Below are 139,106 nucleotides of genomic sequence, written 5' to 3'. Positions count from 1 at the left end.
ATTAGGAACAGCTTTTATGGCATATTAGGCAAGAAACCTTGCCTGGAATGATTTCCTGGGGGACTGGATCAGTTGCACTGATGGCAGAAAATATTCTGCTTAACTGTGTGAGTGCTGTTGGTGGTGAGGGGTGAGCCCATAAAACAGCTGAGCTCCCAGCAAGGACCTGGAGCTGGGCTGGGCTCCCCCTGGGCCAGGAGCAGCTCCCCAGGGCACGGGCACAGCCCAGAGCTCCAGCAGGGTCTCCACACTGCTCCAGGGATGCCAGGCTGGGCTTCTTGGCTCTGTGCAGGGCCAGAGCTGGGCTGGATGGTGCTGGTGGTCTCTCCCCTCTGAGGATAGCCCAGGATTGTGAGTGAGACCCCAGGGCTGGCTGGTGCTGTTCCATGGAGCCCTGCAGAGCCAGGATTCCTCCCAGTGGCTGTGCCCTGATGATCCCACAGCCCCAGCAGGGAATCCCCAGCAGGGCTGCTGCTCCTTCAGGCCCAGTTCAGAATTTATTCAATGTTCATTCCTGATTTCTGTGCCTGGGCAGTGCAGAGGGTGGGGTTCACCCCCTCCTGCTCCCTGAGCCCCTTGGCCAGGCAGAGCCTTTGGCTGCAGAGCCCTTTGCACAAAATGCCCTCAGATTCCCCTGCCCTGGCATTCCTTCAGCTGCTCCTTGTCAGATTTGAGGGAAGAAGCAAGCTATTGAGACTGAAGCTTAAAACTCCCTTCTTGAAAACCTGTTAAAGAAATCCTGACAGCTATAATTTTACACTTTTCAAATATTCATCATAAATCTCTAAATTTCATAATGAAACCCCCCAAGTTTCAGCTGTTGACTCCACATACCTGGTTACATCTCTGACCTGGAGGAGGCTGAGGAGCCTTGCTCTGCTGTCAGGTAAAAGTGTCTCTGCCCTGCAGGAATATCACAGGATCTTTTCCCCCTCACTGGCAATGAAAATGATGCCTCAAGAAAATCTGCAAATGGGTTTCATTCACAGTTAGAGCAAATCTTCCTCCTCCCTGCCCACAGGAATGATCTCACATTGCTCTAGGGAATGTCATGACCCTGTTAAATGACAGATTAAAATATGAAATGCACAATAGTTCTTTGATTCCTGATTTGGTACCTGCTCCAATACTCGAGCACTGTTTGTATTTCAGGAGTGCAGAGCTGGGGTTCTGATTGCAATCCTCAGTTACTTTTGACTTTTTCAATGCCAGACTAAGCAGTTTGGATTACCATGTTTGTGCTCAAATCACCCCTATTGCTGCTTTCCCAGAAAGTTTCATTCCATGGAAGCAGTGGTTAGGGTTGGGTTTTCACAGGTGTGTAAGTGATGGGAGAATTTCAGCCTCCACACAGTTTTTGAGGGATTTTAGGGCAGATGAAGAGATTTCCCAGAAGCATCTGTAGTTTGGGCTGAGTATCACAGACACCAGATAAAAATGGGTGTCCATAAGGCATTCCTGGAGTGGGAGGTGCTGAGGCTCTGCATGAGCAGTGTTCTGGAGCTGCACACCAGGATTTGTGTCTGTCACTGCTGCTGGCCAAAATGGGAGCATTAGTGAAAGCAGGGATCTGATTCCAGTTTTCCTCTCTCTCCACAGAGATTACCACAGCAAATTGAGGAGAGGAATGAAAAATTAAAGAAAGAAATGTTGGGTGAGTAGCATGTACTTTGATAAAAAACCTTCATAATCTACTAGGAAAAAATGCATTAATGGAATCTCTTGCATAAAATTTAGAAGAGGTAAATCTGAAAGGAAATATTTGTTCAGTGTTAAACAAAACTCCTGATTTCTTTGTAGTTCTCAATTGCTTGGTTTCACCTTCAGTAAACTGGAGACAAGGAATTCTCCCATGCAGAAAAGGCCATTATTCCATTTAAAAAAAGAAAACTTAAAACCTTCTAAAACAATTTCATATTGGTGTATGTAAGAGCTGGGGAAGGTGGTTTGACACAGCCCAACTGCTCAGCCCTTTCTCCCTGCAAATAAACCCTCAAAGCAAACATTCCCATGAAAGGGATAAACCAGGGCTTGCACTAAACCTGTGCCTAAAGGAACTCCCCCAGCTGGAATAACTGGGCATGTTTGATCTGGGGGCTGAAGAAATAAATGTGATTCTTTCTGTAGCACTTCCAGCCCAGAGACCTCCAAGTGTTCGTGTTTGCCTTGATTTATTCAGCATTTCATTGCCTTGATTTATTCAGCATTTCATTGCTGTTTGGTTGGAGGCTGAATTGGACCCAGCCAGGGTGAGCACCAGGAGTGGAATTACCATTCCTAAGGCAGTGTTTGGCTGCTCTGCAGAAAATCAGGTTAAACAACTCAGCCTGTCTTTTACACTGATTCTTGGTGTATTTGGGAAGAAGAGACTGTTTCAGCTTATGCTGATGTTTTTCTGTAATTTCTTTTCTGCAGCCTCTGATTTGCTCTGGCTTTGTTCTGCCCTGACCTAGCAGAGTGTCAGTGAGGCTTTGCAGAGCTTTACAGGATCAGAGCCTGCTTCCCCCATTGTGCTGGGAACAAGCCCCAAATAAAGCAGGTTAAGGGTGGTGGGGCTATAAATAAATGATAAATGCAGAAATCTCCGGAAGGATCAGGCCCATGGGTAGGACATGGGGTGGGTTCCAGCACAAAGTAATATGAAAATAATTCCTGATCTTTGCTGAACTCCAAAGGGCCTCACTAATCACAAGGGATTTGACTGGAACAGTAAATCCAGCCCCTGCACTGCTGCTTTTTTCCTGGGTGTCAGACTAGGTGGGATTTCTGTTAACAGTGTTAATACTTCAAAAGTGGCAGTTGAGATTTCAAAACTGGGCTGGGCTTTTGGGAACCACTCAGACTGTTTCTGTTGGGATTCTGGAGAGAGAAATCCCTTCTCAGTGATGTCACACAAGGATTCAAGGAGCCAGACTGAGAGCAGGGTAGGACAACACAGAACCTGTGTTCATGCCCAGCCTCGTGTGTGTTGGGTTGTCACAGCTCTGGTTAAGTGACAATGATGGTGGCATGGTGGCTGTGGCTGTCACACAAACTGAGGGTTTTTACAAAACATTCTCCTGAAATGAAGTCAGGAATGTGGGCAGCTCGTGCTCCTGAGTGTTCCAGGGTTCCCTGTGTGCTGTTGTTAGGGGAGGCAGTGGGGATGCCATGGAGCAAGGAAACACTCCCAAGGTTTGCAAAGGAAGGCCTGAAGGGGGGCCTGGATGGGAGTTCTGGAAGGAGTGGGAGAAGAAAAACTCGCTGGAATGTGGTGGTTCTGAGATTCCTTTGGACTGTTTTGTTGTACATGAATTTGTTTGAAGCGGTTTCCCCTTTCCCACCCTTCCTGATGGCATTTCCCACTGCCAGGATGGAGCTGGCTCGTGGCACTGTGGCTGGAGCTGGGTGACTGGGCTTGGGCAGTGCCAGGGGGACATTCCTGCCTTCCCAGGGGGCAGCTCAGGTGCCTGGGTTGAATTCCAGACTTTTGGGCTCCAGCACAGCAAGTCTGAGGCATCCTGATAGTTCAGGCCAGGCCTGCAGCAGGAGCACTGACTCCAAACTGAAATTTTGTGTGTCCCAGTCTGTGCTTTGGCTCCTTTGGATCTTGAGCTGATCCTCAGGCAGTGAATTGGCCTCTCCTGGTTTTGCTGAGCTTTTATTCTTTCAGCTCAAGCAAGGCCTGGGTTGCCCAGCCATCGCCACTGTCATGGAACTGGAGCTGTGATAAATGGAGCGCATCCTCCTCCTTCCCAAGTGCGCTTCCTGTTTCCCAGGGCTGCAGCTCCTTTCTGTCAGAGGCTGAACCCCCTGTGCAGTGCTTGTGTGTAAATAACCCAGAGCTCACATTCCTGGCTGGATTTTGCTCCTGGCCCATCTGACTGTGAGGTTGATGTACCAGAAGAATCCTGGTTTGTGGCCAGGCCAAGCCCTCTGCTGCTGTGTGTCCCTTCTGCAGGGCTGACTTTTGTGTTTCAGTTCTTGCCATGTCTGATCAGCCCCTTGGCACTGAAGCTTGCTCAGGATGAAGGGAGCCCTGAGCTCACATCAGAGAGCTGGGCTCGGGGCAGGAGATGTGAAATCCAAGAGGCTTTTCCTTCTTCTGAGCATCCTCTGGCCCAGTGACTGAGGGTGTGAACAGTGACCATTCTCTGGGGTGTTTTGTGTTTCTCTCCTTAAGGCCAACGATTTGCAGCCTTGTTCAGAGACTTCTATAATTATTGTGATATCAGAAGCCACTCCTTTAGGGAGAGGGTGTGAGGAGAGGGGAGCTTTGGAATGGTTTTAGCAGTCTGGGGGCCAGAGCTCCTCACCTGGGCCTTCCTGCCCAAAAGAGATTTTTCCAGCTACCTGAGATCAGCAAAGACATTTATCAGGCTTTGTGCCTAAAGAATTATGGGGTTTGTTTGGGTTTTTTTTCTATTGACAGTTATGTTGTGTTTGCAGCAGAGCTGCTAAAGCCCAACCCTGCACAAGGTGATTTTAAGTAGTTAAATCAGAGCCAAATTACAGTTACAGTTCAGTCCTCATTTACCATTTAGGGAAGGGAGAAGGATTTGCCCTTGCTCTTTTAATTGCTTAAAAATGTTGGTAATACAAGAAGTTACACAGAGAAGAGACCTCATCAGGAAATTTGTCTTTTCTCCAAAAGAATTCTTTACACAAGCAAGATGGAGCTTTTCAACTTCCAAACCTCACATTAGCACCAGCAACTAAGCCAGAATTATTGCCAGAAAGACTGAATAGCAATTAATTTTGGCTGTTACATCTTAATGTAAATTGTGAGTAATCTTTTCCTGCATCTGCCTCTTTCAATAGGGTGTTGAATTGCAGTTTAGGTGAGTAATGAATCACAGACTTCTGAGCCCGAAATTGATTTTTACAGTTCTGTTTTCTTGTTAACCTCTGAATATTTGCTTTGGTGAAAAACCTGAATGTGCTGGAGTCGCAGGTGGAAAATAAACAGGGTGTGTTTGAAAGAAAAAGAGCAAAACGTGTGAGAATAAGGGCAGAGGGAGGAGAGGGTGACCCTGCCTGGGGACAGGGAGTGGTGGAGGCTGGGCAGCCTGTGCAGCTGAGTCCCAGCTCCACGTGGTGCCTTTTCCTTCCTCCCAGCACAGGCTGTGAGGGAGCTTTTCTTTAGCAGGGGGTTGCAGTTCACTGCAGCCCTTAATTTAGGGCTGAAAGGAGCTGTGGGAGGAGGAGACAGAGCTCCCCTACAATGCTGGCTCTGTGTGTGCCAGGACAGCAGCAGCGGCTCCGGCCTGGAGTGCCCGGAAAAGCCAAGGCTTTCTTTGCCTCATTAACAATTAATTCAGTGTGGCTGCCCCGAGCCTGCCTGGGGAGGGACAGAGCAGGAAGGTGAGCAGGGATGTGCTGCTGGAATTATCATAAAGCCCCAAGCCCTGCTGTGCTGGGGAGCTGCTCCAGCTGCAGGGGCTGTTTATGGGTTTGGAAAACAGCATCCAGCTCCCTGCAATTGGAAGAAACCTCTCCAGTGTCCTGCCAGGCAGGCTCTGCTCTCCTGCCCAGCTGCAGGGCTGGGGGCCCAGCCATGCCAGATTCTGCAGGATTCTCCACTGAGACACTGCTCACCCCAGACCTGAAGCTCAGCCCTGGCCAAATGTTTGTCCAGAAGTTCAAAAAAACCTCTTCATGTTACTCAGACAGATGCTACCAAAATGCTCTTATAGCCAAAATACTTTCAGGGTGCTGCATAAAGGGATGAATGTCATCTTCAACAGGTGTACCTTAAAAAAATAATAAAGATGTACAAAGAGTTTAATCCTACCTGAGCTGCTGCTGGACTGACTTTGGCCACATCCCTGAACCACCTCATCTGTGAATTCCCATTTAAAAAGTCAAGTTAAGGAAATTTGTGTCTACCCACCAATTTGCTTTGGTGGGCTCAGGGTTTTCTTTTTCCAGATACTGGGAAGAAATCCTTCCCTGGGAGGTGTCAGGCCCTGGCACAGGTGCCCAGAGCAGCTGGGGCTGCCCCTGCATCCCTGGCAGTGCCCAAGGCCAGGTTGGACACAGGGGCTGGGAGACCTGGGACAGTGGGAGGTGTCCCTGCCATGGCAGGGGTGGAATAGATGATTTTTAAGGTCCCTTCCATCCCAAATTCCAGGATTTCACTTGCCCCAGAGGCCCAGGGGAGGTGAGCACAGTGCCAGGGGGTTCTCAGGACTCCAAGCCCCTCCAGGCAGGAATAGCTGTGGCATTCCCAGGTGTTCCAGGCCCTTGGCTGCTGCAGCTGCTCAGTGGATTTTCCATGGCAGCAATTTCTGTTGTCACACTCAGCTCTCAGCAAAACAAAACCCATTCCCTGAGGATCAGTGCAGGTGGGAGCTTTTGGAGAGATGGGGTTTGCCTGGGGAGGCAAACCTTGAGAAGGCTTCAACTTGTCCAAACTTCTGCTTTTCCTTTGGGAAATCTACAGTTCTACATTGAAACCAGGAGGAAAAGAATGTTTTTCTTTGAAAACTGGCCATCTTCTTCCTTTGTGTTGTCATGCCAGGGGTTTGTGTTCAGCCAGCAGTGAAGTTGTTACCTCTGCTTCCTGTTTCACTTTATCTATTCTGTAATTTCTATATAGGATTTTTTAGAGGATATCCTTTGGTTGTCCTTCCCCTCTTACAGCTGTAGCAAGATCCATTTTCCAGAGTGATCCTTATACTGACAGGACTTTATTAACTCTCATACTCTATGGATATTTAACAATGGTTTTTAATTCCTGCTAAGAGCCTAAATATTAACAAAGTGCAGAGATTTCCTCAGCATTTACCTGTGCTGGATAAATCAGCAGGGCTGGGCTGTAGCTGGGTGGAATTCCATGGGATTTTCCTCTGCTCAGCTCTCACTGTGTTCTCTTGGAATGTCACTGCAGGCAAACTGAAGGATCTGGGCAATTTGGTGCTGCGTCCCTTTGGCCTGTCAACAGAGAACTTCCAGGTCAAACAGGATTCATCAACTGGCTCCTACTCCATCAACTTTGTTCAAAACCCCAACAACAACAGATAACATGGATTCAGTGTGGCTCTGACATCCCGTGCCAGGATCCAGCAAACCAACACCCTCCACCCCCAGGGCAACAGGAGACTCAGCAAACTCATTTCCCAGCTTGTGAAATTATTTGCAATGTGGATGTAAAGCAACTCATTCAACGTCTCATAGTGATAACTGTGTCCAGTGTGTGATTTATTCTTTTTTTTATTTATTTTTCCCCTTCCCTTGCGGTGTTTGGCTTTTCCAAGAGGCAGTTCCTTGGTTTGGCCCACTCGGTGCTGGCAGCAGCAGCTCAGGGGAGCCCAAAGGCTGGGACAGAGGCTGGTGGTGTCCTGGGGATGGGGAGATGCAGCAGCAGCACTGGCCCACCCTCAGCTGGGTGGGACTGGCCCCTGGACACAGCTCTGCCCTGGAACCACGGATCTTCCAATAAAGGCTTGGTACTTCTGCTCTGGGCCTTGTGAGGTTCTTGCCTGGGCTGAGCCCTCCCCCAGGGGGGTTTGGTGATGAAGGTCCCACAAACAACACCTGGCAGGACACTCATAGGAAGCAGGGGGGTTTTTGGCCCTGCTTGCAGCAGTGCTGTCATTTAACTTCATGCCACCCTTCCAGCAGTTTGCTTACTGGGTATTAATTTTTCTGAAGGCAGCAATGACATTTTGTGCCTCCCTCTCCATCTGCACACCTTGTAAAGGTACCTCCAAATGAAATGTGCTTGTCTGGGATCCATTCATGTTGCAGGGATGCACAGGAGTTGATTGCAGAAGGTCTCCACAGTAACTGGACCTTGAGGACTTGGAAGTGTTTCTAGAACGAGATGACCTCTGAGGTCCCTTCCAGCCCAAACCAGGGCATGATATAAATATAAATAATATAAATATAAGTACATATGTATATATAATTATATATTCTGTTGTGGTGGTTCATTCAGATTTTGGAGAAGGTGCCTTTTGTAATTCCTGCTTTCCTGGGGTTTGTCAGTGCTCAAGTGCTTACATTGGAGGCAGATTCTGCAGTTATCTCCATGCAGATTTCAGTACATGATTTAATTAAATAATTAGCAGTGGCTGCCTTGGCTATTGGGTGTCATCTCCAATTCATTTCAGGAAGTCTCTGTGTGTCTGAAATTCAGGAGCTGCAGCCTTTCACTGAAAGGAAAAGCCTTTCCAAGCACAGCAGGTTTGGTGCTTTAATGTCATTTTTGTCTCTGCAGCTGTGCAGAGTTGTTTTGATTGTTAAAATCTGTCCCGCTGCATTTTTAGTTTAGTTTAGAGCTGGGCCTGGGGTTGGATCAGCTGTGAAACCTCTGTTGCTCTGCAGGGAAGGCTCAGTGGCTTGGGAATAGTAGAAATGATAATAATCTTCCCTAAAACCTGGAGCAGTGCAGAGCAGAGGTGCCCAGGCTGCTGCAGGGAGCCCTGGGCAGGGCTGGGTTCAGGGGCACCTGCTGGCCCTGGTTCCACTCACCTGCAGCATCCCAGCACAGCCCTGGCATGGACAAAAATGGAGCCACTTTGGAACTACCCTGGATGCTTTAAATTTTAATTTTTTAATAATTCTTTAACATTTCATTGCTCTGACCAGTGGGTTTCTGTCCCTGCCCCCACTGTGTGCAGTGTCACTCACCTGTGGCTGGCTCTTGTGCCCAGTTACCAGTGGCCTTTTCCAACCTGCTGCTCCAGGGACAGGATTTCTGTTCCTTCCACTCTGTTCCTGCTTCACCCCTTTGAAAGCCTGGGGAGCTGCAAATATTCATCCTCAGCTGGAGACTGGGGAATTTCTGGGAAATAGAAGCACAACAAAGCTTTTGAATTTCCTACCTGCTGTGCAAACACATCATCAAATCATTGTGCAACTCCCCTGCAGGATGCCTGATGTGCACCTGGAGTTTCCAATGAAGGGAAGGGCAAAGGAAGCAGGGCTGCAGCTGATTAGTGTTTGTAATTTAATTGGATTGTGTGAAAGTCACTGGGAGTTGGGCATGCTGGTACTGAGAACTCAAACCTCCAGGTCATCCCTGCCTCCTCAGGGCCACTCTCCAGCTGGACCTCTGGCAGGTGTTATCTGCCAGCACAGCAAGTTCTGCTCCAGGCAAAATTCCAATTAATTGTCTGAAAGTCCTTTTGCATTGTCCAAATCCTGAACAAGTGCATGTGTCTTGCTTTTGATTTTTAAGTGGTTTTTTTAATGTCTAAACTAGTCCTCACAGCTGCCACCAGTAAAATCACTGGTGCCTCCTCCTGGTGCCACTGGCCACAACTCAGGGAGTGCCAGGGAGTTTTGAGTCACACTTGTTGGATTTACAACCTCTGCTAGGAAAAAACTGTTTTATGAAACACCATATTTTAAATACAAGTGCTCCTAAACCAAACAGTTCCTTGCTCAAGTGTTCCAACAGTTACTCACCCTCCTGGTAACCAGCATGTGCCTCCTTTCCAGCTGGAGTTGTCCATCCTCAGCTCCTGCCTTTGTTCCTCCTTCCTTTGCCTGCCAAACACAAAACCTTTCAGTAGCTGGCCTTTCCCCTGAGGTGTTTGCACAGAAATAAAGGCAATGTTGGTCTTGTCCATGAGCTGGGTTAGTCTCTCCCCACAAAGAACTTTCTCCAGGATTTCCATAACATTTGTGGCTCACACCTTCCAGTATTTGACACCAGAACTGACAGTGGGATTTGTCTCTGTTTTATGCAGAGGTTCTCACTCACTTCTCTGTTTGTCCCCTCAGAGACTTTAATCCTTCTGGCTGCACATGGGCTGAGGTTCAGAATCACAGATTGCCAGGATGGTTTGGGCTGGAAGAGACATTGAAGCTCATCCAGTCCCATTCCTGTCATGGGCAGAGACACCTTCCATAGGCCAGGGACACCTTCCAGAGACCAGTTTGCTCCAAGCCCCATCCAACCTGGCCTCACTCCAGATCCTGCTCATGAGTCCCAAGTCCTGACCCTCAGAGGAGCTGAGCACCTGCAGTTCCCTCCATCCCACCGAAGCTTTGGAGCATTTAACATCTCTTAAAAGGTAACAAAAGCACCTCCCCAGTTCACATCTTCAGCTCTGTCCCCCAAAACCCCAGCCCCAAGGGAGGCAGCCACACTCCAGGCACAGCCAATCCCGCCTGCCCAGCAGGATCCAAACTCTCCCCCAGCCCAGCCCTTGGGACATTCAGGATTTGACAAAGCCCCGAGCTTTGAAGCCCAGTCCTTCCCTTCTTGATTAACACAAAACTTGCTGGGATCTACCTGCCCCTGATTAGCACAGCCCCAGCCTGGGAGAGAGGAGAAGCTGCTGGTCACCAGCTCCCAGGCTTTAATTAGCTGTGTTATTCCCAAGGGATTACTGCTGCAGCCAAGAACCAATTACAGCCCAGTGCCTCCCTCCAACAGGGCAAGGATGCACTGGGGCACATTTAATGTGCAGCATTCATACGTTGCTCATTCACAAGCCTTCCCTGTTTGGATGAATCCCAACATTTTCTTGCTCAGCAACTTTTTCCCACCCCGGGCAGGGCTGTGACTGCTGGGGGGGCTCTGGGCAGCGCCTGGCACAGGAATTGTGGCACTAAGCCAGAGGCATCACTGCCTACCCTGACAAAGATTAAAGGCTCTAAATCAACTGAAAATTAAAATAAACCCCTTTTTTCCTGATTCTGCACGTTCAGTGGGAATCTCCCAATTGGACACCATCTGCAGCTGCAGCCTGGAGTCCCCAAAACTGCATATTTCTCCCCCTTTGTTTCTCAAGGAGACAATTCACAAATCCTGCATTCCCTAAATGGATGCAGCAGGATTAGGTTTGCCTTTCCCGGCCTGCCTGGGCCCAGTGCTCTGCTCCTGCTTCCCAGGACTCCCTCCTGCTGTCCATGGGCTCTGGGCAGTGTCTGGGAGGGCGTGGGGCTCCAGGAGGAGCCGTGCCTGCTCTGGGATAAGCACACGCTGGCCAGGGGAGCCTCCGTTGCTGTCTCTGGGCAGTGAAGGGCAGCACCCCCTCCCTGCAGACACTCCAGGGAACAGGGATGGCAGCAAGAGGGGAAATGCTGCTATCTCATCTGGGCGGTGCCTGCTGGCAGAGCTCCCTAAGAGGATTCCTGAGTGGTGCTGGGAGTGCCCAGCAGGTCCCTGGGGAGGCAGCGGGGCCAGGCCTTGTCTAATTGCATTTCTCCTGTTTCCATGAGCTCCTTTGGCTGTGACCCTCCATCCTGGGGCACTTCCCTGTCTGAGGGAGGGAGAATTGCAGTATTTGGAACTTAGGGAAAGGAGGAGGCTGGGAGCTCACAGATTCCCTGCCCTTGAAGCATCAGCTCTCGCTGTGCCCCAACACATTTGTGTCCCTGCTCCCAGCTGGAATGCAGCTGAGGCCTTGGAGCCTGGAGCCAGCAGCAGGTTTTCCAAGGCAAGATGCAGCTGACGGCTCCTGACAGGATCCTGCAGTGTTAATGCAGAGAGTGTGAAGTCCAACCCCCCAGTTCTGCTCTCACAGCTCATGCCCAATGCTTTTTAAAGGCAACCACAGCCAAGTGAGTGAATCACAGATGCCTCATCCCCATCCATCTGAGCAGTGTCAGTATTCCTGGGGTCTTATCCTTAGCACGGCCCAGTATCCATCCCTGCACACTCTGGGGCTCCCAGCCCCTTCCCCTGACAGCTCAGAGCCTTCAGTGTTTGGATGAACCCTCCAGCAGGAGCAGCCTCACTTAATATTTAATGACCAAGACAACCACAGGCAGAAATTCCAGTCCCCAAGCTCTTAAGATGTGGAGCTCAGCTGAAAATCTGGATTTCAAAATCAGAACTACCCCTCCTGGGCTTGGAATATTTACCCCAAATCCAGAACATGCCAAAAACCTCTGCAGAGATGCCCAGTCCGCATGGAGCACCCACGGCTTGTGCTGCAAACCCAGCAAGGAAGGCAAAACAAAGAGCACAGAGACACTCAAGGGAAAAGCAGGAGCAGAACCATAAAAGCCGGATATGGAATGTGAATAAAGCCCGCAGTACGACCCAGCAAACAACAGCAGCCTTTTCCTGGCTCCCTGCTCTGCCTGCAGAACACAAGAGAGAGATGAAATCCCAAAACAACTGGAGCAGGGACAGGGGAGGAGGACACAAAACCACGGCAGTGAGGGGGATTTAGGTCTGAAGAACTCAGGCCTGGGTTCTGCCTGAGGAGCTCAGTGCTGGCGCTGCTTCCCCTGGAGCAGAGGAACGAGCTCCAAGGGCCCAGGCTCAGCACCCAGCACACCTCCCTGCCACAGAATCCTCCCAGCCTGAGCCATTCCCAGCTTCCCACAAAGCCCTCAAGCACAGAAGGGCCTCTCCATGCAAACCTGGCACTCTCCATGAGGCAGATGAGGCAGGGACCCTGAGGGAATCGGGAGCCCTGAGGGAATCGGAAGCCATGAGGGAATCAGGAGCCCCTCAAGCCCAGCCGGGCCTCACCCGAAATGCTCCCCAATACCCAAGTGTGACAGTGTGAGTTCCCAGTGCCACTGTCACCGAGCCACCATTCCCTTCAGCAGTGGCCCTGTTGGCGTCACCCTGCAAGATCTAAACTCTGACCCCTCACACTTTGGACGGGAATCTCTCCAAAGCCCTCGTGCCAGAGCTGCACTTTCGCCCGCATTAAGCGTCGCCCTTTTGATGCCCGGGGCAGCAGCAAACGCCATTAGAGGGGCCTTGTGTGGGCTTTGTGTGGGCCGCGGGTCACCTTTATCCCTTTGCCAGCCACTGGAGTGAGGATTAATCCACGGAGTAATTGCAGAGCTCTGCAATCTGCCCGGCCAACCTCTCTCGTGGCTCCATCCCCACAGCGCTGCTGCCAACTCGGTGTCACAAAGGAGAAGCCATTAGCGAGCAATTACACTTCAGCAGGATTTCCCCGCCTAATGAGGATCGCCGGCTCGGAGGGAACTGCTGCAAGGCTGAGGGAATAATGAGAGAAAGGGGATGGGAGTTCCTGTAATCCCGACAGAATGAGAAACAACCATGAAGGAAAAGAAAACCATCTGCTGGAGCTGTGCTCGGCCACAGCCAGATGTGGGTGTTTGTCACAGCGCTCCCAAAGCACCCCAGGCTGAGCCAACAGCAGCACTTCACACTAAAATCGATTTTGGGAAAAACTCCTCATTATCCACAGCAGGTCACTGCAACAGCCCCTTCCCAGCAGGGTTAGTACCTCTGGGTACCCACCAGCTCCTGGCATCCTCTGTGCCATAAAAACACCCTGTGCCATAAAGCCACCAATGCTTCCTGGAAATCAGAACTTTCTGGAAATTAAGTTAACTCAAGCAGCTTTTTTTTTGTTTAGCTCAGGAGCTCAACTCAACTTAGGGAATCTTTCTTTACCAAAAGAAAGTACCAAAATGCAAGTGAAAAAATGTGTGTAAATACTGCCTTCTATTTGATGGGAAAGAGCAGTTCCAGAGTCTGCCACTCACTCCATAGAATCATGGAACCACGAAGGTTGAAAAACAACCTTTCACATCATCAAGTCCAAACACCAACCCAACACCACCAGATATTTTGGAAAAACACTTGCTGGCATGGCCCTCCTTTGAGCACAGTGGGATGGAGCTCTGAAACAGAAATTACCTCCCCAGCACCACCTGATCCCTGCACCAGGGCAAGGAAACACAGCTGAGGACAAGGCAACTCCTCCCTGGATGGAGAAATTCCTTGTACACTTACCTGTGAGGGCAAGCCTTGTCTGAAACTGTGAGAACTCCATAAAAACCAGCCCAAGGACTGCGTGTGCCAGGGCAGGAGCCCCTTCCCATGGCATGCCCTCCTCCTCCTGGGACTGCGGCAGAGCCACCAGGGCTTCCTTGGATCTGTCTCTACCATATCATCTTTTCTTACTAATTACAATTTTTCCTACTGCTTTGGAAAGCATTCCGCTGGCTGAGCATAGCTTGGGATCCTCCAGCCACTGTGGTGAATGGTGAGGTTAGGTAGAGACTTGTCCACGTGATGGAATTCCAGCAGTGGACCAGCAAGCTGAGTTTAATCTTTGTTTAATCCAGAAAAACCACTTCTGACATAAATCAAAGGCTTTGGGGTCAAGGACTAATAAAGCAAGAAAGTTAAAGACATCAAAACATTATTTCCCTTTAAAAGAGCACTGAAAAAAATCAAGGCTTTATTTGAATAAATGTTACACAACATTCTTTATCATTTTTACTTCTCAGCAAACCTTAAAGGGTGAATCAGATTTTCCTCATTCAAGTCTACAAAATGAAAGAGGCATAGTGACCATTCAATATACAGACAAGAAGGTAGCACGGAGCAAAGCTTAAATATTAAGCAACTAAAGCAAAAAAGTGAAAAGCAATACATTACTGTCACTCTCTCTCATTAGAATATCCCTGACAATTTCATTTCCAAATGAAAATGTGGTTTCCAACGCAATGCTGGGAAAAGCAAGGCAGACATGAGCTCCCTTGGATGCTATTTGCTCTATACCCATATTCTCCAGTGCACACCTGCATCCCTTGGGTTAATCCCTCCTGGTTCAGCTGCTGTGCTCAGGGAGGGAGGGGAGGAGAGCCCTGGGATCCGGGGGCACAGCCAGGCACTACCGGCTTCCAAAACAACAGCAGGCACTCCTCAACGCCATGTGCAACAACCCTGCCACCACAGTCCCGGGCCTTTTTCCTGAGCAGAAACTGGTTTGTGCCATGTGGTTTGGTGGCTTTTCTGTTTGGTTTCTGGGGAGGTGGGGGACAATGCACCTGATTAGGCCGAGCCCCCATCCATTGTCAATCCAAGCGGAGGTGAAAGGCTGGCACGGAGCCGGCACCAAGGCACCCCTTTCCTCATTCACCTGTCTCAAGCTTTCAGTTCTAGTCACATCCCAGGCCCTGAGCAGGACCAGACTGCTGGGCCTCTTCCACTGGTGAAAAGGAAAAGCACTGTAGAACAAATATTCATCCAAATTTAAAAAAAAATGTTTGTACTTCATGGTGAAATCGTTATGGCAAACGGTACAATTTGAACGCACTGCACAGCATTGTACAGCCTGATTTTAAAAAGTAGGTAGTGAATATTCAATTTCTGCATTTATAAATAAAGAATTTAGCTCTGAAAAGCAGACACTGAAGCAGCACAAAGCACGAGCTGCCACACACTCAGTGTGTGAATCCCTGATGGGCCTGGCTGGGCTTTGGGGGCCTGTCCCAGCCTGTCACTTCCCCCTCTCCGATTGTTTAACAAGTATAAACCTGTTGCCAATGACAGAGTTGTCCTAACTTCAAATTTTATGTGGTTCATTCAGGCTCCAGACACGAAGAAATTGTCTTTGTGCTGACCCAGAGGCCCCTCGGAAAAGAGTCTCTGGTTTTAAACGATCCAGACAAAGACATTCTATTTTCTCCAATTCGATCAGGATATCAGTAAGGAGGAAAAGAGTTTCCTACAAGTCCTTTCATCTCTATAGAAACAGAAATTTGACTTTTAGTAGATTATGTGCACATTTTCATATCTTCAAAACAAATATTTATTTTCCCAGGTTACACAATAAATCCCCTGCTAAGAACTTTAAAGAAATGGTTCTGCCGAGACAGTGTGCACACAACGGAAATAATTAGTGACAAATAAATTAATATTTAATAACTCAAGATTTCAGCAGCGTGTCCAGCATTCCCAAGCTCCACTGAAGTCAGTCTTACCCAAGACCTTTCTGGGAGGGGAATAAAATGGATAAAACCCAGTGGGTTTCTTTTTTTTGATTTACAGCTTTTCAAAGAAGTCAACCCAACTCAGATCAACAACCATCAGAAACTCTAATAAAACCTTTGCTCTCTACTAGTTATCTATCTGAAAAATATTCATGTCAAAAGGAAAAAATAAGCCATGATTTGAAATAGAAATGCCATCCCATTGAATCACTCTCCATCCATGATTCCCATCCTGTTATAGGATTATAAGCAAAATGCTGCTCTCTGCCTTGTAGCCCCTCTCAAGGTTATTCCACAACCCTCAATTCCCTAAGTGTTACAATAGCATAAATAAAATGCAACCATATTCACACAGAAGGAGCTTTCCCATAAAACAGAGATCCATGGAGTTTGTGGTCACTGTCCTTTCCATCACCTCTATGGGAAATGTTGGTCTCAATAGCAGGACTGTTCAAATTTCACAATACAACTGGGTTTGGACATGCTTTGATCACAGATCACAGCTCTGCTAACACCTGCACTAAATACTAACTAAGCCTCAGAGAATGGAAAATTGCAATGCTAAAGTCAAGAATAAAAAGAAAAGTTCAAAAGTTACAGTCAACTTCCCAGGCAAATTGGCTCCGTCACTGGCACCTCTCAAAACATACAAACGTGACTGTCACATTACAAAAACCCCAGTTATCTGCAGTGAGTCTTCATCCTAATATTTCAAGTGGTTCCTTGCATGTAAGTGTCATAGAGTCTTTCGTCATTTCATGCGTCATTTATTGCAAAAAAGTTTTATAAAATATTTCCTAACATCTTTTGAAATTTTAAGGAAAATGTACATTAGGTACAGATGCCCTAACGGTGCGAGGGGGAGCTTTGACATCTTTTACCCCCTTTCCCCTTCAAAAAAATGTTTACTACTTGGTGAAGATTTCAGAGGAAAAATAGGACAAGTCAGTCTCAGATTTCTCTCAGTCCTGATGAGCTGGTGCTCTTCGTGGCAGTGTAGTGAGGTTCCATAAAAACAGCGGGTCATTAGTGTCTCTGAGCTGAAAAGGGGAGAGAAAGGGAACATGGTTAAATGTCTTCCAGTACATATTGCAAAGTAGGTAAAGCAAAAGCTGAGGTGGCCAGGAAAGTTACTGGCTCACCTGCTTTGTGCATCGTGTGCAGAAGACAAAAAATAGATTGACATTATCACAAGACAGACACAAGTGAGCAAACTCCTCCAGGGCTGGGGTTTGAGGAGCAGCCACAGAACCAATCTGTTACATCTCACCCCATTTCAGCATCCAGAGAGAATTCCAATTGTAAAGACATTTAAAGACAGCTCAGGAAGCAGGGAGATTAATTCACAAAATCTATACATTGATGGCAGCTCCCAACACAAAGCTAATGTGACCCTGCAGAGCCCTTCCACAGAGGAGCCCAGTGCCTGAGGGAGCAGGAACTGTAAACCTGCTAATGGTGCTTCCTTCCCATGGCTGCCTGTGCTTGCCCATGTACTCCAGAGAACAGGAATAAATGATGATAAAGCAGACAGGAACAGCCCAAGTACTGAGCCCTGCAAGAACCAACACCAGTCAGCCACCAGCTCTTACTGGGAGGAGGGGGAGGCCCCGGCACAGGGTGTCCAGAGCAGCTGTGGCTGCCCCAAGGCCAGGCTGGACGGGGCTGGAGCAGCCTGGGACAGTGGGAGGTGGCCCTGCCATGGCAGGGGTGCCACTGGATGAGCTTTAAGGTCCCTCCCAACCCAAACCAGTCTGGGATTCTATGGAGATTGTGACTGAATCACCTCAGATACAGTGACTGAAAACCTGATCACCTGGGTCAGCTCAGTGCCTGTGCCACTGAATTCCCTGAGTGCAGCCCATTGTCTGTTTATCGCCCATTCCATGGGGTCACTCACTCCAGGTGGGATCTGTGGTTTGTGGGACAGTGACAGCTCAGGCTGGCTAAGGGCACAGCTCCCCCGCACAGATCCCACATTGGGAAAGCACTCCTAGAGCACTGAGTCCCAGCTGTGCCCTGTCCCCACCTAGTCCACAGCCTGGAGCCCTGAGTGCCACCTCCAGCCCTTCCCTGGGCACTCCAGGGATGGGGATCCAACCCTCCCTGGGCAGCTCCAGTGCCTGAGCCCCCTTTCCATGGGGAAATTCCTGCTGTGCCCACCCTGAGCCTGCCCTGAGCCCCCTTTCCATGGGGAAATTCCTGCTGTGCCCACCCTGAGCCCCCTTTCCATGGGGAAATTCCTGCTGTGCCCACCCTGAGCCTGCCCTGAGCCCCCTTTCCATGGGGAAATTCCTGCTGTGCCCACCCTGAGCCTGCCCTGGCCCAGCCTGAGGCCGTTCCCTCTCATCCTGGATGCCCACCTGGCTGTCCCCTCCTGTCAGGAGCTGTGCAGAGCCACAAGGGCCCCTGAGCCTCCTTTGCTCCAGGCTGAGCCCCTCCCCATTTCCCTCAGCCTCTCCTGGGGCTCCAGCCCCTTCCCCATGGAGCCATCCTAAGGATGGCCCAGAACAAGGTACAGATGTGTGTCAGGACAGGCTCAGGCCCTTCCTGCCTGTCCCACTGAACCCAGCTCACACAGCCCTTTCCTGGCAGCCAGCACTGCCACAGGGACTCTGACTCTTCAATGTGAACATTTTCTCAATCCCTTTGTTCACTGCTGCCCAAAGAGAACTGCTGCCTTTGAAACTGCTGGCTTTCATCTCCAAAGGAAAAGAGAAGGACACCAGGCAGCCATGGAGGGGGAGAAAAGGCACCCCAGAAGGACAAGGGAAGCAAAAATAGCAGCACTTCCCATCAGGGATTAAACCTCAAGGCCAGGAGCCCAAATTTAAATAGTTACAGTAACATTTATGCACCTTCCTGGGGAATAATGCTGTGTCTGTGTAAAACTATGGAACAGAAGGCACAAAACTCCTATTTTCCTGTTACAGATTCCATTTGTAGCCAGTGAAGAAGAGGGAAACCAGACTGCTCTTCCAGATGATGAACTACCAAAAGCAAGAACTGTTTCCTTCCTTTAGAGCCTCCAGCAGCAGGACCTCAGCAGCAGGAAAACAAAGAGCAGCAACACATTCTTCCCTTTGTGTGCCTAATTCCCTGAAATACATGACACAGTATCAAGAATTCCTAAAACGTGATCCAACCCAGTTTTTTCCATATAAATGTACCAGAAGAGATTATTCCTAAATCCTTCAACACTTGAAATACCTCAAGACTTTTTTTTTTCATTAACTAAACTTCTAACTAAACTGACTACAATTCTTTTAAAATCGTTTTTGTGGCTTTAGTTCCTTTTCACCAGAGCTACTAAGTACCCAAGCTGGCACCACGTGCTTTAAAATCCTGAAGCACTGCAGAGGGGCAATTAAACCCCAGCATTTCCTAAAGCCAAACAAAAATCCTACACATTACTAAATAAAAAATGATGCTAAATTAGCATTTAAGCAAATATTTGCTTGTAATTGTATCTGCTTATTTTACTGACAAAGCAAGATCCCTTCTCCCACTTTGTGCACCTGTTAAAGGATGGCAAGGACAATCCCGCCACCTGAATTTGCTGTGGTTCTGTTACAGAATCTCAGTGCTGGGAACAAGCATTTGCCTCCCAAAGCACAGATTCCCAGCACATGCCTGGAACATAGGAGAATATTCCTTATTCATATTGCATCTTTGACATCCAAAACATCTGTAAACAAACATGAAAACTGACCTAGATCTGTTTTCTTCCTAAAGAACAACCTGATTTCAAGTTGCTGTTCCATAAATGGCATCGGCCAACAGGAGGCTGCACCCCGAGGCCCTTGGCAGAAGGGCAGTGCAGCTTTCCCCAGCTCAAACCTGGGTACTCCAAGTGTGATTCCTGCAGGATGTGAGCAGGACACAGAGGACAGTCCTCTGTTTTCCAAAATCAGCCTTGCGAATGCCAAAGTGACAGGACAGATCCTCTCCCACTCCGGGCCGCACTGAGCCCAGCTCAGCCTGATCCATTGGTTCCGATCCCTGCCATTACCCACACAGCACCCAGGGATTCACTGCCACAAATGCAATCATTACTCCAGTGCCTGATTCCAAGTCACTTTAAGTGTTATTTCCTGTCCCAGCTGCAACTCAGCAGAGCCCAGCTGCCCCTGTGCCTCTGCCCCATCCCACAGGGATCCACACACCTGGAACAGCCTCGGTTCCCACAGCCCTCCCTTCCTCCTCTGCACTGAGGAATGGAATCACTGGCACAGAAATGCAATTGCAGCTGCTCACAATGGCCCTGTCCTGGTTTGGGAAGTCACTTGTCAAACACAGCCCAAAGAAACCCCACAGATCCATTTCTTCACACTGAAGGAGCAAAGCTTGGATTCAAACTTGCTCCAGGGGAGGCTGATTTGTTCCCTGAGCCAGTTCCTGCCTGCAGGCTGCTGCTAAATTCTGCCCTCAGGCCATGGGCAGGCAGGAAGGGGAGATCAGACACCACATCCCATGGCACAAGCACATGAGCCACCTTTCCCAGGTTATTCACCTTTTTCTTTTTGCTCCCATGTGTCCCTCTTGGATGTGCAAGGCGGCTCAGGTGTTCTGAAGCCCTGGTCTGCCAGCACCAATTGTATTTCCTGAGGAAAACAGAGCCAAGCTCTCCTCAGTGGCTGGAGCCTGGCACTAAGGTGCTGCTCCAGGGAATTATCCCAAACTGCCCCATCTGGGAGCAACAGCAAAGCTGTACAGGGAAAAAGCAGGATGGCAAAGCAGTCACCAACTGCCTGGCACCACAGCCCTGCCTGGCAACTGCTGCTCTGCCTTGTGTTCCCACAAGGGCACTCGTGTCATTGTTAAATTTAAAGGAAATAAAATCCTTAATTAATTTAAGTGACAGTCTGGATTGTATCCACATCCCAGGTAACCCAGAAGAGTGAAATGTATGAGTAAATCATAGGGAACCATAAGCTGCTATTAGGATCCAACATCAAACCCCAATAACCAGAGGTATTTCTGACCTGGGAGGAATTGCTGCTGCTTGGTACAACCCATCCAAATGACCACAAACAGTTCCTAGCACAGAGGCCAGAGGCAGATGGGGTCAGACAAAGCAGACTGACAGTGCCAGGAGGGTGAGCAGGGAAGGCAAGGGAAGGGAAAAGCCACGGTGCAGGGGGATGTTATTCACTGAACAGCCCCACTGAACTCTGCCAGGGTGACCCAGGGGAGGGAACTGTTCAACCAAACCCAAAGTGTCCCAGAGAGCAGCTGGGGGTTAAATGTTGGCTGGGAACTGCCATGGTCACTGCAAGGCTGGGATCACACACAGGCTCCTTCCAGCAGGGATTAAGGAGAATTTGACACTGGATATCTCAAACCTGACCTGATGGATCTTCAGGCAGCTACACAAGTTGTGTGTTAAATGTGGGTGATCCCTGATCACTCCATGGTCAGAAGCTCTGTCAGTTATGGAGAAATTCCCTTTTTGAACAGTCCTAGTCATCGGACCCAATGGATTATGGCACCACACACTGCCAGCCATCCCTCTGGGCTCGAGCTCCCTGCACTCCCCTCCCAGCTCCTCTCCAGCTCCAGATCAGTGAGGGACCCCCTGCTCTGCCTGAATCTGCTGCTCCTGCAGGCATTCATTGGAACACAATTATAAAGCCAGGATGGACTGAAATAGCCTTTCCCTGATTATCAGTCTGCTCCTTTCACAGCTCCTCAAGGCAGGACAGATGATGATGCTAAGAATGAGCTACTGACATCTATTTTTTTAAATTCACATTCCTATTCTACTCTTGACAGTTTTAGCAGACATGAAAGAAAATATCAGGACTTAAGAGAGTTAAATAGAACCAGACCTAAAGGCTAGCAATGCACAAAGCAACTCTTACCCTTCCCCACTTGTGCTACTCTTAATCCTAATCACAATTGAAACTATGTTTAAAAAACCCAAAGGTATTTTACTCCATGCTGAAACAAAAAAAGTCTTTTCAGCCTTGCACAGACCTAAACCACCACAGGAGCCCCACCCAGGGTAGATCTGTAGGCTCCAAACTGAACACAGCAATGTCTGAAAGAGAAACCAAATCATCAGAGATGATTATCTCACTGAAGTGTTGACACAAAGCTCCAACTCTAATTAGAACAGCAACAAATATCTGTTCAATTTCCTGCATGACTCCACTTCAGACACACACAAGCATTTCCTGTTGCTTCCAGCTCTGCTCCTGAAGCCTCACACCTTCAAACACCTCTGGGGAAAGAGCTCTGGGCTGTGCAGTCACTGCTCTCTCTGCCAAGGCATTTTACCTGAAGATCTCCAGAGGAACAGAACCTGAAACTCATCATGTGCCATTCTCCCCTAACCTGGCTGCCCATAAATACCCAACAGCCACACAGAGGCACTCCAGAAACTAAAAAAGGCATCACTTGCCAGTTATCCCACTAAACTGATGGGAAAACAGCAGTCACCCTCTGTGCTGCTGCTGCCTTCTGAAGGATTTAGGTGGGAAAAGATCTCCAAGGTCACCAAGTCCATTCTGTGCCAGATCCTCACCCTGTGCCCAGCCCAGAGCACCGAGTGCCACCTCCAGGATGGGCACTCAAACCTCCCTGAGCAGTCCCAATCCCAACCACCCTCAGGAAGAAATTGTTCCTGGCCCCCCTGAGCCTGTTTGTCCCCACAGGGTGTGCCAGGTGGGAGCAATGGACAAACCATGGGCAGGCCATGGAAGGTGCCAGCCCTGGGGCTGTGCTGGGGCATGGGCACACAAAGTGGGGTTACACTCATCTAAACCAGCCCTGGGGCTGTGCTGGGGCACACAAAGTGGGGTTACAGCCCAGCTAAACCAGCCCTGGGCTGTGCTGGGGCACACAGAGTGGGGTTACACTCATCTAAACCAGCCCTGGGCTGTGCTGGGGCACACAAAGTGGGGTTACAGCTCAGCTAAACCAGCCCTGGGCTGTGCTGGGGCACACAAAGTGGGGTTACAGCCCAGCTAAACCAGCCCTGGGCTGTGCTGGGGCACACAAAGTGGGGTTACAGCCCAGCCAAACCAGCCCTGGGCTGTGCTGGGGCACACAAAGTGGGGTTACAGCCCAGCTAAACCAGCCCTGGGGCTGTGCTGGGGCACACAAAGTGGGGTTACAGCTCAGCTAAACCAGCCCTGGGCTGTGCTGGGGCACACAAAGTGGGGTTACAGCCCAGCTAAACCAGCCCTGGGCTGGTGGCACACAAGTGGGGTACAGTTGTTAACCAGCCTGGCTGTGCTGGGCACGACACACAGAGTGGGGTTACAGCTCAGCTAAACCAGCCCTGGGCTGTGTGGGGCACACAAAGTGGGGTTACAGCTCACTAAACAGCCTGGGCTGTGCTGGCACAGACACCAAGTGGGTACACTCATCTAAACCAGCCCTGGGCTGTGCTGGGGCACACAAAGTGGGGTTACAGCCCAGCTAAACCAGCCCTGGGCTGTGCTGGGGCACACAAAGTGGGGTTACAGCCCAGCCAAACCAGCCCTAAGCCTTGTCCCAGCCTGCAAGGCTCCCCTCACCCTGTGCCTGCCTGAACCAGGCTCTGCCCCTGGGAGCTGCTGCATCCACAGGAGCAGCTCCTTTGGGGTTAAACCAGAGTCAGGGACGAGCATGAGGAGGAGATTTTCAACTTACTGCAACATGGTGGTGTAAAAAATTAATTTAACAAAACAAATGACTTGTTTTGAGCCCTGTTCAGTCTGCAGCCATACAGAACATTCACTATGAAACTGAGGAAAGACTTCAAACTCATCTGCTACAAATCAAAACTGACTTAAATGCCTTCCATAAACAGTTCTTTTGAACACAAAACCACGTAAAGAAAGCCCTCCCACACCTCCTGCTCCCCAGTGAACACCTGAGCAAACTCTGCCTATGTAAGCTGCAGCGCTATTCTAATTTTATATAAATTAAGAGAACAAAGCTTCCAGGTCTTCTAAAGAAAAAATAACAATGTCAATATTGATTTTGCCACTACTTGGCTTACAACAACTAACTTAAAGCCAGTTCACTTGAGCTTCTAAACCTCAAGGAAGTGGTGTAGACATCTGACCCACCTCACATGGGTTCCTGAAAACAGCTTGCTTTAATAACAAAATACAGCTTATTTACTTAAAGAAACTGTTTCTGTTTGCAGGAGAGAATACAGAGAAGTGAAACAGATTTTTTTTCCAATTATTTTTTCTTTTTACAAAATCTATTGTGTGTTTGTCACATTCAAAAAGCATTGACCACTGGGGCTTTTTGGGAACTGTTAGAATGCCAAGGTAAAGCTGGTATATTTGGAAGCTTAATTAGCAATAAATGACCGTCATCTTGAGGAAAATTTGAACAGACATGGGTTTGACACCTTAGACTTCCAATAGTTCTGTGGGCAGACAGAATAATTAAAAAAGGTAAAAAGAAACTGAATGCTTTGGCAAGACCAGACAGTATCATGAACATATGAAATTAAATCTTAAAATAAAAATATTTTCCGGGTTCAATGATTAAATCCTTGCCCCCTTTTTCATGTCTATTTAATTTCAGTCTGAGTTTAATTTTTACATCTGTCACGATTGCCTGCGTGGGCAATCCTGGAAAAAGCAGGATGAAAACTGCTTTGGGATGAGCACCAGGAGACTCTTCACAAGGCACTGCAAGGCTGGAGCACGAATGGGTTGGAGGACACAGGAATTCACATGGTCAGCTAAGGACCAAAACTCACAGAAAAAAAAAGTCAAGGGCATTGCATGAAAATGCCCCAATAGTGAGCAAAAACCATGCAAGAAAAGCTGGAATGGCAGTGGAGAGCAGCTCTGACTGCTCTGAGATGGAAACTGAAGCATTCCCCACTGTACAAGTGACATTATCCACAGGCTCTACTCAAATATATGGCCCAAAAGCTAATTTAGGGAGAAATTTAATCAACTTTCCAGAAAGCCCTCTACAGAGCTGGTTCTGAAACAAAAGGGACAGATAATTAATCATCTCCAAATTAAGACTGAAGTATACCAATGGTATTTACATCAAGCACTTCATCTTTAAGAATGCATGAAAAAGGACAATTTACTTTTAAAGGGTGTCCTCTAAATCCGGCATACAGATAAAATACTCTGACATCCTGGATTTGTTTCAAAGCTTTTTGAGAAACACACACAAATAATTCAGATTTAGTCAATTTTATTTACAGTTTGTTTTTTTACATTTCAGAGCATTACACAATTACATATCTCATTTTTCTGACCTGCAAACAGATACCTTAAACGGAAATAGTTTAAAAAAAAAAAAAGAAAAAAAAAGAAAAAATAAAAGTTAGATACATCCAAAATGCAACAATTACACATCTGACAATTCACAAAGTGTAATTTACTAGGACGTATCCTAAGAATTTAGGAACAACCAGTCAGGAGAAAATCTGACCAATTTCAGCAATTGAATATTTACACATTCAAAACAAAGCCTCTCTTAAGCTAAACCTCCAGGCAAATGGCCTGAAAGATTTCTTCAGGAAGAAAGACCAGAATGATTCACACCTATGCAGCATTAACAGCCCTTGATCCCAAACACTGAGGCCTCCTCAGCTTTGTCTTAGAGCTACAGGCATCCCTCGACTTCTCCGACCCTGAAGTGATTTAGTTGTGCCCCCATGTGCATAGAAAGGTTGAGTGTTTAAGTGGTCACTACGACAAAACCCCATTTAATCTGGTCTTTAAGTCACTAAAATTCTTCTTCCTTCCAACCTGGAGCACGTCTCCAATGCCATTTAAACGGGCCCGCAGAGGGGAGCTTGAGCCCCCCGGGCCTGGCCAGACTAAATCCATTAGAGACTGGTTAAAAATAATCTTTAAAGACCATTTAGACAAGGCTTACATTTCTACACTTCCCTGATGGGCCACCTAATAAAACAAAAAAGTCACAGCTACTACTTTCATCCCTCGTGTCAACCCTTGGCCACACAGAACTAGTTATATACTGGGTAGAAACTACTAAAAAATTCCCTGCAAATCAGCTGCCTTCCAGCTGAGGCTATGGCTCCTATGCATCGGGTGGTTTGGTTTGTTTTTTGTTTTTTTTTTCTTTCTCTTTAAAAAAAATTCTCACTTGAAAAATACCTCAGTCCTCGCTTGTAGGCTAATTTTGATTGCATGTTCAATTGGTTTGAACCGTCAGGACCCGCTCCGCACGGCACGAGCCTCATGTGAAAGGAGCAGTCAGTCAACCGAGTGCAACTTCTGCCTCTGCCACCTCGCTGGGGCAGTTCTGTCTAACCTGGCTAGGGTTTGGTGGAGCCTCCAGGTTTCTTGCCTACCTTACTCTCCACGTTCACGTCTCAAACTGCGTCAGCAGGGCCCGCACCTCGGGCGTGAGCTGCTTGGCAGCCTTGGCTGCCTCAGTGACGGCCTTGCGGTACAGACCCTTTCTCTTCTTATTAAAGCGCACCTGGAAGCTTTCTAAAAAGGGGGAGAGCTGTGCAAGAGCCAGGAAGGAGGTGGTGGTGGAGCCGAACCACGAGATGCGAGCCTCCTGGCGCACCAGCAGCCCGCTATCCTTGCGGCTCACCGTTATGGTAAGGATACGGGCCGGCCACCAAGGGAAGCCATAAATCTTGGCCCAAACAATGTCCCCTACACATACGGTCCTGCCATCTGGTGTGACACATTTAGAGACGTTTTTGGAAAAGACTTCTGTTTTCAAGGAATTACTGAGCTTTTTCTCTTCCTTCGAAGAGGAGGAGGAGGAGGAAGAGGAGGAGGAGGAGGAAGGTGCATGCATGCTGCCTGGAGGAAAATCAAAGCTTTCAGTAGAGCTACACTCAGAGTTGGTGGATTTCAAATCATCTGTGCTATCACTACTACAAACTGATGCACTGGAAGAGTCAGATTTCTTTTGATTAAGGGTCATGTAAACCGTTATATTGCTTTTGCTGCCTCTCTTGCCCAGTGTCTGCTGTTCATCCTGATCAACAGTTACATGCACTTCACTCGTGTCCTGAACCTCACTGCTGGCCTCTTCGGGGCCTTCTGAGGGGCTCTGGGTTTCTGAAGGGGCCTCACCTGCTGAGCGGGTGGAGGAGCAGCGAGACTGGGGCTTAGTTGCCATCTTGCCGCTCCGAATTTTCTCAAGTCCTGTCTTGAGGGAAGAGTCATTCTCTTCGTTGCGGTACCGCTGCGGCTTTAGGCGCAACCGGGGCGGGAGGGACCCTGAGCTGGTGTTCTGAAGACGCCGCGTGAAGTGGACCTTTGAATGTGCATTTTTGGAAGAGGAGGTTGCACTCTGCTTCTTTTGTGCCTTTTCTTTGGCCATTTTCAAGACTTCCCGAGCTTTTGCATGATCCATGTTTTTGCTCTGGAGAACTTTTTTTGTGTTTAACTGCGCTTTTGAAGTATTTGCTTGTGCGGAAACTTTAACTACTCTGCTTCTGCTGTGGGCAATATTTGAAACCTTGACCACAGCGTTCCTTTTCTGGCTTTCGTTTTGGCTTTTTCCATCCACCTTGTGGTCAGTCTTAAGTTTTTTATTCACAGTAGTCACGCTCTCGTTTCTTCGCTTTTTACTGTCCTCGTATTTGGAAGAGTCACTTGCATTGCCACCTTTCTTGATCTCCTTTTTCTCTGCCACCACGCTGTTTTTGCACTTGTCACACAGCACCTGCCGGGGCCGTAGCTTGATGGCGTTCATGATGGAAGTGGGTTCCTCCCTGTACATTTTCCGCTTGGGCCGCTTGATTTTCCGGGGCGGAGGCTGAGGTATTGACTGGTTGTAGGTGTCCCTGATAAACAAAGGAGGAGGGTACGGAGCTCCCTCGTGGAAGAGGGGAGGTGGTTTAGAAGTCCAAAGGCTTTTAGCTATGCTGGGCTCTGAGGGCTGCGTGAGGGAGGAGTCATCAGGGACGGCGGCGTCGGCCTCGCACTTCACCTGCGCCTCCTCTTGGAATGGTTTGCTTTGGAGCTGCATGGCTTCAGGTTTGTCCTTGTACTCCCTTTTAGGAAATATGGTCACAGGGATTCCATGGGGGCCAAACCTTCAAGAGAGAGAGAGAAAGAAAATTCAGTGTTTGGAGGGAATTTTTGCAGCGTTTGTCACAAAGCATTTGAAAACTTGTCTGCATTAAGTAGCCAGCATTTGGAAACCATGAACCCCAGAGAAATTAAAGCTTCACATCCAGCCTTATGGGAAGCTTTGAAAATGCAAGACACCAAAATGAAGTCAGTGGAGAACAAAAAATACACAACTTCACTTATTATCAGTCTCTCTTGTATCAACAAGACGCCCAGAAAATGTAACAAAAATATCCCCAAGACAGCAGCAGAAGAATTAACTTTATACATCTGGAAAATGCTTATAAACATCCAAACTCACCCCAACAACTCCCAGTCTACCCAAGCTCATTTTCCATACTAAGTCAGCTTTATGAAAAGGCATCTTCAGGAACTTTGCTTCCATTTTTAGCACAGCAGAAAAGGATGAACAGTCCAGATTGAACACAGACAAATCTGGGCTGCCTAAATCCTTGCAGTGAACAGGGAGTGCCTCCATCTACAAAAGCTCAGCACCTGATGCTTTACAGCCCCAAATTCCCCAGCCCAGTCTGAATTTCTCCCAGCAAAACTCCCCTTATTTCAACTCAGTACAAACTGATCCTCACTGCTCCATGAGCAAACAAGATTTTAAACTTTTCACTGCTTTTCTCCAGACTGGAATTGTTCTAGGTCAGGACAAGGCAGTAACTCCCCAAGATCTGTCCTCAGGTTTGTGTTGCACTGTGGCTGCTCAACAGCAGCACCCCCTCAGCTGATTAAACTGAACTTTATTTTATTTATTTGTATAAGTGCCTACATGTTGCATTTATTTCCTCAAAATTGGATTTGAAAATGTGCTAGAAGGTTCTTTGCAGTGTCCCCAACAAAAGCCACCCCTTGTTTGTCCTTTTGCTTATCACAAGCTCCTTTCTACACTAAAGTTGCAATTGAAGCAAACGACCCACCCAAGATTAAATTATCCACCCAGTCTGCATTTCAGCAGCTTGTACAGACATTTTTCCAGCCTATGGTCTGGCATTAAACCACAAGGGACTTGCTCACAACTAAGTTTTACATTCCCTAAAGTCCCACAAGTCCATCAAGGGTAAAGAAGTTGCTTTTCCACAAATACTTTTCCTCCACAAAGGATTGTAAGCAAGTCACTCAGCTCCAAGTAGGGCTTTAAAAGAAACTATCAGCTGACAGTAATTAAATTAGCAATATTTTCAGTGTTACTGCCATCAGGACCTTCAGCTTCTAAAAGAAAATAAGATCCAGATCATATCATTCACCACCTGATAAAGATTAAGAGGATTTGGTAAAAAGTTAATCTATGCTAAGAGCTGAAAACAAGACAGGGCAAGATCTCTGCAGTGCAAATTCCATTCCCAAAGAGCACAGCAGCAGAACTAGACAGGGGTGGGACATCAAACCCCACACAGACAAACATCCCTCACCCTGCTCTCAGCGCCTCAGGAACTGCATTTCCAGCCCTCCCAGGCCATTCCCCGAGCCAAGCCCTTCTCCCACAGGGCATCTGTGGGACTCTGTCAGGAAATCAGCATAATTAGCCGTCACTAGGAAGAGCTGGGAAAAGAGGACTGCAAGGGTTTCCAGAAGGATCCCATTCAAGTATTTCATCTCTCTTTTCCCAGGTTTTCATTCCATTGCCTCCCCAGCAAGGTGTGCACAATCTGCACTGCAAAGGCACAAAGGAGCTGATGGAAAGCTCAGCACATGCCTGACAGCAGGAAATCAAAGATTCATTCTGCACCTTCCACTCTCTCTTCCTTCAAGCACAAAACACAGGCCAGGACTAAGAACAGGAAGCCACAAAGGGGAATTTTTATCCAAGATGCAAAACCAATCCAAAGTGAAGCCCTGAAGACAGAGAATCCCTCACCAAAGGTACTGCTTAAAAAATAAACCAGACTCTCTCAGCCCTACCAATGAATGAACTGGGAAGAACATTGATGGATATTGTGCCAGTTCTGTACAGCACTAGTCCTGTAAATGAGGTGTTAATACAGAACATACAATTAGTCAGGACCACCTGCAGGACAGAATATATTTGGTAAGCCAAGGGAATGATCATCATTTCCAACAGCTCAGTGTATTGTGTCTTCTCACCCAACAGCAGACTGTATCTATAAACAGTTTTGGATTATCACTGTTTTCTCCCTGGCTAACCAAGTCCTCCAGCAACTTGGAAGAATGAAACAAAAACAAAGAAGAGAAAACAATGGCAGAAAAACTTGCAAATGAAACAGTAAAGGTTACAGGAAAGAATAAAGACAAAGAACAAGGTAAGAAAAGAGGGATTTATTTTTTCCTAAGAGAAGCAGCAGAATGAAGACGTGAGCTTAAACCTCTTCAGGACAAGGCATGACACAGCATCTAAATTAGTTCTGCAGCAAGCACAAGTGTTTATTGCATGTACCAGAATCTCCAGGCCTATCTTCACACACCTGGCTGATGGACCTTGAAGAGAAATACTTCTCATACACCCACAGCAGTTTTTGTCACACCAGCTGCAAGGCTGAACTAGTTAGTTGTGTTAGTAGTTAGAGAGAAAAGCTGCAAAAGCATTTGGTTCCTCTGCCACAGAGATGGAGGACCACAAGGCATCTGTAGAAAACAAAATTAAAATCTCCAAGGCACACAGCTGAGTTGTATCATGACATTTACTGATCCCCCAGTCAGTCATGGCTGGCACTAGATCAGCCCTGAGCAGAATTCCAGTTCCCCACAGTGAGACTCCAACAGGCTCCTTTCGTCACACCTTCCATGTTTAAGCTCTACAAGTAATTACCTTGTCTTTATTCCAACAACAAAATAATTTTTTCAATATACTGATCCTAAATATCACCTTACCCCACAAGATTTCAAGAATAGGCTTTTCCGGATGAAAGTAGAGCTATACTGCAATTGCTGTTTGCTTAAAATAAAAATCCCCTGGTGCCCAAGCTGCAGCTGCTCCCTGCCCAGCCCACTCCTGAGTCTGTAACACTCCTACCCCAGACACCACAGCCCAAGGAATGGCACCATTCACTAAAGGCAAGTGTTAGAAAACCACCCTCAGGAATAGGAATTGCAGCCTCAGTGCCAGGCAGTGCTGGGAAGCTGAGCCCTGCTGCTCCCTACCCAGGGAAATCAGAGCCAGCTCCCCCTGCAAGGGTGTCCCAGCTCTGATCTGCCTTGAGAATGCACCTCTAAGGCAGGATGGGTGTGATGTATAAAACTCATTTCTCAGAGGTTTTCAAGTAACCAGGGCAATCAGCAGGATCTCTGCTGTAGATCCATTGCAAAATGTACATTTTCATGGAGACAGAAATAGCAACAGGACACCAGGACCTGTACTGAACTGAGAGCCTGATCAATTCCGGCACTGCAATGATATTTACACTGAGAGGAGCTTTCAATTGACCAGGGTGTGCAGAGACAGAAATAGGGTAAAAACAGGGAGGCTTCATTTTCAGTTTGCCAGCTGCAAGTTAATTAATAGGCAGCCATGGCATCCCAAAGCCAGTTTGGGTACCAAACCCAAACCTCTGTCATTTAAAGCCAGAGAGTTTTGTATTACAGACATATAAACTTAAGTACTTAAGGAAAGCAAAGCCACTTCTTTCAAACCTAAATCCTGCAGCAGAATTACCACAATGAATGCATATTACTGTTCAATTTATATGCAAAACAGAACAGTTAAAGAGTATTTTTTCAGAAATAACCATGAGAGATACAGAACAAATCCCATTTTAACTTATTACTGTTTGTACATAAACAACACTCCCTGGGGGAAAGTGTTTTACATTAGTACCTAAAGCTTTAAGTTCTCCAATGTCTGACTTCCCTACTCAAAGGGAGAGAAATGAAAAGCCCCTTGCTCTGCCAAAGGAGTGAAGCCCCTGAGCAGGTTCAGAACTATTCCCCATTTGTCTCTGGACACATTGAACTGATATTAACGAAGCAGAGAAACTTGTGTTCAAGTGTTCAGTCTGTGGTAAAGGGCTGATCAGAAATCTCCTGTTACCTTTTCTGCTCTTGTACCCAAGTTCAACCTCGGTGTTCTGCAAAAGCCAGGACAAGCAACAGCTGAAGGCATTTTTACTGCATGGATGGAAGTTCCAGGAGTATAATAATATGCTGAAAGAACTATGGATATGTATTTCATGCATCTAAACTGAGGCTTTAAATTATAACATTCCATGTAATACACAGTTAGATCATAGCTATTTGAACACAAAGTTTTGCAGAACTCCTCAAAATAACCTGCATTGAAAACACAGATTATGCAACAACCTATTTTTAATGAAGGATTTACTTGGTGTGATAAAGCACAAGATGGAATATATTGCTTTAAGTGCAGGCACCTTTCTGAAAAAAGCATTGCCAGAAGCCAAACCATGGTTTATTCACCTCCTGAGCAATGTGCACCACGCTAAATAGCTTAGAAAATGCACATTTCACTGAGAGCTCTGAACCCATGGCAAAGGACTGCAGTGTGAGTGACACTCTGGAACAGCACAGCAGGAAGAAAAGACAGGATGCTCTGAGTTTAGGCTTTCCATTAATAATTACCATTACCATCACTTTACTGGCACATCCATAAAGCTGAAGGCCTGTTTAAACTGCAATATCTTTTAATTTTTACATCTGTTGCCATTATTAGCTGTCAGTTGCATTTGAAGCAGACACTTTGCTGATACATTGGCTGTGATCTATTTTGAAGGATTATACCTTGAATATACTCCTCAGGAACATCCATATGCCAGACCAGGACATATGGAAGAGAATGATACCATTAAATAATGGATGAACTGAAGCGTCAAGATGGCCAAGATTCATCAGTCCCATAACAGAAAATAAACTGAATGCAGACTGAAAATTTCATCCCTGCCCTGCTTTAACACCTTGAACCAAGGCAAGGAACCCTGAGAAGGCAGGAGAGGCCATGCTGCTGGAACACAGAGAGTTCCACAAGGAAGACCAGTCAGCCATCCTCTGTCACATCCCAGACCAACACAGAACAGCTGGAGACACAGATTCCCTCAGGAAAGGAGAGCCTGAGGCCCAATCCAGAGCCCAGTTCTAACCCTACCCTCTAAGTGAGGCTGCACTTGACACCTTCAATAAAATCTCAGTCACCAGCTAAAGACACCTGAATTACCCTCTGAACCACACTCTGATCACACCCGAGCTTCCCACGTTCTGGGGACAATAAAAATAAACATTAAAGAAATGCTGGGGCTTCTCCTTAAATGCCAGAATTTCACCAAGTTCCTCTGGGCTCCTGAGAAATCAAAGAGGGCGAGGGACGAGGTGTGGGGACCTTGGGAACTGAGTGCAAGTTTTAAAATAAAATAAACCAAAACACACAAGCCTGAGCCACAGACATTTCTGTACTGTTAACAATGTGCATCAAACAGGCATCCTACAAACCCCAGTCCTTCCCAGACCAGGATGAGCACCTGCAGCCCCTGGTTATTAAATCAAAGAGCAGGGAGAAATTTTCACGTTTTTCAAGCTTCTGCTGCTTCCTTCTCACATCATTCCCTTGCAGCAAAAGCTGAATTAACAAACTGGGAAAAGCACAGGATTCAAGAGTCAGAGCTGTACCTGCAAACTGCTTCTGGGATTGTAAGCATTGCAAATTGCCTATAAAAGTTTATTTTCATCACACAGCTCATGCACACCTTGGAGCAGGAAGTCCTTCCTTATCCTCCATAACCAAAGCCCAATAAAGACATAATTTCAAACATATGTCTACAAGAAACACCCTGAACATCTTCTGGATATCTAACCAAGGCTCTCAGGTCACAAAAGAACTTTTTGCTCTCTCTCTCTCTTGTTCAAGAACTATTATGAACACACACAAGTCAGAAGGGAACAGGTTTAGTGAAGACAAGACACATCCTTCACATCTGCAGGATTAGAAGGACAATTTCAGTTAAATGATAAAGCAATAAATAGGCCAAGTCTTGACTGTTGGCAAAACAACGGAACATAAATTTAATCCCCCCTCCTCCCCTAATCTTTAGAGAGGTAAAAAAAAATACACACAGAAATAATTATCCAATCTTCAGAAGATCAAACCAAAACCACAACTTCTTAATCCTGTGCTTTAAGATTTACAAATGCTACAATTCTCAGGTATTTCCCTCCCACCAACTTCCTCCAGGTGCAGAGCAGGATTTACCCTGAGCCAGCAGGTGGGATGGACATCTCCTGTCCCCTGAGCAAACAGGGAGTGAGCAATGCCAGCTACAGCTGCTCACTGCGACTTTAAACCCCACAGAACCAGGATGGGCTGGAAGGGACCTTAAATCCCACCCAGGGCCACCCCTGCCATGGCAGGGACCCCTCCCACTGTCCCAGGTGCTCCCAGCCCTGTCCAGCCTGGCCCTGGGCACTGCCAGGGATCCAGGGGCAGCCCCAGCTGCTCTGGGCACCTGTGCCAGGGCCTGCCCACCCTGCCAGGGAACAATTCCTAATTCCCAACATCCCACCATCTGGCAGTGGGAGCCATTCCCCTTGTCCTGCCACTCCAGTTCCTGATGAAGTTCCCTCTCCAGCCTCCCTGCAGCCCCTCCAGACTCTGTTAGGTGCTGTGAGGTCTCCACACAACGTTCTCCTCTGCAGAATGAGCATCCCCAGCTCTGCCAGCCCATCTCCATGGGGAGGATGCCCCTTGCAGCCCCCTCAGCAGCCTGGAGCCTCCTCTGGGTCTCTGCACAGCTCCAGCTCCGTGCTGGGCCAGGGCTGGGCAGCTCTGCAGGTGGGGTCTCAGGATTCCCCCTGTCCTGCTGCCCAGCTGTGGGATCAGCCCTGGATATGCTGAGTTTTTCCCCAGCCATTCCTGCTCCATTCCCTGTCTCTCTCCATCAGGCACATCCAGCCCAGAACCCCCAGCAGAGCCTCACCCTGGCAGCAGGAAAGCACTTAAGAGGTAATGGCAGCAGCACTAATGAAGTTTAACAGTAGGAACACATCCCTGATTTGTGCAATGAGCCTGCAGAGTAAGCAAAGTGGGGACATGCTCCTCTCCAGAGGAGGATTTACTGCACAACAAACAGAGCTGGCACTCAGGACATGTGGGTTCCTGCTCTCTGCTGGTCTGCAGAACTCCCTGGGCAGCAGGACCAGGAGATGGCCATTGGGGCAGGCAGGGAAGGGCCTCCTTAACCCCAGTAAATGCAGGAATAAAGCCCACTCAGCACCCAGGGCTTGTGCACAAACCCCTAAAGGGACATCCCATTTACAGGGGGTGGGAGAGGGAATCAGCCCCTCACACAAATATCACTGACTGCACACCAAGAATACACACCAAGTGTATTCTACACTGACCCCACATCAATGTCACCAAGAATAAAATGCAAAGTCAGGGCACCATCTCAACAATGGAAAAAGTGAAAAAACAGCCAAAAAACCCTTTAAAATCACAATAAATGGGGATATTTTTGCTTTTCTTTCATTGTGGAGTTCAAGTAATTCAGAAAATTACTTAAGAAGACAAAAAAGGACACAGTGAACAGGTTTTTAAAATAGTCACTTAAACTTACTCTTCCTAGAACTGTATGGAAGAAGCACCTTCACTGCTCTGGAGGGTGCAGGGGGGAAAGAGGAATTAAAATCCAAACAGGAATAGGAATTATTTCCTTCTGGTCATACAGTGAACACAGCATTAGCATGTGCAGTGAACACAGCCACTTTTGGAAGCTACTGAATGAGCAAATTCTAATACAAATTGTCACTTTTACTTAGTAAAAACTGTCAGTCTTAAAATATTGATCCCTTTGGCATTAGGAAAATTGAGATTACTCCCATGCATTTGAATGAGACAGATTTCAGCAACCACTCACATCCCATGCTGGAAATCCCAGTGTTGTCATGTAAATGCATGGAATTTAGGTGCCTTTCATTTAACCCTGCCCTTCTTTTTTCCTTTTGGCCCAGTGGAAAAACTTATGACAAGAATTCCAGGGCCTGCCACAGACACAGAAGGAAGTTCATGAAAAATATTCATGTTCTGCAAGTGCAGGTGCTGCTACACCAAACAAAAATAAACAGATATAAGGAAAAGCTGTCACCTACACAATACCACCTGTTAGTCACCACAGAAGTGATAAAATGGAATTGTTGGACACACAGGTAACACTTTTTTAAATAATGCTTCGATTTCTTAGAGGTAGGAATTTCTTGGACTATTTCTAGAGCTCGTTTCCCACTGCATTTCCTGCTCTGAGACATTTGATAAGAGACTCCTGTTATCTACCAACGTTTTGCTGTCACCAGCCCAATATTACAGTATATACAATATACAATATTATGTCTCATAACTCAGTTCTTCTTGTCCAGGCCCTCTGCAGAGCTTGGCTTTGAGAATTCAAACCTGCCCTCCTGGATTGCCATGTAAAAGCACCTCTGAAGGAAAAAGGCTCCACTGGCAAGAGAAGCTGGGAGGGCCAGCCTTCCTGCACGGCTCTGCACAGCTCCCAGGGCACAGCTTTGTCCAGGAGCTGCCCTGGACCCAGGCAGGCTGCAGATGCTCCCACCGAGGCACAGCAGCAGCAGCCAGCCTGCAAAGTGACTTCTGCTGCAAAGGGCTGCAGATCTGCTGCCTGTGCACCGGAGCCTGGGAAAACGGGGATGTTTGTGGCCAGGGGGTGTTTAGGAGGACAGGAGCCCTTTCAGGAGAAAAGGAGAAGCTGGCATTTCCCTGCACTCTTTGCCCAGAGCAACCATGGCATTCAGCAGGGACAGCTTCAAACCTACAAAAGAGTTGGTGTTACCCAGGATCACACCTCATCTGCGTCGCCTCCTGCCCGGATCTGAGATGCTGTTTGAGCCCACAAGTGGCTGGAGTTTTGCTCAGCATTTCACACCTCATCAAGCGACAGACTGAACTCGTCACTCCCTGACATTATCCAAAACTTGGGGGTCAGACAAGGCCTTTGGATCAAACCCCAGCCTCGCACTGAGGCCCAAGCCAGGAGTGCCACAAGCTCCCTTTAGGCAGCACTGACAATATTAATACTGCAGGAAGTTGCTGAACAGCTACTAACAACATAAAAGGAGTGATAAAAGACATATGTCCACACACAGCTTAAATCTGAGGGAGAAAAGTGCTGCATATTTTACATACCGATTATTTTAAATAATAACCTTGTTACATTTCACTTTTCTCTCATGAACTTGCAGAGTCCTTACATGCCTAGGGAAAAACCCACTAAGATGAAGAAGAATTTTCACCTGCTGATAGAACCTAGATTGTTTGTAAGGTACCATGATTTCTGGTCTCCCAAGAGCATCTCACTATTGAAAGGCAGTGAAAAACAGCAAACCCCAAACCCTGCTGTCTGATAAGTTATTCAGAGATACATAAAAATCCCCCAGTCCACAAGGATATTCAAGAACCATGAAACTTCACCCCGTCCACTGGGTACAAGGAGCAATCAGTACTAATTAACAACTGCAAGAGCCTGGCTGGAAAACCATTATTCTGGAAAATAGTATGTACTGAAAAAGAAGGTTACCTAGGCAATGTAAGCCCGAGCGAGCAGGGCAATGAGAGCTCTGGTTCTGTACAAAGAGGGCAATAAAGGCCAGGCTCGGAGCCCGGGTGCTGCTCCCGGCACGCAGGGATGCTCTGGAGCCCCGGGCAAGCCCCAGGGCTGTGCCCGTGTGCTCGCCCCTCTCCCGGCGCTCCCGTTTGCCTCTCCCCGGGCGGGAGGGGCCCTGCCCACCCCCGGCTGAAGGGTCGAGGAGGAGGAAGAGGAGGATGCTCGAGAGCTGCGGCTCCGCTCCCCCGGGAGGACGCGGGGGCAGGAGCTGCTCGGCCCGGGGCAGAGGAGGGCTGGGATGGGATGGGGAGCGATGGGATGGGGATGGGGATAGGATGGGATGGAAGGGAAGGTGCAGAGCCCACGAGGCTCCCGGCAGGGCCGCCCCCATCCCGCCCCCGGCGGCTCCGGGAGCGCTCCCGGGCTCGGCGCTGGGTGGGGGCTCGGGCTCGGCTCCCCCCGAGCTCTCACCTTTTCGAGAGGTCCATGAGGACCCCGGAAAAAAGCTTCTCTCCCAGCCGGAACGAGACCACCAGGGCGTCCTCGATGATGTGGTCCAGGGTGACCCGCACCTCGGAGCCGGGCAGCAGCGCCGGCACCTCCGCCTCCCCTCCGCCCGGGGCCGCGGGCACCGCCGGCTCGGGCTCCACCGCGGCGGCGGCGGCAGCAGCAGCATCCGGCTCCTCCTCCTCCGGCCGGGGCGGCTCCTCCCCGGGCCCCGCGGAGCCCCCGGCAGCCGGCGGGCAGGGCTGCGGCGGCTCCCGGGCCGGCTCGGGCGGCGGGCAGGGCTGCGGCGGCTCCGAGCAGCCCGGGCTGGGCGCTGCGCGGGGCTCGGCCCGCGGCGATTCCACCCCCGGGCTGCGCGGCGGCGGCGGCTCCTCCGTCCTTCCCGCGTCCGGCTCGCGAGTCCCGCCGGGGCTTCGGGCGCGCTGCACCGGCGGCGGCTCCTCGGCCTTGCCGCCGTCGGCCTCCTCGCCATCCGGCACCGCCGACTCCACGGCCTCGCTGACGGCCGGTAGAGGGTCCGCGCCGGCCTCGCTGCCCGGGATCGGCTCCATCTCGGGCTCGGCCTCGCCGGCCCCGCCGTCCCCCGGCACCGCCGCAGTCGCCGCCGCCTCCGCAGCCATGGCCGCCATTTTCTCCGCCGCCTCCCTCCAGCAGCGGGAGCGACGGCCACGGCCCGCGGGGAGGGAGAGCCCGCCCCCCGCGCCCGCAGATGGCGTCCTATTGGCGGACGCGCAGCAATGCTGCGCTTCTATTGGACAGCGCACCTGTCCATCCAGCCCCGCAGGAACTTCTCGTTGGCCAGCGGGGGCTTCATTCAGTGCAGAGCCGGGAAGGGGAAGAGGGGGCGTGGTTTAACGCTTTATAGGCCACCGGGGAGGGGAGAGGTGGGGCTGCTGGAGCTGCTCCGCCCTCTGATTGGTGGAGGGAGGCGTCGCTCCCCAGGGAGGCCGGTGATTGGCGGCGCCAAGTGCCTGTCGCGGGGCCGGGGAGAGCGCGGGGGAAGATGGCGAGGGCGGGAGGCTGGCTGTGGGAGACGGGTTCCCCTCGGAGGGGTCGCGTCGCTTCTCGGTGTGGTCAGGTCACCCCCCCGGGGGATCTTCCTGGAGCGGCTCCCCCGCGGAGCACAGCCCGGCGCTGCTGCCGCGTTGTGCACCGCGGGCAGGGGAGCGGCTGGTCCCGTGCTGGGGAGCACTGAGGGGGTGACACTGGAGAGCGGGGGTATCACAGAACACGCTGGGCTGGAAGGGACCCACAGGATCATCCAGCCCAGCTCCTGTCCCTGCACAGACACCCCAGCAATCCCCCCTGTGCATCCCTGGAGCGCTGTCCAAGCCCTCCTGGAGCTCTGGCAGCCTCAGGCTGTGCCCATCCCTGGGGAGCCTGGGCAGTGCCAGCACCCTTGGAGGAATCAGAACCTTTCCCAAAATCCAGCCTGACCTCCCCTGGCACAGCCCCAGCCCTTCCCTGGCTCCGGTCCCTGGTCACTACAGATCAATGTCTGACCCCCCCCCCTGCTGCCCTCACCTGTCCCAGGCAGAGGGACTGGTGCCTTTTGTGAGCTAAATGGGCATTTTAAAGTGTTAAGCACCATGAATTAGGCACATCAGCTGGAAATGACTCAGAAGGGGAGAAAAGGAGTGAATGATTTCCTCCCAGTGCAGCGGCTACCCCGAGCCCCGGCCGGCCCCAAATCCCGGGCAGCGCTCCGGTTCTGCCCTCAGGACACTCACACACACCCGGGATTGTGCCCTCAGGACACTCACACACACCAGGGTTTCTGCCCTCAGGACATTCACACACACCTGGGATTGTGCCCTCAGGACATTCACACACATCTGGGATTGTGCCCTCAGGACACTCACACTCACCCAGGATTGTGCCCTCAGGACATTCACACACACCCGGGATTGTGCCCTCAGGACACTCACACACACCCGGGATTCTGCCCTCAGGACACTCACACTCACCCGGGATTGTGCCCTCGGGACACTCACACACACCCGGGATTGTGCCCTCAGGACACTCACACTCACAGACACAGTTTGCTAACGCCGGGCTCCAGACACCTTCAGGCACCGAGGGAGCCCAGCAGGGTCCCGGCCTTGGCCACCGAGCACGGGGGTTTATCCTGTGATGGTGTTTCCATTCTGTGCGCTCATTCTATTCCCCTCCCTGTGGATGCTGAGCAGAGAACGGGCCCGTAAATCCTGAGCCTACAAGAAATTCCCAACTAACACAAAAAGAAACTAGAACTACTCAGCCCTGGAGCTGATGGGATGCTCTGATCCAACAGCTCAGCCCAGCAGGCTCTTTGTTATGTTAAGCCCGGGTTTGTGTAAAGAATGGGCATAAAATGGAAGATTTCTTCTTGCAAGTCTTCTGCTGGAACGCACCTTTTCAGCAGGTGCTGCTCATGGAAGACATTCAAATGCAAATTGTTGTGTTGTCGATCCCCTGGAGTGGCCGGCAATTCCTGCGCTCCATAGGGAATAGAGTGGGTGTATGGCTTGTTCTCTGCTTCACTGCAGTAACAGCAGATTATATGTTTGACCCTACTGAGGGATCAAAATAAAACATAAACGGCTCCTTTGAATGTTGAAAGGTGCTGTGTGTGCTTTTAAAAAGAGGTAAATAAGGATATTTATAGCACAGAATATTGCCCTGCAGAAATACCGTACCACAGGTAACTCCAAAATTCAACCTCACCAACATAGGCATGTGGATGCAGGATGGAACATCATCAATTTAACAAAAAAGCTCTCACTATATATTTTTTCCATCCCAAATACCTTTGATCATCATTTAATTTCTATTTATTTCAAATCTAACCTGTAATCTCCTTAAGACAGGATTTGCCTTACAGAGACTGGTCTGCAGAGTGATTGCAGAGTTGGAGTCTTTTTTTCTATCCTGGAACCTTTAGAAACTGCCAAAATAAAACTAATTAAGTTAATGAAACAGATTGCAGTACCACACTCTCTGTAAATTAAAACAAGTCTCTCTGTGTTCAGCAAGTGGCAGGAAGGACAGAAATGGAGTGAAGAAACTATAAATTACAGAGGGCAAGGAGACAATCGGAGGGAATAAAACAATAAAATGAAGTCAGGAAAAATGGAGGTGAGCTCCATAAAGATGTGTTGGGTAGCTGAGGAAGATGAGTTTGGGTGGAGAGAGTGAGGGGATGTGGGGGAGCAGCAGATCCAGCTGGAGTTTGTGCATGGCACCCATGGAAATGGAATTGTTTGTGTGGGACATGAGGAACCTCTAAACTCAGCGTTAGTGATATTGATTTGCTCTGTCAGGAAACTCCACTCTGGAGGTGTGAGCAGTCCCAGCAGGTCTGAGTACTTGAGTAATAACTAATGGGATGTGGAGTTTTCAGGTGCTGAACAGTGGGAACATCACTCTGGGCACCCAGTTCCCTGGAAGTGCAGTGCCATGAAGGAGCCACTGCCAGTGCAGGGCTTTGAGGAGCAATCCTCACAAACGGACAGTAACCAGGGTTCCAGTGCAGCCAAACCTGTGACTGCAGCTTCCCTCAGCTCCCTCAGAGCCAGGCTGGGTCAGCAGCTCCACAGGAGCTGGCCCTGGATTTGCCCAGTGGCTGGAACTCGAGGTGCTGCTGGAATCCCAGGGGCTGCAGCGTCCAGGCTGCCTGAGCTGTCCCTGCTGCAGCTCATCCGTCTCAGAGTGGCACGCAGGGCTCTCTGTGTGCATTCACAGGGACAGTTTGTCTTGGAGGCACAGCAGATCCCTGTCCTGATACCAGCACTGGGGTGCAGGAGTTCTAGAGAGGAGGTTCTCAGTCTGCAGTTCCAGCAGCCCCTCTGAGGCTTTGGGGCTCCCCACGTTCCAGGATGGGGTTTTATCCTCACTGCAGCCTTTGCAGGCTCTGCTGCAGGAGCACAGAGCTCTGCTGCCCTGCTCAATCCCAGCTGCAGTCGTGGTGGCTTCCTGAGCCTGCCACAGTGACAGCAGCTTCCTGTGGCCCTGGGCAGGGCCACCAAACCTCCCCGAGCCAGGTCTAGTGTTCACAGCTTGGCACAGTGCTAATAAATCCACCAGTCAGCATTTTCAAGGCACGAATGCTGGTGGGGAATGTTCAAGGCTTTCTAAGTTAAAGAGTGTAACCAGTGAAAACCACTGCATGTGAGCAATGCAGAGGGATACAGGCAAATAAAGTGAACATAAATCTGGGTCTTGGTTGTGTGCTGAAAACTCACTGCTCCTCTAACAGATTGGGAAAGTAATGCTCTTACAACCATTGTTAATTATATTTAAGCTGGATTGAAATTTGTTAGTGAATTATTACAGAAAGTTAGTTTGGGGTGAGAAAATCATCAGTCTCTCCTGTAATGTTGGTAACTGATTTCCATGGCCCTGTGAACACAGAGCTCATTTTGTTGGGTTTAGGGATGAGCATTAAAGGATTTGGGAAACCTCACTGCAGTCTCACATGCCCCAGAACTCTGCCCTGCAATCTGAAAAGTCAATTATGTGCTGCATTTCTTGTGAACAAGAGATGAAGTCAATGAGTGGGGCTTAATCTAATGTCCATATGGAGAATTGATTGAAATCAATTTCCAGAGCTGGGGGTGCTTTAAAAAGATGGTAATTGTGAGCCCTTGGGCTGAAGGACTGGCACTGTCTCACTGCTGAGATCTCACTTGGTAATTGTGAGGAAATGGAGTCTGAAGGTACTTCCTGTCTTATCTCTACTCTGCCTGGTTCCTGCCTTCTTCTGCAGCCTGTGCAGCTGCAGGTGCTGCTGGCAGCCACACTCCATCTCCATGGACTTCTCCATTCAGGGAAAATGGGCATCATCACTGGAGCCAGGACAGATGGGGAGGCCAAACTCTGCTGTGGGCAAGGCAGCTTGGTTATTAATAGAGAATTTCTCATTAAAGTCTTCTGAGAAATTACAGAAGTCTCTTTAGCCATAAATATGTCAGAGCAACTTCTTTGTTCCTTGTGGTGTTTCTGATTTATTCTACATCTGCAGCCAAGCCCTGCTCACATCAAGAGTGCCCAACTGGTGAGGTGGGACCTTCCCTCACCTGTGGTCCCTGGAGATGAACCCTGTTTCAAATAGGAACAGCACGAAGGGTAAAACACCTCAATTATAGGAGTGAGAATCCTACACAGGCTGGGGTTGGTTGCTGACCGAGCTCAAGGGACAGGACAAGGGAGGAAATGGAATTGACTGGGAATGATTTGGATCCCTTGTACATCCGAGCTGGAGGAGCAGCTGCCAGCTGCCTGTGTCACTGTGTCCTTCTCCTTGGCACCTACGTGGAGCCTCAGCTCTGCTGGCTGTGAAAAATGGACAATAACATTTCATCCACAAAGAGTGATGTGGTTTAATTATAGTGAAGGTTTAAAAACAACTTGAGGATGAAGTGCTGTGTAAGTGCTGAATGTTAGCCTTGACAATGACACAGGGATCAGAAAATTGGTCTTTCAGATGCATCAAGTTATTCCATAAATTACAAACTCATTTCTCTCCTTAAATGAAGAATTACTGAGGTATTCAGCTTTCTTGCTAATTGTTTGACTTCAACAATTGCATGGATTTCAGTAAATTGACTGGTGGAGACAAATGTGTTTTCCAGCTCGACATTGTGTGACATACAACAATTGGAAATGGGCTGGCTGCAGACCAGAGCCCAGCACTGCAGGTGGTCCCCAAAAGAGACAAATTGGTGGTGGACTTTTCTAGGGAGATTTCAAAAGGGCCTGTAACAGGCTGTCCCTCCTGAAGGCAGCTTGCCCTCGTGGTTTACCTGAGTAAAACCAAGTAACATTACCTGCTTCTCCATGTCACTCAGAACTCGCAGGGGCTGCACCGGGGTATTGCTGGGAGCTCAGTCTGTGATGGAGGCACTGCAGAGCCTGGGGTTCCACACTGCTCCCTCTGCCTCTCTTGTGGTCCTTTTGGAGCTGTTCCAAAGGCAGGGGTGGGGCACAAATGACAATGCAGTCGAGTTTTTAAAGTCGTGCTTAAAAAGCAAAAGTATTGAAAGCTCAGCTTTGCCATGCAGTTTGTCTTTCAGTCAAAACCCAAAGAAGCCAACCCAAAAAATAAGTCCCAGGTCTTCCTGAGGTCTGCAGCTCTCCTGGGAGGGATGGGAGCAAAGAAGTGCTGTCATCACAGGGAGGTATTTTCATTTTTCTGATTTTGATAGAAAATGGACTGCATGTCCCTGTCTGCTTTGTGTATTTTTGCATTCTGGATAAAAATAATGAAGGGACCCTGGTGATGAATAAAAATGGCAAGTTCGTTATTACTTTAAAATATCACAGGGGTTGAGGGGGAATATGTAAGGAAATTATCTCCCAGATTGCTCTCAGTCAGTTTTGTGTTCTCTTACAGACCTTGGTTATTGTCATTGTCTCATCTTCTGGTTTCTTGTGGAACCTCTTGTGCCAAGTGTATTTCAAGCAAGAGATGTATCCCTGTATTTTATGGATATCTGGTGGCGTCTTTTCTCTCCCTTTCCTAATGCAATTCCAAGTAGGAACAATTTATGGAGTGCCCAGGCCCAGCCTGAATTCCTGTCAGAGCTCACCTGCAAATCCCAGCATGGCCCTTTGCAAGTCACTTCCTTTGGTAAAGTCAGGTCAGTTTTTAATTTCTCCTCCCAGGTAATCTTGTACATTCTGACTCTGAGCAACACCATTTACAAAGGGCTTGCACATCAAGAGAAAGAATTCTTCACACCAAGAGCTTGCTCTGCTGCCTTTCCGGGACTGTCAATGGTTGGGAATTGTGTTGGCCTCATTCAGAGACTCTCTTTAACTCAGGCCAGGGAAAAAGCATCCCATCACCTCCAGAACAAAACAGGCTGTGGCTGTGATACTGGAATCAATGGAGCACTGGGATTTGTGGTGGCAGGGTGGGTGATTGGCAGCTGCTCCACAAAGCCACAGCAGAGATGACTGACATGAGAGATTTGATAAGGACATGTGGTGATCTGTGCAAAAAGACAGTAAATGTTGTTTGTCCAAGAGTTTTGGGGAGTGTAGAGCTGGAGTGATGCAATCAGAATGGGAACTCTAAAAAATCCTTTTCCTTGGTCCTGTCACAGACAAGTCCACAAAGTGACAAATGCCAGGAGTGAGAACATCTCTGTCAGGGGTCATTCAGCTGTGGCTCCTGCACATCTGTCTGTTAGCAGCTCCAAAGGCAGAAGATGAATGCAATTAGAGCCAATCTTGATGATTTGCAGAGCATTGTTTGTGCTTTTCACTGCATTCCCTGGGACCAGGGCTGGATCTTGCCCTTGACCCTCTTTCCAGAGCTGGCCCAGTGAAACTCTCCCCACTCACCCTTCAGCAAATAATAAAAACAAAAATGCAAGCCTTCAACAACTGAGTCACCACCCTCTGAGGAAATGTGTTGGTGCAGCCAATATTTCTGTATGTTGCCCTAATCTCATCCTCCATGTGGGGCTTATCACAGAGCAGGCCCCAAGCTGCAGTGCCCAGGGTGTGCTGCTGGAGCTGGATAATACTTTATTCTTAACAGTTCTGTCCCCACTGCTGCTGAAACCAGCGTGCTGAGCAGCACAAACTCTGCTGGCCAAAGATACCTTTGCCAGCTTACATTTATTTCTGTTCACTGGAACAACTGCATGCAAGTGTGTGGTTGTTTCTCTTGGGTGTAGGCAAGGTTAGGCTTCCAAAACATCGAGAAATGCTCTAAAAAATGTTTTTTCCAGGCACAGTTCATACTAGTTTAGAAAATACAGAAGTGAAACCACAACAGAGGTACTTGATGCTGCAAAGGAAGTAATGGCTGCTCTGCTGCAAGATTGTAAGGTTGTAGGCTTCCTCTGTTTAGGCTCAGCCTGACTTCTGAATAAAAGGGGATGGAAAAATGTAAGGGAAATAAATGAACTGTACCCATGTAATTGTATTTGTTCCGAGAAAAAGATTGGGAATTACAGACACAGTTTGAAAGCAATCTGCCCTTCAGCCAGGGTTCCTCCCTTGTGTTTGGAGATCTGGATAATCCGCAGCAGAGCCCCTGGCACGGGGCATTGCTCTGCTGCCACCTGGGGTTTACTGAGAGCTCCTTCCCCACCTCTGGTGCCTCAGTCTAGGACGTGTCTGGGGTGCTCTGCTTGTTCTGCTTTGGCAAAAATGTTCTGAAATCTGGGATTTCATGCTGCACCCTTCAAGGGACACAATTCTGTAGGAGATTCCCTTGGTGAATCACACAATGCAAGGTGAGGGACTGGATCCCAAAATAATTACCAGGATTGAATCAAGTTATCCCTTAATGAGAATGGAGGAGCCTCAGTCAGGATTCTGTATAAAAGCAGCCACACATCCCCAGTGCAGGAAGGAACAGAGGAGGAAGGAGAAAACCTCTTGTCCTCTCTGAGATGAAGAAGGAAAGATGTAAAAATCAGTGCTGTTTAAAATTTGGTAAATAGAATATTATCAGTCCTCACAAAGCATCCTCTATGCTCATCTGTGCTTGCAGGCACAGAGCAGACTTGGCAACTGTCTCCTGCATGAAATGGGAAAGGTTTAAATGCTTGTGTAAGCTCTTCAAACTAAACAGCTCTTTGCAGTTAAAACACTGTTCTCTAGGACATTGTATCTGGGAAATGTGGAACAGTTTCTCTGCCTGTTCACCATGGGTTCCTAGCTCTGTGTGAGAAAGGTTTGGAAACCTTTTTCTCTGTGGTACAGGGAATTTTTTGTCATTGCAAAGGGTTTTCCTCTAGGGGATAAATTTAATATAAAAGGGATTCCTGATACTCATGATATTTTCCCCTCAGAATGAAATCAAATTGGCTGGTGGACGCAGGCTTGGAGCAGTGACAGAGCAGATGAATCCTCTTCTGCCTGCAGACTGCAGGCAGGAATACTTTGTCACATCAGTAGTTACAATTTGACTTTAGTTTTGCCTTTTCTCCACCAATCTCAATTTGGTTTGAATTTCTGAAGTCACCCGGGGTGAGTCACACGTGGTCAGGCCAGAGGAAGCTCTTGAATCATTCCCAAATGAGGGAAAACATGAGTCAGTTCCGAGGGCTCAGCACTTTGGGACACAAAGCTCTGCAGATCTTTGCAGGTCCAGGGGGAGAGAGGGAGCCCAGGCTGGAGGTGCTGGATGGCTCTGGTGCTGCAGGACTGGGAGCTGTGCATGTGTTTAACATGGGAGGACACAATTCCTGCCACTCAGGAGCATTCCTGGCTCTGGTGCTGCAGGACTGGGAGCTGTGCATGTGTTTAACATGGGAGGACACAATTCCTGCCACTCAGGAGCATTCCTGGCTCTGGTGCTGCAGGACTGGGAGCTGTGCATGTGTTTAACATGGGGGGACACAATTCCTGCCACTCAGGAGCATTCCTGGCTCTGGTGCTGCAGGACTGGGAGCTGTGCATGTGTTTAACATGAGGGGACACAATTCCTGCCACTCAAGAGCATTCCTGGCTCTGGTGCTGCAGGACGGGGAGCTGTGCATGTGTTTAACATGGGAGGACACAATTCCTGCCACTCAGGAGCATTCCTGGCTCTGGTGCTGCAGGACTGGGAGCTGTGCATGTGTTTAACATGGCAGGACACAATTCCTGCCACTCAGGAGCATTCCTGGCTCTGGTGCTGCAGGACGGGGAGCTGTGCATGTGTTTAACATGGGGGGACACAATTCCTGCCACTCAGGAGCATTCCTGCTGCAGCTGGAGCAGTCTGGGTGCACAGATTGCAGTTAATGCCAGTGCTTTCCCCAGAGTCCTGGGCAAACCTGGGCTCCTGGCAGGGCCCACAGAGCAGGCACTGCCCAGCACTGAGGGAAAATCTCTCCTGCAGGACTTCATCCCCCACAGTGACACAGCAGAAGTCCTGTTTAAATGTGCTTGGGGTTTGGATGCTGGTGCTTCCTGTCCATCAGCACAGGCAAAACACATTGCAGAGCCCAAAGGAGCTGCTACAGTGCAGAGCTCTGGGGGTGGGGCTACAGAACCAGGTGAAAAATCCTCTGATAAAGGCAGGACCTCAGTGATAATTTTAATTTACAGCCAGGAATGTGCCAAGGCAAATCCCTTTCTTTGAGCTGCTCTCTCCTGATTCGTGGCCATTGCTGCTGCCTCATTACCCCCCTGGCCTCTGGTGGGGCAGTAAATCTGGAGGCCTAATGGTGCTCAGGGCCCTTGGAGGACAGCCCTGCCTTTTCAAATATTCATTTCTATGCGGATCAGGGATGTCCCAGCCTGGCTGTAATCAGGGGAAGAGGGAAGGAGACAAATAATCACTGAACATGACTGTTTGGGGAGCAATTCCTGTCAAAAAAACAATCAGCAGCAGAGGTGGATGCGAGCTGGCCCTGCAGCCCCAAGCACAAGGAGTGATGGGGGCCTGTTTGATCCCCATAAACTCTGATTTGCTTCCTCCCTCACCCCCAGCCAGCTGCTTCCCTGGGCTGGGCTGAAATGCCAGTTGTTCTCTGGGAGCAGGGAGAGTGCCAGGCTGGGGGAGCTGGCCCTGTTTGTGCAGACCCTGCTCAGGAGCAGCAGCCCTGCAGGGACAGGGAGAGGGGCAGGGACAGGGGCAGGGACAGGGACAGGGACAGGCACAGGGACAGGGACAGGGACAGGGACAGGGCACAGCACCTTGCAGGGCACCTCAGCCCCGGGGCTGTTCTTGTTTCTCCAGCTGGAGCAGGGATTGCAGGGCTGGAGCCGCAGCACAGCTCTCCCCCGGGTGGAGCAGAGCTCTGGGCTGTGAAATCAGTTTGCAGCAAGTTTGCAGCCCCTGGGATTTGAGCTGATCTCACCCAGCTTAAGGAGCAGTCAGCAGGAGTCATGGTGCCACTAATCCTGATTTAAATGGGAGGTAGAGCAGGGCTTGGATTCCACATCTCCAGAGCGATTCCTTGTGCCATCCAGACCTCATCAAAGCGTCCTGGGAAAAATGATTTTATCCCAGCTGCTGTGCTGTGTGTTGGCACAGGAACCTGGGGCTCAGGGTGATGGAGGTGTGAACATCCCCCCGTGCTCAGTCCTGGGCTCTATTCAGAGGCACAGCTCCAGGCTGGGTTTCTCTTTATATCATCAGGATAACAGCACTAGCAAGGCTGTGTCCACCCCTTCACCCTCAGTGGGTAAACTCTACATTTTTCCTTGAGGAGGGATATTTAAATATTCATATGATAATGAAGAAAAGAACCCAACCATACAAAATTTATATAAACTCATATCTGGCCCTGTGTGAAAAAGTAATCCAGAGGCCACAGAACTGCAGGCCTGGCTCAGCTAGGATGTGTCACAGAGAGCTCTTTCTCTTTAATTTTTTATTTGGATCCTCTCTGTATGTAGGTCACAATGACTTAAAAGAGCAGGCACTGACCAGACAAAACCAAACCTCTCAGAACAAAGCCATTGTTGCAGGAGGAGGGTTTTTTTCTCAGACAAGCCCCTAAATCAACACTGGAGGATTGCAGCATTCCCAGGGATTCCCACTCCCAGCAGGGGCAGAGCTGCAGCCCCATGTGCTCTGCTGGGGAGGGCTGGAGCTGCTCCCTGGGCTGACCCACGGATCCATCCTGGCAGGCAGAGATGGGCATTTCCCCCTGCCACAACAGGGAGGGATGGGCAGCTCTCCCTGCCTCAGGAACAGGAGGGATGGGCAGCTCTCTGTGCCTCAGGAACAGGAGGGATGGGCAGCTCCCCCTGCCTCAGGAACAGGAGGGATGGGCAGCTCTCCTGCCACAACAGGGAGGGATGGGCAGCTCTCCTGCCACAACAGGCAGGGATGGGCAGCTCTCTGTGCCTCAGGAACAGGAGGGATGGGCAGCTCTCACTGCCACAACAGGGATGGATGGACAGCTCTCCCTGCAGCTGCCACCCCTGTGAGCATCATCCATGGCCAACACCACTGCAGGGATTCACTCCCTGCTTCCCTGGGGCAATTCCTCCTTCTTGCAGGGACACCCAAACACCCTGAACTGATCCCCAGCTTTGGGGAGGGAAAACAGATCCTGGGTTTGGCCCTGGCTCAGCCTTGTGCCAGCACAGAACAGCAGGGAGTACCAATAACCTGCAAGGTTTCTTAGTGAGCCCTGGCTTACAAACAATGCATGCAGATAAAAATCCCCCCAAAAACAGATATAAACAGGCCCTGAGTACAGATCACAGGTAGAAAAGCTCTGTAGAAATGCAGATTAAAACCCAACAGATTCCCCTTCAGCTTCAAAATCCATATTGTGCCCCAAAACTTTGCATCAGGGGGTTGGAAATGGAGCATTTTCAGGGTCCTTCCAACCCCAACCAGCCTGTGATCCTGAGACCCTGAATTTTGTAAATGTGACAAAACCCCCAGTTCTGGCGCAGAGAGAGCTGAGGTATTTTGGTTTCTTTTCCTCTCCTGCCTGTCAGGACAGAGCTGCAGCTTGGCCCTGGCACTGCCAGGGCAGGGCTCAGCAGCAGGGAGCGGGCACTGGATGGTGCTGTGGCCCAGCACAGGTGAGCTCACCTGGCTGCCAGGCAAACCCTGCTGCTCCTGGAGCCGCCAGGGGAGCCACAGGGACAGCCAGGATCCTGCTGTACTTCTGAGTGCAAGTTCTTTTCAAAAGCAGATTTTGCAAGAGCATTTGGTGTCCGAGGAAGCAGAATTTTGGGAAGCTGGTTCCTCCCCAGTCACTGAGCTTTTGAGCACCCTGAGAGTGACCTGTGCATGTCACCAGTCTGAGCCACTGGAAAAGGCAAGTTTAGGTTAAAAACCAAGTTTTAAAATATAAACCAATTTCCAGATCACAGATCTCCCAACTCTCTGAGTTGGAAGAGACCCACAAGGATCATCAAGTCCAGCTCTTAAGCCCATACAGGGACTGAACCACAAACCTGCTGTTCTCAGCACTCTGCTCTGATCAACTGAACCAATCTGGTATTTTTAGGGGCTTTCTGGCCCCTGATGCTTTCCCATTGTTTAGGAGGGAAACAGCTGTTGTTTGGTACTCTGGAGTAAAGAAACTCTTAAATAGAAGTTCAGATTTCCAAGTGTTTTCCAGATTTTTCTTCCAATTCTGGAAGGAATCTTTAAGAGAAATGTGGCTTATTCCAGGGTTTGAGAAAATCACAGCTGTTACCAACCCAGTCTCATTTTCCCACTTTTCCATCAATGTTGTTTGATTAATAAGAGCCAGCTTAGTGCTGAGCAACTCAGGAATAAATCAAACTGTAGAAGAGGGACACCAGATGTAATAAAAGCAGCTCCTGGAACAAGGAGATGCAAAGATGTGCTTGGTGTGGAGGTGGGGAAGGACTAGCACTGAGATGTGTGTATTTTCTCTGCCACAGAAGTATATTTTCTTCTCCTGATAAATGTATCCAAGGCAATATAAACAATTTCAAAGAGCTGAAAGTATGCAGTGAGATGTTGCTGTGGATCACACACATCAAAGCAGAGCTGAGGCCCAGAAGAGGCTTTCTGTGCAAAGAAAACTGGCTTTTCTTGTATTTCAGGGAAAGAAATCCTCCTCTGCTTCTCAGACTCTCTCTGTCCCCGCACACTTGTCTTGGATCAACATTTTCAGTGGGGCACTTACTAAACACTGCACTGGCATAAGAAAAATTCACTCAAATATTGGTTTCTCCTGCGTGCCTTTGATTATTTCAGATCAAATCCCTCTTTGGTTGGTTCTGGGGTGGTTTCCAGAGGGCAGGTGCTGCTCCACCTGAGCCCTCTCCCAGGTGAGCTGCAGGGAAGGGAGAGCAGGAAAGGCTTCAGAGGGTGACACAGAGAGGAGGGGACTTGGGAACACCAAGAGGTCAAGTGCAAACCAGATGTGGCCTCAGAGAAAGAAAAGGGCAGTGTTTGAATTGAATGTTCCCTTTGACAGAGCTTGGGCAAGCAGAGCTGAGGGAATGCTCTGGAACAGCAGGATTTCTCTGGTGGGAAGCCACAGCCTGGGAGCAAATCCCAATCAGATTCCCTGCAGGATAATCTCCATTTGGAGCTGTTATCTGATGTGTCACAAGGACAAGCACACAGATATTATCAAGTAATAATACTTGAGCACATAGATATTATCAGGTAATAATTCCTTTACAACCCAGCCCATGAGATGTGCAGATAAAGGGGGTGGGTGGCTTTAGGGTTTGCTCAGAAAAGTCCAGAAAAGTTGCAATGATTCCTGTCTTCAGGGCCGTCACTTATTCACTTTATTAGAACTTCGTATATTTCTATATAAGAAATCCATAGAGAGAGGAGCTTTAACTCTGATTTTTGACCAGACGACTCTGCAGATAAAGCTGAATTATATCTTCCTTTTTAGCAACCTTTGAACTATTGTCTATATTAGACTAAAACCATTGGAGTTCAAAATATTCCACAGTGGCTCTTAATCCAAGGATGATACTTCAAAGGAATCTGAGCAGTTTTGTGGGAGCCAAATTGAGAGCAGCCAAAATTAGTCTTCTGTGCCTCTTCAGGATACACAAATCCAAACTGGCTTGACAAAATTCAAGCCTTCTGTTGTAGTTGTTAAAAATCGAGGTAGCTTTCCATTTCTGCTGTCCATCCCCATCCCATTTAACTGGATATCAGTGAATTTAACCACTGCTAACATTTACTACAGGGTAACTCATTAAAGGGAAGTATCCTGGAGAAAGGAGGGAATTGAGTTCCCAATAAGTTGTGGTGCCAGGTACATTTTGCCCAGGTTTAGTTTTCTGTCTCTGTAATTCCAGCCCAGGCCCCAGGGGCTCCACCTGGAGATCAGGAACACCAGAGGGATCCAAGCCCTTCCCACAGGGGCTCTGCCAGCCTGGATGAGTCCTTTGGTTGTCTTGTTTTTCTGGAAATTTCTTTTCTGGAGGTCCAGACACACTGAAGGTTCTCCTGATGGAGTGTTGTCACACAAAATAATTAGATTTTCTTTTAGGGAATCCCCAGAACTATGGGGTTTTTGGGAGATGCGTCATTCCTGCCCTGCAGTGCTCCTGCCTGTCCATGTCTGTGAGCTCGTTGTTCCTGGTTTTGTCAGGCAGGTCCATGTCCCCTCTGGAGCAGGGACGGGCTCTGGGCTGTGGCACCTGTGGAGCTGGGCAGGTGCATTTCTGTGCATCTTGAGCTCTGCCCAAGCTGGGTAATATTTCAGCCCCGCTCTGGTGATGAATTCTCAGCTCTTTAGGGCTGGAGAGCAGCAACACCTCGGACCAGACTAAACGGGCACTTAACGAGGCCGAGTGTACCAGGGCTCCCCTGGAATTACCCAGCACATTAAGGCCAAATGAGCTCATCCTGAATTCATTAGCAATGATTACTCTGAGTGCCAGAGGAATTAATAATCATTAGCATTTCCTAAGGAGGGCTGCCGGATCCGGGGCTCCACAGGTTTCCCCAGGCAGCTGCATTCGAGGGAGTCATTAAGTGCAGCTCCGTGGGCACTGCAGAGCTCCCTCTGATATCTTCAATCTGCACTCCCAGTTCACTTGCAATCCAGCTCTAAAAGCACTTCAAAGCCCGGCACTGCCTGGCTCAGTCACTGCTGGAATTACCTCCCTCACTCTCGTTTTGTCTCCGAGTGAATCTCCCTGGCTTTCTGCAGCTCTTCTGAAAGGTTCATAAACCTGGGAGGCTGCTGGGAGCCACCCAAGGGCAAGGGGACTCCACAGACAAAAGGAATGCAAAAACGCTGTGTTATTATTTTGTGCAAGCAAATTCTCAAAGTAAAGATATCCAAGGCTTTGATTTGGCTCCTTAAAGCTCCCTCTGTTCCCAGCAGCATTTGAAGACTCGGCTGCTTTGCATATCAGAGGCAGCTGACTTGGAGGCACAGGGAATTCACTGCTCACTTTGGATGACCTTTTCCTTTGGGGATGAGCTTCCACAAGAGTTTCACTTCTCTGACAACTTACTCCTGTTCACTGTCTCCAAATACCACACACTTGGAATTTACATCATCCTGGTGCATTCAAATACAGCAATGAGATTTTCTGCATAGCTGCTCCTTGTAAGCAGCAGGATCAAATCATGGCGTTATGGAGTCTCCTGTCCATGCCTATGTGGAGCTGTCAGCGTTTTTGTATCTCATCGTGGAACAATATAGTATGGTATCAATATAATAATGGTATCAATATAATCTGATCTTTATGGACAGGGAGCATAAAAGCTCAAGTACCGTTCATATAATCTGATTATCTCCTTCCTTTTACACAGGGCTGCTTTCCTTATCCAGTTTGATCTCTGTCCCAAGGTCCCTGTGGCGTTACTCTGCCAGTGGAATTGTCCCCTCCAAGTTTTACGTGAGCAGGAGAGTTTATGGCTCGAGTTCATGGACCTCCTTGCCAAGGCTGGGCAGGTCCCTCTGGAGCAGAGCAGGGGCACTGAGGCTCCCGTGGCGGTGCCACCCCTGCCCTGCCCCCTGTGCCAGGGCTGCTCTGCTCTCACAGCTGGGGCCTCAGCACTGGGGTCCACATGGGAAAGGAAGCTTCCTTTTGTTGGGTTCAGCAATCTTGGGATTAAGCTGAAGGAGTTTTAATTAACAAACTAAGCGTCAAATGTGTTTTCAGGATAGTCAGAGTCATTTTGCAGCCACTTTTAAACCAAAAGTGCAAAGGAAACCCTGGTGGTGACACAAGTTTCCCCAGGTCTTTCTCTGCAGAGCTGAGAACTTGTGCATGGTCCATTTATATCTTACTTTTATTCCATCTTGAATCCAAAACCAGTGAAATCTTTAAAGTAAAAATGCATATTTTGTTTCAACCTGCAGTAAAGGAAAGCTGAGCCTTTGGCCTTGACTCCTCTGATCTCCAGGTTATTGGCAAGGATGCACAATTGCCTGATGACCTTGATTGTCACACAGGTCGATGGCATTGCTGTGACTCAGGGGCCATAAAGCTCCACTTCCAGGTGGGCTGAGAGCTGGGGCTGCTCTATAAAGCCAGGGCTCAGCCCAGCTGCTCCATCCAGCTCCATCCAGCTCCATCCAGCTGCTGCTCTGCTCCAGCCTCATCCCAAGGCAGCCATGGCATTCTCAGGCAAATACGAGTTCGAGAGCGACGACAACTACGATGCCTTCGTGCAGAAGATTGGTGAGTGTGGCTGGGGTTTGTGCAGGGATTGGTGAGTGTGGCTGGGTTTTGGGGATTGTGTGGGGGCAGGGATGGTGAGTGTGCTGGGGTTTGTGCAGAAATTGGTGAGTCTGCCTGGGGTTTGTGCAGGGACTGGTGAGTCTGCCTGGGGTTTGTGCAGGACTGGTGAGTGTGGCTGGGGTTTGTGCAGGGATTGGTGAATGTGGCTGGGGTTTGTGCAGGGACTGGTGAGTCTGGCTGGGGTTTGTGCAGGGATTGGTGAGTCTGGCTGGGGTTTGTGCAGAAATTGGTGAATGTGGCTGGGGTTTGTGCAGGGATTGGTGAGTGTGGCTGGGGTTTGTGCAGAAATTGGTGAATGGGGCTGGGGTTTGTGCAGAAATTGGTGAGTCTGGCTGGGGTCAGAAATGGGGCATAGATTGGATAAAATACAGGGGAAAGGCTGGGAGAGCTGAGATTGTTCAGCCTGGAGAGGAGAAACTTTGGGGTGACCCAGCTGTGACCTCCCAGTGCCTGAAGGGGCTACAGGAAGGATGGAGAGAGACTTTGCAAGGAATGGAGTGACAGGACAAGGGGGAAGGGATTCAAACTTGCAGGGTGTAGGTTTAGATGGGATATTAAGAACAAATTCTTCCTTAGGAGGGTGGGCAGGATGCCCAGAGCAGCTGTGGCTGCCCCTGGATCCCTGGCAGTGCCCAAGGCCAGGCTGGATGGGGTTGGAGCATCCTGGGATAGGGGAAGGTGTCCTTGCCCCTGGCATGGGGTTGAATGATCTTTAAGTTCCCTTCCAACCCAAACTGTCCAAAGATTCCATGTGCATTTAGTTAAAAGAGCAAGAGCAAATATACAAATAGTTATGTGCAGCTAAATAGCAAAGACCCAAGGTCCCACAGATGAAACTCCAAGCATTGCATGTGTAGGTTAAGGAGAAAGGAATATTTAATGTACTATGTACATTTTTCCTGTGTATTGTTTCTTAAGGAAAAAATTGCAAGCTTTGTTTTAGCAAACATATTAATGCAATATCTTTCTTTGCATCAATAATTTCAACTCAGAGCTTTGATATTGTAAAAAAAAATTAAAATAAGAAATGAACAAGTCAGATGCTCTGAGAACAAACACACCACTACCGTCCTTCAGTTCAATTCAGCTCAGATTTGACAAACTGTGTTTTTGTTGTTTAAGGTCTCCCCAGCGACAAGGCTGAAATGGGAAAGAACTGCAAGATTGTGACAGAGGTGGTGCAGAATGGGAATGACTTCACGTGGACACAGCACTTCCCAGGAGGCCGCACCACCACCAACACCTTCACCGTGGGCAAGGAGGCAGACATGGAGACCATGGGAGGGAAGAAGTTCAAGGTAAATTCACAGAGCTCCTCAGCTCCCCAGCCTCAGGTGGAATTGGATTCAGGGTGAAAAGCAAACCTGTGTGTCAGGCAGTGAAGGGGTCCCTGCCCATGGCAGGGGGTGGGACATGGGGGGCTCTAAGGCCCTTTCCAGCCCAGACCATCCTGGGGCTCCCTGGGTGCATCATCACTGATTCCTGGGCTGCCTGCCAGGACCATTTTCAGAGCTGGTAATGAGTGATGTGCAGATCCGGAATCTGCAGGAACTGGGAGATGAACAAGTGTCTGTTTAACTTGTGAACATTCAAGAACTAAAGCCCACAGATTTCAGCCCTGTGCAGCACACAACCTCTGTCTCATAAACTTCCAGCACCAGGTGTGCAGGTGTTTACAGAATCTGGCAACAGAAATTCCATCCCCAGCAACATGAACCCTTTCTCTCTCACAGGCAACTGTCAAAATGGAAGATGGAAAACTTGTAGCTGATTTCCCCAACTACCGCCACACCTCAGAGATCTGTGGGGGGAAGCTGGTGGAGGTGAGTGCTCAAAGATCCAGGGTAGTTCATGAAAACAAAGAGAATCCCCAACATTTGAAATTTAGGAAAAAATCTTAAATGAAGGACAGGCTCTGAGCCATCCCCAGGGCTGTTCCCCTGGGACTCTGGGGCTCTGATTACACTGTCCAACCAAAGCTTTGGTTGTTCTTTATTCCAGACTTCTACTTCTTCTGGTGTAGTCTACAAGAGGACCAGCAAAAAGATTGCCTAAGGCAGCAAGGCCAGTCTCTTCCAGTGCACTCAAAGCCAACAATAAAATAAATAAAATAAATAAAATAAAGTTCTGTCTTTGTCTCTTTCTTGGTTTTACAAACATCATGTTAATGCTGACCCCATTCCTAAGTATCTGACAGGGGTGGAATCAGATGAGATTTAAGATCCTTCCCAACCAAACCCTTCTGTGACTGATTCTTTGCTCTGAGGGACACCAGAGGTGCTCAGAGCACCACTTTGTGCCCTGAGAGGAGCCCTGAGCCTTAAAAACAAGACCTTTTAATCACTTCCTGTGCAGACCAGATGCCTTGATGGCCTGGGAGGGACTTTTACAACTCCAGCTGGCAAATTCCTGACTCTTTTTGGCTGGCAAAACCCGATTCCATTAACAAGGGCTGTGCTGGGGTGTGGAGGAGGAAGCCCAGTGACACAATCTCCAGCATCAGTGGCACTTCCCAGCTCAGCTTTAGGAAATGACTGCTGGTTTCCATGCTTTATTATAACAATGCAATAACCAAAGCATTCTGCACCAGTATTTGAATTACATGTCCATGGCATCTTGGAATGAATAATCATGGAATACATAATGGGTGGCTTTGGGATGGAGACATTGATGAGGCTGATGAAGGCCTGGTACCCTGTGGAAAAGTCTCAATAGTCCATACAGGGTGCAATCAGCTGATAATCCCATAGGCAAATGTGGAATCATCTGATAATCCCAGGCATGACCCACGTAAGGCCTCAGTTTGTTGGATTGAGGCCATTTCCTATTTTGTCCCCACAGTTTCTCCTCCTACACTTCATTGAGATAATCTTGGTCAGGATAAATCAAGAATCCAGTAAACAAGCTGTCTGTCCAGTAGGGATCATAGAAGAGCCCATTTTGCTCTGAGTAAAAGATTTGCAGCCACACCTCATCCTCCTGCTTCAGCGCCAGGATGGTGGATCCAGAGGCCACGTCGTGGTTGCCGGTGTTGGCATCGAAAGTCTTGATGCGGTACTGCCCGTTGTGCACCAGGCCGATGGCCAGGTGCTTGTTGGCCAAGGTGATGTCGTAGGTGAAGTAGTAAATCCCCGGGATGCTGCAGATGAACTTGCCGCTGGAAGCATTGTAGTGCCCTCCCTCGTTCATCAGGATCCTGTCGAACTTGATGGGCAGCCTCTCGCGGGGGTAGCTGGTGGACACGGCCACCGAGAAGGCAGACCTGGCCCTGCCGGCCCCGCAGCTGCAGGGCCCCGGCGGCCCGGCCTCGCCCCGGCTCCCCTTGGGCCCCTTCTTCCCCGGGGCCCCGCTTTTCCCGGGACTGCCCTTCAAACCCTTGGGCCCGCGGGGCCCGGCCTTGCCAATGGCTCCTGCTTTCCCCTTCGGGCCTGGCTTGCCAGGGTTTCCTGTTCTGCCCTGGGGACCTGCAAGACAAATTATCTTGTCAGGTTCTCTTATCGCTCTTGAGGGAAAGAGCTGAATACAGTGGGTGGAAGGGGGTTAGAGCATTGCAGCAGGGATTTCATTTAGGAGGAAGCCATTGCTGGTGTGAAAATCCCAATGAAATCCCACCGGGGCTGGACATCTGTCCGGACTGACCAGCCAGGGTAGGCAGGGAGCTGGTGTGGTAACAGTGGAATTCCGTCCTTTTTAAGGACCAAAGGCTGATTCCATTATCTGGCTCACTTGAGAAAAAGAAGGAATTACAGAACAAGTTGTAAATGTTTTGGTTTTATAGAGTGGGGCAGGTTTGTGAAGCTTTCAGAGGCTCAGTCTGAGCAGGTGAATGCTTTTGATCTCATAACTTTCCTTTTTCTTTGCTTTTTTTTTTTTACATTTAGCATGAGACTGTATAAAAACAAGGTAAAAGTAGATCTAGGTGTTGCAAAAAGCCCAGCCCAGCCCAGCTGGGGGATGAACCAGCAAACACTGCGGGCAGGGGCTGCCTTGAGAAGGGAAGGGACTTGGGCTGGCAGTGATTCTGGCTCGGTGCTATCTGATCTGTGCAAAGCCGTGAGGATTTATGCAGTGCCTCCTGACCTGCTGTTAGCAGGAGCAGATCGAAACGCGGCTGTGGCTGGAAATCTGCTCTCCAGATTGCCGGCTTGGGGCGGGAGGAGGCGGCAGCCGCAGGCTGGGCTCGCTGGCGTTGCTGAGGCAGGAGTGCTCTCTAGCGTGGCACAGGGAAATCTCTGCTGTGCTCAGCTCCCGCCGCCTCTGACTCCGGCACAGCCCCGGCTCGGTTTGCTCTGCGCTAGGCCCGGCACGGCCCGCGCCTGTCCCGTTACAGCGCTCAGGGCAGCCCCTGCTGCCTTTCCTCTCGTGGCTCTGGTTTTCCTGGGAGCAGGAACCTCAGGACAGCTCCTTGTCTGCTCTAGAGAGCCCTGAGCGGCGCAGGGCCAACCTCACTGTGTCACCGAATGAATCCAACACAAACTGCAGCTGTGAGAGCGCGGTGAGAGTGCGGAGCCCCTGGGACAAAGGGGATCATTCGGGGGCGGACAGTGGGAATTCCTGGTGGAGTTTCCCATCAGGTGGAGCAGTGAAGGGGCTGTTCCCCCACAGCTCCCACCCTTCCATTGCCATGTCGAGCGCCTCTCTCTTACCTTCATCGCCGTGCTCGCCCTTGTCGCCGTCCTGGCCGTCCTTGCCGTCCTTGCCCGGGAAGCCCATCCTGCCCACGGTGCCGGGGGTGCCGGGCAGGCCGGGCGGCCCGGGGGGCCCGGGGGGCCCGGGCAGGCTGCAGGCCAGCTGGGCACCGTCCTGCAGCTGCCGCTTGGCAAAGCCCCCCAGGATGTGGTTTGCCACGCAGGGCACGGTCCAGAGGAGCAGCACAGCCGAGATCATGGCACAGCCTGTGGGAGCAGACGGGATCAGCAGCCTGAGGGCACCGCTGGCATGGCTGGTGTCGAAACTTGCAGGAAAATGGGAGATTATCTGGCTTGTCCTGGCAGGGTGGGGGAGCTGTTTGCTTTGGTGTGATGCGATTCCAAGGACTTGGCTCACGGAGTTTTCTAGCTCAGACCAATATTTTTTATCAAACTTACTCTTCTCCAGCTCTGTGTCTGTGGCCATCTCTCATTTCATCCTGCTCCCTGAGCCTCTTTTCCCCCAAAACACCAGCAGCAATGGCAAAGGGGTGCAGAAAGCAGCTGCTTGGGAAGCAGGGAAGTGGAAGGAGAAGGGGCTTGGTGTGAACATCCCAGCATGACCTGTCCATGGCTGGGGTTTCCTCAAAGCACAGAGCCCATCATAAGGGCAGCACTCAGAAGAGAGGCTGGGCAGGCTTTGGGCCAGGCCTCAGTGCCTCTTGCCTGTCAGATGAGCTGAGCCTCATCCCCTTCCCCACTGCAGCTCAGCTTTAGCAGCTCCCCAGTACTGTTCTGTGCAGCTCCTGCACTGGAAATAAGATGCTTAAAGCACTGGCTAAATTCCATGTTGGCCTTAGCTCTCATCCTGCTCTCAGTTCCTGAGGGGTGGAAATGCATATTTAGATGCTCCAAATCCAGCCAGCTGATCCTACATATTTATGCTCAGTGGGAGCCCCCAGTTCTGTGATATTATAATTAAGAACATGCAGAGGAGAGGGAAATGCAAACCAGATCCAGGGCTGGATTTGGCTTCTTAAACCCTTTGGTTCTTCAGCTCTGATTTGCTGCTGGTTGGTTTAATGGACTTGTGAGATGGAAAACACCACTCAGTGTTCATGTGGAAAGTTGAATGAAGGGAAAGGGAAGGGAAACAAATGCCTGTGGGGTGGGAGATCACACGGCAAGCAGCATCCCTGCTTCCCAGGAACCCCTCCAATGGGGCAGAACAGTGAGAGGTGTCTGGAGATAGATGTGACTCACAAGCTGTGGCAGGGAAAAATGTCATTGTGGAGCATAACCTGGAGAAAAGCTGGGAATGCCTCATGTGGAGAAGGAAGGTGTGAGAGGGAGCAGAGGGTGGGACAGCAGCTCCTCCTGTGACAGTTTCTTACCAGAATCACTTCTGATATCTTGAGACAACCCAGCTCATTGCCCTGATGGGATAAAAAGTGGCAAACAAAATCCCCCGAGGTCATGAGGTTTGTGGGACCAGTACTTGGATAATGGGGAGAATCCACACTGGGGCTGTGCTCTGGCACAGCTCCAGAGCTGGTGCTAATTAACAGCTCCACAAGAACACTTCATCCCATATCCCAGCAATGTGTGTGGGATGCAAAGCACCACCACATCCACAAGAGCATCTATAAATACCCTCTTCAAGAAATCTTTTTGAAAGAGAACAAACCTCATGCTGTTCCACCTTAAAAGGAAAATTGTTCCTCGATGTAGAAGGTCCGATGAGCTCCAAAAAGCAGATTGGAAGCAGATCAGCATCTCCCCTCTCTGTGGTGTGGGCAGGCAGCCCAGCACAGGAGGCTGTGCAGCAGCAGGGCTGATTTTCCAATGACATTTTAACCAATGGCTTTGTCACCAGGGTTAGAGACCTTTGGGCCGTGACCAATGCCTGTTGTGCATTAAAGAAGTGTTTCTGTAAGAAAAGATCCTGCCTGGAAGAGTCAGGATCAGCTGTACTTTCTGCTGCTTCCAGGGCAGCTGGGCTGAAATCCCAGAGGAAAATCCCTGAGGGTTGCCAGATGCAGGGTTTGGTGGCACGTGCAGTGACGATGATTTTTTGGCCAGTGAAGCCACCCTGTGCCATGTGGTGGTGGGAATAGGAAACGGAGGGAATTGCTGCTTGGAGGGAGGCAGGAGCAGGATGAGGGACCCAGCAGTGAGTGAACACTGTGACGTTCTTCTCTATTTCCTTTCAGTATTCGAGGCTTTCTCAAATAAAACATCCATCTTTCTGCTTCACAATTTCCTAGTGTACCTCAAGGTGTCTTAATTAATCTTCAAGATAATCATTATCTCATGAGCCTAATTCTCAGCTCTGGAGGCTGCCCTGCAGCGTCCCTGGGGTGGAAGCAAAAGGAGCCCTTGGGTGTGAGGCTGATTTCGGTGAGATCAGGTGTGACAGCAGTGACACAGCACCGGAAATGGGTGGATTTAACTGATAGGAGCCAGGGAAGCCCTTACACCCACAGGGGTTTGATGTGCTCCCTGCTGCTGCACAAAGCAAAGGAGGGAAAGCAGAGGATGCCCCTTCTGTCCTTGGCTGCAGGCACCGGGAATTCCTGTGCCAAACCTTCCCTAGCCTGGAGCACAAACACAGGAATTCCTGTGCCAAACCCTTCCTAACCCGAGCTCAAACCCTCTCGGCAGCTGCCCAGTGCAGGACAGGCTGAGGGAGGTGGGAGCTCAGCAAAAGCTGAGGAATGTTTCCCTCATGGTGCTATTTCTTTAACTGGCAGCTGTTGCCTTTATGGATTCCTGTGCAGGCTTTGGAAACCTGAGTGCTCAGTGACTTAGACCTTATTTGGGAAGTTCTCAAAGCGAAGGTTAAGAGGAGGGAGAGGCAGAGGAAGGAAAAGTGGATCTACTCACCAGCCTGATCTCCTCAGTGAGATCGGGACAGGCGCTGGCAGCCCCCAGGGCTTCAGGCAGATGTTTTGCTGCAGATCCACAGCCCTGTCCTGCCAGCAGGTCCTGGGAGGGCTGTGCAGGATTGACTTTGGTCCTTTTTATTCCTGTTTTACTCCTTCTCGTGCGTAGTTTGAGCTCCCTGCAGCAGCTCCACTTTGGCTCCACGTTGCCAAAGGCATATTTTTATTATTGTGTAATGGATCTGTGCCTCTTCCTCGGTCACGTGGCACGGGAAGGGATTTTTATGCACATGTGGCTGGAAAGCTCTTGATGCTTAGGGAGCTTTTCCATTCTCCCTCTCCCTCACAGTCCTGCAGGAAAGGCTCAGGGGCTGCCTGGATCCTCTCTGCTGTAGTTGCTGCCCTCACAAGCAGGGAATGGGTAACACTGATCCAACTGGGGAACAACTTTCCCACTTTGTCCTGGAGCATTAAAGGGAAGAAAATCTTGTCCTAGGGGTGGAAACTCACTTGAATCACTCCAAGCTTGAATTTAAGGACACGACCATGAAGCAGCAGCTCTGCAAATGCAAATTTGTACCTTGGCACTTCTTCAGGCTGATGTGCACTACAAAACACAACGTTGTCTTAGGGATGGCAGGGCAGGAATGCTTCTGTCTTGGGAAAGGATTGGGATTTTGTTTTAAGCTTGGAAAATAATTACAGCCCCCCAACAATTGCTTCAGGTAAGGCAGGAACAGCAGGAGCAGCAGCTGAGGCTGGAGCAGGATGCTCTGGGATGCTGCCAGGGCTGGTATGGACCAGACTCATCTTTGGTTGTGGGTTCCTGCTCTGTCCCCACCAGGACTCCTCATGGGTGTGGGACAGGGGTGTGCCTGGAGGCAGCGCTCCAAACCCTGCCCTGCAGCCACTAAATCCTTACTGCTCAGTGCAGAGCATCAGCTGATCAGGAGAATGCTGGAATTGTCATTCCTTGCTCTGCCCAGATTCATCCTTCTCAGAGCTGTCACGGTTTATTTTTAAGCTTTCCCCTGTGCTTGCTTTTGGCACTTGCTGGGAAGAGATCTAACGTAAAAATGAAGTCTGTACACAGTTGGCTTTGTGAGCTGGGCCAGTTTAGATGCTCCTGGGAGGGCTGGGAACATTTGGCTGAGGAAGCACAGGGCTGTTTTCATGCTGACAGTCCCACGAGCTCCTGCAGAGGCAGTGCCAGGCCCCAGCTCCCTGGCACTGAACAGCCTCCAGGGGAACAGCCCTTCCCAAACCCCTGCAGTCTTCAGCTTTGCATTTCCCTGGGAAAAGGGCTGCTCTGAAAAGCTGGCTCACCTCTGGCACTGGGGTGAGCACAGCTGGGACAGACCCAGACAGCTCCAAGGGCTGCTCTGGAAATGGGTCAGACAGAAATTCTCCCTTTTTGCCTGTTTCTATGAATTTGTAAGAATCCAGATTCGTGCTGGGCCCCTCTGCCTGGGTGTGGGCCAAAAGGCTCAAGGCATTGCATGTGAAATAGGAAACCAGGTGAAAGCTCCCCTGGGCTTTGCTGCCGTGCCAGTGGGATGGGCCTGGGAAGCCACAGTGGTTTCCTCAGATGGTGAGGAAAGGAACAGCTCCTCTGCTGACCCTGCTCCTACCCCATGGCACCTGTGCTTTGGGGTGGGTGTGACACGGGCCAGGGACGAGAGGATGCTGGGACTCACAGCAATCCTGCCAGGCAGCTCCAGGCAGCAGCGGGGAATTCACAGCTCAGGGTGGTTTTGTGCCCAGTCTGCAGCATGGGGAAGGCAGTGAGAGCTGACCCAGCTCAGCACTGCGGGGAGAAACTGCTGGGAAGGGAAGCTCCTTCTGTGCTGATGGAAAATCTGTCTGTGCTGCACAGCCAGGCCAGGCTCCACCGGGGTCCCAGACAGCTCTGCTGAGAACACTTGGCAGCACAATTTGTTAAATAAACAAACTGCACAGAGAATCAGAGCAGCCTGAGACTCGTGCTCAGTGCTTTTCGTGTCAGTGAGACCCTGCAGGGGACATTCAGCAGGTCTCGTCCCCTCTGTGCTGCTTTTAGCAGCAGCCTCTGTGCCGTGGCTGCTGTGGTGTCCCCAGGGAAGGGGGGCTGGCTCAGGGACAGGTGTGGGCTGGGGGTGCAGCCCCTGCTCAGGATGCTCTGCCTGGAGTGGGGGGAACAACTCAAACAATGCCCCGCTCAAAAAGCTGTCAGTGAGTGGAGAAGGTGTTCATGCTGCTTTTGGGGTGAATAATGTCAAAACCAGCCTGATCCATGGATCCCAGAGTTAAACATCCTGAGAGCCAGGGGAAAATGTGGCAGATGATAAAGTGCCTGGCAAAGGAACAAACAAGTGATGCTACTGACACCTCGCCCAAAGCTGCTGAGCTGGCACAGCTGGCCCAGACACATCTGCCTGACAGCCAGGCCCACTGTTTAACAGAGGGTTTTCCAACACACCCTCTTGGAGAGTGTGTGGACATTCCTCCGTGGAGTGGGGACACCCCTCAAGGCCACTCCTCAGGGCTGAGCCAAAGAGATTTGCCCACCACAATCATTGGTGTGGATGAGTAACACCATCCTCTAGCTAATACTTTTTGCTGTCTTTAGTATAATTGCCTCAATATAACTGCTTTAATATAAATGCTTCAGTTTTGCTTCCAAACTAGTGCACTGTACTATGTTAGTAGTTCTGGCTACACATACTAGGTAGCAAATAATTCTGTTTAAGGCTTTTCTAGTCTTATCACTAGCGTGATAAATCATTTATTTCTATATAAATATATCTGGCTTGCCATCCTCAATCCTGCAGGACAAAGTCACCTGAAGGTTCATTCACCCTTTGCTGTTGCTGTGCACGTGCTGTGGGGGAGACGTGGGAGTGCATAAATGTGGGCACCCATCAGTTCCCAGCCCAGGGCAGGGCTGTGTCCCAGCCTGGAAGGATTTCCCCTTGTTTACCTTCTCAGAACTCACTGGTTTCATTGTTAGGCACTGACCTTGCAGCCACGACTTTGTAACCAAATAAAGTGATTCAGCAAATGCCAGAAGAGCTGAAATTCACACCAAGGCTGGAGGCAGCTTAAAACCCAGCAGTAACAATGGGAGTGTGCCTCACCACAGATGAGTGTCAGTGCTTTGGGGTTTTGGGGGATACTAATGGGAAGGAGGAGGCATTTTTCCACCCAACAGGCCTCCAGTCTTACTGTGGGATGGTGATTTGAGTAATTTTTATTGCCCTGCATAAAAGCAGTTTGGAAGCCTGTAAGCAGCCTACAGAGAGTGATTGTCCCTCTCCAAAAGCCCCCATAAAAATGAGTCAAAACCCTGTTTAAACTTAGAGGATGCCCTTGAGACCATTAGCTCTGCTTAGGAGCTGCAGCCCTGACCCATTAAGATAAAAATAAATAGAGCTTATTTTGGGAAGACGGAAGTGGGAACCAGCCCAATCACCAGTGAGCCACTGCCAGCACTGAGCAGATGCTGTCTAAAGCTTGGGGTTATTCCTTTTTGTTCCATATACCTTCTACTAATAATTCAAAGTAAATTCAGTACGTTCTGTAATTCAGAGTAAACTCAGCAACCTTTTTGACTCACCACAATAGGCCCCTGCCTTGATACCAAGTAACAAGTGAGACAAGAAGGGATTTCTGAAAACACCTTGTATTTCCCAATCACAAAAAACCTCCAGTCCCCCTGCTCTGGAGTCTGCAGCACCAGACTTGCACCTTAACCACATCCAACAATAATGAAAAATAAACAAGACACCAACCAAATGAGAAATATTTCCTTACTCCTACTTTAAAGCCACAACTGAAACCCCATGGCAGAGATCCTGCAAGAGAGACCAGTATAAAAAAATTCTGAGAAAATAACTCAAATCTGGTGTACAGCAGGTGACCTAAAACCTCGCCTCAGGCAGCAAACAGGGCAGGTAACACCAGCAGACTCTCCCTTTTTCACAATTTTTGATTCTTCAGGGCTTTCTTTACTCTCCAGCTTGTAAACAAGAGTTTCTCAGGCAGGAAAATACACCAGGGAAGCTGAAAGAAATAGTAACAAGCTTGGCATAATCAGCTTTCCACTGCAGCACACCAAGGCAAGAGGGAGAACATCTGATATAACCCCTAAATTAAACTACCTGTAAGATGCCCTCAAAGCAGCCTCAAAGCTTATTCCTTAACAAAACCCACAACTTTATACCCAGTGAGCAGCTGGGGGCTGGATTGTTCAGCTCAGAGCTGGTAAAACTACTCCACCAGCATATGGAGAGGGGCCAAAGGCTAAGAGCAGTAATATTTAGCTTTATATATTCCTGCAAATAAACCAGGATTAATTAGAGCAGGCAGCACTAACGCCTCCCCAGCTCCCTCTGCGGGCTGGCACTCGCTCCCAGCCTGTAATTTCCCATGTGAAAAAGGTTAATTCAGAATTAGTATCTCTTTATAATAAGCTTCCAGGGCCAAGGCTTAGCCCAACTGCACTGAACCTGTGGTTTCAGGGACCAGCTGCAGATCTTTCTCTTTGTTTCCTAATCAGAAGGAAACCTCCCTCACATTCCGCAGCTGCAACCTATATAAAGGGATTGGGTTCGGGCACTCCTGTTTTTCCTCGAATACTTGAGGGAAGGTGATTTTTCATCCGCAGCCCTCGAGAGCATGGAGAGCACTTGGAGGGTTTGCGTTTGTTTGTACTGCTGCTTGTCCTGGCTCTCTGCGGGCGCCCAGGGCTCGCCCCGCTCCCGGGGCCGGGGGGGCTCTGCAGTGCCCCGCGGGTTTTGGGGGGCTCCCGAGGCTGCTGCGGGGCCGCAGCTGCCCCGAGGCGCGGCCCCAGCCCAGGCCCTCCTGCCCCCGCTGCTCAAGGTGCTGCGCGACCGCGGCCCCCGCGGCTGGCAGGGCGAGGCGCCGCGGCTGCAGCCGGACTCGCGGGCCCTGCGGTACATGAAGAGGCTGTACCGGCTCTCTGCCACCAGGGACGGCGTGCCCCGGGCGCAGCGAGGCCGCCTCTACAACACGGTGCGGCTCTTGGCGCCGTGCTGGGACTGCGAGCGCAGCCCCGCGCACCTGGCCAAAGGTAGGTGGGCACTGCCGGGGAGGGCACGCGGGGTTTCTGTGTGTCCTGTGCCGGCAGCACCAGATTAAAATACCTCCTTCCTTCAGCGCTGCTGCTGTTTTAGTCCTGGAGGCTCTTCTCCTAAACTGGGGGAGTGTTTCATAGCCTACTTCTCCTTGAGTGGCATTGGGTACAGACTTTACAGGCTGGGAACACCACACAAGTGGTATGTACAAGACATGCTGATGTCTCAGGCTGACTCATCTCCTCATGAGTCAGAAAAAGCCACAAGCAGATCTCAGTGAAGTAAGAAAAGTGGCAAAAACTGTTGAGGCATAAGGGGCAGTACAGTTCCTTCTACAGCCCACCTTGGCTTTGCTTTTTTCAAAGAACTACAGCACAGGTATGAGACTTGTACCAAACTGCCTGAACCCACTGCCAGAGACTCCTCTCCTTGCCCAGTGCATTTGCTAGAGAAGAATCATGACCAAACCCTGAAGGGAAGAGTAGAATTACTCATAAATCAGGCTCAGAACTGGGATGGCTGGGCACACTGTAACATGGTCCTTCAATGGCTTTCTTAAAAGTGGGCTGTTCACAACAACAACACCTAGAAATCGTTGGCTGTTAATCCTGCTGAGGTGACCTGAGTTCTCCTGGCTCGGGTTTTTCATAGAAAGACAGATAAACACAAGCATTGTGCTGCGGCACAGGAACAGCCCTTTGAGGTGGAGTTCATGGTTTGTATCATCTGGAGTGTTTAGTTCCTGTTACCTCACACCAGCACTAAAGAGACAACAGCTGACTTCCCCCTGTGTTGGTTCTTTTAAAGAAATGAATCATAACAACTGTTAAAATCAGGGGCTTTCTTTGTTTTTTTAAAATTTCTTAATTTTTAACTTGTATGTCCCTGACCAAAGTAGAAATTTCACATAGTAAATGTAAGGAAGGGCATTGAAATTGTTTTCTTATGCTGCTGAATAATTTTTACTTATCCACTACAACAGTATTTATGTCTAGGTGGAAAAATAAGACACACTAACACTACAGGAATCTGTTTCCCTTCCCAGGAGATACTCACTCGGTGGATTTACTCTTCAGCTTGGATCGTGTTACTGCTCTGGAGCACTTACTCAAGTCTGTCTTGCTTTATTCCTTTGACACATCTGTTCCCATTTCCTCTTCCATTACCTGCATATGCCATTTATCCCTCAAGGAACATGATTTTTCCAGCCAAGTTTGTCCCAGCATTTCCCACTCTTTAGCTTTTAGCCTGCACTCTGACGTTAGGAAACGCAAATGGGTGGAGATGGATGTGACTTCTTTCCTGCGGCCTCTGATTGCTATGAGCAGGAGGAACGTGCACATGGCTCTGAACTTCACTTGTCTGACGGGTGACCCACAAGGGAGCACGAAGCTGGGAAAGGCTATGAATGTGACACTGGTTCCCCCTTCCCTTCTGCTCTATCTGAACGACACCAGCGAGCAAGCTCATCACCGGGGGAGCTCACTGGGGCACGGGAGGAAAAGCAGCAGCCCGCAGGTGGATGCTCCAAGGGGTGACCAAGGCAATGCCCAGGGTAAAAGGGCCTCTCGGCAGCGAAGGAACGAGAATCCCAAAGCGGCGCCAGCCTCCTCGCCCCACAACCTGAAGCAGTTCGCGTTCCCTCCGCACGAGTGCGAGCTGCACAACTTCCGCCTGAGCTTCAGCCAGCTGCGCTGGGACCGCTGGATCATCGCCCCGCACCGCTACAGCCCGCAGTTCTGCCGCGGGGACTGCCCCCGCGCCCTGGGCCAGCGCTACGGCTCCCCGGTGCACACCATGGTGCAGACCCTCATCTACGAGCGCCTGGACCCCGCCGTGCCGCGGCCGTCGTGCGTGCCCGCCGCCTACAGCCCGCTCAGCGTGCTCACCATCGAGCCCGACGGCTCCATCGCCTACAAGGAGTACGAGGACATGATCGCCACCAAGTGCACCTGCCGCTAGCGGCTCTGCTTGGGCACGGTGTGCGCTCCAAATACACCTTTTAGTTTTGCATTCTCAAGGTGCTGTAGCTACGACCACTGGAACTCCAGGAGCTGGGATTTAGCACCGAGTTAGCACAAGGGGGTTCACATCAGAGCACTGGTTTTTGTACTCACTCAGCCTCTCTAGAATGTGCAATTAAATGTAAATAGTGTCTTTTTATCGGGAGAATTTTGCATTTAAAATGGGGGAAAGGTTTCAACTATTAAATGTCTATTTTTAAGCTGCTTTATTACAGATTTAAAAAAAGGAGAGAGAAATAAATGGCTGTCACACATACCCTGACATGCAGTGCCTGCTACTCTGCCTCTACAGAAACCTTGTGTGTGGCATCTCCAGCAATGACTAGCAAGGGGAGAAAGTCTTTAATGTCAGAATTATTTCTTCAGTTTTTCATTCTCTTCCCCTACCACATTCCAGCTCTTCCAAGCAGGGTGACAAAACCCTTCCTCACAGTTCTATAAAGATTAAAAGGTTGTTTTTTTGCTTTTCTTCTGTTGCACTCTGGGCTTTCTCAGCTAAAAGAAGGGTGAGAATTTAAGGGCAGTTGTGGGTAATTTGTGGACACTTTAGGCACTATTTTGGTAACAACTGGCATCAGGTGAGGCTTCCTTTATTCAAGAATAAGGAGCAGCTGTCCATGGGGTGAGAGCAGAACATTGTCTGCTGGAGGCACATTGCCACTAGCTTCTTAAATAGGAAGAATTGTTTAAAAAGCCTAATCCCCCAAAATGGCTTCTAAAATCCTTAAATGTGTTGATGTAAATGCTGTTCAATGGGTTTAATATTCTGAAATGTGGGGCTGCAGCTTTGTTTCCTCTCACAATGAAACTGTCGGTAACAAGTGCCTCAACTCTAGATGCTTTCACACCAAATTTTTACTGTAATTGATTTATTATGATTTATTTTCTCCTCCTGGACTTGGGGCTCATACACAAAACTTCTCAGCTTTAGTGGGCATTTTTCTTGTTTGTTTGCTAATTAAAGGCTGTGGAGCAGCACCATCTTGTAAAACTTGTTCAGAACATTCTTTAACATTGACTTGCTAATGGATTAATAAACAAATGGTGTAACTTTCTGCACTCAGCCACCCAACCAGCCCCTACCTGAGATCCTGAGCTCTTCCAGAGGCTGGGAATTCAGCCTGGCAGGGCAGGGACTGCTGAGTGGTGTCACTCTGGTTCACCTGGTCACTGAACCCACAGATGGAGCAGTGTCTGGAGAGCTCCTGGAGCACAAATCTGCTCTAAAAGTGAACATCCCGCTCCAGGTTTCGGTCTCTGACTGCTAAAATCAAAGTGATTGGCACCAAAAGCTCAAAACAGAACCCTGGTATCACATAAAATCATCCTGGTGCCAGCACTGTGGGCAGCTGGGTCAGTTTGGATTGTATCACTTCTGTTCTTCCCTTCAAACTCTGGGAATTTGGCTTTGCTCACCTGCCAGAAAAGAAAATAAATGGAATTGTTTCCTGAGACAACTCCTTCTAATTATGGTGAAAAGTCTAATGTAGCCCAATAATCCTAATATATTCTAATACTCCATTAATGGATATCTTTAATATAGTATAACAATTCTAATAATAATATATTAAATGTGTAATATATTGTAATAATACCAATATCTAATATATTCTAATAATAATTCCAACAATGTTGATGATGTTTAACATATTCTAATAAATCTAATATAGTGTCATATTAGTTTAAATAATGGCAAATATGTCTAATAGAGCATATTGATCCAAATAAAGTTGAAAATGTCTAATGCAGTCTAATAATTCTACTATCATTCAAATCATGGTGAAAATGTCTAATATTCTAACCATTCTCATCTAGTCTAATAATAATTCCAATAATGTTAAATATGCCTAACAATTCTAGTATCTTCTAATAATTTCAATTATGTGGAAGATGATTAATTATAGTAATCCTAAAAATTATCTGTTAATGTGGAAGCTGATATAATAATTCTAATATATTCTAATTATAATTGCAATAACGTTGAAGATCTCTAATATATTCTAATAGTAATTTAAATAAGTTTGATGTTGAATATACTATATAATTCGAATAATATGGAATAGGTCTAATATAGTCTAATAATTATAGACTCTATTAATAATTCCAGTAATAGTGAAGATATCTAATATAGTCTAATAGTAATTTCAGTTATGTGATAGATGTCTCATACATTCTAATAATAATTCCAATATTGTTTATGATGCTCATTGCGGGGCAGGATATTTAACCTTTAAAAGCCTTTTCCAGAGCAAACTCTTCCAGAATTCCATGATTTTCTGCTTCAGACACTTCCGCTGTTCATTGGAACTCCACAATCGCCACAGAAAAGTGGGTTTTTCCTCAGACCGTTATTTATTTTCATTTGGAGCTCCCCCATCGCCACACTAAAGTAGATTTTTCCTAGACCATTATTTATTTTCCATCGGAGCTCCACAATCGCCACACAATAGTGGGTTTTTCTTCGGACCATTATTTATTTTCCATCGTGCTCCACAATCGCCACACAAACGTTGGTTTATTTCTCCATTATTTATTTTTGGCGGTTTTCCGCTCTGAGGCACCGCCCCCCCCCCCCCGCCCCTCACGGCGCAGGTGCCTCGCGTGACCCCCCCCTCAGAGCAGGGCCCGTTTATTGAGCACATCATTTATTACAAACCGCCCGTTAAAAACACACTTTAGTGTAACTGTGATTTATCACACACGTATTTCACCGCCTCTACCGTTTGGTACAAACGGAAAGCGCCGCTCGCGGTGCCCCGGAAGGCCTCGCCGAGGCAGTTCCGGGGCGGGCGGCGGCCATTGCGCTGTGACCGAGGGGACACCGCGGCCATGGGGAAGCACTTCGGGAACCTGGCGCGGGTGCGCCATGTCATCTCCTACAGCCTGTCGCCCTTCGAGCAGCAAGCCTTCCCCAACGCCCTGTCCCACGGCGTCCCCAACGTGGCCCGCCGCTTCGCCTCCCAGGTGTTGAAGGTGGTGCCCCGTGAGTACAGGGGGGGAATCCCTGTTTTTTGTACCTCCTTCGTGGTGTAAATTTGGGGAGGGGGAAGCACTGGGGCAGGGTGGGGGTTGTGGGATGTTGTTGTGTCGCAGGAGGTAGGTGCTGTGCGCGGTGCAGTGTCCCCTCACTGCGGTGTCCCCATATTGTGAATATTCCATTCTCCCAGTGTCCCCGTGTGGTTAAATCCCCTTCTCCCAGTGTCCTCGTGTGGTGAAATCCCCTTATTCCAATGTCCCCTCACTACAGTGTCCTTTCTAGGTGTCCCGTCACTGCATCGTATGCCACTTTATTGGGAATTTCCCCTTACTGCAGTGTCCCCTCACTACATTATTCCCTTAGAGCAGCGTTCCGTCGTTCCACTGTCCCTTTATGGAGAGTGTCCCTTTCTAGCAGTGTCCCCTCATTGTGGTGTCCCCTGACTGTGCCTGTCCTCTGTCCCTGGCAGCCCTGGCCCTCGGTTACCTGATTTATTCCTGGGGGACGCAGGAGTTCGAGCGGCTCAAGAGGAAGAACCCGGCTGACTACGAGTGCGACCGCTGAGCAGGAGTGCCCGGTGCCCACGAGCAGTGCCCACGTGGCTCCGGAGCTCCCCGGGACCTGCTGTGCTTGTTCCCATGGCCGGAGGGGATTAACAGGGAGATAAGCCTTGGCTAATAAACTGTAACTTTGCCCCATGACTCTGTGTGAAATCCGTGTCTTGAGCTGTTTGAGGTGAGGAGCATCAAATCCCTTGTCTGGTTCTCTCTGTACAGGCAGATAATCAGGCTGAAGTTCCATGTGCTCGGATGTTTTATCTTAGAGCACTTCCAGCCTTCGTAATTCCTGTTTCTTTGAAATATTCCTCAGTATAAAGTGCAACGAGGGCTGGTTTGAAATTGTTCCTTGTCCCGTTTATTTTTCCCATCGCTGGCCACTGCTTTTCCTCCAGCCTTGAGATCTGTGAAAAACAAACACCCCCTGGTTTGGTATTGATTAAAGCTGGAGGGGCTGGCTGGTGGCTTGGGATTTGGGATGGACCCTGACCTCTGGCTGGAGGCTCGCTCTTCATGGGAGCCCCGGGCAGGTGAAGGGGAACAGGTACAGGCTGCACCGGGAGAGGTTTCATCTCTGTGTAACAAAGGAATTTTTTCCAGTGAGAACAATCCGTCCCTGGAACAGCCTGGCGGTTTCAGGAGGTGACTGGACGGGGTGCCAGGTAACCTCCTCTGGGCTCCCTTCCCACACATCCTGCACCAGCTGATCTGCCAAGGTCCCTTCCAACCTGGGCTGTTCTCTGATCCTATGATTCTAATTACCTAGTTATGCTAATGTTAATTGGGTAATTAACTACACTCTGATATCTGATCAGTGGTAACAGGCTGCATCAGAACCTTCTTGAAAACTGCCAGGAGAAGCAAGACTGCTAAATGCCTGAAGATGATTTAAAATCAGCTGCTGGTAATAAAGTTGACACAGGCAGTGTCAACTTTATTCACCTGTGTCTCTGAGTGTAGAAACACCTTCACTGTTGGAGGCTCAGTACACCTGGCTGGTTCCTTTATCCTAATTTTTTCCTCCCAATGTTCCAGTGACTGCCTCCAGCTCCCACCCCATGCAGAGCAACACGTTGGTGTTCCTGCTGTGCTATTCCTGGAGCTGTCCTGGGAGTTTATCTTATCTGCAGGGCAGGAGTGACGTTTCCCTGTGTGCTCAGGGCTGGGCTGTCAGGAAGACAATGATGCTCTCACTTCAGGAAGCTGGGGCCATGCAATTTTTATAGCTCAGTGCTGGAGTATTTTGGGGACCAGAGCACGTGAGACCCAGCTCAGCCTCTTTCCTCCAAGCACAGCCTGAGGCTGGCATAAGTAGCAATAAAATCAATCAGCCAGTGCTCCCAAGCTGTCCCAAAAATATTCTGTGCTTAACTGCATTTTGGGTCACTGGTATTTTCTAGGCAGCTTAAGCAAGTGAGGAGCAACAAACTGGCTGCTGTGGCTGTGAACTGGCAGAGATGTGTAGAGGCAGATTTATCCCAGAAGAGACCTCAGAGCCCATCCAATGCCACCCCTGCCGTGGGCAGGGACACCTTCCACTATCCCAGGCTGCTCCAAGCCCTGTCCAGCCTGGCCTTGGACACTTGCAGGGATCCAGGGGCAGCCACAGCTGCTCTGGAAAATGTGTGTCAGGGCCTCCCAGGGAACAGTTCCCAATGTCCCATCTAACCCTGGCAGTCTGTCACTGTGTGCCTGTATAAAATCCCTCTCCCTGAGCTGTTTCATTCAGAACGTGTGTCCTGCTCACGGTGCCTCTGAGAGCCACAGAGGGGTGGCCTCGGTGCCTCAGCAGCTCTGTCACCGTGTGCTGTCCCAGCACTGCCAGGGCTCTCACGAGGTCCCTGCTCCTGCTCACAGACGGCTGAACCGTGCCTGGCCCAGGGGCCAGACTAACACAAACACAGGGACAGAGGGGCAGCGGCACCGCGGCCACGCACCGGCCCAGCAGGGTCAGCACGGAGGGACAGGGTCAGCACCGAGCTGCTGCACAGCAGCCTGCTGCTCCCCTGCCATCCTGTGACCCTGCCCTGCCATCCTGTGACCCTGCTCACCCACCCCAAACCTTCCCAGCCATGCCAACCCTGCCCTGCCATCCTGTGACCCTGTCCTGCCATCCTGTGACCCTGCTCACCCACCCCAAACCTTCCCAGCCATGCCAACCCTGCCCTGCCATCCTGTGACCCTGCTCACCCACCCCAAACCTTCCCAGCCACGCCAACCCTGCCCACCCATCCTAATCCTGCCCTGCCAACCTCCACCTCAGATGCAGACCCCATTCCCAGCTGGGATGGCTCTGGCCAGCCCTGTGGCAGTGGGAGTTCAACCCATGGGCGTTTCAGAATCTGAACAAGGGGCTTGAGAAGTTTTCACTCATTTATTTCTGTTCTCCTTTGGGCAATTATTAGAAGTGGCAACAGAGCAACATTTTGTGTTTATTTTCTCACATCTCTACTGTGGGGTCTTACTGGCCTGTGGGAATTGAGGGCATGGAAAGGACCAGCTCAGTTATACTTTTTTTCCCCAGTTTCTTGCTCAGAGCAGTTTGCTGCCTGACAGGGACAGTCTGATGCTATTAGTGACCCAGAGGGACAGACAACAATTCTGATTTATCATCACAAAGTACCAGCCTTCCCCAGCCAGAAAAGCTGAGAGACAATGACTTACAGAGGGCTCTTCTGCTATTCCAAATCCTGTTTCATGGAAGTAGTCAGGGCTCCTGCTCATGCTGCTTGTCCTCCTTTGTGTTCTGCACTAGTGCCTGATGGAAACAGCAGGAATTAGAACTCAAGTTACAGGAAAAGGAAGGACTCCATGGGAAAAACAACTGAGAAGTTCCCACTCAAATATAAAATAAACTTCTTAAGTTCAGCTACTTGTCTGACATGATTTACTGTCCCATTTCCTTCCCTTAAGATCCAAGAAGGTGAAATAATGAAAATTTTGCTTCCTCCTCCCAGAAAAGCAGAACAAGTAGGGCAGAGGAAGGTGTGTAAGAACCATCCTATGATGGGAATGATTGAATAGTGTTGTACACTGTGCTGGGAAGGTTTTTCTTTTCATCCCAGGGAAATTTGGGCTAAGGGGTAATCATCTGACATCGCAGCATTATCTTAATCCAAGTCACTTGCTCTCCACGCTGGCACTTGTGCCTTCATGTTAAGCAATCAGAGAAATAGAGCCTATGACATCCAGATCTGTATTTGCAATTTAGCTAAAACAGTTCATTATACATTTATTACTTTGTATTTACTTGAATTCAAACAGTGTGTTCCAAAACCTGCACACAGTGACACAGGTTGGAATTCTCTATATCACTCTGCAATCTCATGTCTTGACCTGACAGAGGTGGGTGCCAGCAGAACCACAGCGTGGTTTGGGTTGGAAAGGCCCTTAAAGCTCTTGCAGTTCCCCCCACCTTCACTAGCCCAGGTTGCTCCAAGCCCCATCCAACGAGATCCACAAGATCCCACAGGTGAGGAGCCACGAGACGCTGGGACAGGCACAAGTGTGTAGGCAGAGGACATGAGAGGCACTAGCTGTGCTCACACCTCTCTCTGCTGCTGCAATCTCACCCCACAATGGAAAAACTGAATTTTCCTCTCAATGAGCCCCTCTACCCCCATGGGAGCTGCTGGCACTTCTGGAAGCCTGATGGTGAGTGACACAGCTGGGCAGAGATGGCTCATCCATGAAAGCACAGGCTGCACATGGAGCTCCTCAGCTCCAGACCAGCCCTGAGCAGCCTCTTGCATTATTTACCTAGAGATGATTATCTTTCACACCTTGGGATTCCTGGGGGAAGAGCTCTGTGAGTTATCACACGTTTTCCCAAACCCAGCTGGAAAATGTTACACCTGCTTTTTGAGCACTGTGTGCCTGGAAATAAAGGTTAAGCAACTTCCTTATGGTTCTTTCATGTACCAAGAGCGAGAAACAAATCAAAAGCACAATTCTCTGCTCCAAATCAGCTTGGTAATACAACCCTTTCCCCTGGTTGGCTAACTCAGAGCTACAGAAGTTAAATTAGGCTTTTGATCTTGACCACAATAATTTGGGCCAGCCCCCCTTTGCTTACAAATAGACCATGCAGTTCTGGTAACATCTTAGGAGGGCTTTAAAAAAAGGAACAGCTGGCACAAGGGGTCAGCACAACTGACCAGACAAAGTACAAGTGGGAGGGGAGTAAATCATTAGCTCGAGACAGGCCTTGAACCAGATCACTGCAGCAGATGTAGACTTAGCAATTCCCTCTTGCTCCAAAGCGAACTTTGCTCCTGTAATATCTGGCAGCTGATGCAACGATAAGAGAATGAAGTCTATAAAAATGTAGCTGACAGTCTGGGAAGTCCTGACTGGAGCTCTTTGTGCCTCCTCTGCCCACGGCTGCTCCAAGTGACAGCTCCTGCTGGGAAGATGCACTGGTGGAAAGTGATGGCAGCCCTTCTGCTCTGCTCACTGCTGCTCAGCCAGGTAACTGAGACCATACTGAAATAAACTATTTAAAGGGCTAATTCAAAGGACAGGCAGTCCGTAAAAGCTGTTATGATTTGGATGGACAACTGGCAGGAGTTAAGATGTGACAGCAGGGCTTTTTACAGGATTCAGCATCATAAAAATGTAGCTACAGCCTAGTGAATACTGGGCTACTCTGAGCCATAGCTCAGCCAGCGATTCTGCCTTCACTCCCAAGAAGATGAAACCATCCCTAATTTGGGTAGATATTTCTTTGGGGTCGGGCTGCAAGCCGTGCTTCGCAATCTGCAAAGCAGAGCGATTTCAAGTTAAGCCTCCCTTAGAATGAAGACTGCTGAGCTCAGCAGCAGAGCAGGGAGCGCTGCAGCTGCCACGTGTGCTGACGGTCACCGTGCTGTGTTCCAGAGCCACGGCGTGTCCCTGTCCCCGAGGCAGCCCCAGCCCCAGCCCCGCAGCGCCCGGCAGCGGCGCATGACGCCCTTCTGGAGAGGAGTGTCCCTGAGACCCATCGGGGCCTCGTGCAGGGACAACAGCGAGTGCCTCACCATGCTCTGCAGGTAAGCTCTGCTGCGGCCAGCAACTCCCACCTGGGCTCCTCCCAACGCCATCCAGAGGTCGCTCTGTGCATGAAAAAAGATACCAGGAATAGGGATGGGGTAACAGCCTCAGACTCTTCAGTAAGCAGAACAAACAGAGCAGAGTCCAGGTCCCCGAGTGCCAGCCAGTCCTTTCACTGCAACCCCAAATAACCCGGCTGGGCAAAGAGAACAAAGGGCTCCAGACAGCTTTTGGGCAATTTATAGACATTCCCATTAATCCTTCCTTCTAAAGCATGTACTAATGAAAAGTGAAAAGCTCGTATTGATATTCTAAATTAATCACTTTATGGTGATTATATTTAAGCTCATAGTTTAAAAAGCAACTACAATATCAAAAGCTATTTAGTTCTCATTAGGCATGAGCAAATTGTCCAACTACATGTAAATTGATTAGTTAAAATTATTACTTAATTACTTACTGAAAGGTGATTTTCTATGGCACCTGTTGCACAAATAATTTTCTACTATATGTAAACAGCAGTAACAGTAACAGTCCTATTATTAATGATTATATACTATATATAGTATAGTATATATAACATAGTATATAATAATATAGAGATAATATATTATTTGTATATCATATTATTAATTAATATTATTATAAATAAGCTTATTTTATATTATAAATTATCATGATAAGTAAGTAAATAGGACAGGGTGGGCTGCTATGCTATGTTTGGAATTCTGATGGAAAGCAAAGACCAAAAAACGAATTAAGACTGAATAGTTGAGGGGAACACAGAGTGCCTGAACACAGCACTGCGGGCACAGGGGCACACAGATGTACCTGGCACCCCTGGCACCCCTGGCAGGGCAGCCCCAGCCCTCAGTGCCTCACACCGATTTTTTCCCCCAGGAAAAACCGCTGCCTCCTCTCCACGGCCTCGGCGTGAGCTGGCACCAAGCACAGCCTGCACTGTTACTGCTGACCATGCTCCATGCACTTGGGATGTATTTATTGACTGCTCAGGAGCTGCAAGAGCCTCAAGCAAGCAGAGTATTTGATATTTCTGTCACATGTGCTGATGAAAGGACTTTCAGGAGCTCGAGAGCATCTCCTCCCCAGCCACGCCTCTGGAGGCCTCTGGCCAAGCTCAATAAAAGGACTCTGCATCTCCTGCTCGTTTGGTTTTTTTGTAATGCTTCCTATTATTTATTTGAAGGTGTGAATTAAAATATATATTCAGCAAAGCAGTTTGGTTTTCCTTGTATCTTGAGCAAAGCGGATGGTGAGCACAGAGCTGGGGCTCAGTTCCAGTCAGACTTTGGATATTTATCCTTCCCCCTGGCAAGAGCTAAAGTAGATCAGACCCCATCCCCTCCCAGTATGGCTCTTATCAGCCCTCTGATAAAGCCCTGTTGGAAAGAGGGAGCCAAACTGATAATACTGATAGCAATTCCAATATCCGAAATATATCCAGCAGTAAGTGGAATGGGAACTATTTACTTTTCATTAGTTCTAATCAAATTTACTTAAATACATGTCCTAGACTGACTTTTGCCACTGACCTTCTCTCCTGTCTTAAAATGAATTGATTAAAACGCTGTTTTGATGTGTTGGATGTCGACTTGGAGGCTGAAAGACAAAAAACAATATCAGCAAGTCTGGACACACACACTGGATGCTACTTTTCTGTTGTTTCACAGAGCAATAGGATTAATGAAAGAAAATACTGCTTAAAAATGCACTTCCAGGGAGGAGAAGGCCCCACAAAACAGATACAAGCACAGGGGGTTGGAAGTTTAATACAGAAAATCTATTTGATATTTATTAAACTTAGTTTCTCCAGTTACAGTTTTGCATTGTACAAAGCATTTTAATGACACAGTAGTTAAAAAGATCTTTACAAATTGAAATGTGATACCCTTTTCTCCAAATATTTTAATTGCCATAAATTTGTTTAAAAATACACATTAAACGCATGTTTCAGACACTAAACTTTCTATAATCTCAATACCACAAAATACATAGAATATACTATACAGATGTGGAAAAAATCTAGTTAGTATATAATACTTTGCTCACCATTAACAGCTTTATTACGTGAAATGCACATACTGACTTAGAAATCCTAATTTTGAGCCCCAAAGTACCCTTTGAAATTTCAAATGTATTGCAACAAATAAAATCACAGTTTGTTTCTATTTTTTCTGGTTTTGGTTGAAGACAGATGCCCAAATCTGTTGATAGAAAACAAAATGTAACACATGGACTTGTCATGTACAAAGCATAAAACAGAGACATCCCATTAGTTACTAATAGTACCTTTCTGTAGGATTAATCAGGGCTTCATTTATAAGTGACAGGTTAAAAGTTACCTCCCCTCCCCAGCCCTCCCCCAAAAGAAAAACCCCTTCTTCACCAAATAATAATTTCAAATAAGATAAAGGATTTTTAATAAATATATAAGCACTTTATCCTCCATATACAAAATTTTTTTAAAACAATTTAAAAGGGGGACCAGATACAAATGTCAGGAACTGTGCTTGGAAAGTCATGCCTGGTCCTTGGAGTAGAGTTTGGGATGTGGAATGCCAAGGCAGCGCCAGGAGCCGGTGCTGGGACAGGGCTGGGACTGGGGCTGTCCCAGAAGGGGCACACAGCCATCCATGGGAACTGAGCTCCCAGGAATGGAACCATGGCCACACCAAGCCCAGCTCACACAGCCATCCATGGGAACTGAGCTCCCAGGAACGGAACCATGGCCACACCAAGCCCAGCTCACACAGCCATCCATGGGAACTGAGCTCCCAGGAACGGAACCATGGCCACACCGAGCCCAGCTCACACAGCCATCCATGGGAACTGAGCTCCCAGGAACGGAACCATGGCCACACCAAGCCCAGCTCACACAGCCATCCATGGGAACTGAGCTCCCAGGAACGGAACCATGGCCACACCGAGCCCAGCTCACACAGCCATCCATGGGAACTGAGCTCCCAGGAATGGAACCATGGCCACACCAAGCCCAGCTCACACAGCCATGGGGATTCAGCTCCCAGGAATGGAACCATGGCCACACCAAGCCCAGCTCACACAGCCATGGGAACTGAGCTCCCAGGTGGAATGGAACCATGGCCACACCAAGCCCAGCTCACACAGCCATGGGAACTGAGCTCCCAGGTGGAATGGAACCATGGCCACACCAAGCCCAGCTCACACAGCCATCCATGGGAACTGAGCTCCCAGGAATGGAACCATGGCCACACCAAGCCCAGCTCACACAGCCATGGGGATTGAGCTCCCAGGAATGGAACCATGGCCACACCAAGCCCAGCTCACACAGCCATGGGAACTGAGCTCCCAGGTGGAATGGAACCATGGCCACACCAAGCCCAGCTCACACAGCCATGGGAACTGAGCTCCCAGGTGGAATGGAACCATGGCCACACCAAGCCCAGCTCACACAGCCATCCATGGGAACTGAGCTCCCAGGTGGAATGGAACCATGGCCACACCAAGCCCAGCTCACACAGCCATCCATGGGAACTGAGCTCCCAGGAACGGAACCATGGCCACACCGAGCCCAGCTCACACAGCCATCCATGGGAACTGAGCTCCCAGGAACGGAACCATGGCCACACCAAGCCCAGCTCACACAGCCATCCACGGGAACTGAGCTCCCAGGAATGGAACCATGGCCACACCAAGCCCAGCTCACACAGCCATGGGGATTCAGCTCCCAGGTGGAATGGAACCATGGCCACACCAAGCCCAGCTCACACAGCCATCCATGGGAACTGAGCTCCCAGGAATGGAACCATGGCCACACCAAGCCCAGCTCACACAGCCATGGGAACTGAGCTCCCAGGTGGAATGGAACCATGGCCACACCAAGCCCAGCTCACACAGCCATCCATGGGAACTGAGCTCCCAGGTGGAATGGAACCATGGCCACACCAAGCCCAGCTCACACAGCCATGGGGATTCAGCTCCCAGGTGGAATGGAAGAGGGCAGGCACAGCCACACCAAGCCCAGCTCACACAGCCATGGGAACTGAGCTCCCAGGTGGAATGGAACCATGGCAGGCACAGCCACACCAAGCCCAGCTCACACAGCCATGGGAACTGAGCTCCCAGGTGGAATGGAAGAGGGCAGGCACAGCCACACCAAGCCCAGCTCACACAGCCATGGGAACTGAGCTCCCAGGTGGAATGGAAGCAGGGCAGGCACAGCCACACCAAGCCCAGCTCCCTGCCACAGCAGCTGGAGCCGCTCCAGAGCAGCCGGGGCTGAGCCTGAGCTGCCTGGGGGAGCCCAGCCCCGGAGCCCTTCCCTCCCCAGGGGCACCAGAGCCCCAAAGCTCGGCCACAGCAGGACCCCAGTGCCCCTTCCTGCCCCTCCTGGAACAGCTCTGGACCTGGGTGAGTTGGTGAGCAAAGCTCTGGCTCCTCTCTGTCCCTCAGGACGCCCAGCACTGACCTCACTGCTCGGAACTGGGGTTTTCCAGAACACTGACACAGCACAGGGAGAAGTTTCAACCCTGACCCAAGGATTTGTCGCGAAGGTAAGAATTTGGAAGTTGTTTACTCCCCAATGGGTAATTCAAACTTGACTTGCTCAGGCCCTTGTGGATCTGCCTCAATGGAAACACTGCAGTGATGGCAAAGATCTGTTCAGAAAATGACATTAAATACAGCAAAGGTAGTTTCTCTCTCTCTCCAGCAGTTTGCCTTTTGGGCAAACTCCGTAATTCTCTGCCTACGGCTTTATTTTACTTGCCCCAGGCAAGTGCTACATCATTCCCATAAATTCTGACTCTGTGTGTTGGGGCCATTCATAAATACATTTCAGGGCATTTTTTGTTACCACAGCAATCAAGCCTCAGCAATCTAAAGGAATATACATTGCACTCCTGGATAATATGCAATATTTATCACCAATAAGATGGTGACTCAGCACTCAATAAATAATATATCAATATAGTCAGTTGCACCATAATCTAAAAACAAGTATAACATATAACTTTGGACAGACTGAGTCATATATATATACATATATATTAAAAGACACATACAATACAAATTGCATACTGCCATCGAAGCCAAGGAGAGCCATCCGTCTGCTCTGCTTTATGGCTGAGATTCAATCAAAACAAAACTCTTGGGCTGGTTTACTCTGGGGTCCTGAAGATTTGTTTGGAATTATAAATGGTTTGCACCTTTATCGCCTGGAACCTGCAAGTCTGAGAGCAAAGTCAAACAGCACAGATAGCTGAGCAAGCCTAGTCTGATTGAGCCATTTTTAAGATTCACCAACTGGGGCCATGATCAGCAAGGGAATTAAAATTACAGCATTGATATGTATTGATCCATATTCCCTGTCCAGGGAATCATTTGGGAAGCCAGGACTGGGGAGTCCCTCCTTAGTCCCTCCTGTGACCTGCACTCCCCCTGTGGTGCTGGGAGCTGCCCAGGACAGGGACAGAGCCCTCCTGCTTTGGCAGAGGGATGGAAGCCTAGGACTTAATTGCTTTTTTTTTTTTTTTTGGCTATAAAATCTGATCAAGTGCAGAACTTTCCTCTTGGAAACAAGGGTCAATCCCAAATTAAGATATGCTTTTGGAATTGCAAGGTTTGAACTGATCTGTTTGCAGCAGCCCCAGCTGCACAAGGCATTTCCTATCCATCCCCAAGGGCCTGCGGATGCCCTGCACGGACACAACGCCTGGGACAGGCCACCATGGAGCCCCCCCTCCAGCTGGGACACTGCCAACCAGCTCAGGTCCACATTTTGACATGATGCTAAAAAAGCCTTCTGGTTGTTTGAAGCCGATTTCTAAGATCCACTGCTCTAGGGATAAGCGATGCGTTTTCGAGGGGCCGATTTCGCGTGACACCAAAAGGTATTTGTGGGACTCTAGTTAAGGAAAAAAAATTCCCCGAGATGCCACCATTCCTGCTGACAGCAATGGTGACTGTGCACAAAGGAGCAAGCCAAGAACAGCCACGCTGGCTAGTGCAGCACTACACACAAACCCACCCACGAATGCAACTTCTACCAAGGGATTTCTCAGCGTCAGAGGTGTGCGAGGCACTTCAGAGGAGGAAAGGAAACACAGCTGACAGTGTCCCATGCCCACGGCGGGGAGTTTGAGGGTACAGAGTTCTGTCTCCAACAGCAAAGACTAACAGAAAGGTGACCTTGCACAGTGATTCCATAAAAAGGATGCTCCGACAGACCTGAAGAGTCGAGCCAGGGAGAGCCCCAGGTCTGTTCCCCGTTTGTCAATCCGGACGTAGCAAAGCTTTTCTGGAAGTACAAAACACGCTGGGACGCAAAGGAAGCTCTACGAAGATGCAGCTACCTTGTAGTAGGTTACTAATTGCAAAACTTCTAAACTCTTAAAGCCCATAGGACATACTGCAGTACTAAGGAGCGTAGAATTCTATTCCTTCTCTCGAGGTTGCCGTGATTTTGGCACTTAACTACACCTACACAAAAAATTTAGTGCAATAATTTTCCTGAACATGCACGTTCATATCTGGTACAGAATAAAGGGTTCAATGGGAGAGAAAACAAAGCAGCATTCCACAATCTCACTCCAAAGGATTCAGAGTTGGACTCTGGGGAAGGAGACCACCACGATGAGTCAGTTTGTGTGACAGACACCGGGACTTTGAAAAAGGAAATGGAATTTTACCCAAGTACTGCAGAAGACCACTGCATACAGTATACCTGGTCCTGCTGTAAAACATCTTGTAAACAGTTCATAAAATCTTCATCTAAAAGTAAGGCATAAGGCACACCAGACATGTTGGGGGCACTAAGCAATACTGAAAGCAGTAGCATTTGAAACCTTTAACTCAGACAAGCACCTCACATGGAAAGGTACTTTGGTTTGCACTCGGAGAGAGGGGCCACCTGCAGCTGCAGCACCCCTCTGTGGCACCCAGCAGCCCCCTCGGGAGTGGACATGATGTGACATGAACGGGACCTTCATCAGCACGGGGTAAAGCCAAGTTTGCCATCCACCCTGCACAGAACAGTGCTTCCTGCAGGAGCAGCTCTGCTCCCACCCCAGGCACCTGCTGCACTGCCAGCCTGTAGTGTCCATCACCCAGCAGACCCTAAGAGGACAAAATGGACCTAGAGTTCTACTAAAGATTCCTGGTTTCTCAGTCAATGGAAAAGATGCAAATGACCGTTCTGGTAGGAACTGAGCTACTCTTGGGTTTGGAACCACAAGGTTCCCCAATTTCGTAACTGTCAAAAAGTGACAAGCACGGAAACAAAAGGTATTTGAAATGAAGAGATGCAAAAAAGCACGAGATTGTCCTTTTCCAAAGCCTTTCCTGTTTGCATCGCACCCATCAAACTGAAGGTCATTCCTACACCATTGCCTGGACGTTACATTAAATGCAAATTACTGTAATGTTTTGTGATTGTTATAGTGTTAATCGATGGCTTGAAGCTGCCTTGGAAACAATCCAAGGCAGATCCAGCTAAATATTTTTCCATATAAATTTCTTTATAATTCATTTAAATGAAGTATCTCAATACGTAGAAGAATATCTGGAACTTTTCTATTTAGTACAAATTCTGCAATAATAAATCTGTAGTTGCCATTTATTAGTCGACTCATAGGCATTAGGCATGAGAAGTATGGTGTCCCTACTCGTTAGAACCTATCAACCCTAGTTCCTTTTACAGGCTCTACCACCACAAGACATTACAGAGTAACAAAGCTCACAAAGTACTTAAATAAAGTGTCTAGGTTTAATTTCTAAGTACTCAAAAGGGGAAATTTAGGGAAGAAGAAATAGCTAAAACCAGCCCCAAAGGGGGCTTTTCAAAATTAAAATTAAAAAAAAAATTAAAATAAATAGGATTTAAACTGACTATTCATGTATTGTGACCGGAATCCCAATGATCTATCCATGACAGATCAGCGAAACTACAACTTTTACGTAGCAAATTTTCAAATATTTAAATAACTTAAACCGGGAATACTGGAGAAGTCCATGAACCAGCTGATTTGGGGTTAAACACAAAACACAAATGAGGATGGGAGACATGGGAAAGCATTCCTTGCTCTTAGTGTCAACTAAGCAATGTGTTATGGCAGTCTTCCTTATTGACATGACACAGTGTTGTGGAGAGGAATCAGAGGCAGCTGAAGAGGGGCAGGGCCGGGCCGGGCTCCTCACTTGGCGTCCAGGCGCAGCCAGTGCAGGCCCTGGCGCGTGTAACGCACCAGCTCCGTCATGATGCTCGTGTTAAACACCAGGGGCCCCATCACCTTGTCCAGTTCTGCAAAGAACTCTGCAACAGCACAAACACACGTTAAAGGAGCACACCGGGCTGTTGTGGTGTGTTGCAATGTCCTGTTTTACCTTCCCCCTCGCCCCTCGCTGAGTGTGCCCTGTCAATCAGGCTAACATACCAGCAAGGCGTCGTGTGATAGGTGTCCCTAGTCCCTTGAGACCCTGCCCCTTCACCTGGTTGGTGGCTCACCTGTCCCCTCCCCTTCCCCTGCCCTGAGCTTAAAAGGTTAATGAGACCATGTGGCCGGATTCTGTTGGAGGAATTGTCCCGGTGCAGACCTCTGCACCCATGGAATAAACATCTGGATATAACCCTCTAGCAGAATCCACTCCTTCCTTATCTTCACCATCGCCAGAAGCTCTCTCTCCTGAGGTAACGGAGTCCTGACAAGCCTGGACTTGCGTCTGTGCCCCGTTGCACTCTCTGCCAGCCAAGGTATCTCTGGGGTAAAGCACCACAGTGCTGCCTTTGGCCCAGCAGCGAGGGTCAGAACTGGCCCAGGCACCATCTAACTGGTTATATTGGGATTACCGGGCAACCACACCCAGCCCCAGGTCCCTGCAGCCATCGCTGGGGCGGAGAGAAAGGCAATGAGGAAAGGTCATTCCTAATCTGTGTCTTTATTCTTCTGCACAAGACTGCTTGGAAACAACCAAACCATTGCCAAACTTCTTGGTTTTCCCCTAAAACTTATATTTCTCTGGTTGAAAATAATTAAACTATGCCAAACTTCCTTTACTAAAGAATTTCAGAAAGGGAAATGCATCAAGATCCTCTTCCTACACTGAGCATTTCACAGGAAACACAGCAAAGATTTTTATGTCACAACTCCCAACACCTTCCTGACAACCACAACACCCAGCCTGGGGTATCCCTGCACCCCAAGGTGTCACTTTCCCCCTGATTTTGCAGAGCTTCAGCACCCATTGCTCCATCAACAGAATCCCAAAGCCTGGGAGTGTTCCAGCCCCCTCTGGAGGTTTCCAGCCCCCCGAGGCAGCCCTTACCTTTCTGCTCTCTCGAGAGCTGTTCTGCTTGTTCCCAGATTTCCGTGGCATAGAGGAAGTTGGAGGTGACCTGGACGTAGCTGGCAGCCATCTGGTGGATGCGCTGCGGGATCGTCACCGAGGACCCGCTCCCTGAAGGGTTGGCTGCCCCGGAAGAGTAATTTCCTGAATTCCCTGGAGACAGCTTTGGAGACACTGGAGATGGCATCCCAACAGGTTTGCTGCTCGCCCACAGGGCAAGATGGAAAGGCAGAAATGCACCAGCTTTAGACACACCACGCTCTGAGATGTCCCCTAAGATCCCTCTGCTCACACTCAAGGTGTGGGATGGGAAAACATTCCCTTTACACACCAAAAATCAGGACTTGCCCTTCAACAAATGGAAATCTCAAGCTGGGAACTGCTGAGGATCCTCCAGTAATTATTTATAGCTTACAAAACCTAATTACCAAATATCAGCATCTCAGAATTCAATAAAATCTTCAATTCACTGCTTAAATGAACCTTAAAAAAAAATTTACAGCTGCCTGGTAACTCCACTGCCAGAATACTGCATTGTATAACATTATTGCAGATAACACAATGGAAATCTGAAGTGGCCCCACCCTTAAATTCATGGAATAATTTATCAAAGGTTCATTATTGGGTTTAAAAGAGCAGAAGTAATTGCTAAACTATGGAACAGAGAATCCTGCAAGTGCTGGTAACCTCTGGCCTTGCAGCACTAACAAAGCTCTTGTTTGGGGGCAGAAGCATTAAATTAAACACCAAAACTCCCTGACAAACCCTGCAGAGCTGCAGCACCCCCCTCCACCATGACAATTACACAAAAAATGGATCAAAGCCCACACCCTTCAAATAACCACCCCAAAAGCTGCTCCCTGAGGCCCCTGGCACACAGGAAATGCAGAAAACCTTCTTTAAGTTGAGAAATTGAAGTAACAGCTTTTACCACTCACCTTCCCATACCAGGTGATGGTGCTTGAGAATTATTGTAGCAATTCTGTGTGGGGGAAAATACACATTTAGCTTGATTTATAATTATACTTTCACTAGTTACATTTTATCTGCTTGTTTACTTGGGTTTTTTTAACCAAGTTTTTTTTCATAGTTGTACTTTGAAGTAATGTTCTCAATAATATCACAGTAAAGTGTCATTTAGGGAAATATCCTTTTTTACTGATAGCCAAGACACAAATTAAGGGGTTATTTTAGCAAAACAAACAAGCATTAGTCCACTGCCCCTTCTGGGAACATTTGAGATGTTTTCAGCCCTTTAACAGAAAGAATCTGTTATCACTGGCAGTGAACAATTGAAGATATCCCAAATCTGAGAGATTGGTTATGTGATGAGCCTGTTTCCTGTCAGCATTGAGAGCTGGAAGCTTCAGAATCAGCTGCACAGAAATTCGATAAATTCATGGGTAATTTCTCTAAACCCAGGGAAAGCAACCTTCTCCTTGAAGCCTACTACATGTATTAAAGAAGATCAAATTAACAGAGCTGTCATGCCAGGACCAGCAGGGTCATGGTTATTAAAGCTCTGCCCAGCTTTAATAAACCTTCAAGTCCAGTTCTAAACAGGTGCTCACATGCAGCAGCCTGAAATTGGATTTGGGAACTTGAAGTGATGTAGAGCTTCCACACCATTAGGTTTTAATGTTCAGAAAATACAGATGCAATTACCTTCAGATGTTCAGTCAGAGTTTTGGAGTATTTCAATGCACTTTCCTTTTTCAGTTTGAAAAGCCTCAGGTACAGCAGAGCTTGGCACCGAAGGCTGCCCAAAGACAGAACAAATCAGTCACAATTAAAGTCAGGTTTATCTCAACTCAGTGAATTTCAAAAATCTAATAGCTGTGGTCATGATGTTCTCTCTGCCAACTCAGATCTCAAGTTGTAACTCAACCAGAAAACCCACAACCACCTTGAAATCCTGAAGGGAATCCAGAACTGGAACAGCTCCATGTGCCTCGAGCTGGAACTGAACTCTCAGTGCTGCTGCTGGGCTTGGAGACCCCAGCCAGGCCAGGCAAGGGGTGCATTCACTGCTCCCTGTGCCAGGACCCCCTGACCCTGCCAGGGCCTGCTCCCCACCTTCTGCAGCCTCCCCCTCAGCCCCCAGGGCCAGCCCAGGTGTGATTTAGCCCTGGCTCAGAGCTCAGGAGGCACCTCCTGCTCTCACCCTGCAATGCTGCTGGCCCTTGCTGGCAGCACCCCCATTTACAGCCATCAGACCCAGTGAATGTTTGTGCACAGCCAAGTGGAAATCTCCTGTGTTTGGCACAGGAACACCCAAGAGCTCAGTGCAAAGCAGCATTTTGGGCAGGTTACAGATGTGAAATGCAGGAGGGCACTGCAGGGAGTCCCAGCACACTCACCAAAGCACTGCCAGCCTTTTGTCTGCAGCCGTGGCATCTGGGGCCAAGTAATTCTTCAGTTTCATAGTGTACCTGCAGAGAAAGGCAGCAAATCGGCCCCAGAACAAAACCCACCTTCAGTTATCATTCACAAAACACTCATGCTCTCATGAATTTCCAGTTTCAGCTGTCCCCACTGCTTTAGGAACATCTCTCAGCCCAGAATAAAGCATTGACTCAGCAGTAACCAGAATAATTCTGCTCCTTATGGGTCACTCATTGTAGAGGGACTTGAAGCCTCAGCAGAAATCACCTCCCCCCACATTCCTGGAAATGCTTTAAACTCCAGCAACTGGAAGGAACTGGTCACTGCTCCAGTGTTACTGGGAATGACAACAGATCTCAAAAACTGGGGGCAAAACCTCTGATTCCCAGAGCACCCCCACCCAGCTGCCCCTGCAGGAGCCCTGCAAAGCTTACTTGATTAATTCCACAGTTTCTGAATACATAGGGAACGGGGACTTGGATTCCTGAGCATTTTTCTCCAATGCATTCCCACACTCAATGAAGGACACGACAGCATCCAGGTAGTACACGGCCTTCTCGAACCTGTCCGACTGCAAGGGAGGGAGAACACTCAGAGCAGAGCAGAGCAGCCAGGGCCAGGAGTGCCAGCCCAGGGGCAGGAGCGTGGCACAGGCTGCAATCAGCCCCAGCACACACTGGGGGGACACTGCACATCCACTCACCAAAGCATCTGCATTGTGTTTCAGCTTCTTTGCTTCCTGCAAATAGTGATCAGCTGAGTACGTCCTGCAAGAGAGGGCATGGACTGAGGCACTGGAGCCAAACACTGGCACTGCCTTTTGTAGCACAGCTCCTTAATGCTGCCACATCTCAGGGCTTTTTCTGCTCTAACTCAAGCTACACTGTGATAAAACTGTTTAAAGGAATCTGTTAATTTATTTAACTAAAAATTGTTAAAAGTAGTTTCAAGTTAATTCTGTGGTTTCAGGTAATTCCAACAGTATTTCAAGCAAGTTCTTAAGCAGAAAGTTATTTTACATTTGGTGCAAACATAATTTCATCTGTAAAGTGAATTTAAAGAAGTCCTTTCAGAGCAAGCTGACACCTGAATTGGCCCAACTGAAACCTCAAGTCTGCACAAGATGGTGAAATACTTGTTTTACTTTCTTTTCAAGGTATTTTTTTGACAAAGAGCTTGTGTGTAACATCTTCTGTGGAGCAGAATGCCAGCTCTGCTCCATGGGAGCTGCCTGTGCTTGAGATCCAGAGCCCCCAGAGGGAAAGGGAATTTTCTGTCCTTACCTATCATCAAAAACAAGCTTTGCTCTCCTCGACTTCACACTTTCCGTGGCCTGAGCAGAGGCAGGAGGGCAGCTGGAGGAACTGTTCAGGATCTTTTCCTGGAAGGGAAATCCATGCCATGATTACAAGAAGAGCATTTGCTGTAGAAATTCCCCCGTGGCTTCCCCATTCCCTCCAGGCAGGACAGGCTGCAGGAGCTCTGGGAATAACTCAGCTCCCATAACTCAGCCAAGGCTCTCCAGACACACCAGGGGCAGGAAATCCCTCCCTCCATCTCACCTGTCACTCTTTCTAAATCCTGCTTTTCTACTCTAACAGAGATGAGGAGGATTTGGAGGATTTCTATCAACAATACTCTCTCTGAATGCCTTTGCCTTGAAAAACTCACACAGGAGTAGTTACTCCTTTGAGGAAGACATGAGTAAGCACACCTGAGTATAAAACAGCAAACATATCACAAATTAACAGCTGGCTGGGGGGCATTTGTATTTTTTAATTCCATCACATCTGTCTTCCCAACCTAAATCTCTTACAGACCATTTTCTGCACCATCTCCATAACCATGTTTTCTCCCCTCCAGCCATGGAGAGCTCTGTGAATTGCTGAGCTGGAGTTGCAATAATCTTTCTACAATGTCATAAAAAGAGAGCCAGAGCTTCCCATGCCAGCAGTGAGCATGGGCTGAGCTCCTGCTGTCCTCTGAAACCAGGACAAGCTCTGTGTCTGCTCTGAGGAGACCAGAGCAGCCTCACAGCTCCATTTCCAGCTTTCTAGGGATGTTCTCATTAACCACCTAAACAATGAACAAGCAGCACCAGATTCCTCTATTAACAGAGGAGTCTGGCAGGATAAGCATTCATATTCCATGATCTCTCCAAGGTGCCTTCTCATTTATGGCCTTCCAAGGCACTGGGGCTCTATGACAGGAAAAATGCACATCCCACACTAATGATGTTTAAACTGAACTGGAAGTGGTTGTTTGGATCAAACTAAACAAAACCAGGAGGCAGCCACAGAACCAGCCCTTTACCTTGGCTTCCTTGGCACTGCTGGACCCCTTCCCCTCTGTCTTCTTCTGCTTGGAGGAGGAGCTGCTCTTGCTGCCACTGCTGCTCTCCTTGCCTGGGTTGCTGCTGGATTTTAGGGATGAGGACTGACTGACTGTTCTCTTCCTGGAGCTGTGCTCCTGCTTGGAATCCTTCTGCAGGGCTGGGGCAGCAGGGGAGGGCAGCAAATCCTTCTCTTTAACAGCACTTGGCTTTGAAGACCTGGAAAAGAGGAACAAATTCAGGGTTTGGGTTTCTTCCTTAACAAACAAAACCAAAACAAACAAAAACAACCCAAAAAAAACAACACACAAAAGTCTGATTTTTACATCTCTAACTAAACATCTTTTTTCCCCCCAAGATTTTTACTGTCAGACCCAGCTTTGGAGAAAAGCAGAACACTCCTCTCAGTGAGTAGGTTTCTCCAAAGCCAGATTGAACTTGTTTTCACCATTTTATTTGTTCTGACCTGAAAGCACAGGCAAAGCCAGACAAGTCCTAACCATAAAACCCCACCCCTGCACCAGTTCTGTCCAAAACCCATCCCAAAGCCTCCCAAATTTCAGCAGTGGGAGCCAGTGCCAGCGCCAGGCTGTCTGTGCACACCAGGCAGCCAATGGCTCCAGGGAAAGATGCTGCAGATAAAGCTCTGGAAGCAGGCAATGGGAAACTTCCCCAGCACAGCCTTTCAGGACACTCTCACTTGGCTGCTGAGCCATGCTGCTGGCTATTCCTGCCCTCCCACCATTAATATTTTTACACATTATTTCTGGAAAAATCAAATTTCATTTGATTAAATGTCCTTTAGAGAACTGCACTGGCAGTCAGGCAAACTGCAGAAAAAATTCAAATATCAGGTAAAAATCAAAACTATCCATTCATTCTACAGCTGTTCCCTGACAAACAGTAAGACACTGTTTAATTCAGAAGGGGCAAACAAAAGTTGTAGCATCCAAACTGCTGCAGCTTCTCACACCTCTGTAATTTGGCAGCTGCTCACTGGGCAGGAATATTTTCCATGACACAATTATACCAGTTTTCATTGCCTGAACTGAAACAGAAGTTTCAAAATGCAGTGGAAAAAAGCTTAATCTCTCCTGTGGATTAATACTGACCAAGAAATCAACCAAATAAAGGCATAACAGGTGTCACAAAAAGCATGGGGAATCTAGAAATAACATTAAACAATGGGACTGATCTCCTCATTCTGTATTACCTTGCTTTGGTATCACTCACACTTTTCTTGCACTAACAAACCAAGGAGATGGGAGGAAAATCCATGGATCCAAAGCTCAATGCCATCAGCTTCCCAAAGAAAGCCAGCTCAGGAGTTTATTCCCAGTTTAAAACAGAGAATTACCAGATGGGGTTAATTTAAAAGCACAGATTTTGATTCTAGACCAAACCCAAGCCCCACTGTGTATCAGAGAAAACCAGGAAGGAAATATTCTCTTCACAGGAGGGGTCACCTCATTTTGTTAAGGCACACAATTGTCCTTGGCCAATGTTTTTGGGGATGGAAATTCATTTCCACCAATTGCTTGTAGAAGCTCTGAAGTAAATTTGTTTGAAGGGTAAGAAAAAATGAAATTTTACCAATTATTTGAGGAAAACTTGGGGTGGGAGAGAGGAGAAGGGGGGAAGATGAGCACCATTCTCTCCACAGGCCCCCTGACCCTCAGAGCAGGAAGAGCAGATACTCACTCCCTGCTGCTGGAATTCTTGTGTCCTGAGGGAGCTTTTTCTTCCAGTTTCGTTTTCTTGCTTTCACTGGCTCTGTTTTCATCCTCGTTCTGAGCAAAGCAAATGAGAAAAACATCCAGCAAAGATCCACATTTACACATCACTGAGAGTGGAGTATTTCATACAGAGACAGCCCTGAGCAGGTGTTTCACAGTTAATACAGAGCCCAAAACCATGGCCCATCCTCATCCTCACAAATCCTTACCAAACCTTGACATTGGAACAGAATGAGAATCCCAGTCTGGCTGCTAAATTACAACCTGATAAAAACAGCAACAGCCAAGTTGTTCATTTTAGCACAGATAAATTACAACCATGAAATCTCAGGAAAATCTGCCAAAGGCTTTGGCAAGATCAGGAGACAGATTTGATGTTGTGGGGTCTAAAGAGGTGTCTGATCAATGTCAGGAAAGGGTAAAAATCTAATCAGTCTATTAAAGTCAGCTCAGAGATGCTGAAGACTAAGTATTGATATCAATTTAATCCTCAGGTCACAGGGTCTTGGAGGTAAATTTCTAAGATGTCCTCACTGAGCACTGGAGGGATCAATCCAGTGAGTAAGAGGGAATTGGGGCCTCACAGAATAAATCATCTGGTAACAAACCCCAGTTTTGTTACTGATGCTGCAAATCTGAGAACTGTGATCAAGAAAACCCAGGAAATTAGGAAATCAAGTGGTGGCACTTGGGTTTGGAGCACAAAGTGAAACTACAGGTGGGGAAAGGGGTTCTGTCCTTGCCTCACCCGGGTTCCCATCCCCTCAGGAAGCAGCAGAGCAACCTGAGGCTTCACAACATTTAACCAGCACTGGTTAAATGGTTCCTGGGATAAATCCTGGATTTAACTGGTCTCACCAAAGCTTTGTGGTTTGGATATGAGAGCACAGATCTTTAATACTGTAATTCCAAATTTGTGCTTAAAGGCTAAACTGGCCAAAGAGAGAGAAGTCAGGGAATTCAGAGCCACTGCAATGTGTGAGTGCATTCCCAGGAACATCAGGAGCTATACAGCAACACCTGCAAAAGTAATTGTTCACTGCAGTGGGCAGAGTTATTCCCTTTTTACAAAAGCAGCTCATTTCTCATGCCAGAGAAAACAGGAATCTCAGTTAGGAGCAGAACAGGATAAATCTGTTTGCAGGTACATCTCAGGGCTCCTGCAGGACACTGACTTCAGCCAGGGATCCAGTTTACTTTGGTTGCTCAGTAGGAAACTGCTGTAACTGGGATGATCCATCTCCTCAAGTGACTCTGGGACTGATCTGCCACAATCCTGGGGCTGCAGATGTCAACAAAGCCTCCAACCCCTGCCAGATCCCTTGGACAGGGTAAAATGGAGTTGTCAGAGGGACATCAGAGCAGCACAGGGATTTCTGAATCCTTCCCCAGGGCCTCATGGCCCTACACTCCTGGAAACCAGACTCCCTGGATCACTGAGCCCAGCTGACAGCCCAGGCTTTGCCCTTTATACAGGGTCCCTGTGCTGAGCTTTCAAAAAGCAGTTTAAAATTACACCAGCATTGACTTCTCACATTCCCCCCTCCAAGAGTATCCCCTCTGTTCAGTTCCCCCACTGACTCCTGTCATTTTACTGCCCCCCAGCCATTCCTGCCTCTTACTTCTAGCTGAAAAGATGAAATGCTTTTGGGAAATATTCAGTATTGTTATGGAGAGATGATCCTGCTCTCAGTAAAGCAGCACCTGAGATGTTTGCTGCTGCTGCCATGGCCCAGGCCCAGTCCTGCCCCATCCCTTATCTTGGCAATGGGCATTTCCATGGCTCAGGGAGCTGATCCAGCTGAGAACTGACTTTTGGGGTTTTTCCCAGGTGGATTTCCCATTGGCTCAGCTGCCTGAGCTGGCCTGCAGAGCAGCAGGGGCTGGTTCCAGGGAGGCAGGAGAGGGCTGGATGCAGAGCTCAGAGGCACAGATCTGTGATCTCCCTGAGCTCTGGCTACAGGGCTGACGCTCCCACAGGGGTTTTTGTAAGAAAATCCAACAATCTCCTGTACCAGCACAGGGACAACCCAGGGGTTCTACACACGGCAGCACAGCCACTCCTGCCCAGCTCAGCCCCTGCCCTGAGCTGTCACTGCACTCTGGGCTGCCCAAGGGCTGAGGGGACAGGGAGCTGCCCCCAGAGGCCTCACCTGTTTGTGTTTCCTCTTGCCTTTGGTGGAGCCCTTGTCTGAGGGCTGTTTCTGGCCCTCCCGGCCGTGTTTCTCCGGGGCGCTTTTCTTCTCCGCCTTGGCTCCCTCGGGGTCCTTGTAAGGCTTCCCTGGTATCCTGGATAAGAGGCTCAGGTCAATCTTCACAATGAGTGGGTACCTTTCATCAGGATCACTCAGCGGGGACAGAAGCTCTTTCTCTTCCATAGGAGAGAACATTCTTTGCCGGAAAAAGCTGTCATCCTCCTCCATGGAAGATTTAACAGGAGTCCTATTGCTCTCAGAGTATTTGGGTGTTTGTGAGGAAGGAGGCAGACTCTCATTTTCATCTGAATCAGAGGATGAGGTATCTGTTTCGATGAATTCCCTGGATTTCTGGGCAGATTTGCTCGAAGCCTTGTATTTCTTTTTCTCTGTTGTAGGTCGAGGGGAAGACTTGGGCTCCTTCTTTATATTGGGTTTCCTGGAGCCTTTGGTGGCTGCCTTGTGCCTGTTTGAAGGGATGTTTGTGGCCATGTCTACTGGGGTTTCGCTTTCTATTTTAAGACCTCCTCTGGGCTCTTCCACAGATGTCTTTTCTGCTTTCTTGGGCTGTTTTTTCCCTACAGTCCTCCTCTGAGTCGAGCTGTCGCTCTGGGCAGGTGATTTCTGCCTCCCACGACTGCTCTCCGAGCCCTTCTGGGTGGGTTTGGAATCTCTCCCTGGTGTAGAAGAAATGGAGTCCTTGGATCCACCTTGATCAGTGTACCCACTCCCTGTACCCTGATCCCGTCCCTCTTTCTTGTAGCCTTGGGAAGAAGGGATATTGCTGTCCACGGAAGAAGCTGGTGACACTTTATGGGAATTAACTTTGTTCAGCCAGTTATCCAGCTGCCACTTGTTTGTGGGCGGTGGCTCTGGCTAAAAACAAAGTAAAAAACAGAGTTAGATAAAATAGTTCCCATTTCTTTCATCTTTTCCACATGGTAGCTATATGATGCTGCACACCAAAGCACGAGGTACACCCAAAACCTGATAAATGAATGAAACTATAAATAAATGAAATACAGGCCCAAATAACACAATTTTTCCCTTTGGCTGCTACCAACAGGCAATATTTGATGCCATGGTTTTTTAGGGTTCTGATACCATATCTAATTCTGCTCTTCAACAGACAACTGGTGGTAAAAACCACTTCAAACCAAACATCAGATGTGGGCTTATCTAGAGCACTGTCACATGCAGCACAGGAACTGCAGCACAGCAGCCCAGCCTGACAGCGAGCCCGTGCTGGTGTTTGGTGTCTGACAGTGAGAATCTCCTGAAGCTCAGTGCTGCTGAGAGCTGCAGGGCAGTCCTGGCTGTGTTACCTCGGGGGATGCGCTCTGGGAGGGCTCGTTGGCCTCGCTGTCGCTGGAGCTGCTCTCGCTCTCCGAGTCGGAGCCCGAGCTGCTCTCGGAGCCGCTGTGGCTGCTCGAGTCATCCCTGGAGTTATCTGCTCCCTCACTGTTGTGCTGGGAAGGCTCAGAATTACTGCAACACAAGGAGGGAAAGCAAGCATTACACCCGAGGCACAGGTCCATCCTTCCAACCCTTTCATTAGAAGTAACAGAATGTAACATTTTCATCAAAGTTCAGGAGAAAATTCAGTCTAAGTGAATGCAGTTCAGCCTTTGGGTGCCGCCCCTTCCCAAAGTGGTCAGTCTCATTTGCAGGAAATAGTTAATATTATGTTTATTACCATTTAATCACTGATTAAATTCTCATCACTTTTGCTTTAGTACAAGCCAAAGGACAAAGATGAATTTTGGAAAGAAGACCAAGCCAGGAATGCTGACTGGGCTGAACTTCCCCATGTGCTGCAATCCCCCAGGAATTCAATTCCTACCTTCCAGGTGTGCTCCTTGGCACGGTCTTATCGCAGTCCTGCAATTAAAAAAAAAGCATGAAGCTTCTAGAAGCTATTTTAAGCTGTATATACAATTAAATTGCAAAACCTTGGTTTAGAGCCTTTCATTTTTAAAATATTCATTATTTGCAGTAGTTGAAATTTATCTGCATTTTCCTTATACAGTAAGAGAAGCAGTGTTATTTTCTCTAAGTTTTCAGCCCAAATCTCTATATTCTGACTCCATTTGTGAGAGTTCCCATTTCTACCACTAATTAATATCTTGCTTACACCTTTCTGAATCAGCATTTCACAATGATTTTCCTGAGATGCCCAGGGTAAGTGGAGTTCACCAACTCCAAGTTTTCCACTTGAAGAAAATCAAGTACCAGAACTGAGTAGAAACCCCAGAGCAGTGGGGGTTACTGGGCAGCACAGACACATATTTTATTTTTATTTAGCATGTTAAGTGCCAGTCTGGCAGAAGCTGCACAAAGTTAATCCTGGAAAGAGTAAAAAAGAAACTTTTTGATAAATACAAAGGTGCAGCTGTATTTCCAGGGACTCCTTGTCACCCCAAACATCCCAGGGCACCAACTCACACAGATGTTCACACCATGAGCTCTGTAGCTGGGATGGCAGAACACAAAGGGGTTTATCTTTAATTAAGGAGCCACTATATAAGTTTTAAAGTGAATTATTGTAATTTGATTTTCAGAGAAGGCCCATGTGAAATCAGTTAATAAGAATTTCTAGATAAAAGCAAACTGTTTCTACAAAACACCACATTTCCATTTGCACAAAATTTTCCCCAAGGTTACATTTAGGAATGCCTGAGGTTTGTCTAAAAACATTGCAGGAGATTTCAGTTCCACAGATCTCCTGCTAAGCTGCCCAGGCTGCTGCTGGGCCTCTGCTCCCTGCCCAGGGCTGCCCCTGGATGAGTGCAGAGAATTTTGGGAAGCACCTGAGGAACTTACCTGCTCTCCATCGCTGTCTTCACTACTGCTGAGCTTTAAGTCATCTTTCAACATACTAAGGGAAAAGGGAGAAAGTGAGACAAGTTTTTCCAAGTTCTTTAATTACTTCCAAAGCATTCTGCTAGGTTTCAACATGGCACTGTTTATCCTGCAGAGGCTGCGTGGGTGAGAGCCACCAGACAGCACTCACACATTTCAGGGTTAAGAATGGAGAGTTGAGTCATTCTCAGAGAAGAATGAGGATTCAGGTACTTTGGCTCCTGAGTCCATTCTCTTAAACGTAGAAAGGAAATCTGACACAATTTACTGCTGTGGGAGGAGGTAACTTGTGTTATGTGCAACTCCTTACACACAATGGGCAAGGATTGTGTTTGAGATGGAGGAAAGCAAGGCAGCCCCAGTGGCTGCTTCCTGTCCCGTGGCAGCACTGCAACTGTCCTGAGCCATCATTAATTACTGCACCCAAAGCCATAATTACTGCTGCTGGTCACACACACGCAGCTCCACACACTGAGGATGCACGAGCACAATGAAAACACACAGCAGGGCCTTTCTGATTAGTGGAAACATTTGATTATAAAAAGAAAACATCTTACTCTGTCTGGTTCGATTCACATCTGTGGAGAGAAAATGAGAAAGAATTAAAAGTTTGACCCTCCTGGGTTTCCCAGTGAGCTGCTCTGCTGATCTGAACAGCAACACAACCTCTAGGAGCCCACTCCTGAACTCCTGCTCACTGCTACCATTTTACAAATGATGCATTTATCTCCTTTTCAAGGGTTTTCTTTACCAGATCATAATCACTTAAAATATATATTTAAAGTTGTTTTGTCACAATAAACTGGTAAATATTTATTTTTATGGGCAGATTTATTTGGAAACCATCTTTTAACTGCATATCACTGATTTTTAAGTCTGAGAAAGGTGGACCACAGCCATGCAGAACATTCCAGCTGCCTCTGAGTTTTTCTGTGTTGCTGAGTCTGTGTTCAAAACATTTGTCAGGATTTAAAGGAGAGCAGAACAAACTTCACAAGATCCCAGACCCAGTTTTCTGTCTCCTCCAATCCAAAACCTTTCCTCATCCGGAATGTGTGCAGTGTCCAGCTGCCAGCTCTGTTAGTCCCATCCCACGCTGATGCCCTTCCTGATTCCCAAGCCAATTCCAAGGTCCAGACTCCTGCTCCCCTCCTGGCAGCTGGCAGGAAAGCCAAGGAGCAGAAAGGCAGCTCAGGGTGTTTTTTAGTCACTCCAGTGAGCGATATTTGGTTTATTGTCCCAAGAAACCTTTCCCTGCCAGCCAAGGAGAAGGATGCTGGAATGTCACTCACATTCTACCACACACCTTTTCCTCAATCTCCTCAAACACAACTTTTGTTTGTGAAATGTTTTCTCAGCAGGCACTTACGATTTGGATTGATGACCATTGGAGGTTTTGGATGAGGGATTGTATCGTTCTAGGAGGAGAAAAGAAGAAAAGCACAGCTGAAAACTCAGGCACAGCAGCAGAATTCCCCCAAAGCTGCCACAAGGATGGACAAAGCAGGGCCCTGTGAGGGGACAGGAGGGAGCAGCACCAGGGGACAGCAGGTACCACCTCCCCCAGGCTGAGGGAGGGAGGATGCAGAGCAAAACACCAAATACAGCAAATTATTTAACCAAGAAAATAGAGGAAATCATTAAAATCATTGCTGTGTGAACCAATACACAATAATTTGTTATTAATGATGTGGAAAACTGTTCTGCTCTTAGCAAGATGAAATTCTTGCCTTACACAGGCAGGATCTGGGACACAGATCCATCTGCTGAGCTCTGACTGCTCCAGCATCCCCACACACACAGCTTCTGATGGATGAGAACCCCACAGCCCAAAATCCAACTCTCACACTAATTCTGACAGCAGGAATACGCCCTGATAAATTCCCTTCCCTTTTCCTTAATTCTGGTAAATAACTGGGTGCAGCTCAACAAAAACAAGAACTGAGGCTGTTTATTTAAATCCTCCAGAAAACCCAAGCAGGCACAGGAAACTGGCTCTGTGTTTAATTAACCTTGGCTCTTCTTTTCCACACCTAAAGATCAGCTGCTCCCATAACGTGAGCCTACGGTTTAGCATCATGGAATTAAGCTTGAATTTGTTTCCTTAATTCCTCACTGTATCAGGTGTTCAGATTAAGCTGCTTGTGAATATCTAAGAATAAACCATTCTTCTTTTACTATTTAAGCTGTTTAATCACTTCAAGAGGAGTGGAAGGACTTTTGGAAGGCAACAGCACTAATTTAATTCAATTTTACCTGATATTTACTGAGTTTCATGCTCATTTCACTAATATTCAAAATAATGACAGTTTAAGGAAATAAAAGCTACTTTTTTCCAAAGTCCAAAAGTACAAGAAACTCAAGGACAATAGCATGTGATTTAAGTTCTTGACCAGTTCTCTCTCTTGACTTTAAAATGTCAAAGTAACAATAAATGGTGAAACTGCCATGTGCTTTTTCTACTGAAATAAAAGCAAAAGTTCTCTTCTGGTTTCTAATATGTCCCTAAGCAGGTAGTTGGGTTTTTTAAGGTGTTTTGGTTTAGTAGTCAGTTATTTTCAAATCAATTATTGAGGCATTTTGTACATTTATTGGATCAATAAAAATACATCTTTTCCCTCAAACACACCACCCTTCCACTCAGTGATAACCTCCAAGATCTGAACAAGAAATGCAAAAGAAAATCAAGCAACTGTTTAACAGCTTAAAACTTGAGAAAGCAGAGAAAATGTGAAGTCAGCCTCCATCCTGTGAACAGTCTGGAAAACCTCATTTCCTAAAAGCCCTGACATTCTGGGAGATGCTGAGAACAGAAAGACAACAAAAACATTCAACACATTCCAGGAAGTTTCATGTACTCACTCTGTTCTCCAGTGCCAAAACTGGACTGCTGAGACTCCTGGGGGAATAAAACATCACAAGGGGGTTTATTTCAGTGGGAATTCAAGGTACTAAAAACCAGACTGTAAGGAAGGTATTATTTCTACATAATGGATGACACAATCTCTGGAAAAGGGGAAAAAACAACAACAAGGAAAAAAAGGGATTCTTTCTCTGGGCGCTGGGGCACTCCAGGTGAGACCTTCACACTCCTCTTCCTCAGCCACTCCTGCTGTTCCCAAGGGCACATCAGGGCTGAACTCCCAAATCCCTGGGTGACTTCCCTAAATCCCCTCCTCCTGTGTGTTTAGGATGGAGAGGAACAGTGCAGGATGTTTGTTTATGCTCCTGACACACACACAAACGCTGCTGCTGTTTGAAGTGCTTTCCTTCCAACCCTTTCCTCCTCATTTTCCTTCTCCAGGCACACACAGCAATTGGAACAGGGAAAATATCTCAACAACAAATATTCCTCAGCCACAGAGGATCCTTAGGGACAAGGGGAGGTTTCAAACAGGACCAGCTCTGCACTCTCTGCCCCAAAGGGTCAGAGTGGGTCCCTGGCAAGCCCAGCCTGGGTGGGCAGCCCAGCATTCCAGCCCAGAACAGCCAGCTCTGGTAGAAAAACAATGAAATGGTATTTTAGAGGCACAGGATGGGCTGGAAGGAACCTCAAAGCCCACCCAGTGCCACCCCTGCCATGGCAGGGACACCTCCCACTGTCCCAGGTGCTCCAACCTGGCCTTGGGCACTGCCAGGGCTGCCCACCCTGCCAGGGAACAATTCCTCATTCCCAATATCCTACAACACCAGCCAGGAAAGAGGAAACCTTGCAGATTTCAGCACTTTTATCATCCTCAGTATTCCCATTTCAGCAACTCCAATTCTGACACAGCAGATGATGAACTTTACTGAAATCCCAACCCTTGTTTTAACAAACACACAGAGGCCACTGAGCCACTGCAAACTCCCTTCCAGGCTCAAGTGCCTTTTTAAAATAGGACCTTCCTGACCTCATTTCAAAATGAGGACAACTGAAGGCCCCAGAAAAATAAATGGAGTCCAATATTTGCAATTTCCAGTTGTACACACACATTTTACTTACATGCTCTGGCAATGGCAAACCAGAACCACAATTCAACAATGAATTCCATTTTTCCTGGTCCACCTGTGACCTGGTTTTCCCTCACACCAAGCCAGTGCCAGGCAGTGGTTCCAGAGGCAATTTACAGAATGAAGTTTTTAAACACACAAAAGCTTTACACAGCAAAGCACCCTTGAGATGTTACCAATTTCCCTCAGCTTTGTATTTGAAAAAGAGAACAATGCATTGAACAAGAATTTTGTGGATGGAGAACATCCTAAGGAGCTTTCCTTGGGAGGTGTTCCCAATACCTCTGATCTTTACTAACTGAAAGGAAGGGACAATAAAAACAATATTAAGAAAGAATTCAAGAGCAAAGTGAAGATGGAGAGAAGCCTTGTGAACAGCCACACTCCCTTCAAAATAAATCCATTTCTTATCATTTCCCAGGTGGGAAGAGGCAGGTGGGAATCCCTGGTTTCCTTTTGCCACTGGCAGCTCAGCCAAGCCCACAAACTGAGTGAGAAAAGAAATAAAGACCTCAAACTCTACATTTCCAAAGCCACAGCACTGGGGAGCACAGGATGGGGAACTGGCACCCTCACAGCAGCACATGGATGGGGAATTGTGCAGAGCACACCTGCCTAATTCCCCACTTGAGTCAACTTCCTATTTCAGAGGCTCAGCACTGGCTCTCAGCTAAGTGCACTTTAATGAGGTGTTATGGTTCAATGTGCAACTTTTTCCAACTCCCTTGCCATCTACTGGATACATACTTCTTTAAGAAACTCAGAGACTTAAAAAAGAAAAAAAGCTCTACATTCAACTCCCAGGTTATTGAGAGCAGCAGCTTCCAAAGGTCTGCTTCAGAAAGAAATTGCAACAACTGAAAGGAAGGAAAGCCTTTAAAGCAAAGCAGAACGGACTGAGGTTACACAGGGAAGAGACTGGAGCAGGAAACAAGAACTCTGGAGAGAGGAATTCTCCAGCTGGACAGGAGGCAGCAGGGCTGGGGGGACACTCCCAGGTGACACTGGAAGCCCAGGTGCCATCTCCTGTGTGTGTCCCAGCAGGGAGGGGAGGGCAGGAGGCTCCTGCAGAGGGACAGGGACAGGCACAGCCCAGCCTTCCCTCCCAGCCAGCAGCTGGGCTGCTCAATGCATTGCAGAAACACTGCCAGCATTGCTGGAGTGCCTGACTGTGAGCCCACGGATAAAATTATAGAGTGTTAGGTCACAGGATAACATTTTTTATCAAGACACAGCAATCTGCATTTTTCCATAGCATCCATAAAACTTTCCCTGACCTATTTTCATGGAGTTTTCTCTTCTGATGCAAGACTTCCTGGGAACTATTGGATATATTTATAGCAATCAGAGAGGCCCCAGTCAGGAGGTTGGGTTCCTTCGAGTTACTCACTCCCTACACACAGGGAAAGTGATCCCATCCCAAGAGTCTGACAAATAAAATCAAGTGGTCCACCAAGGGCAGCTCCATTTAATGTGAGCAGGAAGAACACAGCAGGCTCTGCCCACAGGGGCAATGCTCAGAAACACCTCAGCAATAAATGGAGCACAGTACTAAAGGGAAGGAGCTTTCCTCCAACAGAACTGCTCGATTGAAGCAAACCACTGTTGTGTTTTGTTTGGTGGATTCTGCTCTGGGCCCAGACTGCACAGGCCCATGGCTCACTAACTCCCTGGAATTCTGCAGAGCTGCTGCTGCCAAGAATGACAGAGGGGAGAAGGCAGAGGAAATTATAGGCTTTGGATGCAGAGAGAGAGTTTGACAGAGTTCCATGGCTAAGATGTGCAGCCACAAAATAAAAAAGCTGGCAAAAAGTCAAAAAGACTCAGAGCAGCCATAAATGGAATTTTCTGCAAACTGGGTGAAGAGACACAATCCAGGTTGAGAGGTTGAAAAAGCTCCTTTTTGTTCAGGCCTTGCCAGAGCTGTGCAGTGTTACATGGCCTCTGGGTCACAGCCACAGGGATTTCTGCACACCTTCCTCTTCCCAAACCCAGGCAAATCCGGGGAAACTAAAACCAAGCAGCCCCACAGCCAAGGGTGCTCAAAAGCAAAGGGAAAATATCTCCCCAAAGGTTCAGGAATGAGTACTCAAAGCAGAGGAATAAGGACCTTGGATGATGAGGAAAGGGGTGGAATTTCCTTGCAAGAAAAGGTATGAATTATTTCCAGGCTGACAGTTTTACACAGCACACAAATAAACCCTGACTGAAAGTAATATTTGCAAGATTAATATTGATCTAATGCTAGGAAAACAGAAAACAGGATTTATTTCTAGGTATGCCTTCCAAAGTAAAGCTGAGAACTGAATGGTAAATTCTGCATTTTTTGATACTGAAGCAAAAAGCAGTGACCAGGGACAGGTCACAGAGAGGTGGGGACAGCAGGACTGCCCCTGCTCTGGGATATTCAGGATGAGAACCTGAGCCTGGAGCAGTCTGGGAGGTTTGTGGATGTGCCCTTCCAACAGGGACTGGAACCTTTGGCTGAGGGAAGGTCATGTCAAGGCAATCACATAAAAGGATGGGATTAGAGAGATGACAGTAGAAACTCCAGTGAGAAACTCTTCTCAAAATTATTCCCTCAGATGTTCTGTTTTGGGGAGCAATTTGGATCAAACAGGAAATTAAGAGCAATTAAGTGGTGTCTAGAACAGCAGCTGGTCAGAGAGAGCAAGGTCTGAATTATTTCACAGGTAACTTTTAAAAGACAAACAGGGCAATTTCTTCACTCTGAAGCTCTGCCAAGGTAGGGGTGGAGCACCCCAAATTCAGCCCAGAGAGATGTTGAGTCTGGAGAAAAATCACGTTGTGGAGCTGAATCTTTTCCTGGGAATCAGCAGCCTGAGGAAGCAGAGCATGGATTCCTGGGTGAGTCAGCTCCCCACGCTGCCTTTGCCCACAGCTGCCTCCCCTGGCCCTCCAGGATCCTGCAGAGCTGCTCTTCCAGGCAAACCTGGAGCTGCCAGGCCCAGCCCAGGGGAGGCAGCAGCAAATTCCCTGCTCAGAGGTGTCAGCCCCAGCAGCTCCCCTGGACACGTGCCCCGAGCTCTCAGCAGCAGCAGAGGTGGATTTCTCTCTGGAATTAACTGCTTAAACCCTTCAGCACTTCTTAACAACACAGGAGGTTGGGAAGAGGATCTTTTGGAACAACTGAGTTCTTCAGTAAAACACGTGACTCATAATAAACTGTCTTAATTTTTTGTAATTGAAAATGCAAGAAAATCTCACACAACTATTAGTGGACTTCAAACTAAGAGGAAAATTCAATTTATGCAGAAAAGCCCATTTAAATTTCTCAGCATTTACCATTCAGTCTCTGTTTTGTTACATGGAAGGAAACTCACTTGGTTCTACACAAAATGGTGCAGAACATTTCCCTGTTAGGGAAAGGGCTCAAAGGCTTTTTTTTCCAAGCTTCCAAAGTTTGAAAGTTTGAATTAATCCAACAAAAATTAAAAAGGTAAGTTGTACCACAGATAACTTTACAGACTGCCTGTGCAAAGCAGAGGAAAACCAAGGACATTTTTCATAAGGCTGCTGCTGACAGATGAGGTGAAGATAAACAAAGAGGGACAAAGCACTGAAACAAGCCCAGATAATACAGAACTGAATGCAGCAGTTCCAAAATCCTGATCTTTAACTGAAGTTACTTTTTCAACAGCATTCACTGTTGGATTCAGCACTGACCTTGGTTGGAAAGGGGAATTTGGAGGGTTCAGTTTTGCAGGGGGTGTGGATGGCAGTCAGTGGAGGAGGCCAGGAGTGGGTCATCTCCTGAAACACAACAAAAATCAAAGTTATTAACAAAATAAATCAGGTTTCAACTTGCAATCTGCATTCTCTCAATTTCAGTTCATTGTTCACCCTTCACTAAGCTTTATATTCAAATCTTAATTTCCCAAATGTGCAACAAAGCTTTTGCATGTAAACCTGAATGTAAATTGCTACTCAGGAGAAGAGAGAGTTATGACATAATAACAAGCAGCAGGGCATAAATCAATCAACTGGGCTGGCCTGAAGATAAACTGCAGTGCAAGGCAGAGTGTGACCCTTTCAGAGTGTGTGGGAAGAAGAATCCTAGGAAAGGGAAGCCTGTAGAATTTGAGGAAAAAGGGGAAATCAAATGCCTGCAGCTGGAAAGGGCCTCCTGTGCTCTCAGAGCATCCCCAAGGCCCCTGGAGGACTGAAGGCCACAGGAAATAATAAGCCATGAAATGCTCCAGAGGGACCTGATGATGCTTTTGTGAGAGCAGACACAGGACAGGGCACCACAGGAGGGTAAAAGGACTCAGGTATGAGAGAGGCAAAGTGCTGCCATGGGGCAGCAAAGCATTTACTATAATCTAAAATATCAGGACTAAGAACTGTAATTTGGTGGAAGAGATGCAGTTCTGGTAATCAGGGAGGAGGAATGCAGTGGGGATCTCCAGGGGATGATGTGCACACCAGCTCTGCTCCCAGCCTGGCCCAGTCCCCTGTGCTGGAGGAGCCCCCTGTGCCACCTGCACCTGGACAGGCTCTGGCACTGCAGAGTCCTTCCCCCTCCTTGGGAATGGCTGCACTTCCAACAAAGTAGGAACAAGAACACCAAGAACTTACTTTGAGGATTTCATCCACGCAGCTCACCTCACCAGAAGCTGATGCCTACAAATCAAAACCCAAAATTAACATCTCCCAGATTTTCCAGGGACTAGAAACAGTTAAAAACAAACTTCAATCCTTATTGTGACTCATGTGGACTCTACATAGACACAAACAGCCCTTACTAACTCTTTTCATCAGTTTTAACATCAGATAGATCCATGTTTTTATGGCATGAGTCACAGCTATGAAAAGCAAATACATGACATCCATAAAACTGTGATAATAATCTCTCACTTTTCACTTGACAGTTGAAGTGATCATAGGCAGGCAGGGATATTAAAAACTTGCAGAGAGGGGAAACAGAACCACAGCTTTCAGTCATTTCCTGGAAGCAGCCCCAGGATAATATCTGAATTCAAGTGCAGGACCGTGAATGCACAGGAATGACAAAGTGCATTCCCAAGTAGAACACTCATCACAGAGAGATCCCAGAAACAGCAATAATTACCAAACTATGAATCCTCTGCATCCCTGGCTGCCACAAGCACAAAGAAGCAAAGCTACTTAAGGACTCACTGCATCAGCACTGATGTGGCAGGTCTTCACAAAATAAGTAATTCCTGATTTCCTTACCTGTGTGCTGGATCTTACTTTGCTATCTGCTGCAATCCCAGGAACAAGGGCTTTTCTCTGGCTACCATGATTCCAGCAGTTGGACAGGAGATGAAATGAGACTTTATTACCAGCAAAGGCACTCTCCTTGTAAGTGAGCTGGAGTCAGAGTCTGTGTCCTAATGGTTTGGGAATTACCAAACTCCTCCAAGTTGTTAACCCAATAGTATTTCATATCCAGCACAACTGATAAAAGTTCTGCACCCTGTTCAATGTGGTGTGAAGGTATAATAATCACACCTAGTAATTGCTACTCACTTCAAAAGAAAATCTGATACAGGCATATTGTATCAACAACTCTAAGTCAATTCACCCAGGAACAACAATGTATTTACCCAGCTTGTCAAAATATTTGTGGATGTCCTACAATTTCCCTAACTCCTGACTAGAGAAATACTCTGTGAAAATTGGCCTCTGGGGGTTAAGTAAGCCTTTCTGAGTGTCTCAGCCTTTATTTAATAAAAACCCCAGTATCCACACTGAAGAAGCAGAAGACAAAAACAATTACTTTTGCATGCTCCCCACTGAAAATACAGCTTAGGTGAAAGCGCTTTGAGTAGCAAAAACACAGTGTTTACTGAAAACTCCATTTGGGTTAGGCAAATTGGGACTTTGGAGACGCTGGAAAATCCCAGGCCGGGTGGATTTATATTCAAGCAGGCAGGACAGAGCCAGAACTTACATCCAGTGGCTGAGAGGGAATTTTCAGCTTGGTCAGGTGCGCCTTGCTGCTGGGTTTGAGCTCGTTGACGCCGCCGCCGTGGCTCTGGCTGCTGTAGTGTTCCGAGGGAAGCTTTGGCTCCATGGACTCCTGCCCGTCCATCGGCCTCACGTAGGCAGTGGGTTTCTGTAACATCGAGCTGGACTTGGACATCAGCGAGGGGGGGAAGGACTGGGTCGAGTGCTGCCCGCTGGCGAACGAGGGCACGCGCGAGGGAGAGTCCCAGCTGGGCTCGGGGTCCCGGGGCGATTTGGAGCGCTGGTGCTCCTTGCCGTGGTGCTCGCTGCCGTGGGCTCTCGAGTGCCCGGGGCCCAGCGAGGCCACGGCCGGCGGCTTCCCGGGGCTGCCGGAGCGGCCCTTGGAGTGCTCGGAGCCGTGCTGGCCCTTCTTGCGCCCGCCGCCGTAGGAGTCGCGCTCGTGCCGGGCCCCCGCGGCCGCGCCGCCCCCCGAGCGCTGCCCGTGGCCCCCCAGCCCCTGCGAGCGCTTCTGGGACTGGGCCGAGGTGCTGGGGGCCGGCCCCACCGGGGTCCATTTGCTGCTCTGGTGGGAGCCCGCGCCGTGCCGCTGCTGCTCCGCGAAGAAGCCGGGCACGGCTTTGTCATCGGGCGCCGCCGGCACCGAGGGCTTGGGGATGGCCACGATCTTCTGCAGCGGCCGCTCCCCGATGAGATCCGTCATCTCATCATAGTTCCCCAGCATGCTCTGGATGCGGCTCGACAGCTTGTCCTCTTTGCTGGTCTGGGACAACAAGACACGAAATCGGGATTTAGAACAGATCGCAACTTCACAGGAAGTTCAATGGTCTGATAGCTACAGCACTCAACCTGAATTTCAGCTAGAGTACACCTCTATCTAGCACTCAACCTGAATTTCAGCTAGAATACACCTCTATCTAGCACTCAACTTGAATTTCAGCTAGAGTACACCTCTTTCTAGCACTCAACCCAAATTTCAGCTAGAATACACCCCTTTCTAGCACTCAACCTGAATTTCAGCTAGAATACACCCCTTTCTAGCACTCAACTTGAATTTCAGCTAGAATACAGCTCTTTCTAGCACTCAACCTGAATTTCAGCTACAATACACATCATTCTTTGCCAGTGTTTCCAATTCTGAATTTTACTCTTAAAACAGCAATTTGACCCCCTAAAACATATTAAAAATATGTAACGATACATATTTAACTCCCCAAAACATACTGAAAATTCAGCAGCAGAGATAGCTGAAGCAGCAATAATCAAATAATGCACTGCTGAGCTGGATGCCAGTTCCAAAGCTGCAGATGCCTCCTGTCACCTTACAGACTGTAACTTCTCTAATACAGAATGCATCAGTCCTAAAAGGTTTTAATTAGCACTAAAATAAAATCAACTTAACCTCACCCCCGTAAGTCATTTTTAATTGGTGTTTATATTGGCACAATGTTTGTTGCACACAGTTAAAAGGGTTCTTTGTTCTATAACCATCTTGTTTTCCAAATCTGGGATCCTGGATCGTTCCCCCATACACCCCAACCAGCTCCAGTTAACTTCACACATGTGGAATTTGGTTATCAAGCACAGGAACAAAAAAACCATCAGATATTTCTCAACTTTCCTCTTGCAGGAAGAGAGTTTTCAGTCATGTTTTACTTCTTGCAAACCAGCTGAAATTGCAGCAAGGGAAGGGTTCGTTTTCAAAGTGAGTTTTGAACTACGTAATTAACATATTAAATAATATTTTATTAGTTATTCCAGAATTAGGTTATTTTTTCCAGTACTGTTCAGCAAAGCAACCTGGAAGGAAACCCAGCACAGGCTGAAAGCTGTGCAGGACCACAGACAGAATAAATTCCTTCAAAACAAACTAAAACATCAGCTACAAACTACTGGAGCACTAGCCAGAGCTGATAATTCATGTCAAACATAGTAATATCAAACATTCCAGCATTTTAATTTAATCTCCTATTTAAACATTCTCTTTGTGAACTTATCCAGGTCTGGATTATGTTGATGAAAGGTTAGAAAGTTTAGCAACAGTCTAAAGCACCCCAAAAGTGGAAATTTGGCAGCACACAATGGACAGTTTAATTGTTTTGAGTCACTGTATAGAAGGTGAAGGAAGGAAGGAAAAATTTTTGATGGTTTTATTTTCCTTTTTCTCACTCCCTATAAAGGCTTCTCCCCTTCCCAAGCATTATAAATCTGTCAGTGGAGCTGTGACTGCCCAGCTTTATTTTCAAGCCCTGCTTAAATACTTGGTTGCCCTAAGAGCTTTCAAGAACAGAGATAAAAATGAGATACGAATTTGCAGATGATTCCTGTTATAAACCCTGCATTTTTCTGAGGTGCAGGAACTCACCACTTTGTAGGGTTCAGCAAAGAGAGGGGAGTTGGGTGGGAAGGCTTCGTCACCCTGCTGAATTTCTTGATTTCGCCTTTCCCGTTCTTTCATACGCAGCACATTCCGGTCTTCACGGTTCATGTTGCTACGAGCAAAAAGAGCAGTGCTGATCACACAGGGAAGCAGGAGGGATGTGAGGGCCCAGGGGAGGGATGAGAGTGCCCAAAGGAGGGATCTGAGTGTCCCCAAGCAGCCTCTGGCCCTGTCTGGCCACGGAATGATCTCTGTTAAGAACCCACTGAGGGCCACAATTCCTCAGAACTGTCCAATTTCAGCCCCCTCCAAAGGGCTGTAACCCCCAACCCACAGCTGGCTTCTCACAGGGAAACTTTATGCAGCAATAAAAAAATTAAATCAAAAAAACCCCAGCAGGTCCTCAGGCAAGCAGCTATTTCAAACCACTTCACCCGCTGGAATCATCTCGGCTCCAGCCCACGCCAAACATCTCCCATTCATTTCTAAAATACCTTTTCTCCCCCACATCCCCCAGATGTTCTGCCATCCCCCCACGAAGCAGTGCTTGACTTCTCCTGTAGATTAGGGTTATTTTTGGTGCTGACATACCTTTTTTTGGCACCATTCTCCAACATATTCTAACCTCAAGCTTTGATGTGGTTTCCAGGTCTCTCTCCCTCCCTGATCCCCAAAAGGCATTTCAACTCAAAGCAGTAATTTCAGAGAAGTTCTGGCAATAATGCACCTTTTGCCTTGGACCATATCCTCCTACTGCAAAAATGCAGATTAAGAACCTGCCAATCCCCCTTCTTAACAAACTTTCCTTTGCAGCTTGGTCTTGCTGCTTCTGTTAACAGAAATACATCAAATTCTTGCAAGACACACACAAAAGCTGGAAAAGATTCCCTCTGAGCTTGACAAAAGGAGTAAACAAAATGAGATGATAAATAAGGTGCCACTGACTCCTTTAACATCAAACCCCAGGATGGGTTTGGGTGGGAAGGACCTTAAAGCCCACCCAGTGCCACCCCTGCCATGGCAGGGACACCTCCCACTGTCCCAGGTGCTCCCAGCCCTGCCCAGCCTGGCCTTGGCACTGCCAGGGATCCAGGGGCACCCACAATGTGTGCTACACTCTGCACCAAGAGATTCAGAAATATTCTTTACTGATCTGCACAAAGTACAGTTGGTGCATCCAGGAAAGACACTGATGTTCCACCACGCAATTTGCAGTCTAAAATGAAAATGCTGGCTGCTTAGAAAATCATTATTTCATGTCTTTAGACAGCTGATTATTAAAAATAATAAATGACTTGCTAGAGCATGACTCTGAAAGCTGTGCAAACCCAGCTATTGCATTCTCAACAAGAAAATTTCAACCCATCAGTCAATTTTTAAAACATGAGTCTTCTCACCTCAGTAATATTTCTGCCTCTTACATTTCTTCCCCCATTGGCTTCACCTTGCCTATTGCTCTGAAATCTCAGAGGCTGCCCAGAGCAACCCAGGGTGTAAGATGAGATCTTTGGTGCTTTCTAAGGCACCAGGTTTGCTGTATTTCCCTGCCTTGCACACAAGGTACAAGCACTGGCATAACCCAATGCTGTGCTGATACCAAACCCATGAACACAACTTACATTTTATGTGAAAAATCACTTTTTTCTCCAGTTCTCCTGCAACCTGCTGAACTCATGAAACCACAGGTGGCCACCAGGGCTGAGAGAGGGACCTGGCACTGGAATGTGGCCAGCAAACTCCTGGGATCATTCTGGCATTCATGACAAACTTGTTTTAGAAGTCTGAGGCTTGAAAAGAACATTCTTGAGACTGCAATCCAATTTGTCACATATGTAGGATTTCAACACGGATAAATATCAGATTTAATTAGAGACACTGATCAGTTAAAGCCAACTGGAACAGTCTGAGTCCATGGCATTTACTATTAAAAGCAAATTTCGAGGCAGGGAATAGGAATGCTCTGGTTTCTGGGTGGTTCATTCTCACCAATACACTAAGATCAGGAATTACACACAGCTATATATCCAGAATATTATCATCTTAACAAAGGATTTTACATATCTGTTTTCCAAATAGAGGGTTAAGTACTTATAAAGACCTTCACTATTTTTTTTACAGAGATAAGCATCACCTTTTAAAATTGCATCAACATTTCCTGTAACTCTTAGAGCTGAAGAAAACCCATCATTTGTAGCAACACTGTCACACAAAAGGAACATTACAGCAAAGATTCACTGGAGATGTGAGTGGTGCAAACCCAGAGCTGATCTGGCTGTACCTGCCCAGGTCAATGTAAAATTAGTCATTAGAAAGACACCAGTTAATGACACTTTTAACCACTCCTCCCCAGCCTTTTGTAACACAGTCAATGATAAACACCCTCATGGGGAGTCACCTTGACTGTGTGGGGATTTAGTTTAGCTTTCTTTAACTCTTTTACATTTTTTATTAGAGCAAATAGTTTGACTGTGATACAAGTTAGACTTGTTGGTATCTAATCAGCCAATCTCCACACAGAGCTATTTTAAGTGCCTGTAATGTGCACAAGGCCATTAAAATCACACCAGCATGAAATGTGTAAATAGAGGAAGTTCGTGGGGCTTCCTTAGCTCTGTACTTCAGACAACTTCCCACTCCAACCCAATGCTCCACAGCACCAGCAGGGAAATGCTCCCATGCTCAGGGAAAGCAAGGAGGGTACTTTGAAAGGCAGGTGACCAAGGCCTGGCTGCTCATCAGCACCGCTGGCAATTAACTGCAGCAGGTAGGAAACTGCAGGAGTTCTGTTCTCAGACCATCTGAAGTTGGAACAAACCTTTAATATTCACTAAAATGCACTGCTCCCACCACTCCTACCCCATCCTCTGGGAACAACAACAGCACCTCTGCTCCTCCCTGCACAGCCCCGGAAGTGGAAGATGAGGAACTTGCTGCCTTGTACCTGGTGCTACCAAGATGATCCTGCTAAAATTCCCCTTTTCCCAGGTGGCCTGAGCTAAAGGGTGAAGGAGGAGCAGAGCCAGGACAATGTCCCTGCAGCATGAGCCAAAGTCATCTTAGTTGCCATATCTGGGAAAAGAAAAGTTCAAAAATTCTTTAAAAAATCAGAGAACAGGCCTAAAGCACAGGAGAGTATTTCCAGTTTTAGGAAGTTGAACTCCACGTGGTTTGAGTCACTCCTCCTGCAGTGTCCCACTGTACTTTGAACAGTCCCTGTGGCTGAGAGCTCCCTGCACAGCCAACCCTTCAGATCTCACGCCTCTGCTCCAGCTCAACAGGAAGAGCTGAAAGCCAGCAGGAAATCCAGCAGGGAATTCACAGAAACTCCTGGCCCAGCCTCCCCTGTGTGTATTCCTGAGGCACCATTCCAGGCACACAGCACATCAACACCAGCACCACCACATCCCCAGACCAGGCACGGCCCTCCTTTCTCCTTGCAACCTCTTCCTAAATGCCACCTGGTATTTCTGCTCACCCCCAATCCAACCAGGGCATGCCTTTGGTTTGAGAGATCATCACCCTGGGTGTGTAACCTGTGGGATGAAATGGCAGAGTTGGTGCTGCCTTCTCCTCCCACCCCTCAGCTCTGGGCAGGGGGCACATCCCAGCTCTGGGGCTTTTGGAGACTCCAGACTAAAGACAAACCCCAACCAGCACACCCACACGGCCTGAGCTCTCCTGTTCAAAGAGAGAGGACCTTGGCCCAACCCTTCTCACCCCCTGAACCACATCAGGCACCCAAGTCCTCACTCAGCTCAGCACCAGCAGCATCTCCTCATCTCCCCAGACTCTGAGGCAAAACCATCAAAGGCCAGGCAGGCCAGGGACCCTGCACAGGGATCCGACCCCAAACACCTCACCTCATCTCCCCAGACTCTGTGAGACAAAACCATCAAAGGCCAGGCTGGCCAGGGACCCTGCACAGGCAGCCCGTGCACAGGATCCAACCCCAAACACCCCACCAGGCAGCGGTGCACCTTCAAAGCCTGCTGCAACACCTCCACTTCCTTCTAGAAATCCTCATCTAACTCCAGGGCTTGTTCAATCTCAATGGGTTTTGTGAGCAAGAGGAATCAAACAGTTAATTGGTTAATTGGCTGCCATGAAAGCCCAATTTTGGCTAGCAAGGATAAACAGGCTGAGAGGGAACGTGCAGGATCCCAGCTCCGTGTGGGGCACACCCAGCTGCGGGGGCACACCCAGCTCCCATGATTTCATCCTTTTTCTTAAAAGGAAGGAATGATGTTTTCAGAAGGCATTGAACAATACCTGAAGCTGCCTTAATGCTGCATCCAAAGATGCCTGTTGATTATTTTAAATATTCTTTTTACCACGGGCAGGGGCATCTCAGGAGCTGGCACAGGACACTTCTCCCAGCTTGTGCATCAAGCAGGGCATCACCACAAATCCTGCCCTGAAATCATGTGCATGAGCCAAAAATGCTACTCTGTCAGCTTTTAATAAAACACACTCCCAGAGGAGCTGTTTAAAAAGGAGACATTGAAAATAACTGTCCTGCAACAACACAATTAACACTAAAACACCGACACACAAAGAGGAACATGCCCTGGTGTCACCAAGAGCTACTTATGGAAGTGTACATAAAATCTTGACTTCCACATTCTATGTGATGGTGAAGAAGAAAACACAGAAAAAAATACAACATTTCCTACTAAAACAATACAGCCTTGTCCAAAAAAGCACAAACAGGATGATTCCTCAGGACAGGTTTAGAGGATAACTGTGATGGTGCAAATACAGAAGCAGCAGAGTCACCTTCAGAGTTTTATAACTGAAACAAGGAACACAACTAAAAACAAGAGTTTACACAGAACTCAAGTAGTTTTTGAATGTGTCCAGACAGAGAAAAACCCCAACTTCTCAAAAGCATGAAGTTGCATGTTTGTGTCCCTCACCTTCTGACACAAAGGCTCCATGCCAAGGGAGGGGATTTGGTTTGGGATGGCTCCTGGAGCACTTGGGACCTGCTCTGCCAGAGGAAAGGCTGGGGTAGCACCAGGACCCCAAAATTCCATCCCAGAAACTCGGAATCACAGGGGGAGGCTGCACAGGTGAACACAGGAAACCCTGAGCCACCACCCTGCTCAGATATTTTGATGAGAATGAACTTTTCCACAGCTCCAGCTCCCTCTTTCCAAGGTTTCATTTGAGCTCTTGGGAATACAATTCAAACACAATTGTACTGGTAATATGACACAAATATAAATCAGATTCACCACTAACTGAAACATAAACGTTTCTCATTCCTACAATACAAACACAAATGCTTCTATCCCACCCCTCAGATTGGTTCCTACTGCACATTCACCAGGGAGAACACAAAGTGCCCCCAGAGCTGTCTGGGAACACCTTTGTACGTACTGAGGGTGGGAGAACTTTAAATAAAAATAATCAAAAAGTGAGTTGGCCTAGGTCTGGTTAATGTTTGACAAGAACTCGCAGGGAGGGCAGAGCCAGCAGTTTGCTGCAGGCACTTCTCCTTCCCACTCGCTCTGGAGCACCCAGAAATCCCCAGGCAGCAGGATGTGCCTGGGCTTGTGCTGCTGCCCAGACAGAGCAGCACAAATCCTTCACCACCGTTAGCTGAGAGAATTCCAGAGCACTTCTGTGGGAGCACTGCCCTCATTCCAGCGTCTCACACAAGTGATGGTGCAAGTGATTACATCCTGCTTTTGGGTTTGAGCTGCCACAGTCCCCTTCACCCTCAAATATCAGGTTACCTGAGGATCAGTCAGCATCTTCCACCTGAGAAGCCAACACACAGCGATGGTGGATAAAAGAATTACAGCGATCATTTGTAACTCAACACTAACCACTGGAAAAGGACTTGGGCATCCTTTAGAAAGAAGCTCTGTAAGTGTAATATTTCATTTAACAAGTCCAGATGAGAACTGGGTGCATCATTCATCCTACATGAGATTCAGCACACAGAAGCAAGGGAGAAATGGAGTTTGGGCTGGAAGAGACTAAAAATCATCCAGCTCCACACCTCCTGCCAAGGTAAGGTAAGAGAACTAAGGTGAAAGTGAACCCCCAGCAACTGGATTTTAGAAGCCAAGTCATGGAGGACATTTCTAAATTCAGCACTTGCAGTGCAGCTCATTTAAAACCATCTTTAAGCCCATTTTAAAATCATACTACTAAAACAGCTTAAAATTGTTTATATTTGAGAATTTGCAAGACTGGTTTGATGTAATTCACTCAAGGGACCTTAAAAATGCACAACCACACATCTTAAATGTCTCATTTTTGTGCAGAAGTACTACCCAGGAGGGAACACGTCTGGTCCCCCCTCCCTGATGAACACAGAAATTAATTCCCAACTCTTCTCCTTCACAGGGAGCTGCACAAAGGACACCAGTCCCTCCTTTCTGTCCTGTCCCTTCAGGAAGGGGAGAGGAACAGGAGAGCCCAGCAAGTGAGAGCACAGAGCCCTGCTCGCTCCTCTCTGCATGGCAGGGAGCAGAGGGAGGGTCACTGCTCCAGCCACTGTCCCTCTGTCCCCAGGCTCCATCCTGGGAGACACCCCAGGTCCCTCAGTGCCACCCATCAGACACCCCAGGTCCTACAGTGCCACCCATCAGACACCCCAGGTCCCTCAGTGCCGCCCATGAGACACCCCAGGTCCCTCAGTGCCACCCATGAGACCCCCAGGTCCCTCAGTGCCCCCATGAGACACCCCAGGTCCCCAGTGCCACCCATGAGACACCCCAGGTCCCTCACTGCCACCCATGAGACACCCCAGGTCCCTCAGTGCCACCCATGAGACACCCCAGGTCCCTCAGTGCCACCCATCAGACACCCCAGATCCCTCAGTGCCACCCATCAGACACCCCAGGTCCCTCAGTGCCACCCATGAGACACCCCAGATCCCTCAGTGCCACCCATCAGACACCCCAGATCCCTCAGTGCCACCCATCAGACACCCCAGGTCCCTCAGTGCCACCCATCAGACACCCCAGGTCCCTCAGTGCTGCCCATGAGACACCCCAGGTCCCTCAGTGCCACCCATGAGACACCCCAGGTCCCTCAGTGCCACCCATGAGACACCCCAGATCCCTCAGTGCCACCCTGACTCAGAGCAAAGGGACTGACACCACAAAGCCACTAAAATTGCCATTTTCTGCACCTAGGCCAGGCCAGGTGAGGATTCCAGGCCAGAAGAGGCACAGGAGCCTCAATGAACTCCTGCCTCAAGGAGCAGCCCCAGCCAGGAGAGGGAGGTGAAGCTGATTTCCAACCTTGCCTTCCCAAGGCTCTGCATTTCTATCTGCTCCATCCTGCAAGATCTGCTCTGAGGAACAGGGGCCTTTCCTAGCAGGCAGTGAATCTCCTTACCAGGGCTGAGATCCCCTCACCAGCAGCACACACTGACCTCCAGCCCAGCCAGCCACCAGCAGCACTCTCTCCTTTCTCAGTTACATCTTCCCAGCCAACTTCAGCCCAGTTCCACCTCCCACTCAGCCAAGGACATCCTCCCCATCTTTTCCACTCTCCATCGCTGGGAGAGTTTTTAATTCCCCCAGTGTAAAGATGGACCATCAAAAATTCAGCATTTTTACATGCAATCCTTTCATGTCCACACAGGCTAACCAAAGCATATTCTAATACAGTTTCCCAACAAATTTCTGCCCTTTAATTGGGCAGAAACTTAATAACCCAATTCCTGTGCCTACATGTTCATCTGCTTAAACTTTGAAGCCAAGACAATTGGCATTTAGATTTTATTAAGCAATAGTTATTCAGACATCTAACATTAATCTGGCTATTATCATTCTGACTTCCTCCCAATAATTTACTTTCATAAAAGACATCATTACATTTGAGTGCTATGAACTCTGTGGCAGTAGGATTAAGAAAGTATTCACTTGACAGAAATTCTCAGATAAATCTGCTCTGTGTAAGATTTGAAACAGCAGACAAGGCTTTAATGAGGTGCCATCTAAACCAGGAGTGAAAAGGCAAAAGGGAAAATCACACTCGAGGTTCACATCCTTCCCTCATCTCAACTACAGAAGAAGAAAGGAGAGAAGTTTATCAGAGCCTTCACCCTGGTTTAACTGTCACTTCCTCCAGCCCTGGTGCAGGATCGTGTCTGCAGTGTCTCACAAGGCATTTATTTATCTTGGACTTCCCGTGGTGACCAAGGTTCCCCCACTGCGCTGCATCCCCACGCAGGGTTTGAGATGATAATTCTGCAGTGTGCTGGTGAGGGACGGAGGGAGAGCACGAGGATGCTGGGGAGCAGGGCAGCCAGAATGAACAACTGCATTGTTCAATGATTTTACTGTCCCCAGAACCTGGGAAACCACTCAGGGCGAGCCACAGAACAAGGGAGAGGCCCAAAGGGAAATCTGTGTCCAGGCTGCTCCCAGCACAAGTGCAGGGGAAGCCCCAAAAGCACCGGGGTGGATCCAGGGCAGAGCAATGGATTTACCACATTATCACCAATTCATTATTATCTGTACCTCTTCAAAAGTGGTGCCTGGAACTCTCACAGGGCACTGCTCCCCACTGGCAGCCGCAGCACTTCCAGGATTGCTTTACAGATTTCACTAAACCCACAATTCTGGGTACAGAGAAGTGAGAACACAAGTTTTCCCTCACAGTTTTCAGCCCTAACTCATATTCAAAGGTTCACCAAACTCAGCATCATTTCCTACTTGTCTAAAATCTGCTGTCAGAACATGACAGCTTTGACACCTAGGACGCTTCCTGGTACCTTCAAACTTTCTTTTTAAATTTCATCGTGCTGAAGATGAGAGCACAGAGCAGTTAAACTCTGGAAAAACCTGGGGAAGAGGAGCATTTAAGATTTGCAGGCAAAGCAAATAAATTTGGAAGCGAGAGGAAGGGCCCAGAACTATCTAGAGAGGGAAGCTGAAATGCAGCAGGAAAGGCACAGCTTTGATGTGCTGTGCTTCCAAACAAACACTGCTCAAAACCTTGGAAAGTTTTCACTTTTCACCCTGCCTACTGAATGCCACCTGCACTTTATAATCCCCCTGAGCAGATCCAGAAAAACATTCACATTTCTGCCCCCACTGAGTAACAGGGCATTTAGTGAGGTGTCTTTTACCTCAGGAAAAACAGTTGATAAATGTTTATTTAGCTGCACAAACTCTTTTAATATAAATGACATCATATTTTCCCAAAATAACAATGTTTGGGTTTTTTCCCCCCAAAGTTTTTTTTTACAACTTTTTGTACTTTTCTGGATGTGGCCCTAAACCAAAAGACAATAAACTACAAAACACAGAATTCTACCAAGACATTTCACTTCCATCCAGGGAGACTCGGTGAGTTTTGCGACCAGAAAGAGAAATTCAGCTTTTTGTGGCACGAAGTTAAAGACAAACACAAGGACATTGCAAAAGCTGAGTCAAAATTCAGTTGGGTTTCAAAACCCTTCATGCAAGAGGCCACTTCACAGCGAGCTGGGTCAGAGCTGGAGCCTGGAAACGTCTCTGGAAGAGCCAAAACTGCCTCAAGTGCCCCAGAAATTCCATGGTGGAACTGCTGCAGCTCAGCAGGCACCAGGCACCGATGGGCATCCCAGCCAGGGGCTCAATTAATGGAATTCTTCTAAGCACAAGTTCAAATTATTTTTTTTAAAGGTATGATTCACTATTCATAGTGAGAGTCACACATAATAATTTTTAAAAATTGAATAATGCATTGAAATAAATTGTATAGCAAGGAATCAGCCCATTAGAGCAGCTAATGAGATCCAAATCTCCTACTCTAAAATAGCAATGAAGATTAAACCACACCCATTTCTGACCATCTTGAGCTTCAAGTCTGTCAGCAAATCATGACTGGACGGATTTAAACATTCCTCTGAATAAATAAGAAAAAACAAACAAAAACATTTCTGAACGCCAGTTCAGCATGGACCTTGCTTCACTTGGCCAGGAAATAATGCAACTTTTTCCACTAAAAAAAAAAAAAGAGAAAGCTGAAGAAAAAAAACCTGAAGAAAAAACCTGAAGAAAGTATTTTTTTAGAAGGTTATTAGTGATTAACAAATTTAAGCTGAAGACTACTTGTTAAAAGTCTCCTATTAAAACATATTTCTGGTAATTATTGGCTAAGAATGTGTCACAGTGCAAAGTCCTTACTTGTGTTTTTTGCTCATTAAATATAATTAGTGGAGCTCTTTCAGCACGAGCAATTGCTCCAGGAAAAACCTTTTCACCCTTTATCTTTTAAAGGCTGCTTTACACCCAACACCAGTTTCCACCATGGCAAATCAATCCTATAATATGATGCTAATTTACCCTATCAGCATCAGAAGGCTAAATGACATCTAAATTAATTAATTTTAAAATAAATTAATTATCCAGAAAGCCCAAACTTCACCAGGCACTTTAAAGTAATATTCCATGTGGGGGATCCACAGCAGTGAGAGTCAGAGGGGAACTGCACAGCTCAATGGGAAATGTCAAACAAACACAGCACCAAAGGATAAAAACCTCCTCAAAGCACACAAACAAACTCTCAGGAAGCTCTGTTCCATAGAGGACAGCTCAGAACATTAAAAACAAACCAAAACAGGAGAAAGGAAAAATATCAGTACATGAATCCATTTAAGCTCCTCTTGGCCAATCTTTGTGCTTCAAGGCCTCCTGAAGTTACAAAAATACAAAAATATTAAGAGATTTTTGTAAAATCCAGCATTTTTCACTCAGCAATTTCCATTAGGTTTATTTTATTTATGCCAAAGCACAGGACAACTTGCTGAAGTTACAACATGTTCCCTTAAGTTCTTCAACCTGTTTCCCATATTCAATTCTCTGAAATTTCCATGCAAATGTTTTCAAATCTGGATTTTGACCAAAGAATTTTAAAAATATCTTTAAATAAGGAAATGCTTATGCTAATTGTAATGCAATTGGAAAAGTTACATTGGCAGATCTCTCAAATTATTTTTTTTTCCACAGAAACTCTGGTTATCCCTCTGCCCACGAAACGCACGACATCACACAAACCAAATTCCCATTTTGATGTAGCTTTTTTTGGTTTGCTGTTCCCCTTCCCTGTGGGAAAAACAGAATTATAGAATTGTTTAGGCTGGAAAAGCCCTCCAAGCTACTCGAGTCCAACATTCCCACTGCCCCAGGTCCCCCAGGTGCCCCCTGCACATTTAAGGCCAGGCAGGGATGGGCTCCAGCCCCCTTCCCATGCAGGAATTTTCCCAATTTCCAGCCTGGAGCTCCCCTGGCACAGCTCGAGGCTGTTTTCCCCTGTCCTGAGCCTGTGGGATTTCCTGAACACTTCCTCCTCCCGAGTTCCTCTGCAGCCCAGGCACACAAAGGGAACTGGGGACTCTGATCTCTTCATCCTCCTCGCTTTAATGATTTGTGCACATCAAAGCCTGATTAAAACCATTTAAGCACTTCCATCACTGAAATCTCTTTAACGTCTTTTGGAAATTAAATTAAATGCAGAAACAAAACATCTCCATGTGAATGCACAAAGCTGGACAGTTATGGTCAGGTTTGAGCTTTTATAGTCATGCCAGCAGGAATGGGGGAATACATGGGAGTACACAGTTTTGGAAGCCTAATTTATATAAAAATACAGCAGAAAACCAATATAAATATCCAATACTCATTTAAAATCAGACACCTTCAACAGGATCACACCAAGAAAAGTGAACATTAGAAATTTCAAAGGAAAATGAAGTGAAAAACTGAATGACTGTTCAATGGCATGACATTTCCACAGGAACCAACTATTGAGGGAAATATCGAGTCTGGAACAATTTACCTCTGTGAAATCTTAGAATCCCAGCTAAGGACAAGTGGAAAGAGTTTCCTCTGTCTCAGGAGTTGAACTTGTCACTGATCACAAACACTGTTTTCCCAGTGTCTGGTTCTGCAAATTAAACATCCTTTATTTTTCTTCTTAAACTGGAAAATGTCTGTCATTGAAGTGATGTGTGACAGTGAGGCACCAAGGCCTGCCCCCACTTCCAGGAGATGACAAAGTGACACCAAAGCCTGGCTGCCCTCCCATTTTACCACCAAAGCTTACAGAGTTGGAAAAGCCCAAAGGTTTGGGATCTGCTTTGGTTTGGGACCTTTTGTGACATTGCCAATCCTCAGGGAGCTGCAGGAGCAGCACAACCATCCCAGGGCTCATTTCTGCCCCTCCACGAGGAACCCACCAAGCTGAAAAGCTGAGGGGAGTGTCCAGCCCAAAGGACAAACAGGTTCAAGCTGCTCTGGAAACTGCAAATAATGTGGGAACATCAATCCTTCAGAAAAAGCACACTGAAGAGAAGCACAGCATTGTCCTGCCTCTGGTCTCCTGCCTCTCCATGCTCCCAGTTTAGAACTGGGAACAGTCAGGAACTGCTGTGGGGCTGCAGGGGAGCACACCTATCCACAGGGAGAGATGTGGAATCATAAAACTGCCTCTCCTGGAGACCATGATCACTACAGGATTGCACATTAGTAAAAGTACACTCTATTTGCTTAATTATAAAACATGAAAGCAGCACGTTCAAGTAATTTATCAATAAATGTGACATGAATAAAAACTAAGATGAACTGTAAAAAAAAAGAAAAGGCAGTAAAAGGGGGCTCTGAGCTGCCTCATGAGGTGTTGTTTTCCATAAAAAGATGAGCAGGAAGATTTCTCTTAATGAGCTGTTAACAGAAGGAAATTAGTTCAAGACTTCAGGGCAAGAACTTCCTTATTCCAGGTTTGTACAGTTTGGAGTACAAGGAGATTTTTCTTCCTGCTGGTACCTGGTGCTACTGGCAGCTCCTAACCCAGGTTTTACCTTCATCAGCAGGAATTAATGAACCCAGTAAAACAAGAGACAAGACAACCCAAGGAAAACTCCAAGCACCGGGGAGAAAAGACAGAGCGAGGGAAAAGAAGGGTTTGAAACACAGAGCTGAAGAAAGAAACTGGGGAAGCAGCAAAGTCTGAGAGCCTGGGGAGCGGGCAGACCCCAAAGGACACACGAGGCCAACAGCCCCAGCTGCAGGGAACAGGGAATTGTGGCTGGGCCAGCCCCAGAGCTGTGCCACCCTGAGCTCCTGGCAAGGGCTCATTGAGCTGGCACCCAGGGCAGGCAGCCCAGGGAGAATGAAGGGGATTCCTGCAGGACAGAGGCCCAGCTGCAGCACTCGGGCTGGCTGCGCTCAGAGCTCCTCGGTGACAGGAAGGAGCAGGGCAGTGCTGGATTTCCCAAGCAGTGACAGCGGCCCTGTCATCTCACAAGCTGCACAGCATCTCCTTAGTCATTAGTGACTGCAGACAAGGAGTCACTGCTCTCATCCTGCCACAGAGGAGTAACTGCCACACAAGTTCTTTCATCCTGACTTTTGCAATTCTATGAACTTGATTGCTTATTTTCTTAGTTTAACACAGTTAGCGGGGTATTTTACATACCTCTAACCCTGCTCTGGCTAAATGTAATCTGTTAAAGTTTCTTGACTCGTTTCCAGACACTCCCTCTTCACCCTACAGCCCCTCCATCTCCCCACAGCTCGGGGTGTTCTGTTCCCCCCGTTCAGAGAAGGTGACACCAACCTCAGTTTGGTTTTGGCACATACTCTGGGGTAGGCACTGAAGGTGAAGGAGGACAGGGGACCTCAAAGCCCATCCAGTGCCACCCCTGCCATGGCAGGGACACCTCCCACTGTCCCAGGTGCTCCCAGCCTGGCCTTGGGCACTGCCAGGGATCCAGGGGCACCACAGCTGCTCTGGGCACCTGTGCCAGGGCCTCACACCCCCACAGGGAAGGATTCCTTCTGAGCATCGAATCTAAACTGAAGTTTAGGTATCTAGGCTCAAATGTTATTTGTGAGCCTCTGCTGAAGATAACTGTGACATTGTAGCGAGAGAAAGGAAACAAGCCTGCAGAACAAACCACAGGTGAGTAACAAACTGAAATTATGTGGCCAAGAACAATTATTGCCACAGAAAAGAAACCTCAGTCACCAAAAACTCCAGACTATTCCTACATCCTCGCAGAGGGGGACTCCAAGCACGGCACTGAGCTCACACTGCTCCCAGCTCAGCACACACATCCCTGTGGCCTCTTGGAAGCTGCTCAAGCTCTCTCTCCGTGCCCAAATCTGCCCAGGGCTGAGGTGCTGCCTTCCTGGCTCAGCTCTCAAGACAACCCTCAGTATTTCTGCCCTCAACACTGCACATGTCTGACGATCTGGAGCAGAGGGTACGAGCAGTGATGATGACATAACCCCTAAACGGAGAGGATGAGCAGGGAGGGAGGGAGGGAGGCACCAGAGCAGTCACGAGCAGCTCTGGCCCCTGTCCCAAGCACTGGAAATGCACTGAGGGACACGATGACAGCAGCTCCACCATCACCTGGTGACAGAGGCCCTGCTGGCAGGCAGGAGGTGCCAAGGGCTGCTGTCTCAGTCAGTAAGGTCACTGCTGTGCCCTTAGTCACATCCGACGGGAGCACCCACGCTGGAAACCACGGGGGCAGCACCGCCCGCCAGCAGCCACAGGAGCAACTGGTGGCAAATGCCACCCTGCCACGGGCCAGCTGCCACCTCAGGACACGTTTCTGCTGCAGCTCTTCAGCCACCAGGCCCCCAAGGAGCAAACTCCATGGTTTGTGCAGACAGAAATGTGGCATCTTCTCATTAAGAACTGGGTTGTAACTGTGCAAAAGCATCTGCACATTCCAGCTTTCCAAAAACCCATCCTGGAAATCCAAGCCATATTTCACTGGGTTTTATCGTGATTTATCATGTCCAGGTCACTAGAACTGGCAAGAATGCTGAACACATAAATATGAGTTATTTTTCTGGGTTGCTGTGTGGCTTCTCACACAAAACCCAACCCAGGCACTCAGTCTCGCTCACTCAATGTTTGAGACAAGGAGAAAAGCCATGAAACAAGAACTGCAGAGATGTTTAGAGGAAATATCAGGGACCTGAGGCAGCTTTTGAGATCAGAGTTAAAATCCACTCTTCTCCTTCATTGCTGTTAAACTGATTGTACTGGAGTCCTGGTGCACACAATATAAAAAAGATTAAAAAAAGATAGCATCCAAAGAAGGTACACAGGGATGGGGAAGGGAGTGGAAGGAGCAAGAAGGAGCTGCTGAGGGCACTGGGATTGTTCTGCTGGAGAAGAGGAGCCTGAGGTCAGAGCTCACTGGGGGCTGCAGCTCCAGTCTCTGCTCCTGTGACAGGGACAGGAGCCAGGGCAGGGTCAGGGTGGATTTTAGGGAAAGGTTCTTCCCCAGAGGGTGCTGGCACTGCCCAGGCTCCCCAGGGATGGGACACTGCTCCAGGGATGCCAGGGTGGGATTTTGGGGCTGGGCTGGATGATCCCGTGGGTCCCTCCCAGCTCAGGATACTCCAGGGTTGTCTCACTCCCGAGCACAGGAGAGTCTGCTCTCACACAGAGCTGCAAACACCCCGTGCAGGAGGCAGCAAATGCTAAAAATCAACATTGACACATTAATAAAGACAAGATATTAATACTGCCAAAAGATAAATTTTCCCTTTTGCTCCTGACCAACAAGACCTGCCCCAGTCCAACCACTGAGTAACTCCAGTGTGACACTGGACTGTCCCTCACCTCGAGGCTGGCAGTTTAATCACGTTTTCCTCATTAGAGGAGCCATGAAAGGACCAATCAGGTGCACAACCACTCCTGCAAAGCACTTCACCAGCCCCTGTTTTGCAATAACCCCCCAGGCTGCAAATCCCCATCTGTCAGGGACCTGAGAGAAGAATTCAGTAGTTTTAAAGGAATGCCAGGAACTAGAATCACACCTGAGAGATCAGCAGCTGGAAGGGAGCCCGGGTGACAAACAAACACACGGGGCTGAGCAGAACCAGCTCAGGGACAAGGAGGAAGGGCCTGATCAGTCCCACAGGGGCCTGGCTGCCAACACGGGGATGTTTAAAACCACCAGTACTGCTGAGGAAATGATCAAACAAGGCTGAGATGGGGTGAGAGATGAGCTGGGGGCACAGCAGGCCCCACCTGCTCCTTTCAGGCTCCTTTTCCATCGTGCAGCACCTGCCCGGGCTGTGAGCGGGGTTTGGCACAAGCACGGAGCTCTGCCCCAAAATGCAGTGGAACACTTGTCCGGAACAGAGGCACAGACAGCGCTGAACGCACCGGTACCGGGCCACAGCCTCAACACCGGCTCGCTTTGTTCTGTTCATGGGAAAAGGGGAAAAAGGGAAAAATTCAGCGCAGAGTGCAGGACTGCTGAGCGGGGGCTCCTTTACCGAGTGTACCCCCACCGGGAGGGGGCTTTACATAACAGCCCCCGGCTCCGGCCGTGTCCGAGCCCGGCCCCGCCTGCCCTGCCCGGGGCCGGTTCCATCGGCGGGCCCCGCCCGGGCTCCGAGCCCCGTCCCGGAGCGCTCCGGCCCCGAGCCCGTGCGGAGAGCAAAGGGGAAGGAACAAAGCCCTGACGTCAATTACCGGAACAGGATTAAATCCATCACCGGGGCGGGCAGCGCAGCGGCGCCGCCGGCACCGAGCCCAGCCCGGGTCCGGTGCCGGGAATGCCCCGGCCGTGCCCCGGGAGGGACCCCCGCCCTCCGCCCGGTGTCACCGCGGGGCGCGCCCGGCCAAACCCGCGCTCCCCGGCGGGAGATGCGCCCGCAGCGGCCGATCCCGCCCCGGGCCCGGCGGTTCCGCCGCGGGGGCGGCCGGGGTGTCCCGGAGTGCCCGGCCCGGGGGCGGCGCGGCTCCGGCGCTGCCCCGCTGCCGGCGGGAGGCCCGGCCCGGCCGCGCTCACCTGCGCTGGCCGCTCCGCTAGGCCCGGACCATCTCCTGGCTGCCGCCACCGGCGAACGATGAGGCCCGAGGAGCCGCCGGCGAGTCACGGAGCGCCGGGGGGCGCGGGGCGGGCCCGGCCCGGGGGCGGGGGGGCGGCTCACAAGCGGGCGGCCGCTCCGTAGGGGTCCCGGCGGTCCATGGCGGGCCGGCGCCGGGCTGGCGGCTCGCAGGGCGCGGGCAGGGCCGCGGCTCGGCCGGGGCTGCGCTGGGCCCGGTCCCGGTGCCGATCCCGATCCCGGCCCGGTCCCGCCTGGCGCTTCCCGGCGGCCCCCGCGCGCCGCCGCCGCCCCGATCACGTGACGCCAAGAGAAACCACGTGACCCCCGGCGGAGAGCGCGCGTAGGGGGCGTGGCGAGCGACCGACCCCGCCTCCCGCGCGCGGCGGCGGGAGAGTCACGTGGGGCAGCGCGCGGGGAGCGCCCCCGCGGCCGTGGCGCCCCCTGGCGGCGGCGAGCGGGAAGCGGGACCAGCCCCGGGGTCAGGGGGGATGCTGGGCAGGAATTGCCGGCTGGCAGGGCGGGCAGGCCCTGGCACAGGGTGCCCAGAGCAGCTGGGGCTGCCCCTGCATCCCTGGCAGTGCCCAAGGCCAGGCTGGGCAGGGCTGGGAGCACCTGGGACAGTGGAAGTGTCCGTGCCATGGCAGGGGTGGCACTGGTGGTGGCACTTTGAGGTCCTTCCAACCCAGTCCATGCTGGGACTCTGGGATGCTCTGCTGCTGTGGTGCCAAGGGGGCAGCACACACGGCTGGTGAACAAAGGAGGCTGAGGCAGGAGCCATGGTCCCAGGGCTGGTAAAGGCGCAGCTCCCACAAACAGAATTTCTCAAGATAAATCCCTTTGCTGGAGAAGCTCCCATCTATTGAGGACTCCTCCCTAAGAAAATAAACCAATGCACTACCCCCAGGGACTGTGCAGTGCACTGGCACCCAAGGCTGTTTCAGGCTGGGTTAATGAGCCCTGCACTCAGACATGGGGCTGTCTCTCCCTGTTTCTCCTTGAGAGCTGAGGGCTCTTCCCGAGGCTGTTTTCCATCAGCTGCTGCCCACAGTGAGCAGTGGCAGCTTTGCTCAGAGGGGGAGGGATTGAACAGGGCAGTGCCTGGAAGCACTCCTGGCTCACAGGGCTTCTGTAAAACTCCTCATCCGCCGGCAGAGCAAAAGTGAGGCACTGACAGAGCAAAGCTCTGGCCAGGCTGGGAGTTACTCTGTTAAATAACAACACCTAGAGACAAAGTAACCAGAAAAGGCAAGAAGAAAAAACCCAATATAAACATGGTATTTGAAACTAAACTTTTTTTTTTTTTTTAAATCTTGACACAGAAGGACTTCTGGCTGGAGAACCTCCTGGGGATCAATCCTGAAACCTGCACACCAACACCACAAATATTTTAGATATTTGCAGTAAGCCTCAACTTAGCAACTAGTGTTTAATAATTGATTGACTTTCCCATTAAATGGCACAGTCACTGCACAAGACTTGAACACCTTTCTGGTAGTTTTATTTACAGCCTGCAGCGTGTTCTGTAAAACACAGGAGTGTCACAGACAGACACACAACATGGGGATTTTCAAACATTTAAATAAGTACAGTTTATTCCAAATTCTACACACTACTCTTTCCATAAAAATATAGAAAATAGTTTAGTTACTGTATTTAACCTAAACCAAGATACTTGAGAATTCTTCCACAAGTGATGCCCCCTCCCCAAAAGGACACTCCAACAATAAGAAATTCAGGAGACTGCATCACCAAGTAAAATACTACCAGCAACTGCTCCAATCCACCAGCAAACCAAACAATTCCCACTCTGCATCCAGCAATCCCTGCTCTGCAGCACGTTAGGATCTGCTTCTGCTGGGTTTGTGGGGTTTGCACTCACTTGCTCCTCCAGGGCCAGTCCCACGTTTAGAGCATGGCTGGATTCCTGCAGAGTGCCAGCACAGCCTGGCAATCAGCATTGCACACACTGCTGGGAAACACATCCAGAGGGGAGCACTTCCCTTTGAGCCCTTTGCTTCAGGGAGCCCCTTCTTTGCTGAGCATCCAGTGAGAGCAGTGCCCAGCTCTGTTTGTCATGATTTCTCTGGTTTTGCTGCCCCTATTACAGGTGGGAATGTTCTGATGGAGTTCTGCAGGACACTCACCCCAGCCCTTGTCTCTGGGGAACACTGAATTTACAAAAAAAGGCACAAAGATGAAACTCCTAAAGCAGCAGCAGCCCTGATTCACCGAGCTGCTGCTCTCCAACACCAACCCTGTGTCTCACAAACACCTCCAACACAGCAGCCAAGGACACAGGGCAGAGCCTGTGGGCAGGACAAGCACAACACCGAGCAGGGACAAATCAACACAGCTCAGCTGGGTGCTGCAGTTAAGACTGGACCTGGAAGCATCAGGAAAAGCCACTGGAACACAAGCTCAGCAGCACAGAGCCCTCTGTCACCAGAGAGATGGGAGGCTCTGTGTGGGACTCGTTGTGCATTCAGGTCCAACAATGCCACAGCTCCACAGCAGCACTGAAAAACTTCTGCTTTTAACAGTTTAGAGGATTTTTCTCAATGGAAGTGAAGCTGTCATTAACAGAGGAACAGCACATGATGCACAGCATAATCTGCAACAAAAAAAAAAAGCTTTTGCTTTCCAGCATGTAAACATCCAGGTTCAGCTGCTACTGGACTTTAGCTCTCATAAACAAATCTGATGATAGAAATTTTTTTTTTTGGGAGCTAAAAAAGTAAAATCTTCCAAAAAAGGATAAACCACAAAAATACTCTCTCAGTAAGTCTCACGTGCCATTTAATACCTTCCATGTCCTACGAACAACTAGGCAGAACACTTAGAAATGGGAGCAGTAGAAATGTTGACCATTGAGTGTTGGGCAGCCGTGTGTCCAGCCCCTGGCAGGGCAGTGTCACTCACTCCACACCAGTCCTGCTCCTCCCCAGCTATTTCTTCTTCTTCTTCTTTGGGGGCTCATCCTCGGAGCTGCTGTCTGTGCTGCTGCTGCTGCTGCTGCTGGAGGAGCTGGAATCTGACTCGAAGTCAGAGGAGGAGGAAGAGCTGCTGGAGGAGGGCGAGGAGGAGGAGGAGGAGTTGCTGTCCTCACTGTCACTGTCTGAGGAGGAGGAGGAGGAGGAAGAGGAGTCCTCGCTGTCGGAGGAGGAGTCGCTGGCTGAGCTGTCACTGCTGCTGCTGCTGGAACTGGTGACACTCTTGGACCTGAGGGAGAACAGAGAGCTGAGCACAGCCCTGCCAGAGCCCAGCACACACACAGCGTTCCCTCTGCTCTGTTGCAACAATCCAAAGATCAATTACTTGAAAATTTCCACACCTCACCATTGAAGTTTCCAGGCCTCAGCACCTCAGATGAATCCCTGTGCCCTCCCCTCCCTTCTCCACTCCTGACAGTGGATTTGGGCCATTTGAGCAATGGCAGGGTGGCCCCAGGACATGAAATAACCCAGCAGAGAGGGGCAGGCAGGGAAAGCTGGCCAGGGTCTGATTCCTAGCCCTGAACTGGCCAAGCCCTGGGGAAAATGAGCCAGGCTCAGTCCCTGCCTCACCACTGCAACAGGGAAATTCTGCCACTGCAAGAGCCAGGGGAGGTTTCAGCACAGATTTCACAAGGTCAAAGCTGCTCCCAGCAAAAACTTCTTAGATTACTCCTGGCAGAGGAACCCAAAGTACCTGCCACGACAGGATGCTTGTGTTTTCCAGGTGGAGGAGAAGGGTGGAAACAATCCAAGGTTAAGACACAATGATGAACACAGCAAAGTTTCTGTATACTTTGCTTTTTTTTTTATCATGTTCAGCCCTTCCTGGGGCCATTGTTTTCAAGACCAATGTCTCTGATTTAGGGAAGTGATAGGAATTCCAAGAAACTACAACTCAATTCACCCAGAGATCTTTCCCTGAAGTACAAGACACTAATTCACCTCCCTTCTCACCAAAGTCAATCAAAGAGCATCCAAAAATGTAAATTATGATAATGCAGAATCTTGTTCCCATTAGAAAATGAATGCAGTATTTTTTATCAGAGGGTTTGGTTCAATGTAACAGCCCAGGAAGTGCCTGTGTTAAGGTTACTGAAGAGTGTGAGGGTTTTTCATCATAGCAGCCCTGTCAGCTGACAAACGTGGGTGTGGATTAAGCCACAAAGCACTGAAGTTTCTGTAACACATCTGTAATCTGCTGTCTCTGTGTGCAGACACAACGACTGTTCAGTACTGATAAATCCACGAGGGCTGCTTAAACACTGACTTTTCTGGGGAAAAAACAGCACAACACCTCTGGGAAAGCACAGAACTTTTAAAGTAGGTACCACTCATCCTCCTCAGGACCAGTTTCCAAGAGTTCACCTCTGGTTCTGTGTCCCTGTGAGGGCCAAGTGCTGTTGGAGCCCAGGCTGGCCCTGCTCTGCTCTGGCACCCCAGGGGTTTCCAGTGCCACTGACACCAAAAGGCACAACTGTGGGCACAGCCACAGCTGGGCCTGAGGAGGGCAGGGAATTCAGGCATTCTAGGTGGGACACTGAGGCCAAGGAGCACCTGGAAGGTGGCTCTGTCCCCTGAGGTCACAGGGCTCTGCAGCAGCTGCTCTGCCTCAGCCTGTTTTTCTGGTTAGGCCTGAGCTCCCTTATTAGTGTTTATATCAAAACAAACACACTCTGTGGAAAAGGTTTGTGCTCCTCCTGCCAGAACCCAAACTTTTACAGATTTATTTTAAATCTGGAACTTATAAATATGCTCGATTCTCCACATTTAACTCTTCCCATGTTATAACAGAAATCTAAATAGCAAACTGACTGGAAAGGAATTTATATTGATAGATTATGCTGGGCTTGCATAGGAGCAGGAGAATAACTCAAATTCACAAGAGTTTTAAAATTTCAAGGAAGAAGTGCCCAAACCACCCCCATCCCCATGAACCCTTTTGCTCTGTCCATTTTTGCACTGGTTTGGAGCTCAAATATTCTGTAAATAATTATGCCAGCAAAGGCTGCAGTGTCTGAGGCAGGAAGAGGCCTGAGCTGCCCAGCTCAAAACCAGGAAATTCATGATCTCACCAGTCCTGAGTAACTCCAGCAATAAATTGGCACTTCTGGGAAAGCAGCCCTTGCTAGAACACCCTGAGACAGCTCATTGCAATAAACCACATTGCACAGGACAGCCTGGAAAAAAGAACACTTTAAAGATCTGCTCTGCCTTATTTACTGCCTGCCACACACAGCAAAGGCCTGGCCTTCAAACACCTCCTGAAGCTGGGTTGGATCAGACTGGGACACAGGAGTGACACTGAAGGGGAAGAGATGCTGGGCTGTTCCTGACAGACATTCCCTGGTGTGAAACTCCCGGCACCATTCCAGCAGTTACAGCCACAGCTCTGCCTGCTCCTCTCTCCATCTGCTAGGAAAGCAAATTCCCAAGTAAACATTAATGCAAGGTAAAGTACAAACAATGGCAAAAGAGCTCCTGGCTCCAACCAGGACGTGGGGAGGGCCAGGGTCATTTCCTGGATTTTGCTTTAGTTTGGGATCAAGGGGGTTTTGTTTGGTTTTGGGGTTGGGCTTTTTAAGATGTTTTATTTCATCCTCTAGACAAAGCTTGAGGGAGAGAGAACTGGCAGGAGAAGGGAATGAAAAGTACAGAAGCAATGAGAGACCAGAACCCCTGAGCCAGTCTTGTTTCACAGACTCCTGATGGACTCTGAGGCAGAAATGGGAAGACTTTTATTCCTACAGCAAGATCATGCAGGGGGAGGAAAACCAGCAGGGAGAAAAACAGAGATAAATTTTTGAGAGATTTTGGACAGGGAGGAGTAGAAATTCTCCAGATGCCTGTCAGACAAAAGCTGTAACAGCCTCAAAGCAGAACAACCAAAACTTATTTACAAAGGTTCTTTTGCCACCCTCCTCCCAAGGTCCTGCTGGAACAGCCAGAGCAGGACCAGTCCCACCAGTGCAGGGCCCAGCTCCCACCAGTCCCCACATACCTTTTTTTCTTGGTCTTCTTTTCTGCAGCACTTTCTCCAGCGCTAATTAAGGGGGGAAAGATAATGGCTTTGATTAATGCAATAGGAAAATTAAATAAATAGCAGCACACTGAGGCTGAGTTTAATATTCAAAGGGCACTGGGCAGCTCAGTCCTGTGCAAAGCAGAGCAAAACCCACCTGAGCCAGGGGAGGAAACCCCAGCAATTCCCCCTTAATTTTCTGTGCTATTTATGCTCTGCTCTCCCCTTTGTATCATTTTGTAGGGACAGCAGCAGCTGGGATGTAAAGGCACAGAAGGAAAGGATACAAAGCAGTTGTGTGTAACTACATGTAGCAATAACTGAATTGATTGAAATCAAGGGTAAAAGCTTGACTTAGCCCGTAGCTTTCACATTTCTTTCAAGTGCAAAAAGAAATAGAAAAGTCCATTTATATTGCTGCTTTCCAGCTGTGTGTCTGTCAGACTCCCAAGTGTTCATCCCCTCACAGTTTTAGTAGTGCCACAGAAGAAAGTTCTTTGTGTGCCACCACAAAAATGAGATTTCTCCAATTTTTTTTATTTTCACACACAAGGTATGAAAAAACATTATCAGCACACAAGAGTTCTCCAGAGTCCCCACACTCTCCTGAGCAAGGGGAAGACTCTCTGATATTCAGATTCCAACTCCTTCCATCCATATTTCCATTCCTAGTGCCTCAGACCCTCTGCAGGTAACCAGGAGGAGTCCCTGTGAGAACAGAATTGAACCCCACAGCACCTTTGAGGAGACAGGACCTAGCTCAGGGAGTGCCTCCCTCTCGTGTGTGAGGTGAGGGTTACTCAAGAGTTACTCCAGGAGCTCCTACTGAGCTCAGGCCAGACCTGCTCTGACACTCCCTCCATAAACTGAGCCCTAAACCCAGCTCAGGGCTGGCTCAGAGCTCCACCAGCCCCAGGAATGAGCATTCCCCAGCTCCCTGCCCTGCTCTGGGGGTCACTGACACCTCCAGAGGGGCCAGCACAGCAAGCACAGGGAGCCTGGGACAACTGGCAAAGGAGTTCATGCTGGGAAAGCCTGGATGAGGCTGTCGGGGGTAAATATTGACCTTTCCAGGCTGGGTTTGCCTTCTGGTTAATGATTCCTGCGTGGCTCTTTAAAGGTGGTGACACAGGCTGGCCAAAGCAGACCTGTGGGAGACCCAACTTCTCCAAAGGCAAGGAGAACCTCACAGAGTGCCCCAAAAAGCACAAGTGTGACCCAGAAATTGTTTCTCCATGAAGAAAAAGCTTCATCCATGGAAGCAGAGCCCTGGCAGCTGAGGCACAGGATCCTCTGGCACAGCTGAGGAGCCCATGACAGCAGCCCTGGGACAGCTGGGCCAGCTTTAACTGCAGATGAAGCACTGCTCCCACCTGGGGATTGCTCAGGCTTCCTTTCTCAAGAGGATTTTCCCCAGCACCTGCCCCTCACTGGAAGTGCCCCAAACCTCCTTCTGTGCCAGACTGCCAGTCCTGTAACTCCCACACAAAGTGATCCCACACTCGGGTTCAGGCCCAAGGACAGGACAAGGAACTGCACCCTCAATTCACCATCCTCCAGTGGTAACCTGCAGAGTCCACCAGAAAAGGGGCAGAAAAGCAACAAGGAAATAATCTGAGCTTTAAACTCAAACTTAGCCTAAAAATCATGAGTCTCTGAAGAGACTCTGCCTCCAGATGGAGCCAAGCGTAAGAGCCCAAGCACTGATGATCTATCTCCAACACTGGTGACTCTAATTACTCCACAATTACTCACTGGATGAGAATTCATTTCAAAACCAATCACTTTACACCCCTCTCCTCCCAAGCTAATGAGTCCCCAGTGCAGGCAGGGTTTCAGCCCTGTGCCTCAGAGCTGGGAGCCCTGCCTGCCTGAGCTGGCACCCCTGCCTGTGCCAGCAGCAGGGACAGAGCTGGGAATGCTCTCCCCAGCTCCCATCCCGGCAGGGACAGTGCTGAGGACACCTGGCCGCAGCCTCAGCAACCCCAGGGCATGACCCTGCCTGTCCCTCTGCAGCCCCCAAAGCCAAACTGCAGCGGCAGAAAGGACCCTGACACAGGAACTGCATGGAAAACTGCGGTGCTGCATCACTTCAGCTTGTCAAAACAATTATTAACCTGGGGAAAACACTGAAATGTACTCCCAGGGCAAAGGGGAAAGGAAATCAGGTGCCACAGGCAGAGCTCTGTTTAGGTTCCTCTGCTCCTTCCCCTTTTGGGCTGTCACCAGAGGAAATAATTGTGCAATTCAGTGAGCTGTTTTCACTTCAGGCTTGGTTAAAGCTGATAACCCAACTCTCCCTCACCTGTCTCAGCCCTGCAGCAGGGCCAGGTTTAACTGCAGCTCTGAGCAGCACATCTGGACACAGGGCAAGAATTGCTGCTGTGCTAGAAATGAACCTACAGCTTTCACTGCCTGGACAGCACAGAAACATGAAATCAAACAGGCAAGGAATTCAGGAAACTGCTCAATTACTCCAAGTGATTTAACTTTGGCTCAGTGCATGGCTTTTGTTTCAGACAGACCAAAACAGTTTTAAATGTATTTCAGATGAGCAGGTGTTGATGAAATTAAAATGTTGATTTCAATTCTCTGAGACCTGAGTGTACATAATTCACCTAACACACAAATCAGCTCCAACGTTAAATCAAGCACACATTCCACAGTCTGGAGGAAAAGATCACAGAAAATGGTCTGGGACAACATCTTTTATTTCAATCACAAAGCAGACATTTCATCTGCCAGTCTTACCTCTGCTGCAGCAGGAGTTGCTTTTCTTTCTCCTTAAGGATTTTGGCCAGCTGAGCTGTCCTGGAAGGCCTGTGCAGGTATTTTCTCTTCCCTTTACATTCATATGTCCAGTGGCCAAACTCTAAACACTTCTGACACCTCACATGCTGCTTGTTGGCCTCCCTAGAAAAATGCAGAATTGCTTAAGTAACTCATTCCAGGTCAGCTCTACACAGTGAAAAAACATTTAGGTTTTTATCATGCAGTTTTAATCAAGCTATGGTTAAAGCAGATGCTCACAGGTTTTCCTTTGAATCAGGACATGGGCAGTAGCACCAAGCAGACACAGAATTCAGGCAGACAGATCTTCATTAATTAAAACATTTGTACAAGGGAACAATCACACTGCTCACTTTGCTGCTATCCAACAGCTGCAGGGAAATCACTGAAATTCTGGTTTAGAACAAAGAGCAGCAGCTTCACTTCCAGTTCCTGAAATGTAACACCCAAGTCCCAGAGTGCCCAACTCTCACCCAGAGCCCAGGAAATCCAAATAAGCTCCACCAGGAGCTGCTAAAGCCTGGCACAAGGTTTATCTCTGGGACAATCAGATTCCTGCTCCTTCTGTGCAGACCTCCCTGGCTGCCTGTCCCCAAACACCTGCAGCAGCAGGGACTTTGCACACTCCATTCCAGGTCTCACTCTGCCAAAATCCCGTGGGTGTTTTTAGTGATCAGGGAAGGGAAAGCCCTCCTGTTTTCATGCTGGAGCTCTTAAGCTGCTTTTCTGAAGCTCTACAAAGCTGTTTTGCTTCCTGTCCCAGCTGCTCTCCTCCTTTACAAAGAAGGGAACTCACCCAGGCCAGGAGCAGCCCAAGGTCACAGCCAAAATTAGCCCTGAGCTCAGGGCTGTGCCACTTCAGCTCCCTACCCCTGCTGCCTCCTCCTGCCATCTTCAGTTTTTGTTCCAAGCACCAAAACATGAACTTTTCAAGGCCAGCCCGCCTAAACTCTCAGAATTGCAGCCTGGCTGACCTAGGAAGCTCCCAGCCCCATGTGTGAGGATGAAGTGAGAGACCAGCAGGGAGCACTTCCCCTCTTCCAGGCTGGGAATTGCTTCTCCCTCAGCTTCAGGCACCACTCTCTGAGCCAGCTCCTACAGGGAACCTTGTGCTGAACATTCATCCCTCAGAAATACTCAGCTAAAGCAGCACGAAAATCTGACTAAACTCCCACCTGCAGAGCACAATGAACCTGGGCTCGGGCAGGAGCCAGACTATCTGGGAATGAGCAGAAAAGGCTCCTGGCCACAGCAGCTACACTCAGCAGTGATGGCTCCCTCTCCTCCTCCTCACTCAAACCCAAACCCGTGTTTGTCAAACAAAAAGCTGAAAAACCAACGCCAGCACCCCACGGGAGTGGGACACATATCTGCTGCACAGAAAAGCAAAAGTGTGGTTTCCTCGTTCCAGGGCTCTGCAATCGGATCCCTTCGGTGCTGAGGGAATTCCTGGATTGCAACATCCCCGTCTGAGCAAGAATCGCTCGCTTGGCTTTTCTCTGCCGTTCTGACAGCCCCGCAAACTCATCACAACAACATGAACCTGAAGGTTCCTGTTTCACGTTTGAACTGCTGGGTCTGTGACGAGGAGCAAGGGAATGACCCCGGGAGCTCCTCCCGAGCCCCGCTCCCGTTCCCAACGCTCCCCACGGCAGCGCCCAAGGCCAACAACTCCCTCAGCCTCTGCACCGCCGCTCTCGCGGGACACCCTGAGCGGAAAGGACCCACCGCGACCCTCGAGTCCAAGCCCCGGCGGTGCACGGACACCCGAGGCCGCCACCGTTTGGCCCCAGCCGTGTTTTGGGGCGGTTTCCCGTCAGCCGAGCTGCGCCCCCTCCCGAGACACAGCGCGGCGGCGCGGAGGCCGCAGAGCGCCGGGAAAACGCCGGGCGCCGCGGCCCCATCGGTGCCCGCCGCTCCTCAGCCCGAGCCCGCCCCGCGCGGCCCCCCCGGTCCCACTCACGCCTGTCTGCGGGCAATCAGCCGGTGCATGGGCGTCGCCATCTTAACGGCCGCGCCGGAAGTGAGCCTGCCGCGGGGAACGGCGGGACGAGTGGCGGCCGCGGGGCATGCCGGGACATGCGGCCCTGTGGGCAGGGCGCGGCCGCCATAGAGAGAGAGTCCTCCGGGGTCAGAGCGAATGAGACCTCCAGGGTCATAGAGAGCGAGACCTCCTAGACCATAGAGAATGAGTCCTCCGGCGGCCAGAGCGGCAGCGCCCGCCGGCCCGCACTCTCTAGCGCCCCTGCCGCTCTCGCCATGTCATTGCAGCGCCCGGGCCCG

General features: G+C 48.7%; 9 protein-coding genes and 1 long non-coding RNA gene across 16 annotated transcripts in view; 5 read left to right on the top strand and 5 right to left on the bottom strand.

Annotated features, from left to right (window-relative positions):
• TTC1 (tetratricopeptide repeat domain 1) overlaps nucleotides 1-8,069 on the top strand; it is a 20,669-nt gene extending 12,600 nt beyond the window's left edge. The window contains exons 7-8 of the mRNA XM_064725207.1: nucleotides 1,600-1,654; nucleotides 6,872-8,069. Of these exons, the coding sequence (XP_064581277.1) occupies nucleotides 1,600-1,654; nucleotides 6,872-7,005 (189 nt within the window). The 3' untranslated portion in view covers nucleotides 7,006-8,069. The remainder of the gene's footprint in view (nucleotides 1-1,599; nucleotides 1,655-6,871) is intronic.
• Nucleotides 8,070-8,616: 547 nt separating this feature from the next.
• Nucleotides 8,617-38,364, bottom strand: PWWP2A (PWWP domain containing 2A). 6 transcript variants are annotated; one of them, XM_064725203.1, is made up of 4 exons: nucleotides 37,700-38,364; nucleotides 26,703-27,670; nucleotides 9,397-9,477; nucleotides 8,617-8,770 (listed from the first exon to the last, which is right to left on the bottom strand). In XM_064725203.1, exons 1-3 carry the CDS (start codon nucleotides 38,362-38,364, stop codon nucleotides 9,446-9,448), a joined length of 1,665 nt encoding a protein of 554 aa, XP_064581273.1. In that variant the 3' UTR covers nucleotides 8,617-8,770; nucleotides 9,397-9,445. The 6 variants fall into 6 exon arrangements, with proteins under 6 accessions (XP_064581273.1, XP_064581270.1, XP_064581274.1 ...); XM_064725200.1 differs by lacking the exons at nucleotides 8,617-8,770; nucleotides 9,397-9,477 and adding an exon at nucleotides 14,055-16,700 and having other exon boundaries at nucleotides 25,958-27,670; XM_064725204.1 differs by lacking the exons at nucleotides 8,617-8,770; nucleotides 9,397-9,477 and adding an exon at nucleotides 14,055-16,700.
• A 16,241-nt stretch (nucleotides 38,365-54,605) lies between these two features.
• FABP6 (fatty acid binding protein 6) lies at nucleotides 54,606-56,968 on the top strand. Its single transcript, XM_064725124.1, has 4 exons — nucleotides 54,606-54,784; nucleotides 55,967-56,142; nucleotides 56,578-56,667; nucleotides 56,846-56,968. The coding sequence occupies exons 1-4, from the start codon at nucleotides 54,718-54,720 to the stop codon at nucleotides 56,897-56,899; spliced, it is 387 nt and encodes a 128-aa protein (XP_064581194.1). The 5' UTR covers nucleotides 54,606-54,717; the 3' UTR covers nucleotides 56,900-56,968.
• Nucleotides 56,969-57,251: 283 nt separating this feature from the next.
• Nucleotides 57,252-62,556, bottom strand: C1QTNF2 (C1q and TNF related 2). The gene is made up of 3 exons (XM_064725002.1): nucleotides 62,359-62,556; nucleotides 59,491-59,739; nucleotides 57,252-58,308 (listed from the first exon to the last, which is right to left on the bottom strand). Exons 2-3 carry the CDS (start codon nucleotides 59,729-59,731, stop codon nucleotides 57,695-57,697), a joined length of 855 nt encoding a protein of 284 aa, XP_064581072.1. The 5' UTR covers nucleotides 59,732-59,739; nucleotides 62,359-62,556; the 3' UTR covers nucleotides 57,252-57,694.
• Nucleotides 62,557-66,873: 4,317 nt separating this feature from the next.
• GDF9 (growth differentiation factor 9) lies at nucleotides 66,874-70,185 on the top strand. The gene is made up of 2 exons (XM_064724883.1): nucleotides 66,874-67,428; nucleotides 68,478-70,185. Exons 1-2 carry the CDS (start codon nucleotides 67,014-67,016, stop codon nucleotides 69,392-69,394), a joined length of 1,332 nt encoding a protein of 443 aa, XP_064580953.1. The 5' UTR covers nucleotides 66,874-67,013; the 3' UTR covers nucleotides 69,395-70,185.
• Nucleotides 70,186-72,099: 1,914 nt separating this feature from the next.
• On the top strand, nucleotides 72,100-73,134 carry LOC135453897 (cytochrome b-c1 complex subunit 8). Its single transcript, XM_064725380.1, has 2 exons — nucleotides 72,100-72,439; nucleotides 72,903-73,134. The coding sequence occupies exons 1-2, from the start codon at nucleotides 72,286-72,288 to the stop codon at nucleotides 72,995-72,997; spliced, it is 249 nt and encodes an 82-aa protein (XP_064581450.1). The 5' UTR covers nucleotides 72,100-72,285; the 3' UTR covers nucleotides 72,998-73,134.
• A 2,522-nt stretch (nucleotides 73,135-75,656) lies between these two features.
• LOC135453898 (uncharacterized) lies at nucleotides 75,657-79,731 on the bottom strand. The gene is made up of 3 exons (XR_010441984.1): nucleotides 79,575-79,731; nucleotides 78,009-78,083; nucleotides 75,657-75,748 (listed from the first exon to the last, which is right to left on the bottom strand). It is a non-coding gene; the product is annotated as an uncharacterized LOC135453898 (long non-coding RNA).
• On the top strand, nucleotides 77,198-79,259 carry LEAP2 (liver enriched antimicrobial peptide 2). 2 transcript variants are annotated; one of them, XM_064725378.1, is made up of 3 exons: nucleotides 77,198-77,460; nucleotides 77,869-78,020; nucleotides 78,922-79,259. In XM_064725378.1, exons 1-3 carry the CDS (start codon nucleotides 77,404-77,406, stop codon nucleotides 78,956-78,958), a joined length of 246 nt encoding a protein of 81 aa, XP_064581448.1. In that variant the 5' UTR covers nucleotides 77,198-77,403; the 3' UTR covers nucleotides 78,959-79,259. The 2 variants fall into 2 exon arrangements, with proteins under 2 accessions (XP_064581448.1, XP_064581447.1); XM_064725377.1 differs by lacking the exon at nucleotides 77,198-77,460 and having other exon boundaries at nucleotides 77,750-78,020; nucleotides 78,922-79,044.
• Nucleotides 79,732-79,793: 62 nt separating the features above from the next.
• AFF4 (ALF transcription elongation factor 4) lies at nucleotides 79,794-128,280 on the bottom strand. Its single transcript, XM_064725376.1, has 22 exons — nucleotides 127,982-128,280; nucleotides 111,184-111,310; nucleotides 108,805-109,581; nucleotides 107,466-107,510; nucleotides 106,554-106,640; nucleotides 101,736-101,772; nucleotides 100,243-100,291; nucleotides 99,431-99,451; nucleotides 98,835-98,889; nucleotides 97,855-97,892; nucleotides 97,337-97,499; nucleotides 95,970-96,887; nucleotides 93,782-93,870; nucleotides 92,062-92,299; nucleotides 91,032-91,129; nucleotides 90,452-90,515; nucleotides 90,183-90,319; nucleotides 89,724-89,795; nucleotides 89,029-89,122; nucleotides 88,302-88,345; nucleotides 87,343-87,563; nucleotides 79,794-86,332 (listed from the first exon to the last, which is right to left on the bottom strand). The coding sequence occupies exons 2-22, from the start codon at nucleotides 111,304-111,306 to the stop codon at nucleotides 86,214-86,216; spliced, it is 3,489 nt and encodes a 1,162-aa protein (XP_064581446.1). The 5' UTR covers nucleotides 111,307-111,310; nucleotides 127,982-128,280; the 3' UTR covers nucleotides 79,794-86,213.
• Nucleotides 128,281-130,800: 2,520 nt separating this feature from the next.
• ZCCHC10 (zinc finger CCHC-type containing 10) lies at nucleotides 130,801-138,929 on the bottom strand. The gene is made up of 4 exons (XM_064725088.1): nucleotides 138,787-138,929; nucleotides 136,785-136,946; nucleotides 134,013-134,054; nucleotides 130,801-131,240 (listed from the first exon to the last, which is right to left on the bottom strand). The coding sequence occupies exons 1-4, from the start codon at nucleotides 138,825-138,827 to the stop codon at nucleotides 130,967-130,969; spliced, it is 519 nt and encodes a 172-aa protein (XP_064581158.1). The 5' UTR covers nucleotides 138,828-138,929; the 3' UTR covers nucleotides 130,801-130,966.
• Nucleotides 138,930-139,106: the final 177 nt, after the last annotated feature.

The sequence above is a fragment of the Zonotrichia leucophrys genome, chromosome 13 (assembly GCF_028769735.1).
Source record: "Zonotrichia leucophrys gambelii isolate GWCS_2022_RI chromosome 13, RI_Zleu_2.0, whole genome shotgun sequence".
In the NCBI taxonomy this organism is placed as follows: Eukaryota; Metazoa; Chordata; class Aves; order Passeriformes; family Passerellidae; genus Zonotrichia; species Zonotrichia leucophrys.
The sequence above is the reverse complement of the archived record's forward strand: the minus strand, read 5'-3'. Positions and strand labels throughout refer to the sequence as shown.

Bases quoted from the DNA above. Each gene is read 5' to 3' on its own strand.
- ZCCHC10 (XM_064725088.1), bottom strand. From the start codon at position 138,827: ATGGCGACGCCCATGCACCGGCTGATTGCCCGCAGACAGGC. The intron at 136,947-138,786 runs GTGAGTGGGACC...GCATTTTTCTAG, and splicing joins CTGATTGCCCGCAGACAGGC to GGAGGCCAACAAGCAGCATG. The intron at 134,055-136,784 runs GTAAGACTGGCA...CCCCTTAATTAG, and splicing joins CAACTCCTGCTGCAGCAGAG to CGCTGGAGAAAGTGCTGCAG.
- AFF4 (XM_064725376.1), bottom strand. From the start codon at position 111,306: ATGAACCGTGAAGACCGGAATGTGCTGCGTATGAAAGAACGGGAAAGG. The intron at 101,773-106,553 runs GTCAGTGCTGAA...TTATTCCCCCAG, and splicing joins AATTCCCCTTTCCAACCAAG to GAGTCTCAGCAGTCCAGTTT. The intron at 89,123-89,723 runs GTGAGTGTGCTG...GTCTTTGGGCAG, and splicing joins AAAAGGCTGGCAGTGCTTTG to CCTTCGGTGCCAAGCTCTGC.
- GDF9 (XM_064724883.1), top strand. From the start codon at position 67,014: ATGGAGAGCACTTGGAGGGTTTGCGTTTGTTTGTACTGCTGCTTGTCC. The intron at 67,429-68,477 runs GTAGGTGGGCAC...TTCCCTTCCCAG, and splicing joins CCCCGCGCACCTGGCCAAAG to GAGATACTCACTCGGTGGAT.
- PWWP2A (XM_064725200.1), bottom strand. From the start codon at position 38,364: ATGGCGGCCATGGCTGCGGAGGCGGCGGCGACTGCGGCGGTGCCGGGG. The intron at 27,671-37,699 runs GTGAGAGCTCGG...TCTCTCTTGAAG, and splicing joins CTCATGGACCTCTCGAAAAG to GTTTGGCCCCCATGGAATCC.
- LOC135453897 (XM_064725380.1), top strand. From the start codon at position 72,286: ATGGGGAAGCACTTCGGGAACCTGGCGCGGGTGCGCCATGTCATCTCC. The intron at 72,440-72,902 runs GTGAGTACAGGG...TGTCCCTGGCAG, and splicing joins GGTGTTGAAGGTGGTGCCCC to CCCTGGCCCTCGGTTACCTG.
- C1QTNF2 (XM_064725002.1), bottom strand. From the start codon at position 59,731: ATGATCTCGGCTGTGCTGCTCCTCTGGACCGTGCCCTGCGTGGCAAAC. The intron at 58,309-59,490 runs GTAAGAGAGAGG...TTTGTCTTGCAG, and splicing joins GGGCGAGCACGGCGATGAAG to GTCCCCAGGGCAGAACAGGA.
- FABP6 (XM_064725124.1), top strand. From the start codon at position 54,718: ATGGCATTCTCAGGCAAATACGAGTTCGAGAGCGACGACAACTACGAT. The intron at 54,785-55,966 runs GTGAGTGTGGCT...TTGTTGTTTAAG, and splicing joins TGCCTTCGTGCAGAAGATTG to GTCTCCCCAGCGACAAGGCT. The intron at 56,143-56,577 runs GTAAATTCACAG...TCTCTCTCACAG, and splicing joins TGGGAGGGAAGAAGTTCAAG to GCAACTGTCAAAATGGAAGA.
- LEAP2 (XM_064725377.1), top strand. From the start codon at position 77,788: ATGAAGACTGCTGAGCTCAGCAGCAGAGCAGGGAGCGCTGCAGCTGCC. The intron at 78,021-78,921 runs GTAAGCTCTGCT...TTTTTCCCCCAG, and splicing joins TGCCTCACCATGCTCTGCAG to GAAAAACCGCTGCCTCCTCT.